This window comes from Antechinus flavipes, chromosome 3 (genome assembly GCF_016432865.1).
Source record: "Antechinus flavipes isolate AdamAnt ecotype Samford, QLD, Australia chromosome 3, AdamAnt_v2, whole genome shotgun sequence".
In the NCBI taxonomy this organism is placed as follows: Eukaryota; Metazoa; Chordata; class Mammalia; order Dasyuromorphia; family Dasyuridae; genus Antechinus; species Antechinus flavipes.
In genome coordinates, this window is record NC_067400.1 from 539,564,500 (window position 1) to 539,686,597 (window position 122,098).

Below are 122,098 nucleotides of genomic sequence, written 5' to 3' on the forward strand. Positions count from 1 at the left end.
TCAAGAAATTTAAAAAATCATAATATCTTGTAGAATTTTCATATATACTAATATTACTTCCAAAAGTAGATAGGCTTTTTAAAAAAATCAATCTACACAGGTATTATAACATATAACTAGTTTTTTGTGGGATTCATGTTTTCTATTTAGCAAGCATCAGTTATTTAGGAGGATTTCTGATAAATGCATCCCCTGGCTTGTTTGTGTATAATCTATGGGTACTCTTTCTTGAAACTTGCTCTTGATGAAGATAACTGCTCTAAAATTGTATATTTGTGGTAATGTTAACAATATTAACTTCATGTAAAAGTCAATGGTAATTACTAACACTCAATTTTTATTCATTCTTTTTATTTCATGCAACATCTTTCATCTTTCTCCTCCGATATTATATATTTTAATTAATCTCATATAAATTAAATTCTTTTCATTTCCATGTATTCCTAATGTCATTTATAAAATGCTGCTGCTCCTTTGGTTTTTTTCCTGGTCCCTGTACAACTATATGTGGACCAATTCTCTCACTCCTCTCCTGCAGACCCATCCCTCACTCTTCCTCCTATCTCCTTCAACAAACTTACACAGGCACAAACATGGGACAACTATAGCTACAATATTCCATCAGAAGGAGACAGTGACAATGGTAGGTGGCTTTGTACATATTTGTTCAATTGTACATTAACATGCCAGTGAACATACTGAGTATTGATTTAGGTCTCATAGTAGCTAAAAATGCAAAACATTCAGATGCATGCTTGTGGAACGAGAAAATGTGTACTTTAAGGATCAGTCAAAAAAAAGTGCATGTTAAATGTTCTGTAGCATGATTTGAAACACAATTTAACCAAGTAAAAATCCTGGACATCTTGGTAAACTAAAATAATCCATGGAATAATTTCACTTCCAATCTTTTTCTAATCATCTTCAAATATGCAAGGATTGGGTTTTGTGATCTAAAAGAAATTTGAATACATTTAAACTTCTGCTTTCGCTACATATAAAGAAGGAGATTTTTGAGGCAATTCAATTTCTTTTCATTCAGCAAATATTTATTAGGTTCCTTCTGTGTTAGATACTGAGGAAGACATTTTTATTCGTTAAATTTTATTTTATTTTCAGTTTCAAATTCATCTCCCCATCCACTAAGAAAACAAGAAAAATAGAACCTTTTAAAAATATGTATAATCATGTAAAACAAATCTCACTTTAGCTGTGTTTAGGAAGTGGGAAGATTGAGAAGCAAGAAAAAGAAGGAAACAAAAAAATATATGGTTCAGGCCACATTCAGAGTTCATGAACTCTATCTGGAGCTGGATAGTATGTTCCATCATAAATCTTTGAAATTGTGGTTGGCTGTTGTGTTCACCAGAATTTACTAAGTCTTTCAAAGTTGATCATCTTTACAATGTTGCTGTTATTATATAAATTGCTCTTCTGGTTCTGCTTACTTCACTCTATATCACTCCATATGGTTTTGCTCAGGTTTTCCTAAAACCCATACCCATTATCTTTTAGTACAACAGAACTCCATCACATCAATCTATCATAACTTGTGCAGTCATTACCCAGTTGATGAGCATTCTCTTGATTTCTACTTCTTTGTCACCACAAAAAGAGCTGCTATAAATATTCGTGTACATATGGATCCTTTTCCTCTTTCTTTGATCTCTTTGGAATATAAACCTACTAACAATATTGTTGAATCAAAAGGTGTGGACAGTTTAATAACTTTTTGCATATAATTTCAATTGCTTTCCAGATAGTTCACAGTTCTACCAACACTCATGCACTACCAACACCTAATGCACTCATTAGGGTTTTCCAACATCATCTCCAGTATTTACTAGTTTCCTTTTTTTGTCATCTTAGCTAATATGATGCCTACAAGTAGTACTTCAGAGTTGTTTTAATTTGCATTTCTCTGTTGTAAAGCATTTTTTCATATGGCTGTTTTCTTCCTCTTAAATTTCTTCCTCTGAAAACTGCCATTAATTGGGGAATCAATTCAATTTTCTTCTAATTAGCCTCCTTGGAAGACCCAAATGCTAGAGTCATTTCTAGGATTTCATGATTCTGTATAGTTTATCTATACAAAGGACAATAATCATGAAGAAAATTTATTTTCTATATAATTTGACTCTAAGTATCTAGAAATGATATAATGACATTGACTTGGTATAAAGTTAACTCTCCCTTGTCAGAAATATAGACGTGACAGCTAATAATTTATATGGACATCTCTTATTTTGTTGCCTACTGAATGCCAGAGGCAAGGAATAGAAAAGAGATCAATGGAATAAGTGTACAAATATTATTTCTACCTTGATTTCTTTTACAGTTAGATGATGATTAAAATAAGAAAGATTAAAGATATGTTCAATGACAAAGAGATTATAATTTGGGAGTGAGGGAAGAATGAGATTATATATAATCACATTGCAAACTCCAAGAAAACATCACCTTTTTAACAGGATATATATCTGATATGCCCTCTTGAAGAGATGGAAATTTTAAGCCATTAACTATTAACTTCTCACCAGATTTTGGTTTAATAAACTGGATTAATCCCATATGTGGAAGAATGAGCTCATTTTTCTAAGAGAAGAGGGAAGGTTCGGTTCCATTCAAAAGGAATTTTAAAATTCCACAGTTCCACAATAAAACCACAATTGAAGTCAATCCACTAAAACCTGACAAATGCAAATTCTTCAATAGGGACAGTTGAAAAGGTTTGACTAGAAACTTTCTTGTTTATTTCCTCCTTTAAAAGAGAGCTTAATTGTGCTTACAGTGGTATGATTCCAAAATGCATTTAAGATCCTTAAAAATGAATTAATAAAAGAGATTTTAAAATAAAATATAAAAACAGAAAAAAAGAGAGCTTAAAATTGAGATGTTCAGAAAGCAAAAACTATTTCACAAATCTATTGTTGATTAAAATAATAAGAAATTAGAAATATGAAAGTGATATAATATAAAAACTAATTTTTAGCATTTCAGAGTTGGAAAGCAATTTTCAAATAAAATAATACAATCAATTCTTTTCATAAGGGAGGAAATTGAGGTTTAGAGAGTTTGCCTAAGGTCACAGGATAGCTGAATCAAGATTAGAAAGTAGATATCCAGACTCGCCAATGTGTTTTCAGTGGAAATAATCAACAAATATTGATTGCCTATAGTGTGCAAAGTCCTGTACCTTCATTTTTTCAGTAGAATTGTGCTCAAAAATAGTCTAAAATCCTTATCCAAAAAGAAAGCTTCAACAGTAACTCATTTGTGATTTCCAGTCACAAATCAAGAAAATTTTAAAGCATATATGGATATCCTAGGTTACTCAGTGGTAATAATGAAAGATTATTTTTTAATTATTCATGCAATAACATCAAAAGTGTGATGTTTTATTAGATGACATTTTACCATTCATTTATAAAATGCCTCATGGGAAAGGATTCCTTTGTGTTCTAGAACACCCTTACCAACTATTTGGACCAATTTCCAAATGAATCTTATGTCAATTTTCATATCAAGGGCTATATTTTGCCCTGTGATATGTGAATACATTTTCTTGTGTTATCTTTTAGATAAGTAGCTACTTCATGAATTTACAAGCACAAGGACTGGTGTTACAGGTTTCTACTGTAAGTCTACTATAGAGTTAGCAAACCACCAACCCATTTGTTCCCTGAGGAGATCTAAGCATTAGGAAAATGTAGTTATTCTCAGTGCATCTGCTTTACTTCAAAATGAGAACAAAACAACATGCAATTTACTAGATGAATCATCTATGCTGATATCTTACTTTTTATCCACTATCTTACCAATAGCTAGCTGTCAGTCAAACATGTCTAAATGGGTATCTCATTATCAACTCAGGATGAAGATAAACTTGTTTTTGATTTTTATTCTCTACACCTTTGTCATTCTTACCAGCATTGCCAGTTCTGTAATCTCTTGTCCCTTTTTGATTTAATTGGAAATTCCTCTTTGCAGTCATGCTTCTGTTTCTAAAACTTTTAACTGAAATCAACAATTTCAATTCAGTAAATGCTCTGTGAAAGATATTATGCTAGTTATTGGAGATATAAATATGGAAAAACTATGGTCCCTGTCTTACAGGGGTTGATATCCTAATGGGGGATACTATTTACAGTAAGGATGCTTCAAAGTAGAATGTGATTGGAGCAAAAAAAAAAAAATAATTAAGATGCTATTATAAAAAAAAAAAAATTGAAGTTGATGAAACCAGTTTCAAAAAACCAATTTCATGGAGAAAGATCCTCCTGAACTGGGCCTTTCAAAAACAGGATTAGAGAGTTGTGGACTTCAGGAAAGGAAGTATCATTCTGAGCTAATTTATGGAGGCAAGAGAAGGTAGATGAAATCCGAGAACTTGGAAGAGAGATGAAATTGGCCCTAAAAGAAAGTTCTGAGAAGAAGAATAGTAGGAAATAAGAGTGGAATGATTATTTGGGATCATATTGAAGAAAAAAAATAAATTCTAGGATAAGGAATTTATATTTTATTCCATAGCTACTGAAAATGTTTGAAAAGCATGATGGCTTGGTCAAACTTGTGAATTAGGAAGACAAATTTAACAGCTGAGTCAAAAGTGAGTTGGAAGGGGCAGTTAGGCAGAGCAGTGGATAGAGCACCAGCTCTAAAGTCAGGAAGCCCTGAGCTCAAATCTGGTTTCAGACATTTAACCTTAACATTTTTTACCTGTGTGACTCTGGGCAAATCACTTTATCCCTATTGCCTCAGCAAAAACAAAAACAAAAACAAAAAGTGAATTAGAGAGGAGAAAGACTAGAAATAGAACAGTTAAGAGATTTTCAAGTATTCAAAATTAGGAATTTTATGCATCTGCTCAGATCATTACTTTCTGCAACAGCTTCAGCTACTAATTTGAGTCCAAATATAATTTCCATTATATTCCACTTTTTCATTATTGTTTTAAACTCAGTTATTTCTAAAACTTATTGTCCCAAAATATGTGTCATCAATCCACAGAAAGTATTTTTCTAATACTCTGGCTGGATAACTTATGGAAAAATCTATGGAATTTATGGAAAATTTATGGAAATTTATGGAAAATCATTTCCTATGGGAAATTATGGGAGAAAGTGGATAAAGAAGAGATGGGTTGAAGGAGAAGCTATGTTTTGGAAAGAGCTATCCTTCGATTTTCTTTTGGAGCATCCTGAGCCTAAACTTTTTAGCTTAAACTTCTCCCAATTCTGTAATTTTTGTTTTGTGTATCATTTTCAAGAATAAAGAATTTTTCAATTTTCAGAAATAAAGAATAAAGCACTTTTCAATCTTGGAATGATTTTTCTCTGTCTTGCAAGTTTTGAAGTTCCTTATTTAAATGATTATTTTTTGCTTAAGTATAGCACAATCTTGATTCACATACATAATGCTCATACCAAGATAGCAGGTGGAAGAACTTCAGAAGATAGCTATTTTAAAAGTGTACATCAGAGACTAAAGGAACCTTGGAACACAATCGTTCAGCCCATGGTTAATTACAAATTCCTTTGACCATGTCCTCATCAAATAGTCTGCACTACTATTGAGTGACATGAGGTGAAATGTGAGATGACATTCAGCAGCTGATTGGATAGAGTGTGAGAAGGAAGAATCAAAAATAATGTTGAGACCTGATGAAGTTCTTAAAATTTTCAATGATTAGGGTTTACATAGTCTCATTTCCTGAAGCTTTCAAGAAAATTTAATATAATTTGAAAGAAAAATACTAAGCAGCATGTTCAGAGCCATTCTTAGGTTATCAACAGAATTATAATGTCATGATAAAAGGAAAGGGATTTAAGTGTGCAGATTACAGCATAATTATCTAAAGACCTTTCATGCAGGGTTTATTATAAACTAGATATAAAAGTGAGCATTATAATCTCAAAACTACTAACTCTCTATTCTCAAGTATAACAGAGTAATGAAGTAGACTAATATTCTACTCAATAATGTCACTAAATTTATGAATATTTGAGGAGTGTTGAAGATGAAGTTGCAAAAATCTGAAGCAGAAGCCCATTTCAAACATATGCTGTATTACCCTGGGAAATTCATTTAATATCTTCAGGCTTCAGTTACCTCATCTATAAAATGAAAATAGAATCTAATTCATAAAATTATTTGAAGGATTTTAAGATAACATGTAAAGTTTTTTGCAAATCTTAAAATGGCACATAAATGCCAGCCCTTATTAGTATTCACGATATAGATACTGTCTGTTATTGTTGTCATTATTAACAATATAATTAGCTCAAATGCCCCACCATTAATTTCAAATGTTACTTATTCTCCTAATAAGACCTGAGTCTTTGAAGTGTGTATGTGTAATCTGGATATGTCACTTTAACCTGTTTGCCTAAGTTTCCTTGTTTGTAAAATGAGTTGAAGAAGGAAATGGCAAACCACTCTAGAATCTTTGTCCAAAAAAACCTCAAATAAGGTCTTGAGAAATTAAATATGACTGAAACGGAATAATAATTTTGAATTTTTCTTTTGAGATTATACAAAAGGACAGAGTTCATTTAAATTTATTGATGCTATTTGTGTAATGTATGAATTTCCAATAAAAAACCTCTTGGAAATATTAAAATACAAGCTATTGACTAATATTACCCTATAGCAAAGCTGAGGAATTTACATTTAAATCCTATTGTTGCAGCACCCCCTTGTGTCCAAGTTGAATAATACCTCGCTTTTTAAACACCGTTTAAAATGGATAAATTTCTTTTTTTCAGTGATTTTGCTTAATTTAACATGTATTTTGTTTCTTTAAGGAGGATTCTTTCTTTGGTTAAATAATTCCTTCTAGGAATATAGCCAACCAGCTCATTTAATATTTGGTATCTACTAAGCCAACATCTTTTGTTTCTTATTGGGTCAGAATTTGACAGTTCAATTCATTTGACATTTTTTAACATTTGTTTTACACCATCTATCCAAAGGGCTTCCTGACTATTTTACATATTGTAACTTTATTGAAATTACAATAAAACTTTTGTTAACAACGCAAGAGAAGAGGATATTTCTAATTTGCTTAGGATTCAGCTGCATTTTTATTTTTCCTTTATCTTCTAGAATTTCTCAAAACATGTATTAGTTTCCTCCAGACCATCAATATCTTCTCTTCTTGTACCAGTTTACCTTTTCTTCAGATTCTCCTTTCTTTCACTACTATTCTTTGCCCCTAGTTTGTTACTCTTGTAGGTTATAGCATCTCTGGGCTTTTTAATAATCAATAGTTGAATCAATAGTGATCAATAATTGATTTTTTTATTTGACTTTGGCCCTTTATGGTTTCATCTTTCCCTGCACTTCTTGGTTTTGCCATGATCCTGGGTTTGTAAGGGTTGTAGTTAATTTAGGCACCAGAATTAACTTTTATGTGACTAAATTAAATTTAAATTTAGTTGATATTAACCTCCCAAAATACTTTAAACATTTTTAAAATAGTTAACTTATAAATCATTGGAGATTATAAAAAGTTGACTTAAATTGGCATTAAAAATAAAAAGGCTGCTTTTCAATTTAAGCTTTTTTATTTAAGCAGAAGAATTTATGCATTTAGAAATGTTGTAGAATTCCAAAGAAAGTTTTGACCAGTGTTTGGATTATTTCTGAGAATCTTTGGGATCCTAGATGCGTCATTTGCTTTTCTTCCTCTCCCCCCATTTCTTCATTCTTCATTATTATTGTTTATATGGGATGGTGCTTATTGAGAATAATCATTAAAATAAACATTCACATTTAAATAGTACTTTATAGTTTCAAAAGAACTTTAATGTATTATTTCAGTTAGTCTTCACAATAGCCCTATGAGATAGACTGTACAAATATATTTCCTATCAATTAGGAAACCAAAGTTTAGAGGCTGAGGTTCGCTTATACAAATAAGTATCAGGGGTTGAGTGGATGTTGGAACAACTTGGATCTTCTAATTCCGGTTTCAGTAGTCTTTTCACTGATGTGTCACATGGTCAAGATTTGGAAATGCAAGGAGGGACTCTCTTTCTCTAGCAAGAGTGGGAATACTGAAACAGATGGCTTCAAATTAAGGGGATTAAGGGGAGAGACACTGTGGTAGGAGAAAGTTGTCATCATAGAAAGTGAGCTGTTTCTTAGTATACTAAAGTAGAATTAAAATTGACATGATAGAACAGGGTAAATCATAGATACTTAGCATAGAGGAAGCATTCCTTAATAAAATTTTTCTATAAGATGACATTTCTTTTCAATCCTCACATTATATTTCAAACTGCAGGTATGTTCTTCACAAAATGGAAGGAGAGGAATCTTTTATAATATTAAAAAAAAAAGCAGAATTCTTTCTCAATAAATGTAAAAAAAATACTACATGTTATCTAAACATTCTTAAGAAGTCTGAGCAAAAGAAAACATTAGTTTATGCTTATTTTTAAAGCCTATATAAAATAAATATCATTGTCTTCTTATTTAAAACAATGTGTTGATCAAATATAAATGCAGACAAAAACATGCAAAAATGAGAGAGGGGAAAAACCCAGAGAAGTGATAAAGATGGGTTTCAGCAGTGACCCAATCCTTTGCCCTTACTTCAGGTCATTCTCACAAAACATATAGAATGTTCGTATATGTAAAACAACAAGAAATTGTACAATTATCTTAAAAAGTCTCCACTCCATAAGGAGAAGATAGTAGATGAAAACCTGAGTTTTCAAGATGGGGAAATTGTGTCTTTGATACTGAATAAAAAACTTTGTTTTTTTTTTTTTTTTTGGTACATTTAGACGCATTGAAAGCAATATGTAAAAAGCCCTATGAAAAGGATTTGTTTTCTTTTTTTGTTCCAGTGTTCTCAAGACCACAGAGGAATTTGGAATCCATAGATCCTCAGTTTACGATTAGGAGGAAGATGGAGCAAATGAGAGAAGAGAAAGAACTTGTAGAACATCTGCGAGAGGTATGGGAGGAGTTGTTTTAAGGTTCTGATGTGGGTATCCAGAAGGCATTTCAGCAAGCAGGGCCTTGAACTGGTGGTTGATTAAATCAAGTCAATGATTCTTGGTTCCAAAATTTGAGAAGCAAATCTAAGTATTTCTGTCTCTTACAAAATAAGAGTCCTGCATGCTTAAATGAAAAAGAAATGTCTGAGATTTTTAAAATCTGATTTCTGAGCTGACATGTAATCTAACAACTTTTTTGTTGGTTGGCTTTAGCTTCCTAGGTATCTAACCCCACTTAACAGAACCTATTTAGCTCCTTTACTTCATTACTTCATTCCATTTATATTGTCAAATTCTGGAGGAAATATTAACGAAAATATAATATGTTATCACTTCTTTTAGTTTGCATATGCTACAAAGGATTATTTTTTTATCCTGCAGAAATTTTTCCTTTCAATTAATCTGAGTAAGAAATGTAGTTATTTGATTATTGTTTGCATTGAAAACTGCAAATCAAATAACTACATTTATTTGATTATTGTTTGCAGTTTTCAATTATTTGAATGGTTTATACCTTTCTAGATGTCATCATGCTTTTCCTTAGAATATAATTTTGTATAAAACACTTAGACTACCTAGATGCTATGTACTTTCTCTTCAAACTCTTTAATGATGAAATTTTACAAGTAATTAATGGTAATTTTCTGTTTTTTCTAACCAGAGCATTGAGATGAGACTAAAGGTCAGCTTACATGAAGACCTAGGAGCAGCTCTGATGGATGGTGTGGTCCTCTGTCACCTAGTTAATCACATCCGTCCTCGATCTGTAGCAAGTATTCATGTCCCCTCACCAGCAGTGGTAAGTATAAAATTTAACCAGATTAAATTCATTTTTTTTATTTAATAGAATTTGCCATGGGCAAATTTATTACTTTTTACCCTTGTTCAATAGTCTATAAATGTTTATTAAGTTTTTCTTACATGCAAGACAGTCAAAGTATACAAAAAAAGGCAAACATCTCTACTCAACTCACAGTCTAATGAGGAAGAAAACATAAAAGTCACTATGTATGAACAGGATATATATAGGATAAATTGGAATTAACTTCAAAGGGGAAGCACCATGATTAAGAAGGACTGGGAAAAGCTTCTTGCCAAAGGAACTTTATCAGGAAGCTAGATGGCTCAGTGGATAAAGTATCAGCCCTGGAGTCAGAAGGACCCGAGTTTAAATCTGCTCTCAGACACTTAAACTTTCTACTAGCTATGTGATCCTGGGCAAATCACTTAACCCCAATTGCCTGGACAAAAAAAAAAAAAACTCTTTATCTGACACTTGAAGGAAGCCAGAAAAGTCAGATTATAGAGATGGGGAGGAGCATTGCAGGTATGAGGCAGATTCAGAGAAAATGCCCAAAACTGAGATGGTACATCTTGTTCAAGTCAAGCAAGGAGACCAATGTCATTGAACTAAAAAGTATGTGAAAGAGAATATGATGTAAAAAAATGGAAAAGATAGAATAGGGCCAGATGATAAAGGACCTTAAAAGCCAAACAGAGGAATTGTTTGATATTTAAGGTAATTGGGAGCTCCCAGAATTTATTGAACAGAAGGGGGAATATGGTCATACTTGCATTTTAGGAAGACTACTTTCGCAACTGAGTGGAAAATGGAATATAATTAGGTGAGACTTGAAACAAGGAGGCCAGAAGTTTACAATAGTTCAGGTGTGGAGAGGTAAAAATTTTGCACAAACTAGTTCAGATGTTGAGTGACAAAGGTCTTACACAGAAACCAGTAGGAATACAAAGACCAAATCAGTAGTCTCTGTCCTCAGAGAACTTACATTTAATGGATAAATGAAAGCATGTATTCATTAATACATTTGTTCAGATTAGTAAATACAAGTTAATTTGAGAGAGAGAATGCTAACTACTGTGGATATCAAGGAAGGTTCCCCAGGGACACGCAACCTGAGCTTTAAAGGAAAAGGAGGACTCTGAACGGCAGAAAAGTACAGAGAAAGTAGTTTCTGGGCATGGAAAACAGCTTTATAACTGCATAAAGGCAAGGAGAAAAAAGTCAATTGCAGGCATTAACTAATTAGTAGACCAGTTTAGCTGAAAAGTACCTAATGGAAATTATATGAAATCTAGAAAGGCTAAAAAAGTATGTTGGGACAAGATTGTGGAAAGCCTTAAATGTCAGATTAGGTTAATATCTTATCCTAGATAAGAAATCACAAAAGACTTAAGATTTAACTGGTGATGGATGAAAAAGAACTTGGGAGCTGACTAGCTGATGAGAGGTGAAAAAGAAGGAGGAGATGTAAATGACTTTAAGGCTCTGAACTGGGTTAATTTAGCACAAATAGGGAGATTTGGAGGAGTGGGTATGTTTAGACATTAAGAAGATCTGGCCTGTTTTGATATTTTGAGTTACAATACTAATGGGACAGCCAGGTCGAAATGTTATACTACATTTCTATAACTATATTAAAACCTTAAAACTAGTAGTATATTTTTACGATTATTCTTTGCCAGTGTAGTTCAGAACAACATACAGCAATAAATTAAATTGAAACGAATGTGGCATTTATTGTTGTTTAGTTGTTTGTCATGACCTACTCTTTGTGACCCTACTGTGTAGTTTTCTTGATAAAAATATTGGAGTGGTTTGCTATTCTGTTCTCCAGCTCATTTTACAGATGAGGAAATTGAGGCAAACAGGAGTAAGTGATTTTCCAGGGTCACAAAACTAGTAAGTGTCTGAAGCTTCCTGATTCCAGTGTTCTCCACTATATCACATAATTTCCCTATAAGTATCTTTTTTCCAAAAGTAATCTGTTCCTCTCATTTTCCATTGATGCTTCTTTTCCCTCCTCTCCCTCTTTTTATTTTAAAGAAAGATTAGAGAGACTACATCTCTCTCTCTTTTGCCCAGACTGAAAGTCTGCTCTCAGTACTGATCATCATAAAAGTTATAACTTGCCCCATTCCTGGCCTGGTAGGTTCATTTCTCCTTAGTTAGCTGGTGGCCCTCCATTCCCAGGGACTTGTAATAAAAGTGTCAGATTTTGTGTGGCTACTTAGTGAGCTTTAGGTTCCCACTACATAAAACATAAAATTCCTAATCCAGGCACTCTACCAGCAGGCATTGTAAGTACGTACCAACATGTCCATCTCATTGATTTCTAATAATAAAAATTAAATAGTGATTTTAAGTTTACAAAAAATGCTTTAGATATCTCCTTTTACTTGAACTCCTTTTATAGATGTGGAAACTGAGATTCAAAGGTATTGAGGGACTTGTCCTATAGTTCCAGTAAGGGATTTGAGTTCATTTTGGTTACAATAACATTCTTTCCTGATACATGGAAAAAGAGTTAGATATGTTCTATATGGCCTCTGAGGGCAGAACTGGGAACAAAGCTGCAGAAAGAAATTATTTAGGCTTGAAGAAAGTAGAAACTAGTTAACTATTAGTTTCCCCAAATGGAATGGACTGCCTTGGGAGACAGAAAGTAGATTCTACATTACTGAAAGACTCGAGGAGAAAGCTTTGTCAGAAATGTGTGATAGGGCATTCTTAATCTGAGGCAAATAAGGCTCAGGGGCCTCTGGGGTCCCTTCCAGGCTTATAATTCTATATATATATGTAGACAGAACTTGTCTCTTATAGGATCAAGTAACAGATAATCAAACTTGACAGTTCTACACATTTGTGGAATAAAGGTACATTTCAGAACCTTGAAAACAAGATTTAAGAATCCCATGGAAGAGCCTGCTTTGTAGAAAATTCTAACTTATTAGAATGTTTCCTTCTGTAGGAATAATTTTATTAAAACCCACAAACTAAATTGTTTCATGCTTTAGGAGCCACAAGCAGATACTGGTATCTTATATGAATACACATAAAAAATAGGCATATGTGTGTGTGTGTTTTTTTTTTTTTTTTTTTTTAGAATATGGAATTGAGTCTTTTTTTTTTTTTTTCAAAAGAGCAGCATTGAACCTGAAATGTAGCACTGAAACAAAATAGGGCATTTAAAATTTGCCAGATACAACTGAAGATAATCTATTTGAAATTCTGCCTGGTTTTTATGTCATGTATAACCCTCAAACCAGTTTTGAGTAACTCAGTTTAGTGAAGAATTTCCCACAACTCTCTTGATAATTAAACCATGGGCTTTGATGGGGAATAGCTTTAACTGGCAAAAATTAAATTTGTCCTACATTAGGACAAACTGTTTCCTTCTTAATAATCATTATTTCTATATTTACAGCCCAAACTTAGTATGGCCAAATGCAGAAGAAATGTGGAAAATTTTTTGGAAGCATGCCGGAAATTAGGAGTTCCAGAGGTAATGCCTAACTTGGTCCAAAAGACCAACAGTTTGCTTAATGTATATATTTCACAATTGAATAGATGGTATTTACAAAAGCATACACCTTATATCTTAAGCTTTCTAGAGGAATAACATAGAGGAATAAAACTATATGAGGAAGTACTATTAAAATGTCTTTTGGGGAGTATTACTCATTTTAGAATAAAAGTGAAGAAAATTGTTCTTGTGAGTTTTTAAGAGAAAATGTAGACTTCTAAACTTGGAAAAAATGCTTTAAATGAGTCTGTGGTCTAACTTCATGAGCAAAAATTGAGATGTCATTAAGTCCCATGAAATGAGCCACAATTGGGCCACATAGGTTAAGGGTGAACAAAGCGTGACTGAGGGTATTCTCCGATGGTACCTCTGTTCTGTTTCTCCTCCCCCTGCTATTTACCACTTCCCCTTCCCTTCCTACCTTCTACTCGCATATAGTTTTTGGTGTGTTGCTTTTCAGAGATACATTGGAAAGAGTTTAATACTGGATAGCACAAAGTGTTTCTACAAATGAACTACATCACCTAGAACCCTGTGGCTCTTATCAGCCCTTTCTCCCCCAGAAACACAGACTTTAAAGATCTGGCACACAGTTTAATTTTTGAGCATCTGCACACAAATGTAATTGTGTCCAGTGATGGGAGTCTGTTGTTGCATTTGTTCATTTTAACAGCTGTCTTATCATTTGAAAAACTGAAGAGGGTTAGCAAAACAGCCCAAGAAGACTCTTGAATTTTTAAGGAGAAGCTTGCCACTTCTTTGTAGTAGACTGTAATCTTTACATTGTGGTGAAGATATTGGCTTCCCTTGATCTAAATGGTTTTTGGCATATTTATATGGGTGTATATGTACACATGTGTATGCTTATTGCATATATACTCATAGTTTTTGAATATATGGGAATATATACATATTTATGAAGACGATTCTGTTATGGGCTTGCAAGGTTTCCCGTAAGAGAATTAAAGCTGCTTGAAAACCTTATTTGGATGTCATGTCCTCTTGCCTGTGCTTAAAAGCTCTGCTGATCAGTGATTTAAGCTGCTGTGATTTTGCTGCATTCATTATTTGTTCAGCATACCCCAGTGCAAACTGAAATGGAAATAAATGTCTGTAATCAGTTCTTGTGGGTGAGAAGAAGTAAGAAAAACACAATCCAAATCCACAAAATGTCACAGTGGATTTGCTAACACTTCTGAAAACTCATACAGTGAAAATTGAGCCCTCTCTATTTTCAGAGAATTGTAAGTTTTTAAAAATGGGGACCCTTCTTGTTAGTTTCCCTACTTTGTTGTGCTCAGTAAGGGCCAGGTGTTTAGCCTGATTTGTTTTTTTAAATTCTAAGCAGATTGCAAGGACTGGTTTTATGTTTATTTGTAATATCCTAAAGAAAAATGATCACTTTTCTAAGAAAGTGACAGATTAAGTCATTGCCTCTGTTTTGATACATTAAAGCACTTGTTGGTTAAGTAACAATGGTCTTTACTTAATGAGCATGGAAAGGTCTGCAGAGGAAACCAGTATATTCTCCATGGATAATAATTCCTGAATTTACAAAGTTGCTTCACATCTCAGGCTTTGTGTCCTAGGGAATGGATGAGAAGAAACATGTTTTATGCTGAAGATTTTATTCTTTATGATCTTAAGCAAATTATTTAACTTCCCAAGGCCTTAGTTTTCTCTCCTGCAAATTGAGGACATTGGACAAGATGGTTTATAAATAAATGCCTTTCCAGTTCTAAATTGGTAATCCTCCGTGATAGACAGATAGATAGAAACTTCAGTTAATCTTTCTCCCCCTGATCCTTGCAGCCTATTAGGAAAAGACAGAAAGGGTACATACTATCATAGCATTTGTAACATTTATTATAAATTGTTACAAGTTTAATATATGCAAAACTTTTTAATATATCCAAACTTATGTAAAAAGGCAGATATCATTCTTCTACATATCATAAATTGTCTTCAATTGTATCAGAACTGTACTTTTTTTCTTTTATCAGTATGAATTTATTATTTCTCTAGGGGACCAGAATTAAACCTCATACACCTATTTTCCCAACCCTGTTCTTTGATGCGCATATATATGCATGCATACCAGAACTCCTATATTTTGTAATAAATGATTATAATTGACATTGTGAATAATCTTTTTAGATAGTGAAAAGTTTCAGTGTTCTCGTATATTAAAAACTGTTTGTTCCATTGACCTCTATTAAAAAACCTTGATAGGAGACCATACAGATCTAATTTCTCAGCAAGAGTTGACCTGTTCATTAACTTAGATGCAGGAAATTATTTTTGCAATTACGGTTATAAGCATACTTAAAAATTGACTCAGCTATATGTGACCTTTGGACACATTTTTTGTTTTTAAGAAACATTCCATGTTTTTAATATGTGAGGTAGGCTATTAGAGTGGAGGGAGAACCAGCCTCAGATGGAGGAAGGAAGACCTGGCTTTAAGTTACACCTCTAAAACTTACTGACTGTGTGATACTTGGCAAGTCTCTTTACCTCTCAGTGTCCCCAAATAATACTGTAGGACCATAAGTTCTAGGACTGCTTTGGTAAAGAGTCCATCCCATTGAGAATTTCCAAATCCCTGTGTAGCCCTGTCCAAACCAGCAGCCAAAAAAAAAAAAAAAACTTGCTATAAGTTCTTTCTCTCTTAGTTCTCAGCAACATGACTATGGCTGTTTTGGGGTACAGAGAATGAAGAGATAATTTATGTGATAAAGTTCATCAACTGGAACTTCTCAAGTGGCTAGAATATCCAGTGGAGAAATGTTTCTGCTCTGGTTATGGCAAAACAGCAAATGGGATCATTGAAGAGATAGTAGTCTAGTGGGTATAATGCTACTCAAAGGCATTTTTAACAGACTATTTAAAGTGCTACTGAGGAGAGTACTTCTGTCCCTGGTTTATAGTTTATACACTTATCATGGTTGCTTTAAGTTAAAAGTTCAAATCTACACTGATTTGAGAAGCATAATTCATTCTCAAATCATTAGGATATGTGGAAAAGATATTAAAGATATAAATATTGTATATGAATAGAATTTTTGTATTCCACTTTCACTTTGCCTAAAGGATGGGGCAAATAAACCTGGGGTATTATATGAAGTTAGTGCTAATATTCCAGAATATAATATGGTAGGGCACAAGATGGGACAGTAAGGAAGCCATGGGGAAATAGAAAAAAATGAGCTCAGGTTATAATTATTGGATGTGGTGGATAGGTAACTTCAGAGTCACTCCATGCTGTAGGTAATATTCTCTTCCACCCTAAAATTTCCATGACTTTTACTTTTGGATTTCTCCCCCAATTTGATGACTTTCTCTAAATAACTATTTTGTTGTTGTTCAGTTGTTTCAATCACGTCCTACTCTTCAGGACTACATTTGGAATTTTCTTGGCAAAGATACTGGAGTGGTTTGCCACTTCCTTCTCCAGCTGATTTTGCAGATGAGGAAACTGAGGCAAGACAGGGGATAGTGGCCTGCCCAGAGTCACACAGCTAGCACTTTTTTGTAAATGTTTGAGGGCAGATTTGAACTCGGGTCTTCCAGTGTCCAGGGTTGGTGTTCTATCCATTCAGCCACCTAGCTGTCCAATCTGTGTCTGCTTTCACCTTTTACTTAAGAAGGACTACACATTCCATGCCTCTGGCTTCTCTTTGTAGAGAGAGATGAAGTTTTCATTTAGTTCTTTGGGGTTCATTAAAACATTGTTCCTCTTGGTGGTGAAGCTTTAACTTCCATTTATATGAAGTCTGCAAAAAAAAAAAAAAATCTGGATAAAGCTGGGTCCTAAAGGATGATTTCTTTTTCAAGGAGTACATGAACGGATCATTCCTATAGCTTGGAAGATCCAAGGCTGCAATCTGGCTTCTTGTATTTTAAAATGATGCCCATCTCAGTGACCAATGTCATTTTTGCAGCGATACAATTATTACAGAATAACAAAGTTACACCATAAAACAATGTCATAAAACATTACTGTAATGTCAGTAGAGCAGGAAAATCATTATTATTGATTGAGGCTTACTGTGTTTCTATGAACCTGAATGTCTACATAACATTTTTCCCTAATATGTTTTTGTTGGAGCAATAACAAAGCTTAGGTTAAGGCTTGCCTTTTAAGCTATTCTTAAGAAAGAAGAAAAACAGAACTGTGAAAATCAATTTCTTTATCCAAGTAGAAAGCTTTTCCCCCATACTGTGGAGAAGTTAGGGAACAGGGATTCTATTCAGGTTCTTCATAAGAGTGGCAGAAACTGTTGGAAAATGTTAGCATTTACCACTCATCAGAGATCCACATAATCTCATCATGCTTCTGTCTTTCTCTATAAAATGACAGATAATAGCATCATAAGGATGTTACTTGAGAGACTAATCTTCCTAAGAAAATCATTTACTGTAATTTACATATGATTCAAAATCATATCTCTATTCATGCTAAAGTGAAAGCATTTATTTTGTAAATGGAGTTACCTTCATTACCCAGACTAGATTAATTTGGGAGCTGATACTGAGTGATTATACCAAAACTGTAGGCCAGAAATTTTTCCCATCATATCTAAATAAGTTTCTCATTTCACAAATTGCTGATTCATAGAACACATATGGTACCTTTTGAAAACAAAAAAAAATTTTTTTGTAATGTACAGAAGAAATACTCCTCTTACACAATAGGTATCCTTATTTAGACAGACAGGTTTGGTATAGAGATAGTTTTAATCAATGATCTATCAGTCTTTATCTATACAAAATATTTTAGAGACACTATGTTCTATAGACTAGAAATGACACTTGTAAATAAAATGGCATGACTTAATTCATCATAATTAGTTATCAACTTAAATTTTTGGATAAATTCTGAAAAAAAATTTCCTGTTAAACTTTAAATTTTTCCTAGTCTCTGAATATTTCCATTATGTGATGTTTTTTAAATAAAGAAATTACTTGAAAATGCATAATCTTTCATTTAAGTTTTTATGTCTGGTAGACATAGTCAACTCTTAGAATTCTTATTATAAACTCCTTTTTCTCTGAAAGACCACTAAGAATTTGGTATTAACCAGGGTGCTGATTCTAATTTGTCCCATTAGTGTTCTTTCTGTGACTCCTCTTGGGTCTTTTACAAATGACATTAAAAATCAAACAATTCTAAAATTATAATCCCATCCCACTATTTATATACTGGCACTAGGACAATCATTTACCTCTCAGAGGGGGTGGTTTTGTTTTGAATAACATGGAAATTATCCTGTCTTCTTCTCTTACTTCTTCCTGAAAATATGATAGATTTGCTACAGCTTTATAGTTATTAATAACATGTTTAAAATGTTATTTTTCCTTTTTTGATTTTTTCTTTATTTTTGGTATTTTATTCAGTTTTATATTTTTAGAAGGAAAGAAAATATAACTTTTAAACTGCTCTCATTAAATTGCTACTGAAAAAAGCACAAAGAAATCCCAAGTTCCCACAGTAAGCTACTATTCTACTGTGCTTTATCCCTTTATTATACTATCTCGATCATAGCCTTCAGCCATCTGACAAGTATACTTTAAGAGTCAATAACCATGTGAGTTCAGTTGCTCACTTTTTATATGAGCATATTTCTGCATATTCACATGTTATCTCTGATACTACTGATTTAGCTTCTTTTCCTTTAGCTATTTTTTGTTTCCTTTACATTAAAATAGAAATAATAGTATGTTCATTTGATCCATAACAGTTGTTATCTGGGGTTGGAGGATTTTTATAATTACAAATATACAATTCTTGAAATTGTTCAGTGAATGGATAGATTGGCGCACATTGTGATGTGCATTTTGAAAAAGGAATCTGCTGTTTAATTTGCAGTTACCTTATCAGAAATATCCTCTACATAATGAATTGCTTTGTGAAAAACTTGAGTTTTCTTTCAGAGCCGCTAGAGGGCATGCAAAAATCATTTTCCTTAACCTATTTCACTAGGAGAAGCTTTCTTCTGTTTACCAGTTAAGTAAGTGATTGTCTTTATTATTCAGCTAACACACACATAAGTTACATTTCAGTTTGCAGAAGCTGACTTTTCTCTTTGCTCATGTCCACGTTTTTCTCAGGTTTCACTTGCTACAGCCAACATTGCAATAGAAAATGCTTTGGGCACGCTTAAATTCCTTATTTTATGTCTCCTTCTCCTAACCCCTGTCATCAGATTTCTCCTTATCCTCCTGCAGCTGCTTTCCTTCACTGAAGGTGTTAATCTATTTCATAGAATTAATTTTGTGTCCATTGAGAAAAAATAATGGTTGTCTTCCTTCTATGTCTTAATCAAACCAGTTTTTGGTTATACTGCTTAAAATCTTTTATTAACGTATATCTTCCATTGTTTACAAGATCTTGGAGAGTTATTCAGCACAATTGTGCTTTGCTTTTAATTAAGCCTTCTGTGATTTGCATCTGTTTGCCAATAAAGCTTTTTTTAAAAAAAGAGCTTTATAACAAAATATTTTCTAAAATTCATGGATCATGAATTTTGAAGGTTTTGTCTCATTTGAAAATTCCTCATTGAAAGACTCATTTCTGCTTTCTTATTGAGCCTTAATTCAGTTGTAATCATTAAAACTCTGAACTTTGTTTCCGTTTGAATTAGGAAGATAGTGTATTAGAAAGTTTTAGGTTGTTTTTTTTTTTTTTTTTCTTTCATGGTAGATAAAACATAGACAGGTAAAATATAGATAATAGACAAGCTTATTTTATTTTGTTTCTGAAAAACAAGGAGAAATAAACTTGGTGAATTCAAGTCTGGTCTCTGGCACATAGTAGCTGTAGGATGCTGGGCAAATAATATAGGTACTCTGTGCCCCAAGAAGGTCTCTGAGAGGCCTACATTTTTTCATGGAGACTTCCCTATATTTATAAAATCTTTTTTTTTCAGATTAAAGGGGAAAAAAATGTTAGGATTATTTTTTCCTTTTTGGTCTTGAGTAAAAAATGTCTTTAGAACTCATTTTCTCTAATTTTCCTTAAAGTTTTTGACTAACCAAGATGAGAGAGAGTTATTTCACCATTCAAATAGGAATATTTTTTATTTCTCAAAGATGAGTGAGGTTGAATTTAGATGAAATAAAGGAATTCAAACTTTAAACTTTACATTTCTTCATTTATTAAGAAGGTTGAGCTGAAAATTTCTCCAAGTACTAGTTAGCACCTAAAACCACTACCAGCCGGTCACAATGCTCTGTCTCAGGTATGGAGTATCTGGTATTGGTTTTGTTAATAACCATTCAGCTAGACTTTTGATACAATAAGAATATCTATAGAAAACAACTTTGCTCTTTTAGATTGCATAAAATAAATTCTAGCATTGTGCTTCTCTCTCATAGACCAAGTCTTTAAAGGGAAAGAAAGATTTTTGCCTGTCACATGAGGACAAGGGTTATTATTCCAAGCCATATAGCAACCAAGAATACTGCATTTCTCTCCTGTTGTTACCTCTTTGTATTTTTAATTTTATTCACTCTCTCTCTGTTCTACTGGCTGCCCTTCGGGATAGGCTGACCTCTGCTCTCCGTATGACATCCTGCACTTGGATTTTCGTCACATTCGAAAGACTGTTGATACTCTGCTGGCACATGGGGAGAAACCCCCACAATCAACTTCTGCCCTTCGCTCCAGGGACCTTATAGGCCTTTGTCTTGTCCACGTATTCTTTGTAGTGTTGATGTATATTACTTATCGCTGGAATGCTCTATCAGCATAATCTGTTCTCTAGCATGTGCATTCAAACATTCTGCTTTATCTAACTTTTTACAGGTACTTTTCACTTCTTCCTTTCCCTTGCAAATTTCTACTCCTGTCATCTCTTCAATAGTGTCAGAAGTTTGAGCTGAGAATTTTTCATATTAAGATTTCAGGTTATAACTTTTAAATCCAAAATGATATTTAAGACCTCTCCCTACACACACCCTTGTTTCTGTCATATTTAGTTTAATGAGTCCATGCAATATCAGCAACATTGCTGTCACAAATTTTTCCTGATTTATTAAAGTGCCTGAAACTATACTTGGGGGGAGGGGGAAGGATTATACATTAAAAAAAAAAAAGGAAGAAAAGAAAGGAGCTGTGGTGATTTTTTTACATGAGTATTTTTTTCCCCTTTGGGTGGGCCAGTACTGAACAAGGACCATAATTCGGGGTTAAGTATATAAGTGTTATTTTTGGTGCTGTTATCATTCAGAGATGCAAAATTAAGGTCTCGATCCAAAATGATCTTAAAATTATTCAAGAATAAAGAATATAGAATGACCTATTTTTAAAAGCCCAGTAGGGAATTCTTCTCTCTGTGAAAATTCATCTGGATTCTTCTCTCTTTTCCACATTGGAGCAAAGTGTAGGATTATTGCCAATGTACCAACTCTGGACATGTTGTATTGTCATGGTGGTTAAGGAAAGAACCCCAAGTAGAATAGCTTTGAGGAAATAGAATTAGTCACTAAAATACTAAATGGTGGAATTTGCTGTCACAAGAACTTTTTGTACATTTCCAGCCTTCTCTTGTTATTAAGCCTGTCCTAAGACTCTTGACATTTATTACTAAGCCATTGCAGGAAGGGGAGGTAGCAGAGAAGTGGGACCACACTATTTCTAAGAAACATTTTATACACACTTTATTGATGGTTTTGCATTTGAGTACTTCATTTAAGAATTAGAGTAGAAAAGGTGGATCCTAAATTCTGGAGACCCAGAATAAGATCCATTTGAAACATTTATAGTCTTTAGGTTTTCAGCATAATTCTAAGATATAATAAAACTAATAGAAAAAGGACTACTCAATATTGGAGTGCTCCTTAAGCCTGTGAATTCTAATAAATATTCACTGACAAATTATTTTAATACTTAACTAGATTTATAGGATATTGACTCCAGTACATTGCCTATGGAGCAATTAGACAAAAGGATTAAAGAAAAAAATTAAACTATATACAAATTTTAAAAATGTCTTTCTTACTGATGAGTAATGCCATACTATATAAAAACAAGGAAATTTAATCCTATTTATTTAAATTCCATTTCCATTATGTGACTTGTAGCGTTTATTTTATGTTAATACCAGAGTTATAATTTCCCAAATTTAGAAAATATGACTTTTTTTTTATTAACATGAACTCTCAAGCTTACCAGATGGATAACCAGTCTTTAGGTAGAATTTCTAGGAAGACACATTTTCCCTCTGAATATTCCTATGAATCCTGGCAGTCAAGTATGGACCTGATAAAATTCAAAGGAAAGATATACACAGCTTTCTTGCCACCCAATCTGATCGAACCCAAATTATATTGCATAGGAAAATGGCTGGTTTTCTAATAAAAAAAAACTACTATTATTGAGTCTTCTTATCTTATTAACAAGGTTTTCCATTCTCTCATGAAAACTTGGTATTGATTGAAAAAACATAGGATTTTTTAAAAAATCATCCATCCTTGTTTTATACTGGAAGAGCATAATCAATCAGCATGCCAAATTGTATTACCTTGTAACCCAATTCTGTACAGCATCTAGCACAGAATCATTAACTTTCAGGTGCTTAATAAATGCTTTTTTGAATGATATTTCAGAGTTTTTGTTGGTATATCAGTAGCTTTACAAAAATGTACCCAGAACAACTTTCAGTGGTTTTAATAATTTGTTATTCTAAAGTCATATAGTGCCTCATCCCCCATGAGAGAAGGTATGTTAGTGCTCCTCTGTGAAATTTTGATGGGATAGTGTTTTATTTTGTTTTTTCAGAAGCAATATGGTATGTTATAGAGGAAGCTTAACATTTTACCTTTAGGTGAGAAATTGAAATGAACTCCGTTGTCCATTGCTATTAAAAATTCTAAAACTTTTCTTTTTCCTCTCTACCTCTCAGCAAGTCCTATGCCTACCATTTAAACACTTTGAATGGTACATGTGTAAGGCATACTGTCCAACTGAGTGTGAAAACTTTTTAGAGATTTGGTTGCTTTATTTTTTTTTATTTTATTGTTATGAAAGAGGAACCACTTTCCAGCTCTTCCTCTTAATCTTCCTTTTTTTTTCTTCTCATATCACCAGAGCCTAAGACACAGTAAGTTCTTCCCTTGCCTGTTTCATCAGCTTTGTTTATATGACATTTGCTGAGAATGCCCCTTTCTAGTGACGATGTTTATGTCTGTAATTATGATCCACTCATAGTCACTTAGTCCTTGCAAATATTAAGCACCAAAGATTACAAAAACATTTTTGCCTAGGAATATGGCCTAAGGGCTCATTCTTTTTTATTATTTATTTGATTCAGGTAAAACAACGTAGCACAAATGATAAGGACATAGTTGGATAAGTAAAATAATTTTGATATATATTTTCTTTTTTTTTTTAATTTAAATTTTATTTTATTTAATAATAACTTTGTATTGACAGAATCCATGCCAGGGTAATTTTTTACAATATTATCCCTTGCACTCGCTTATGTTTCATTTTTTTCCCCTCCCTCCCTCCACCCCCCCCCAAGATGGCAAGCAGTCCTATATATGTTAAGTATGTTGCAGTTGATTTATATTTTCTATTTGATTATAAGTAGGGAATGGAACTTCAGAAATTTCAGATTGGATTACGTTTTCAGAATGCTTCTAGAAACTGAGATAACTCATGGCAAAGGATAGGCTCTCAAAAAAAAGATGAAAATACACGTGGAATTCCAAGACCATAGAAAGTCATGGTGTAATAGGTGACAAAGTCCCCTAAAGTGAACTAAAATCAAGATGTTACTTTTGAAAATTGTTCTGCAGGTTGTAAAATTAGTCTCTTTGGTTCTATTTTACTTATTACTTTTAAAGTACCAAGGAAGTAAGTCTTTATGTATATTTTACTATTTCCTTCTTTTTTCATGGAAATTAGAAAGTTCCCAGTGTTAAATAACTCTTGTTTGGGCACTGGGGTTTTATCATTTAGATTTTCATAAATGGTTTAATTTGCCTCATTATTTAGTCATTAAGTATTTTCTTCTCCTAACTTTATTGTACATTTATATATATATGAGTAGGTATTTAATAAATGTTTATTGATTAATCAGATTTTTTGTTCAGATTCATCATTTTAGTGTTTGGGTTGAATCAAATTATTAGGATTTTTTAAACTTAAGAATGAAATTTTTAAGGCTTATAAGCTAGGTTAAAGTGATTTATTTATATCAGAGAGAATACTTTGATAAGTTTGCATGAACTATATATATATAGTTTTATTTGTTACCTTTCTTTCTATCTCTGTCAGCAGTTGCCTTCTGAACTCTCCAGATACCTCAAATAGAAGTGTCAGAGGATGATTTTTATTAATTTTATTTGAACAGGCATTGGGAATAATGTGTATTATTTGAAAATCTTAATGAAATATGCATTTTCATACATATATTCTGTGTATCGGGAGAAGCTGGTGCTATTTCTGCCATGGTACTTAGTGGTTTTATGTGATCTATATGATGACCTGTAGTCATAGTTTCCTTGTTATTTGGGTTGGGTAGCAGCTTCTGCTCCCACCTTTTGCCTCCTGGCTTCAGCTATTTGCATTGGGCCAACCCATTTCCTATTGCTATAGACTTGTGAGTTCTTTCTACTACTGTAGCTTCTCAGACTCCACGGACCATCCTTGCTTTGTCTTTGTAGCATCTCTCCTGCTTGTCTTATTTTTAGTAGATTGTCTTCATCAAACCATCCCTTGTATCTCTACTAGCAGCAAAGGTTGCCTGAGAAATTGGACAAAATCATTCTTTCCTTCTCTCTATGAAAGAAAGACTTCCCTTCTTCTCATTTTTCCCTCAATCCTGGAATTGGAAGACTGGGTCCAAATTCTGGCTCTGACACTTCCTAACTGTGTAACAGTTAACAGTTCATTAAGCGTTATAAAACCCCAGTTCTACATTTGTGACATGGAGTTAATAATATTTGTCAATAATTGCTTTGCATGTCTGTTGTAAAGACAGTAATTTGTGACCTTAAATCTTTTTTTGCTTGTAGGTTGTTGTAACTTCTAAAGATTATCAAATTCTGATATGTTGGTGAAAATCTACAATATTTATTGTGAAAGATGTGCACCTCTCATCCTATTCTTATAAAATCTAATTCCATTTTTCAAGGAAAAGTAAAAATATCATTGGTTAATGTCTTTGAAAATTTAGTTTTTGATATTGTGGCCCATGATTAATAATAGATTAATAATAATGTGTCATCCTTCTGTAGCCCATTAATACTTACAAAGCACTTCCTAACCATTCCTACAAAGTAGCTTATAAATAAAAGTATTATCCTCACTTCATAGGTGAAAAAACTGGAATTCAAATAATGTGATTTATTGATAGTCACACAACTAGTAAATACTGAAGCCAGATCCCTATATTGATATTTTATACATCTATCCACTACAGCCACACTCCCTTGTAGAATAATTATAAGATGGTTTGGACTTGGGCTTTCCATTGACAACATAGCTGGGGGTCTGTTTTGGTTTTGATTTTTGATTTTATGTTCCGTGTATGTTTCTGTCTATAGATAGTACTATTATTTAGCTGTCCAGATTGTGATTGCATGGGCTTTTCTTCTGATTAATTTTTTAATGTTTAACAATTGGCCAACAAATTTTTAGTTCAACTCACTGTTGAGTATCTAGCAGTGTTTGTTCCTATCCTACTGTATTAGCTTTCCAACCTAAGATTCCTTCATTGGCTTTCATGAAATCTCTTTATATTTAATGGTTTTGCATACTGATTTACTTGCTTTCTTCCTCTTGTTTTTCTATCTTCAAAATTTTGAGTAGCAAATTAAGAATCTACATTTTCCCCAGACAGTATCTCAAATAGGTTCTACTTTTATACTGGAGCCTGTGCTGCCCTTGAGGCTTTTCTTCTAATCAAAATGTCCTTTTTCCTTGGCAAGCAGACTGAAAGCTCAGCAAATTACTAACCCCCAGTTTCAGTTGGGAGAAAGGAGAACTGAATGCTCTGATCTTCCAGCCCATTTCCTTGCTTGTTGTTCTCTTCTTCTTGCCTTACCCTGCATAAGAAGTACTAGATTGTTAGCTCTTTATTACCTTTCCATTCTTGGAATGAGACTGGACAGGTTTTATTAGTTGGCTGGCTGCTATGTATTTCTTTACTCTGAACCAGAAGTTGTTAGGTCCAAATTTAAATTGTTTAAAAAATTTCTAGAGGCAAAAATTATTTTTCAATCAGTTGCAAATCTCACTCACTATTTTCTTCTCACAAAGGAATGCAACCATTTATAAAATAGTAACAGCTCACATTTGTATGAGGACTTTACACTTTACAAAACACTTTTAATTCAGCATGCAATTTTGCCCTGGAAATTAGAATCAACTAGATTGGAAAGGGTTTTTGCTATATGTATTTTCTCTAATGAACTTAATTGTTGAGTTGTGTTCACATTTTTCCGCTGAACTGTTATAATCTTGTCTAGTCAGCCATTGCCAATTTGGGTGCAGACAAAAGTAATTTGTCATATTATATCATAGTCATTTATTTTCTTTATTGTCTCAAGATAAGATTGGGTGTCCAAAGTAAAGCAGAACAATAGCATTTGCAATTTCTATTTTTTTCTTAAATAAATAATAATTTACATTGGCCTATTTTGAATATGAACTATGTAAGTAGAAAAAAACTCTCTTTATACAGCAAATAATTGGATTTTTAAACATCTTGATAACTAAAAATTCAAGGGGGTCTGTTCGGTAAACTGGGAAACTTTGGCAACAGTTATAATTCCCTGAATGGAACTGTAAGAAATATATTTTGGAAATATATGATTTAGTCCTTTTGAAGATATTTCTTAGAGCCAAAGTAGAGTGACTTTAATCCCACAGTGTCAGTTGTTTCCATAGCCACTGAGAAATCCTTAAAGGAGCCTCAGAAAGTTATTAGATTTCTATTCTAATGACCAAATACACTTTCATTGAATTCCTCTACTCTTTCTCCTGTTCATGTGAATATTCATCTGTTGACATCCTCCTCAATCAATCCCCTGAATTATGTTGCTATAGGCTTTAGAGTCATGGATTTTTCATTTTTCCTTTTTTAAAAATAATTATCTTGTTTACATTAGAATAATTCTGCCCGAATAAGTTGGTTTAATCACTTTTTGGAAAACATTGAGGTTTGCTGTGATTTTCAGATATTTGGTAACATGTAGTAAATTAGTTTTTTTTTTTTTAATCTCTTACCTAATTATATTGATTTCTTATATAAGTGTGTGCCTGGCGGACTCTGAATTAATGCCTATCATTGGACTCTTCATAGTTCGGAAACAAGATGCCCCATGAAGCATTATGTGTATTCTTTCTGTCTCCAATGTCACAGATAATATGATAAATTGATTAAAGTAATGGTGAGGGGTAGTCCCTTTCTCAATGTATACATGTCTCTGCTTGGATTTCTATTGGACCACATAAAATTCTTACTTCTAGGACTTGATCTAAGCATTTAAAGTCCTTACAACACCCCAAAAAAGGAAATATTTTAAGTGCTGTTAGAGGAGCAATATGAAGTCTTAGAAGAAATGTTTGCCCACATCTTTAAAAGTCCTCAGTCCTCAGTCAGATGCCAGACTCTTAGCAGGATCCAAAGGGCTTCATGAGTAGTAGGTGATACATCAACGACTGTCATCTGACCATCATCAATACAGACCTCATAATTAATGGGAAGTAAGGATTTTATTTAGATTTTATTGTAGCCCTAAGTTTCACATATCAGTAGTGAGAAGTATGCTGGATTTAGAGACAGAAGACCTGAATTAAATTCATTGGCTAGTCCTAAGCACTTATAGAAACATGGACAAGCACCTTACCTGCTTAAGCTCTCTATATCCCTTTTTCCTGTTTATAAATTAAAAGGGTTTGACTCTCAGCTCTAAATCCAATTATAGCTTCAATCAATAGTAATTGTCAAGCGCTTGCTATGTCAAGTAGCATAAAATTATAAATACAAGTTTGTCATGGTTTTTCCCTCTCTCTTACTCAAATACTCCCCAGATTTAAAACAATATTCTACAGTGACAATATCTGTTTTAACAAAGGAACAGAAAATAAACTTTTTGAAACTTCCAGAATTTTTATGGCTTCTGTATTCTCAGTCAGGGTATTTGTTTAAATTTTCTTTTCTGTTTTTTAAAATTATATTTTCAGGGAGTTGTTCTTATCATAGAAAAATGTGAAGTTTATTTACAATATAGACTTGGAATAAGTTCTGTAGAAGTAGTATGGACCAGTGGGAAAGAGGTCTGGATTCAGAATCACTCCTTGATCCTGCTACCTTGGGAAAGCCTTAAATTTTTTGAGACTTAGTTAATTAAGATAGAGATAAAATCATTCCTGAAATTGATGATAATGCATTTTATGGGGTTTTAAAATTATACAGTTCATAATGTATCAGACAGTCAGAAAACATTTATTAAACTCCTACATAAGCCAAGACACTATGTAAAGCGCTGGGAACACAAAAGAGGCAAGCAACAGCCCTTGCCTTCAGGAATCCCCCAATCTAATGAGAGACAAGAAGCAAATATATACAAACAAGCTACATACTGAATAAACAGACAACATGTATTTTTAAACAGAAATATTGTTGATCATGCATTCTTTGTAATTCAAGAACTCTGGCTATTTGGTCTAGACTTTCTCTGCAGAGAATTTTGTCCACTACTGTGCTGCAGAAGCTTTCCATTTAACACGAGGCTAATTAAATGCCAGAATTGAATACTTATGATCGTTAGGCTTAGGCCTAGGAGGGGGGAAAGTGGACTTTGGACCCTATTACACATGTTTTGACCATTTCAATTTAGCAGATGTTTATAAAGTACCAGGCACTGAGCTAAGAACTAGGGATACAAGCATGAAAACAGCTGTTTTCCTCAAGGATCCTATGTCCCATTGATTGAGGAAAGACATAAAGATAAGGTAATATGAGGAGAGAGGGAACATAGCAACTGGGACCCCTCTCCCTCCTTCTGTTTTGCACCATTCCACTCCAGTTTCTCCTTCTGTTCCTTTGCATTTCTATCCCACAGGCATGCTGACAAGTCTTACTTTAAAAGCTCTGCAGAAAAACTGATGTGTATGAAACTAATAAGATAAGGTAGAAGGAGGGAATTGGGCAGAGAGTTACTTTCATCACAAAAAGATTCATTGTTCCACAAAAAAAAGGACCGAGGATAAGATTGTTTTAATTTGTAAGCATCCATAGTATGCTTAAAATACTTATTGTTGAACCAGAAAATAGATTTGCTTGAGATATTGTCTGAGTTCTTGTTTAGAACTGCCAAGTATAATATTTCTGCACATGTTATATGCCTGTTACTTCATGTCTAAAGTTAGCTTAAATAGACAGTTATTTTTCTTGTATCTATCCATTTTGAGTTACTTATTGCAGGAATTTTCCTGATGAGTGTTTCTCAATTTGGATTTTTTCATGTGGTGGTATTGCTCTTTTTTAAAATTTCTCTTTCCTCATCTATAAAATAGGAATAATTATTATTCCTGTTTAAAACAAAAAATTGATTTATATGGATACTCATGACAACAGCAATTTAGTATTCCTGTTTTGTGGCATATATATATTTCTTATGGTTCTTCTTTCATGAGATGTTCCTAACAATCCTATAAAAGGTTATCATCCTCTTCTTGCTGCTAAGGAAACTGGAGTTCATGATGATTAAGCAGGTACTCCAGTGTTCCAGAAAGTCCTTAAAGCTCATAAGTATAGAATAGAATTCTAAGGTTTTCCTAACTGATTTTCCCTTACCTACTAAATATTTATTTTCTGGCTTCTTTTTATAATTGTGTCTCAAGCATTTACTCAAGGTCACACAACTAACTGTGAAGTATCAGAGCCAAGATTCAAGCCCAGTCTCTCCTGCTCACAAGTCCAACATCCTTCCCGCTATATTCCATTGCCTCTGACCAGAATCCAGGTTGCATTTGCAGTATTCATTCTGTCATTACTCTACTTACTAGCTGGTCCACAGATCTACTTGCTCCTCTAGGTGTTTTGGTCATCGAATATGAACAGACAAATAGGTCTTACTTTGAGATTGCCCATTTGGAGTGAGTCAAAGCAGCCCTGAAAGAAGTTAGGGCAGTTTTGTGATATTTGATGCCCTTGCCTCAGGCTAAGATGGGAGCCTGTTCTTCCCAAGTTCCTCTGTGGTCCAGACGTTGTGCCCATCATCATAGCCAGTCAAGTACCAAGGAAGCATCCTTCTTTTGAGTTCTGGCACTCAGTACAGGACAGTCTCCCTAGTTAGCCTTCCTGAGCTCCTGTTTCACTTGTAGCTTTCACTGCCATATTATTCATTCCCTTGAATCCTACTCTGAAGGTAAAGTTTAACTGTCTTTAGCTATTGTTGCAAGACAAAAGTATGAATTTCCTAACTTTCCCTCTTGGGAAAGATAAAGAAGGAAAAGCTGAGATTAATGGCTCACAGCCTGAACCCCAGGGAGAGATAATTCTATATGTGATTTGCTGTTGTTAGTTTAATCCCCTTCATATTTGATGACAGTGTTGACAATACTAAGCTGGTTGGGGTCCTGGCTTTATGAAGTCAGCAGCTTTAGTGGTGACATAAAGTATGAGCACATGAAAGTGACAGAAAGAATAATACCCATGAATTTCTCTGCTCAGTAAATTTCCTGATTGTGATATTTGGCAAAGTGAATAGGATATTCTTTATGGAATTTGGTAAACTTTTTACCTTCTAGTTCATTTCATAATTCTGGCAAGACTTAAAATTCAGATATATACCCCCCAAAAAATAGGCTGTCAGCTTTCCTTTTCATATGATAATAGGTTATTTCAGAAGAGAGGGCATGTAAAATATACCCATTGATATGAATATTTTTATTAAAGTTTATTTATTTATAAAGTATATGCAGAGTAATTTTTCAACATTAACCCTTGCAAAATCTTGTGTTCCAAATTTTCCTCTCCTTCCCCCTCCACCCTCAACCCTAGATGGCAGGTAATCCAGTACATCTTAAATATATTAAAATATATGTTAAATCCAATATATGTATATATTTATACAATTATCTTGCTGCACAAGAAAAAATCAGATCAAGAAAAAAAACAGGAAAAAAAATGCAAGCAAACAACAACAGAAAGAGTGAAAATGCTATGTTGTGGTCCACACTCAGTTCCCACAATCCTTTCTCTGGGTGTAAATGGCTCTCCTCATCACAAGATCACTGGAGCTGATCTAAATCATCTCATTGTTGGAAAGTACCATATCCATCAGAATTGATCATCATATAATCTTGTTGCTGTGTACAATGATTTCCTGGCTCTGTTCATTGATATCATTTTTTTTAAGTTAATGCCTGAGATTCATGTTGTTTAACCACTTTCAGGGCCTACAGCACAATTCTGTAAAGATAGAATTTATAGCAAATTGGGTTAGAATAGGCTGAATCCCATAAGGCCAAAACACAGAGATGTGATTGCAAAATAAGAGATAGTATTGTTTGTGTTCAACACAATCTCTTTAAAGGATAGAGAATCCTTGGTCTGTGGTGACTTAAGATAGACAGAAAGATTGACCAGATACTCTTATTTCAAATCCTGTAATTCTGATTTTCTGAAGAAGATCAAGTTGTTGTAAATGGACATTATATACTATAAGGCCTCTTGTAAACTCTGTTGACAATTCTGAGTGTTCTATTCAATGTAATCATAGATTTGAAAAGGGACAGAGGAAACAAGCATGCATGAACTGCTCACTGTGCACCAGACACTAAACTCTAAGTACTTTACAAATGTTATTTCATTTAAGGGCCTTCGTCTTAAAAATAAGAAGAATATTTTGTCAGACTGGAGAAGTTCTGCTGAAACTGTGTTTCCTAATAAAGAAAATGTGGTCAGAGAGGAGTTTGTTTTACATATTGTAGGATCACTTCTGCTTATAAAAATGTGTGTCAATTTAAAATCATGAGAAGTTTTTCACTTTGCATTTTTCTTTCAGCATTGTAAGAACCATACATACACATATATACACAAAAAATCATTCTCTTCAGTGACCAGATCATAGAAAGTATAGGGTCAGGGGGAGTAGCCTTGCTTTCTACACTCCAGGACTTCCAGTCCAGAATTCCTGAATTCATTTTCTATCCTACTAGCAATAGAGAGAAATATCCTGGAGGATGAGTGTGCTAAGTACTTAGAAAATCAAGTGTGGAGTCTATTTTTTTTCTCCTCAGGTTTACTTTCTCTTTCATTGTTACAGTCACAAAATTAACACACAAGAAAAAAAAAGAGAAGAAAAAAAATCTACTTTGACCGAGACATTGAATAAATTCAAGAAATGGAAATAGCTATTTACAGTTTAAAACATGTCATAATTGATCTAGATCCTACTATTTAAATTAGTTCCCAATTCAGTCCTTTCTTATTCACTAGCCAGTATAGAACTGTGGAAGGAGTAAATATGATCTAGTTCAGATTCTGACTCTCACTCATCACGGCCATGAGGAAGTCATTTTTCTGGGCCTCAGATCTTAAACTATTAAATGAAGGGTTTGGACTAAGATTGAGAAATCTTTGTATAATTAGAAGGGACCTGAGAGACCATTCACCCTAATTCTCTTCATTTTGTACAATAGATGAGAATATTTACTTGCCTACAAGTATACAGGCATAAGCAACATGAAAAACCCCTCTTAATTCAGGTCCAGTATTCTTTCCTCTCTGTCATGCTATCTTTGATCTTAGACGGGCCTTCTAAATCTAAAAAAAAAAATTTTATGGTCTTAAACCACAAGCTAAGCATTATGCTCTGCTTCTGAATAGTGTTCTAAGAAATCAAGGCTCACTCTGTACTAACCAGCCCATATCTAGAATATTGCACTACTTTCTAACCATCATATTTTGAAACTGATTTTGGATAATTCAAAATAAAAATTAATTTCTAAGAAATAGACTTGTCTAGTACTGGAATGGGCTATCTCACAAGGTCAGAGTTATAGGACTAGGATTGAGAGCTGAAAGCAGTATTCCAGATCATCTAACCCAACTTCCATATTTTATAGATGAAAAAAGTAAGATTAAGTTTCCCAGTAATTCTGTCACTAGATGGGGAAGTTAGTTGATTTAGTTGTTTAAGGATCAGATTATAAAGGTGATATATGTTTCTGTGGATTAGATCAGGTGACCTTCCCAGCTTTCTTGAGCTCCTAAGAAAATCCAAAATGCCATTTAAAGAAATCAGCAGGTAATGTGTGGATCAAAGAAAATGGCTTGGGAGAAAGAAAAAGTGAGATGTTGAAGACTGGAGTTAGAATTATGTTTACAAATAGCCTTGCAAGTAAGCAAGTAAAATTGATTAGCTTTCCCAAGTTTTCACAAAGATCACTTCCTGCTCTCAAGAGGTCACAGTCAGTGCTGTAAATGAATCAGCACACCTTTCTCCTTGACCAGATTACTTGGGTTACTTGAACTGGGTAAGTGACTGTTTGCAAAGTTTTTCTTTAAGAAAATAAATTACCTTTTCAATATTTGCATTCTAAGGCAGGTTGTATCCAATTTAGCCTTTTCAAATAAACATTTTCTAAGCTTATATGAGCTTAAGTAAATCCAGTTAAAGACCATTGCCAGGACTACTATCAAAACTGAGTATTTGGGGTAAAATAAACAATGTTCTGGAAGATGTAGAGAAACAATGTATTTCTATACTGGGGATACATAAATATGATTATTCCTAATTTTTTCAGTAGTGGGTTTTAATTTTTTATATGCAAAAAGATATGATTAGTAGAATCAGGTCACCAAATGATTAATTTTCTTTCTTTTTTTCCTTTTCTTTTCTTTCTTTCTTTTTTTTTTTTCTTTTTTTTTTTTTTTAGGAAAAACTTTGTTTACCACATCACATCCTGGAGGAAAAAGGGCTGGTCAAAGTGAGCATTACAGTTCAAGCGTTACTAGATGTCACTGTAACGAAGGCTTTGTTCACATGAAATCACCACCATCTCTCCTTTAAATCTACACAACTTCATCAGAGATCAAGAACTCTGCTCTTGAATTCACTTCTTCCCTTCACTCCTCCAAATTCTCAATCCAGAAGCGCATTGAAAATATTTCCACTGGGAGAGAAAAATTCTTCCTTTCACATCTGAAAATCCAGCCTAGATACTTGATGTGGTGTGACCAAGAACTAGCAACTATTAAGAAATGAGCACTTCCAATGTATGGAACTTTCTTCCTCCCTTCCATATTCACCTGCTGCCTTTACCAAAGCACCGAGGACAGCTGTTTTTGCAGCCAAATGCATTCATTTTTATTAGTACCAAACTCATACATTTGGGGGGAGGGAGTTAGGGTTTTCAACCATCAAATTTTTTCAGGATGTTGCTTCAGACCCATTGCCTTTTAAAAACTATTTAGAACATACAAAATATTTATATAAATATTATTTATTAGTAAGTTGTTATTCATCCTTTGGATGCAAAATGTAAATTAGGAAACTGTATTTTATTACTGCTTTTTTGTGGTTAAACACTTTATTTTAATATTATAAATATTTAGTTATTTTCTATCCTATTTGGTGTGCAGTAGTTTTAGACTTTAGTAATCATGTTTTCTAGTGTATATGATTTTTTAAAAAACTCAACAAAAATAGGTGCTTCAATGACAGCTGTTTTCTTGGGGAGGCATTGTTCATATTTTGGTTTGTGGAACATCAGCTTAATTTATATTTCTGCATTCCATTCAATTTCTTACATTCCAGCAGTCCTGTTGTCCCCCATGCTAATGAATTGACATAAATCAAGAGAGCACCCACATTTATTTGTAAATAGCTGTGATGATACAAGGAAAGATTAAACTTGAAGACAAAATGTGAACAACTATTTTTTGGATTGATACTTATTTTTACTATGCACAAGACATTAAACTTTTAACACAACAAGTAGGAGTTAGCAACATGAGTCTTGAAATATAATTTTGCACTGTAACCTGGGTAACTTAAAAGACTTCAGCACTAGAGGCAGATATTGAGAAAACAGCACAAGAAAATGAAGATAAAAAAGTTTACTCTTTAACCAAAAAGGTCTTTAGTGGGCCCAGTATAAAAGGAAAAACATTGAGTTGTCAAAGTTCATTTAAGGGCCATTGCACCTGGATTCAGTAGAGTGATACTTTTTACAACTGCCAATTTTTTTTTAAAGGAAATGTTTCTTAGATGTAAAAAGTTTATTTTATTCTATTTTAGTGGGTGGGCAGGGGCAGGGATGAGGGAGGAAGGGAATTTTTAGGTTTCAAGGCAATTCTTAAAAGAATGCAAGATTTCTTTTCTTTGTCCTGAAACCCTAGAAATGAGTCTTGAGTCCTCAGGCCAACCACGTGAAGATGCTGCATGTAGTCCAAAGGGCGTCTGGTAGAGGTAGCGGAGCAAGAAAGCTTAGGATCATAGAGTCATAGATGGAGAACTGGAAAGGACCTCACAAGGACTTTAGTCCAATCCCTTCATTTTACAGGTGAGGAAAAACTAAGACCCAGGGAGCTAAGCAAGTGTAGGTTTATAAAGCAGCAGGGTGAAGGAGTGATTATAGAGGGCACTAGAAAAGAAAGGGAAATACACAAGAGGCAAAGAGAGTGTTTGAAAGAACCAGCTGTTTCAGTGACACTACAACCTATTTTAGGCAGTTTATGCTTGTTCACGCTGATGCTGCATTTACAGAGACCAATATTCCGATATTCTTTCAAAGTCTTGATTATGTGTGAATGAATGCCAGCCACATGTCCCAAACTGCAAAGAGCAATTGTCATCACGTTCATCAGCAGGCGACGCAGCACCTGGTGAGGAAGCTAACGGGGAACCCAGCAGCAATCGATCGGGAGGACAGTGTGCATTAAACGTTCATTAACTTTAACCAAAGCAGAAGCTTGTGTTCTAAGGAAGAGGCATTGGCTGAAGAGTAATTTGGATTGGCGGCGAGCATATTGTTTCCTATGTAATGTACTGTGCACTTTAATGCTAAATTAAAATGTATTTTAATATTTCCCAGGGCTGCACAAATACCTGTTGTGTCAAACAACACAAAAGGTATAAAGAAGAAAGATTTTGAACAGAGTATATACAATTTAAGAAACATTCAAAGATTGATTATATGAATAGGAATATTGATTGCTGCATCTCAAAGGGCAAGAATGCAGGGTCCTGAAGTATTTTTTTACATGTATATATGGCAACATGAAGCTTTGTAATCATTGTTTTGAGAGATCTTGGTTTTTTCAAAATTAAAATATTTCTTTTGATATTGATTTTCAGTATTTCCTTGAAATTGACTGTATAATACCAATGGCTTTCATTTATTTTGTCATTTGCCTTTTTTTTTTTTTTTTTTTTTTTTAAGTGCAGTCCTTGTCTGGCTAAGGTGTTTTCAAGAACATTTGCATATCCTGTGTGTGGTAAAATGTGCATGGCTGATAGTACCACAAACATAAAATATAGAATGCAAATAACATTATCATTTAATAGTCATTTGTCCAAGCCATCTTGTTTACTACCCACAAATTGACAAAAATCACAACTAAAAGGAAAACAGGATTTTAGGGATGACTTATTCCCTCTAACATATAGATTCTAAGGGTGATAGAAGTAAAATGATTTAACTAACACTGTTAGTTAATCACTTAAGTGATAAGATCTGAGTTCAAATTACACTCAGATGCTTGCTACCTATATGACTGCAAGATTGAGCAAATTGCTTAACCTCTATAGGCCTTGCTTTCTTTATTTCTAAAATAAAAAGTTGGACTAATTGGCCTCTGAGGCATTTTCCAGCCTTACACTATAGCTATAATTAGAACCCAATTTTTGTGCCCAAGAATGAAGATGGATTATATTGCTTTAAGTCATAAAAGCTACAAATAGCTAAAATCAATTTTTTTTTTCTAAAATGGCAAGGTCTAATCTGAATCTGAACTGGAAAAGGCATTGTAGGTAGGAGATGTCTCTTCAGCAGGAAGACAAAAATTGGAAAAATAAACTGGAAGTACATTGTGTATGGACTTCTAAAGAGAAAGTATATGATTCAATAGGAGGAGAAAATTTTAACAGTTAAAACCTTGAATATCAATTGATTAAATACTTATAAAATGGAAAACAACAATTTTCTGTATATAAGAAATATAGATGACTTTACACAATGAGTTAAAATGGAAAAAAAAAATGCTGCATATAAGTAGAATCCAGAAAGCAGAAAAAGCAATCAATTCCAGATAAAGCAATGGTAAACATAGATAACATTCAGGGAGAGAAAAGAGGGAATTATGTTACATTTAAAGACACTTTAAATATTGAAACAATTTATATATACTAAATAGCATAGTACCTAAGTACTAAAGGAAAAGTAACTAAATTATCAACAAAAAAGTACCCAGATAATGAGACAATAATTGCAGATAATTCACACATATTTCTTTCAGACAATAGAAAATCTATATAATAAAAGTCACTTATATACAGAAAAGAATCTTGGGAAAACTGTTAAAACTGGAAATTTTTGAATAGGAATCAAAGCATTCCTTGGCTCATAGAAAACAACGGAAGACATTGTAGGGCCTAAAAACCTCAATACAAAAAATATTAAATGTAAAACAGGATAATAATGTAGACCCACATGAAGAATTAAATATATTTAAATGAGTGATTCAAAATATAAAGTAATGGAAATGAGTAATTACATTAAAAAGAATGAACCACCATATTAAAATATATAGGCTTTACCTATATTAGACCTTAGGAAAAAATACTTATCTCTGCACATTTAAATCAATAAAAGTATTAATAAACAGCCTGCATTTTTAAAACTACAAAATTCCAATAGTTTAATAATCCCCAAACTAGCATGAAGTAGAAATGTTGAAATCAAATAAACCAAATGAAAAGCAAAGCTTTTTGAATTAACAAAACGATCTTAAAAAAGCCAATAACGAAACCATTCTGATCTTTTTAAAAATTCTAAACTCAAAATTACCAAAATCAAAGGTAAGATAGTAGAATTCATGACAAATGCAAAAAATATAAAGAAAATTATCAAGAGTTATAATTTGTTAGTCTGGTTCTGGATTTGAAGAAACAAAAATGGTACTATATGCCTTACAGATTTTAATGATAGTGCAAGAAACACCAATGGAACTGACTAAAAAAAAGATTATAAAAATATATCTTATATCTCATGTTAAAGATGTATGTTTATCTCATGACATCTATGAGTTCCTGTATTAGTATATATAGAGAGAAACATATACACATTAAATAAACATATGCATATATTTTATATATATATATATATATATATATAAAATAGCAACCCAGGTAATCATCATCCAGGCTAATTGATAAATAAAAGACCAATATGCAATGATATTAGAGATTGCTTGAGTTTCATAGAACCTCAAGCCCCCAGAGATGATTTAGTTAATTGATGCCTGAGTAAGAATCCCTTCTATTAAGAACTTTTATCCATTTATTTGTCTGAGGATCCCAAGAGAGAGAACCTAGAATATGCTTAGGCAGTCCATTCCTCTTCTGGAGAGTTCTCTATTTTTTTTTAGTTTAATATTTTATTTCCCACCACCACCAAATGCATGTAGAAACAATTTTTAACATTCATTTTTAAACCTTTTTTGAGTTCCAAATTTAAAGCTTCAAATTCTGTATCCACCCTCCACAGAGAAGGCAAACAATTTGATGTCATACATGTTAAATCATTCAAACATATTTCCATGTTAGTCGTGGCGTAAAAGGAAACAGACACATAAAACAAGAAAAAAAAAAGAAAAAGTATGTTTTGACTTGTATTAATACTCCATTTCTGGTGATTAATAGCATTTTTCATCCTAAGTCCTTTAGAAATATTTTGGATTATTATATTGCTAAAAATAGCTAAGTCATTCACTGTACAATATTGCTAATGTGTTCTGTTCACCTCATTTTGCATAAGTTCATGTAAGTCTTTCCAGGTTTTTCCTGAAATCCCCTTGCTTGTCATTTCTTACAGCACAATAGTATCCCATCACAGTTATATATCACAACTTGTTCAGCCATTCCCCAATTGATGGGCATTCTTTCAATTTCCAATTCTTTGTCACCACTAAAAGAGTTGCAATAAATGTTTTTGTACATATAGGTCCTTTTCCTTGAAAAATGAAGAATGAATGAAATGAAGAAATTTTTAATTTCTTTGAAGTATATACCTAATAGTGATGACAACTCTATTAAAAAAAAAAAAGCTTTTCTTTACATCAAATTCAACTTGCCTCTCCACAAATTTCACCAATTTCTCCTAGGTCTCTGAGCCCAAGTAGAATAAGTCTAATGCTCTTCCATATACTAACTCCTTTTGAGTTTATACAATCACTCTTTCATGGTCTTTTCCATACTTAATATGTCCAATTCTTTAAATCCTAATATGGCAGAAAGTCAAGGCCCTTCACCATCCTGGCTGTCCTCTTCTCTGCACTTCCCATTTAATTAATCCTCATTTTAAAATATTTTACTGAAAAATGAGTGCCATCATTTAGATACAATAAGAATGTAAGCCAGATCCTTTTACAAATATTTAGAAGGTAAGTGGATTCAAGGAGCTTTGAATATATCAATAATAATAGATCAGCTAAGAATAAAAATAAGGATTAGTAGAACTACTTTAATGTCAGCAGCTAATCTAGGTTCATAGTCACAGACTTAGAGAGTTGGAAGAGATATTGGCTATTTAATCCATCTCATTCCTCCCCTCTCCAAAATAATCAATAAAGAGTTATACTGAACCAGACCTCCTGCCTCCAGGAATAAAGGTGTTGAACTACAGATGTGGAACGGAGCATACATTTTCTGACATGGCAAGCCAAGACATTATTTGCTTTTCTGCTTTTGGCAGAAATATGAGAAGTTTAGGGAAATGGTGAACGTGAGGATAAAGATAAGGAGTTCTGTTTTAGACATCTTGAGTTTGAGATACTTACAATATATTTGCTCCTGTAGCACAGGAGATAGAGTACAAACCTGTGATCAGGAAAACTCATCTTCCTGAATTCAAATCTGCACTGAGATACTAGCTGTGTGTCCCTGAGCAACGTAACCCTATTTGCCTCAGTTTACTTATCTGTAAAATGAACTAGAAAAGGAAATGACAAATATCATGAAAAGTTGAACATAACTGAAATATAATTTAACAATAGTAGGTTTTCAATTGTCAATGTCCAATAGTCAGGTGGTGATAAATATGATATGAATATGATAAATATATGGGAGTTAAGAGGTCACTGAGGAAGTGTGTAGAAAGAGATGAAGGCCTTGGAGACTTTCTAAGACTTAAAAGAATACAAATGTAGGAAATATGCTGCTCCTCTGCCTACCACCAATCACCAAAATCGCTGATCACACTAGGCCAAAAAGGAGTTGCCACAAGGCAGTTAGAATTTAATTTTAAGTCTTTAGTACTTCAGGTGGAAAATAAAACAAGACAAAAACAAACAACAGATTAAAAATCCTACCACCATAAAAGAAAAGTCTTTTCCATAAGGCAGGTTCTGCTCTTGTTAAACATTTGGAATCAACAAATATGCAGCCTCTTAGTCTAGGCCCAGTATGTCTTGGGGTATGAAAGAAGGTGCTAGAATGGATTTGTTTGTAATATTTTCTGTAGTGGTCAAATCTCCACAAACACTGAAAGATAGATTAAATAGATCCTGAGTTTCTCCTTTTGCTGGCTGCAACCTAACTTTGAGCCATTTTCCTGAAAATAAAATAGAAATTTGAGCCCAACTGTGTTATTCCTTTCTGAGTTTAAAAATAAAAGTTTAGTGGTAGAGAGGAAACACTTTCAGGGAAAATGAGCCATGGCTGTTTTCTGTGGCTTCCATTAACACAAGTATGTGAAAGTCAGCTTTGTTGAGCAGATGTTAAAAACATAAAGTCAGCCTTGTCTGGGCCTCTACATAAATTTTCATTCACCTTGGTATAGGGTAATGTACCAGGTTCATATTTATGTTTATGAAAAAGCTTGGCTAATAATTTTAGAATAAGCAAATATCATTGAGATCTAGAGTTATAGAAGAGTCTCTGGACAATAAGACTCTTCTACTAGGATAAAACATCCAGATATTTAAGGCCAAATGTGACAGCCTGCTTAAGTAGGTCAGTATCACTGAATCAACTATATCAAATATATCAAGCACAGTCCTGGGTGATCAACTTTCCTTAAGGAAGGAGTTAAACTTGCACAAGGTCAGAGGATTGAGAAGGCAAGAGAAAAAGACAGTTAATTGGAAATAGTCTACTTGACATTTCACTGAGCCTAAAATTCACTATGATTTTAGAGTCAGTGGTGTGTGTGACAAAGAAAGGTCTGTTATTATTGCTAGGTGTTGTTGAGAGCTCTCCCAAGGGAGAATGATCTCAGCTTGTAAAACAGGAATAAAAACCTTGTACTAAGTCTCTCGTAGGAGTGCTGCAAGGATCAAATGAGATAACAATATGTGTAATGGGAAGATTTGCCAACAAGCCTAGTCCTTATTCAAATGTATAAATGATGTAATCCTCAATTGGATTTTGGGAGCATCCAATATTCTGTGACTGTGTTAGGTCCTCTAGGTGATGTAGAGAAGACTTTCTGACTGGTTGTGAAACCAGAACTGAGGCCTTTGAAAGATACTAACAACAGCACCTTTCTTATTCTGGATTCTTCTAGCCTGGCTGCCATTTGAGGAAGAAGATGAATTGCTATGGACCTCCAGGTTGAGGAAGGACTGTAAGTCTTCATTCACCAAGAGACAGCATGAAACCAAGAGAACATGCTCTTCTCTGGCTTCTGTCCATTCTTTCCTGTTGAATATTGGTGATGGCTATAACCTCATGATCTTCCAAAGGTTAGATAAGTGAGTCATCAGAAGTCTGGGAGCTGAAGAGCATGCTAGATTTATCAGAAGCCAGAAGATAGAGACTAAAGTTCAAATGAGCTATTTGGTCCAGCCAGCAATAACAAAGATGTAGACTCATCCCTCAATCAACTGCTACATTTGGAAATAAACCTTAGTAGAACCAATGCTATAAAGAAAACATTTTAAGTTTGAGGCTATTCTTCCCAGGATCAATGTGGTATAGGAGAAGATGTACACCCAGTTGTTGGGGGAAATTGTACAACTTTTATCTTCATAGTAAATATCCCCATGAAAAGGTTGGCTGACACTAATTGGTCAAAAAAAATTGGTGATTATCAATAGAAAGAATACATCAGAACTGGTACTTGAGCTGCTGGCATTAGAGAATTTTTCATGCCATCTTTTCAAAGATATCCTTAGACCCTGAAAATAAAGAGCATTACCTTATGACCCAAGATTAGTCTTAGAATTTATATAGGCTACATATGGAAATCACTATGTGAAATGAAAAACACTCTACAAATGTCAGCTCTTATTATTATACTATTAGTCTTACCCTGATGCTCCAACAAAGCAGAGAGCCATTTCATGAATGATTAAACCAGCACATAGTTCTGGGAAGACTTTTAACTATGAAGCACAGAACCTTGGAAGTCCTAGCAGCCTAGAAAGGCCTCAAATTCAGGTGTAGTAATGGAGGAAACAATATCTAAGGACTAATCTAGTTAGATCTGGAGATACTTACCACTAGGAGGATGGCTACTGGAGAATTCATAAAACCGTTATCCAAGGCATGGAAGGAGTTTTGTTTTGTATCAGTGGCAAGAGTATTAAAAGACTTCTGTTCCAACTTTTCACTTCCTTCCTCCCACCTCCATCATAGATGGCAGGGAGTCCAATACATGTTAAATATTTTAACATTAAATTATTTCTAAGTGTTCTTAGAAAATGCTCAGTTTTGTATATTCTCATGAGTTGTACAGAGCATTTGCAGGTATTGCCCAGACTGTTTCCAACCCAACCAACTATGGAGGTTTGGTGAATGTATGTGAGTGACTGGACTTAGTACTGTTTAATAGTAAAAACAAACAAACAAACAAAAAACTACTTCTGGTTAGCTATAAATCTTGAGAAATTGATGACTCAGGAACCAGAATTATGCAAAAAAAAACCAAAAACAACCCCCCCTAAAATATTGTTCTTTTTCTTCCTTTCTATGAATAAGAGAATTGTAATGAGTTCACAGGCAAGGGAAAGTTAGTGACTAACTACTACCATGTGTCTGTGAACACATTGTCTTTGTTTCTTTTATGTTTATTCTTTCTTGATCTTAGAGTTAATAAGAATACAGAAACCAAATTGGCCAGATTATAACCTTCTGAATTTCAAAAGGTTGGAAGAACAATCAAATGTCCCTTTGGCACCTGGAGTCAGTAGAAGTAATCAATGGCAGAGGAAGCACCTGCAGATGGATCTATAAAACTAGTCACTAAAACCAGCAGCATCTTCAAGAATCATAATTGCTTATTATTGAAAGGAATGCAGAATATGAACTCTTTGAAGTTAATAACAGACAGCTTAATAGAGAACTACATCTAAAGGGAGCTCTATGGGGAATCCTCAAAGGGAGAAAAGAGCTCCCCAGGTCAAAAGTTTAAAGAAAAAAACTTAATGTGTTTAAGAAGTTGCATCCCTTAGGTTTTTAACTTGTGTTCTTGCTATATCTTCTTAGTCAGTACCTTTTTCTGGAAACTAGTAGAATTCTACTGATTAATTAATATTATTGAGGCATGCTCAACGACAGCAGAAAAGTCATCCCAAGTATAACTCCCTTGAATCCTGAGGGAAATTATAATCAACTGCCGTCTGGGGACCCAATCTTCCAATGTGAGTGGGAGGGGTGGTTGTGTCAGGAGTGTGGGCCACATATAATACTACTATTAAATGCTATGTATTTAAGAATTATTCATGTATTTAAAATGTATTTAAGAATTATTGTTACTATAAAAAATTTATATAGAATCAGGCAACTTGCTGCTCAAAGTAATTTAGAAATGCCCCAGGTGATATTTCATATTTGACTAATTTTCTCATCCATTATTGCTTTCATTTAAAGAAGGTACCACTTTTTTTCTTTCTTTCTAGATCTGATTTTTTTTCTGTGTGTGTAGTGAGATAACTGTATTAATATATATACATATATTGGATTTAATATATACTTTAAAATATTTAACATGTATTGGACTCACTGCCATCTATGATGAAGGTGGGAGGAAGGAAGTGAAAAGTTGGAACAGAAGGTTTTACAAGGGTCAATATTGAAAAATTACCCAGGCATATGTTTTGTAAATAAAAACTAATGGAATGGCCAGATTATGTCTTGATCTTAAATTATGCTATAACAAATATAAGATCTGAGAATTTATTCATCCTGCCAAGAACTGAAAATTGTCATCAATGGCTCACTGCCCTCCCATAGTTGTAATCCTTATAACCTTAGAAATAAATGACCCATTAATAGGATTAAGTGTGAGCAATTGGAGGTAAATTGATTGGATCAGGCTGTTGTAGACTGGAGCCATATTTTGTGTTTGACCTAAGAGGATTTTTCAATGCAATAATATTACCCCTTCTCTGGAGAGATGCTAAGATAATTGAGTGCAGGTCTGAGAAGTACACGAAGTCAAAGAGCCGGATGAGTGAATTTGAAGAAAGGAAGCCCGTGCATCTCTATACCTTCCCCACAGGTGCCAATAATGGTAGTGAAACTGTAACCTATTCAACATGTAAAGGATTGCTTGCCATCTGGGGGAGGGGGTGGAGGAAGGGAGGGGAAAAATCGGAACAGAAACGAGTGCAAGGGATAATGTTGTAAAAAATTACCCTGGCATGGGTTCTGTTAATAAAAAGTTATTAAAAAAATTAATGGTAGTGAAAGGCATTAGCAGAATTATTCAATCATGTGACCCTAGGAAAATGTGAGGACACTTTCCTTAGCTTCTTAATAAAGGGAGGGATATTTCTGAGATGAAGTCAAGTTCTCCAGGAAACAGAATCTCTTTATCAGAAAACCTCAGATCAACACTCTTGCTTGGCCTGAATGGCCATTGCTACCCACTGCTCTCCCATTGCTGTCTCCTGCTCTTCCTCCAGCAACCCTCTGGATTGAACCCAGATATACAGACCAGCACTCTTTCTTAACCAGAACTATCCCTCATCCTGCCTTATCACACTTGACCAGACATCCAGCTTAAGTGACAGATCAAAAGGGACTCAAATCTCTCTGAAATTCTTCATAGACAGCTTTTCTTCCACTTTTATCCCTGTGACATTTCTCTATCTTTGTAATAATTAATGTTTCCATCTTTTTTCTTATATTCTCTCATCCCCATTCCCCAACAATTCAATCCAACCCTGCCCTCTCCTGCTGCAGTGTCCCCTCCAATTCCCTTTCCAAAGTGAACAAACTCCCCTTCCTTTTGGCTCTCTCCCTTTCATACTTTTTCTCATTCTTTTCCCTTGCAGGGACCTGGCTCCCCTCTGGTGACACTGCATTTCTATCTCTCTTTTCCAGCTCTCCTCTTATATTCTGGTCATCCTGGTCCTGATAGGGAAGGGAGGAGACTCCTTGTTCCCACCTGCCACTTACAGACTCTCCTTTTGCCTCTTTTCTTTGAGGTCCACATAATTAAAATTCCCACCAGTAAAAGTTATAGCAGCTGTTGTATAGCATCCTCCCTTTTCTAAGACTTTTCTCACACCCTCCTATCCTAACTCCTGCTCTTATACTAGAGATGTACTCACTCACCTTTTCTTCCCTCCGCTTTCCCCGGTCCCATCATGACCTACTCATATGTGACTCCTCAGCCGGACTACATCTTGCCATTATCCATAAATGTGCCACTTCTCTCATTAGAAATTGGCTTTCCCCATCTCTGACCACCACCATTCCTCCTCTTACACTGGTCCTTTGCCCTCCTCAAGCTCTCCATTCCCTCCAACCTTAAGTTGGATCCTTGTTGACATCACTCTCCAATCTCCGAGTCATTTCAACCCCTTATTTGTCCTCTGCCTTTGAATCCTTATCCCCTTGTCCTTTCACTGCTCTTTTTCTTGCCTGACTTCCATTACCTGCCTCCTCCTCTCTTCTTACTCGTGAGCTACTAAACAAATCTGGAGGGAGTCCCACAACCTTGTTGGTATGTTATAAACTCATATTGTAATAATAATAACAACAACAATAATGATAACAGTAACATTTATGCAGCATTTTAAAGTTTGTAAAGGGCTTTTCAGTCTTCTCATTTTATTTTCACAATCTTGCGATAGTGTGATAGATATTTTACATTTATTAAGGACCTCCTATGTGCCACACACTGAGCCAGGGATATAGAGAGAGGCAGAAGGCAGTTCCTGCCCCCAAGTAGCTCATAATCTGAAAAGGGAAGGCCCCACATGAGGACAAATGGAAAAGCAGAGAGGCTGAGATGGGAGGGGGGCAGGCTGATGAAGTCCTGCAGCCAGGTATGGAAACAATCCCAGAGGTAGGAGTTGCAGAGTTGATTTCATATTGCAGAATGATGAGTTTTTGGAGATCATAAAATCAGATCAGTCTATGGGAAATGATGAGGTGATTTCCACACTTCCTTAAATGGTGGAAAATTTGGAAGGAGCTCTCCAGCATCCAACCTTCACCCTCTCCTAAGTCAGAGATCTTAGGGTAGGAGGTGTGAGTTTCAGAGCTGACTTCATCTTGCAGAATGAATAACTTTTACAGATAAGAAAATGGAGGCAGTGATTAGCCGACTTGCCCGGAGTCAGACTGCTGGTTAAGGAACTTAAGTTTTCTTCACTTCAGGTCTAACACTGTATTCACAGAGTCATTTAACTACCCTTTCTACAACAATGCAATTCTTTTATTTTTAATGAATTTCTTATTTTTCTTCCCATAGAAGTTAGTCTAGACCTTGTTCTTTCTCAAAATGATATAGTCCTTCCTTCTCCCTCAACTTCTCCCATCCCCACTTCAGCTGAGGACCTTTTACTTTCTTGAAAAAAAACTGAGGCCATTTGATAGAATTCTTTTCACCTTAAAACAGTTTGATATTCTTTCTCTCTCCTTACCTCCATTGTTGACAATGAGGTGTCCCTTCTCCTTGCCAGATACAATCCCTCTGCATAGGCACTTGATTTCATCTGCTCCTATCTTTTCCTGCTGACTCCATCATTAATCATTCCCACTCTCTTGAATTTTCAAACTCCCACTATTGAGTGGTTCCCTTATTATTGCTTTCAAACATGCCCAAGTAAGGAAAGAGAGATCTGGCAGGGAGCTCACCTGTTAGAAGAGCAGGCCTCAGAGCCTGTATTCTTTCCTCTCTGGGTTTTTAGTGACACTGCTTTGTTCTGGTTTGTCTCCTCCCTCTCTAACTGTTCCTTAGAATTCTTTGCTAGTTCAGCATGTTAAGGTCTTTGTAAACCTATTCGATGTAGTTGACACAGAGGTATTTTCAAAGAAATAAGTCATTTCAATCATTTTATTTATTTCAATCAACCATTTGTGGTTAACAATTCTTTTTTATCCTTAAGCTTAAGAGAAAACGTTTAGCACAAGCAAGGTTAATGCACTGTTTCTTTATTCAGTTACTGAGATAAAATTTCATAATTTAGTTCTCTAAGAACTGATCCACGTAAAACCCAACAACTTTAACTCCCCAAGTACATCTGAATCACTGTTTTCTTTACAGTCAACTGTGGTCGTTTACATATTCTGTGATTCTTTAAACTTGATTTTACAAGGATTTCAAAATGTCCTTAGGTTATGACATGTCTTCTATCAGGGTACTTAGGGGAAACAAAAAGGAATCAGACTGCTTGATTGTATAAATTTATTCAGAATATGCTTAGCCTTTGATGAAAATTAGAAGTGAATGCTCACAAGCAGTAATTTTTCATGTATAATTCTATCTTTTCAGAAGTTTAATTTACATGGTAACTTTTATATTGTGAAATTACTTGTATAGGAAAGCTTTATGCGTTCAAGTATTTTGCATGATGTCTGATGTGATCATTAACAAAAGTTGCAATGAAGTAGTAGTTATGATCATATCCCTGGAATAGAAAACATACAAAGATAGTCACCAAGACAGTCAAAATATATGCAAAATAATATTAAGTACTAAAAATTTGGCTTCATTCCATCCAGTTTGTTTGCTTGAAAAGAAGTTCACAATAAAAAATAAAAGGATTTCTATATACATACTTTGAAATTTTTATTTTATATTTAAATCACAATGTGCTTTGTAACATCTTAATTTTTTTTAAATGAAAAAAATGGCATTCCACAAAGATTGGCTTACATCACCATTTTATATGCTAAGAGAAGACGATATCAGTATATTAATTAAGTTTAATATCCTATGTGGAGTAAAGATGACCCTGACATTCCCAACAATCATGATATCATTTGTGGAGATTCATAAATATAGAGAAGAAAGAAACTTAATTATAAGCTGTATAATGGGGATACCAATCAATAAAGAAATGAATCTCAAATTATAAATATATACATAGGAAAAAAAATTTGGAGAAAACAGTCAGACATATAATATCTTTTCATGGATAGCAAAGGTATCTTAGATCTATAATTCTAAAAATTCTAAATTCTAAAATTCTAACTTTTAAATTTTTAAAAAAGGCAGTTCTCAAATAATACAATTTTCCAACGATGTGGAGACAGAGGTACAAAGCAAATAGACATCTATTAGATTCACTTAATGGATGTTGAAAAGGAATAAATAAATATATGTGTCTAAACAATATAGTCCCCTGTGCACATTTCTCAAAATCTCATTAAAATATATGATATACATAGCCAAAGTTGATTCCAAAGAAGAGATGAAAAGACATCTTCCTTGTTCCTTTGCAGAGGCAGGGGTTTGCAGGTGTGGAATATTGGATGTAATATCACACTTAAATGTATTGATTGGCTTTGCAAAAATTTATGACATTTTTTTCAAAAAGTTAGGCAAATTAAATTTAAGGGAATTATCTTGATAGAATTTAGCAACATGTCAAGTATGGCCAAATTCTATCAAGTTGCAGATAAATGCAAAAGGCAAGAAGAGACTTTATTTTGTTCAATTAAAGCCATCAAGATACATGTAAGAAAAAAAAAACTGCACAGGGAAAGACATACATAAGGAGGAGGAAAAAGTCAATAAGAACAGCTTTTAAGAAAAATTTCACTATAATACTCTGAAAAGAGGGCTCTACAGGAAATATATTCAGTTGTAAATTTGAACAAATAGGAAATTTGTTCAATTGCAGACTTGAACAAAGAACTTCTCAAAGGTTTGATGGAAATGACACGATTTTTAGGGGTTCTATAATGCTAAAGAGGGTCATAATCCCTCATTGTCAGAGGAAGTTAAGTGAAATTTAGAAAAAGCTTTTCCAGTTTTTGCCTAATACTAGTTTCTGTTGAATAGTGGAAGTCTGATGAGAAAAAGTGGGAAAGGTGACACTTAAAAAAGCCCACTAAAACAAACCAAATAGGGGCAGCTAGGTGGAGCAGTGGATAGAGTACCAGCCCTGAAGTCAGGAGGACTTGAGTTCAAATGTAACCTCAGACACTTAACACTGTGGCAAGTCACTTAACCCCAATTGCCTCAGCAAAAAATAACAAACAAACAAAAACAAATAGAAAAGACAAACAAAAAATTATCTGTGCTTTAGAGTCCAGCTACTAATCCCAGGAACTATGGAAGATGAGTCTACATTTTGACTCTTGTGCCATGCTATAAATTTTTGGGAACCAGCAACCAAGAAATACTTCTACATGAAAGTCATGGAAATAACTCAAAAACAATCCATCTATTCTTTTCCCAAGACTACACATGAAAATTTATATAATGAGAGTATTGCTTTATTAGGACTAAGCCCTGGATTATTTGGTTTCACATTTCTACTTCTAGACAAGAAGAAAAACCTTTATCTAGGTCACAACTGATTAGAAGGATATAAGGCTTAAAAGAAAGAAAAACAATATATATATAGAAAAAAGATGACTGCAGAAGGAGAAAAATATTCTGGAGAAAATTCAAAGGGAACTAACTATTTAAGCTTCTCAGTTTTTCAAAGTAATAGGATGTAACAGAAAGAACACATGAGAACTGAGTTGCAAATCCTGTTTCTAAAAAAAGGATCATAGGCAAGTCAGTTACCTTCCCTGAGCCTCATTTTCCTTTTCTGTAGAATGGAGAAAACAATACCTATAATACCTACTTCACAAGAGTGAAGAAAGTTTTGCAAATCTGAAGACTCAATATAAATGGGAATATGATGGTTTTTTCTTCTGCAGAATGGTAGTATGTGTCACCTATCACTCAACAAGCGCTTGTTAATTAGGTCCCTTTGGGGCACTACCTGGATGCTGCTAGCTTTCTCAAACTCAAGGAATACGTCCTGTGCAGTAGGAGACTGTGTTAAGAAGAACAGTGTGATCTCTGAAGACCTGGCTAGCGGCCTGCCCTGTGCTTCCTTTTCAGCTGTCTCTGCTCTCCACTAAGAGGCATCCAAAAAGCCTATTTCTGTGTAAGTCCAGGTTTATTTATCCTGTGTTAGTTAAGGACCTATCCAAACAATACGTTTAAAAGTAGCAGTAACATTTAACCATATTTTTGTACTAGGCCCGTCTTCCTGAGATGGGGGAGGGGGCAGAACATTGTTTTTGTTCCCAAGGCAAGAGAAAGAAAACCATCAAAGCAGAACTAGCAGTTCTGGAAAGGACCGGTCAACTGATTGCCCTATTACTTTATTTATCATTCCTGCAACTTCCATGGACAAAACGCTCCTCCAAGGCTATCGCTTCTTTCTATATGTTGCCTTTCCCAATTAGTGCCTTGAGAGCAAGAACCGTTTTGCCTTTTATAATTCTTTCCTCCAGTGTCTGGCACATAGTAAGCATTTAATAAATCTTATACTTTGTTTAATGTGAGATTCTTCTCTGGCTCAATTTGTATCACAGTCCACATATCCCTCACCTCTCCCCATCATATACGTGGGGACTCTGCTTCTCTTGAGCAGTTGTATTTTTTGTCTTTTGAACTAGCCTTGCTTTCCAGTATACCCTTTCATTATCCCTGGGCTATTTCTAGTTCTCTCCAGACCAAGTGCTACTATTTCTGTATCAATGAGCAATTATATAAAGAGGCACACATATGTGTCCTTCTATATCTTTGAGAACTTGCAAAGTTAAGATTTCAATGGGAAGCTACTAATTATAGACAGATGGATCTGAATGAAGGAAATAGATGTGCTTACAGGCAAAGCATTCTAAAAAAGGCATGGATTTTAAGCCTTATTATAATTAGGATCAGCATCTTACCCTACCATTCAGTAAACATTTATCATAATTAATAGGTTCTGGGTGACAGAGTGCTAAAACCTGTGAATCTTAACAGAAATAATCTGAGAGAATCCTATACGCTATCTGAGAATTTAAAAATTCAAAGCAATAGCATTATTCTCATTAATAATGGTGCTTATAGAGTCAAAAATTCATCTTTCTGGAAAAAGAAAGTAAATATCTAACTTAAGGAGCCAAAGAAAATTAATTTAAGAAACTAAAACACAAAACATATTAGTTATACATCCTGAAAAATACAAGATGGTTGTTAGTCAATAAACATTTTTAAGTACTTACTATGTTTTCTGATATATACTAAGTACTTAAAAATGTTTATTGATTTACTAAAAACTAGGCATAACAAAAAAAAAAAAAAAGACCCATAACCAAACAAAAGGTAAAAGATGGTCCATTTCTCAAAGAACTGCCATTGTAATTAGGAAACAACATGCAAACAATTATATATAAACATGATTGATATAGGATAAATTAGAGGTAATTGCTAGATAGAAGGCATTAGCATTAAGGGTGATCAGCAAAGGCTGTTTGTCTTTATTTTTAAGATAAGGTCTTAGCTGGGTCTTACAGGAAGCCAGGGATGGAGGCGAAAGGACCAAGTCATGAAAAGCTTTAAATCCCAAACAAAGGGCTTCATATTTGATCCTGGAAGTGATAAGGAGCAAATAGGATTGACTAAGAAGGAGGGAGACATGGTCAGTCATGCCCATTAGGCTGATCACTTTGACAGCTGAGTGGAGAATGGATTGTACTGGAAAATAGCAAACAGACCAATCAGCAGGCAAAAGTTTAGGGGTGATTTCAGACGAGACTGCACCAAGGCAGGAGCAATATTGGAGGAAAGAGGGGGACGCATATTAGGGGTATAAAGAAGGCAAAATAAACAGGCCTTGGCAGGTTATAAGCCTAGATGACTGGGAGGACGGTGGTACTCTCAACACTAAAAGGAAAATTATAAAAATGGAAGGGCTTGGTGAAAAATGATGATGAGTTCAGACTCAGACATATTGAATTTAAAATGTCTAAGATCCAAGTCGAGATGTCCAACAGATAGTTGAGATGCAAGACTGGAGAAGTAGATTTGAGAATCATTTGCTTAAAGATGTTAATTGAATCCATGTGAGCTAATGAGATCAAGTGAAATCCTATAAAGGAAAAAGACAGACCAGGCAGAATACTGGGGAATGCCCATGCTTAGCAGGAATGAAGTTCCAGCAGAGCAGACTAAGAAGGAAGGATCAGATACATGGAAGAATAAGGAGAAAACAGTGTCACAAAAACCTTAGAGAGAGAATATCAAGAAGAGAATAGATGACAAAGTCAAAGGCTGCACAGAGATCAAGAATAATGATGATTAAGATTATGATAATGAAGACTTTGCATTGAAAGATTACAATATGAAGGGAAAAAGAAAAAAGTAGAAAGAAGTTCTGGTGACTGCTAATAACAATATTTTATCTATTAGTAAATCCCTTTCCCAGCTCAACTATTTTGTATCTATAAAACGACTATAATGAAATTGCTTATGTTTTCTGTCATTAAGGGGGCAGTACCTTCCTCATCCCCCACAATATACTTTAAAAGAAAAACTCTGACAGCAAATTTCTATTTTGAGGCTTAAAAAAAAAAATCACATGCTTCTTCCTTCACTCAGTTCTCAAAGTGGAATCAGTATTTTAGATATTATACTGGATGCTAACACTGAAAAGCAGTATTTTCCTCCACCTCCTCAAAAGCCCTAAGAGTTCAGAACTGAATCAGCAATTAACTCTTCAAAAAGGGTCTTCATAGAAAGAGAAGAAAAAGACCGCTTTGTGTTTTTCATTTGTAGATGGTGACAATATCTCCACTAAAGTCCTATTCTGATGTCTCTTCTGGGAGCAGATGTAATCTAGGGTTCTCCAAGGCTATGCTAATGGAATACAAGCTCTGGCAGATCCTAATGAGCTAGAAATGCTTAAAAGTTAAGGCTATGGGACAAACATGTTTGTGGCAGCCCTTTTTGTAGTGGCAAGAAAGTGGAAACTGAGTGGATGCCCATCAACTGGAGAATGGCTGAATAAATTGTGGTATATGAATGTTATGGAATATTATTGTTCTGTAAGGAATGACCAGCAGGATGATTTCAGAGAGGCTTGGAGAGACTTACATGAACTGATACTGAGTGAAATGAGCAGAACCAGGAGATCATTATATATGGCAATGACAAGACTATATGACAATCAACTCTGATGGACGTGTCTCTCACCAACAATGAGATGATTCAAACCAGTTCCAATTGTTCAGTGATAAAGAGAGCCATCCACATCCAGAGAGGATTCTGGGAACTGAGTGTGGACTATAATATAGCATTTTCACTCTTTCTGTTGTTATTTGCTTGCATTTTGTTTTCTTTCTCAGTTTTTTTTCCCCTTCTTGATCCAGTTTTTCTTGTGCAGTAATATAACTGTATAACTATGTATACATATATTGGATTTAACATATATTAGACTACCTGCCGTTATAGGGGAGGGAGTGAGGGAAAGAAGGGGAAAATTTGGAACAGAGGGTTTTGCAAGGATCAATGTTGAAAAATTACCTATACATATGTTTTGTAAATAAAAAACTTTAATTAAAAAAATAATTAAGGCTATAAGTGATGGACCCATCATTTGAAGATGATCCTGTCAAAGTTTGGATAGGCTCATCACAAGATTGGAAATTTTTATTATATATACATATATCTATATCTATCTATCTATCTATCTATCTATATATATATGTGTGTGTGTGTGTGTGTATATATATATATATATGTATACATATACACACACACACACAGTTGGTGCTCCCATGGTACTTTTCCAGTTTTTAGAATCCTGGATTCTAGTCTTTGTTTTGCCATAAATCATTTAATCTTTCTGAACCCAATTTTACTCATATTGACAAAATAAGAGGGATTGACTACATTTCAGTATTAGACAAAACTTTTTTTTTTTTTAAGCACATAATCAAGTTTTCAGTTTTTGGGCAAATCCAAAATCAATACAGGTTTTATCTGAGACTGGTTCTGGAGTCATGGCCCAGAACATTTCCATTCATTTGTTTATTCAATAACATAAAGCCTAAACAAAACCTAGTTTAGACTATGCAAGCCAGACTTATTCTGATCTTGCCAGAATAAAAGCCAAGGGAAAATTGTGTCTCAGCTGAAAAATGAATTGGGCCACAATAATTTCAATGTTTTCTTACTCTGGAGTTGTTGCAAAAACACTTTATCTTGGCCCTGGCCTAAGTATAAATTAATAAGTTTATTGGTTGCCAAGAAGAAAGATATTGGAAAATAATGAGTTTCTCCCCTCACTGTTCACTTTATCCTTTCTACAATCTTCCTAAGTTCTAAGTTTTTGCCTGAAGGCTAACAGTCTTGAAGTCATATCAGAATTTCCTGGCACAGTCCCTGGACAGAAATGCAATGAGGAAGTATAATCTATTTAGATACACACAATCAGCATAACCACTTATGGCTAAATTCTCTAATAAACTATTGGACTCGTTTGGAAGATTTAAAATACTTAAATGAGTGACATTTTATTTTCCTATTCTTAATATATTTTATTTCTATTTTTACTTTTTTTGAATGAGGGAATTGTGGCTAAGTGACTTGCCCAAGGTCACACAGCTAGGAAGTGTTAAGTGTCTGAGACCAGATTTGAATTCAGTCCTCCTGACTTCAGGGCTGATTCTCTATCCACTGTGCCACTTAGCTGCCCCTTTCCTATTCTTAAAAGAGAAATTTGAAGAAAGAAAAATGAAATCAAATATAATTCTCTTCTCTCTGGAGCAATGCACGAGGTGTCTCTGTTTCAGGTTTTTGAAAAGAGATAAGGTTTTTGATTTCTTTTTGGTTTTTTACTGTAATGTATAATATAGTTATAAAATGTTTAATATTTATTTGACAGACATTTTAAAAAATCACTTAATTAAATGGATTACTTAATGAACTGGAGTTTTATGGTTCATTTTATTGTTGTCAATTAAAAAAAATTAAAACCTTATGCAACATGATTATTTTCCATTTTCATTTTTAAATTAAAATAGGGTTTTCCCATTTTGTGTTTCAAAGGGGGAAAAGAAAGAAATAAACCATAATAGAGTATCTATCATTTGTCAGGGCAGTGGATGGTAGAATGGATATAGTGCTAGGCCTTAAGACAGGAAGATTCAGACCTCCTCTCGTCCTGTCAGACGAGACACCTCGTGCATTGCTCCAGAGAGAAGAGAATTATATTTGATTTCATTTTTCTTTCTTCAAATTTCTCTCTTAAGAATAGGAAAGGGGCAGCTAAGTGGCATAGTGGATAGAGAATCAGCCCTGAAGTCAGGAGGACTGAATTCAAATCTGGTCTCAGACACTTAACACTTCCTAGGATTACCCTGTATTTACTTGCATGTAACTTTTTACTTACACACACACACACACAATTCCTCTAAAAGAACCTAAACCCTGGCTCTTTTCAGCAATGAGGTGACTTGTGATGGAGTGCATCCAGAGAGTGGATTGTGGGGACTGAGTGTGGATCACAACATAGTATTTGTATCTTTTTTGTTGTTGTTTACTTGCCCTTTTTTATTTTTCATTTTTCCCCCCTTTGAGCTAATTTTTCTTGTGCAGAATGATAAATGAGGAAATTTGTTTAGAGGAACTGCACATGTTAACCTATACTGGATTACTTGCTATCTAGGAGGGGGAGATAGAAGGAACAGTGGGAGAAAAATTTGGAACACAAGGTTTTGCAAGGATGAATGTTGAAAACTATCTTTGCATGTATTTTTAAAATAAAAAGCTATTATTAAAAAGATTTAAAAAGCCATTAAGAAGGGAAAAGAATCCACGTTTATAAAAAATAAAAATAAAAGAACCTAAGTCCCCTGAAGATTCTTTTCCTTTGTATCTGACTCTCTGATCCCTGGCACAAAGCCTACAATAGCAGACATTAATGAATGTTTGGTGACTGACTTATCAAACAGCCTTATCAAGGCAACATTAACTGGTAATATAACCTCATTTGAAAAATGTCACAGAGAAGGATGGGGGAAGATTATGAATTGTGGAACCTCATAAAATGGCCAAGCATAGTGAAAAGGAAAATGGTAGGCAGAAACCTTTACCTGAATTGCCCCAGAGAAGTCAAAGAAAATTTAGAGAAATAAGGTCAACAAACAGAAGCAAAATGGAACTAATCCCACCAGTAATTTTCTAGGGATCAATTTTTATCATCAATATTAATATAATGATCCCCACATAGCTGTCATGAGCTCAGGCTCCAGAGTGCCACCTGAGAAAGCTGAAATGACAGACATAAAGATGAAGTCAGGAAGTCCAACAGACAAAAATTCATGATAGAGGAAATTATTATGAAAGCAAAGAGGGATCAATGTTCTAAGATAACTCAAAGAGAGGAAAATACTGAGCCAAAAAAAAAAAAATTATGGCTAATCTTCCTACCAAAAAAGTGATATGGAGAAACTATACAGACCCACAATTTTTCATCTCTTTAAAATCTTTATGGGAATGATCTACACCAAGGTGAAACAAATAGAAATGGGAGTCACTAATCCATATATAAGGATCCTTGTGGGGAATATATTAATTATTAAAAGATAATAAGATAGATAGCATAATATCTTGTGTTGTTCACATTAATCTGGTTCAGTTCTGATGGACATGGCTCTCTTCAAGAGTGAAGTGATTCAGGTCAATTCCAATAGACTTGTGATGGAGAGCGCCATCTGTATCCAGAGAGAGAACTATGGAGACTGAATGTGGAACTCTGCTCAGTATTTTCACCTTTTTGTTGTTGTTTGTTGGATTGTTGTTGTCGTCATTGTTTTTATCTGATTTTTCTTGCACAGCATGATAAATGTGTAAATATGTTTACAAAAATTGCACATGTTTAATCTATACTGGATTACTTGTTTAAGGGAGGGAGAAGGAGAGGAAGGAGTAAAACTATCTTTACATGAATTTTGAAAAACAAAAAGCTCTTATCATTTAAAAAAAGAAAAGAAAAAAGAAAAGGAGGCTGGTCATGTAACAAAAATAAAATAATTTATTGTGAATACGTAAATATGGTGAATAATGTAAATGCTGCACTATTAGCTATGGGATGTCAAGACAATTAGACAAAGACCTCTAGAGCATTGGGTAAATCCTGTAAAAATCTGGGGTCATAGAATCATTCCTAGGAGTGCATATCTAGTCATGTATTTTCTTGATCAACAAAAATGTAGTACCAACTCCTTAAAAATGGATATTTTAAAAAAAAAATCTTTAAAGCACGGTATTTTTCAGTATTAAAAAAGCCACTGCAAAATACCCAAAAAGGTTTTAAACCACTGCTAGATAGAGGACTTATTGGAAGATGTGGACAAAAATAGCACAGTGTGAGATGGCCAATTGCATTCATCGAGAGTGTAAAACTTTATCAAGAAAAATTTACATCATGAGAGCCATGTGAATATTGAAATAAGATGGATGGAAAATACTAACTCATATTACTACATATTTACCTCATGCTCTTATAAAAGAATAAAAAAATCAAGACTTCTCTAAGAATACTATCATTCAAGAGAATATTTTTATCAAAGTTCTTCAAAAATATAAGCTAGAGAAATTTCTAGATAGAAGTATTATTAAAAACTCATTATTATTATTGATCTCATTTAATTGCATTTTTAAGAGGGACAAATATTTTCCCTCTGCTGATAGTACTTATACTACGCACCTTTGATTAAGACAGGTATGTGGTACAATAAAAAGAGCACAGGAATTGGTGTCAGAAAAACTTAAGTTCAAACTGACCATTGACACTAGATGTGTGACCCCGGTAACTCACTTAACCTGTTCCAGTTTACACATCTGTAAAATGGAGATAATAATAAAACCTACTCTCAGACTTCTTATGAGGAAAAAATCTGATAATTTTCATATATTTTGTAATCCCTTAAGTGTCATATAAAGGTTTTTATATTATTACTGTTATCTGAACTGTGTACTCTATGTTTAGTCTTTAGTCTTTCTTTAATACCTTAAATACTTCTAAATTCAAAGAAACAAAGTCCTGCTAATGACACAATTTTCTCCCTCTTTAGACAGTACACACCCAATTAAAAAAAAAAAATCTGTTTGAATGAAAGTCTTCTATTCCAACCATAGTAGAATGGTTGAAGGCAAAAACTGAAGGAAGGTTAGAAATAGTTAATGATCCAAAATTCTAGCTTTTACTTAAGTCTTTAGTGTTGCTATATAACTTATTTTTACTATGTTCATGATATAGCGGTAGTTCAAAAACTATAGCAACTTCTTTTACATAATACTTCTTAACTGTCAAAAATATCTCTTTTCCTTAAATTGTCTCTACACAGTATTTGACACAGAAATTATTGTAATCCAATAGGACATTAATTTTCAAATATGCCTTAAAAAGACACACCAGAAATATTAGAGTGAGATCAAATTCAGATCAAAGAAAAAAGCTCTGACAGGGCTTTTTTGATTCAGATTACAGAACACAAATTCAAGAGAAATAATCTGCCTTGCTAATACCTACCTCTTGCAATCTAAAAACAACTGGAATTTTCCGTTCTGCACAGGCAGCTATAAAGTTGTCAGGAAGTAACTGCCCATCTTTAAGGAACTGGTCATCCTTTCCTTGATCAATTAATATGTCCAACTTAGAATCAGGATAAGACTTCACAAGATGAGTAGCATCATATGCCTATAAATCAAAGGAAAAATTCAAAACTCATTTTTACAATGCTTAAAAAAGAAGAATTCTAGAACATGAAGTACCCTGGAGATAGTATATCAAACTAAGCCAGGTACACCTTAATGCTACTAAAGTGAACCAGAAACTAAAAGCAACCCAGATTATAGGGCTGATTAAATCTGAAACATGATTACATCTCTAAAGTGAAGCTACTAAATAAAGTTCTGTATATTTCAAGATAATCAAGATAATTCAAGATAAATTTTAAGATTTATTGTTAAAAGCTTCCTAGATTCAAGTTCCCAGTTTATTAATCCTCCTCAAAAAACAAGGATCATCTTCCTTGAGCACTCTTTGGCTCCCAACCTTTCCTTATAATTCTGTAATAGCAACTCTAAGCTACTTCTCAAATTCAATAAAAACATCAAATCATTTTAAAAGATGTTTTTAATTTCTTTATTTTCCTTCACATCTGGGGTACTCTCTATTCAAACCAGAAACATTATCTTCTGTGTGAACCTCAAAAACCCACACTAGTATTATTCTACTTCTAGTCATATCATATGATTTTTCTTTTTTCTCCCCTCTCCATGTATGAATAAGGACCTTCATTTATTTTTGTCCATAAATATGTATTCTAGATACAAATCTGTTTCTTAAAAAAAAATAAAATAAAACCAACCCAAAAAACTTCCTAACTTCTCCATCAGGCATTTTTAATTCAAATCAGCACACATGTTATTAACAAACAAATCCTCATACATAACTAGGCTCTTGTCATAGTCTGACTGAATACACAGCATTGTCACAGACACAGTAAAAAGGTGAGTTAACCTAAATTTTACAAGATATAATAGGCTATAGACTTTTTGCAATAGTAAGAAGTACAAATTGCCTTTTTGTCATTCGAGACTATTACTGGAACACCCTCTTTTTAGGGTATCTACTATAATTAGTCATTGTTTAAAATCAAACTTTTCATCATTTTATACACATACACACACATTTATTTATTTATATTTATACATTCTACTATGAAATTTATTCCTTAAATGTGAGATAGAACTCAAGTATGGCTATGTAATATCTCATTTATATAACTTTTTAAAGACTTCAATATATAAAGTATGAATTATTTAGTACCTACCTCCCACTTACTTTTATCTGATCCTAAATATCCACTGAAGGCCTTTTTACCCCAAGGGCAGAGAATTGGATTGCAGATTGGAGAGAATGCTGATACAGACTTCAGAAACAAAGAAACCCACGTTTTAAAATCAGTCATTTTGGAAGACAACATTTGGACTGATACATTGAAAATGACTAAAAAGCTACTGACATATTATAAAAAGGTTTGGGAATAATTTTCTTGAGTTATCTTTGGTTTTGACTGTAAGTTTCTCAAGGGCCAGAATAGCCCATTGAATATTCAGGTAGCCTGCAAGTAAATTGTGAGTGCTAAAATTACACAAAGCAACAAATTATTATTCATCAAATAAGCACATTGATTAAAAGGAAGTTTATAATTAACATTCTTCCTTCTGCTGATTATGTCCACCAAAAATAATTAGTTGCAATATCATAACAGATTCTTGATGAATAAATGACATTTATTCTGAAATACTCTGTGTTATTAAGAAAGGTATACTGGAATTTAAATAACATTATTACTAATAATAGTACAATTTTTTTTCATATTATTTTGAATTCTATACCACTAGCAAACATTTACCAGGTTATTTTATATGGGTTGAAATTCAGAGTAGAGATATTATAATGTCTAAAAGAATTTTTGTCTTATTATACTTCATACATAATATTGTAGTTTCTATTAAATTTAAGACATCTTTTTCAAAACATGAAAAATGTAAACATGTTCTATGTTTGCATTAATAGAAAATTGCTTTATTGCACACTGAAAAGACATTTGACTTTTTAAAAATCCACCATGAAAGGAAACTGATTCAATTTCAAAACAAATCTTGTTAATAACAAAACATATCTTGCCTAGCAATAAGCCTCTATTATAAGTGTTTTCATCCCTGAATCAGACATTTGAAGTAATTTAGTAACTAATCCTTTGGGATTGCACATATATATTAAACAGACTGTGAAAGTCTCTGGTTTTAAGATCGAAAGCTGCTAGCTCAACACGGTTAAAGATTTAAAGCACAGCAAAATATTGTTGCAGCCAAGGACTACATTTACAATTTCCTTTGCAACTCCCCATAGCAAACTGCTCTCCATTCTATAATGGGCTAAACATAGAGGACTCAAAAGTTACTACTAACTGACAAGAAAATATTCAGAAAAGGCAAAAGATAAAGTTAACACTCTCATCTAAAGAATTTAGGTCTGCTTAAAATATGTTAATGAATAAAGAATTTCTACTGTTATCATAGAAAAGGAAAAGTGAATTAGGCTAGAAAAGAAACTTGACACTCAAATAAAATCACTAAACAGTTAAGGTTTCTACATTTTGAAAATAGTTTAATTATAGACATTAAATTTAGTTGTATTGATATTTGACATGAATTCATTATAAATCACTAAACATAAAAGAATAAAGAATATCTACATTATTATAAGTTAAGGGCAGTTTCTTCTAACTTAGCAAATCAAACTTAAATTTACCAAGCTGCTTCTGATAGAATGGTAAAAAGGGGTAGTTATGTTATTCAGATCATTGATATCTTTTAATTGATTCAGAGAATGGACAAGATTTTTAAATGATGAAAACTGGCTCTGAAAAAAAGCAGCAATTCAAACAGTGTAGTGTAAAAAGCAATGGATATAAAGACAGAAGGCCTGTTCAAATGCTGCCTATGTTCCTTGATACCTATGTGATCTTATGTAAGTCACTTCTTTGAGTACCAGAGTCATTAACTAGAAAATGAGGACACTGGACTTAGAGGATCTCTAAGGTCCCTGCCAGTACTGTATTGTATTTCACAATATTCCTGGTGAATAACTAATAAAAGAGATTTATTTCACTTATAGGTCTAGAAAAAATAGCAACTTAAGGTCAGTACATGGTTTGGGAAACAATGTATTTTAGATTATATATACTATATAGACAGAAAGTTAGATCTTCAGAGCTGAGGGTAGAATTTGCTTCTGACATTAGTAAAAAAAAAAAAAAAGATATGAAGATATCTTTTTTATTTCTAATCACTGGACCTGGAAAATTCTGAAGTCAATACTACAAAAATAAATGAATCCCAAATTCAACCTTAATAAATAAGTAATAAGAAATAGTAATCATTTTAACACTGAGAGAACCTTACTTTGTATTTTCCAGGATTCTTCAAAGCACAAATCAGAGCTCCATGGCCTCCCATAGAATGTCCAAAAATAGATATCTTCTCAGGGTCAGCTGGAAAATTGGCATTTATCAGCTTGGGCAGCTGAAAAAGGTTAATAACATGACAAAAACATAAGAGAAATTTAGTCTCTTTCCAAAGTACCCAATAATAATATTATGAATAAAACAATAGTGATAACTGAATCTATCTACACAAGGTAGTTACATTTACTTTTTAAATGTAAATATATTGATTATAGTTTTAAAACTTCATGAACAAAAAATATTACTATTAAAAGAAAATACTGATTACACTATAATGTCAAAGTCTTCAAAAGTGGTTCAAAACAAACAAAATAATAGAAAGTGGGACACACTGATTATTGTCTTTTTCATTTAAAAGTTAAAAAATTGCATTTTCTTAAAAATTAATAGGATGACATCTCATTTAAGGAGATAAAGCCTTCTTTCTAATTTCTTTAGTCAAAATTATATTTCTATATTGGCCATTTCAAATAAAACCCTTTGGAAAAAAGAAATGGTTTCTGCTTCTATGTGGCCTTTAAAATACACTACACATAATTGGCACTTTGATTCTGTTGTTTTTCTTAAACTGCTGAGGTTGTACCTCTACAAGGTCCTACTTATCACAGCATAAAGGTTAGCTTGTAAGTTGGCTGAGCACAAAAGCTGGCAATCTGTTCTACCATTCTGGGCAAGATTTCAAGCAACCTACAGCCCTGGCATGCTTTCTGAGGGTCAAACTGGCTAACTACAAAAGGGTGACTACCTGGTGATGAACTTTTCAGCCAAAAAAAGAGAAAAATATAAAATAACTTTTACTTCTGGGTAAGTCCTTTTTATTTCCACAACAGGAAAAAAGCAAAGGAAAGATGGGGCAATCACACACAGTTTTTAGGTAGACTAAAAACATTAAATTATCAGTACTCCAAAATGATCATTGAGTCCAGTGACCAATCAGGGATCATACTACTTACTGGTAAAACTGAATTACCAATCTTGATATTCACACCATAAGTGAAACCAGAAGATAAAAAAAGCTACAGCCAATTGGAAAGATGGCTCACAGGTTTTCCTTAGAGAGGCAAATAAGGGATCTGGCAAAGTTAATTTTATTGTGTGTCAAAAGGAAACACCATTTTAGGAGAAACCCAGGTAATTTTATATTGCAGTATCCATGATTAGTATGTGACAATGAATACCATGAATATAATTATTGCAAGGAATGAGGAAATTGAGAATTTTATTAAAAACATGTGAACCAATTAATAAGTACTTAATAAGTACTTTCTTTATATTAGACACTGTAGTAGATGCTGTAGATAAAAATACAATGAATAAAATACTTTATCTTTTTTAAGAAGCTTACATTTTAACATACTTTAAGGTGACAGACAAAGTAGGCATATGGAAATACGGAGACAAAACCCTGAAAAACATGATTTAGGAGTAAGACAAAAAAGAGGCCACGGTTTTGCATTTTATATATTCATACCTATATATCATGAATACTTTTTTCAAGAATGTTTGGAATTGTTAGGCATATGACTAACATTAAATAAAAACATAAACAAAAAAGAAAGTGAATATATTTGAGCAAAAAAATGACTAGTTACTCTTGGGAGAATAATTTCTGAATCAACTGCTGATGTACGATCAGTTTTGTCAGACCAAAGCTCAAAATCAACATGTACATAATTATTAACCTATTCTGAACATTATTATTAATTATTAACCTATTCTGAAAAACACTTAGAAATTCCTAATAACAGACCTACTTAAACCTTAATGGTTCAGACTTATGATTTTTAAATTTAGAGAGCTATCAGGGACTAAAGTCCCTCTATCAATGGAGATGAATAACTATTCTGCAAATTAAAGTCTCTGAAGATTGACTAGGGCATTGAGATGTTAAGTGGCATATTTGTTCAGAGCCATGCATCATAGGTTCAAAGGAGAAATTAAACCTTGATATTCCAGCCTTCAAAGCCAATTATCTCCTAAGTTTGCTATGTTGACTCTCATAAAAATGGTCTTTTGAGATAGTTTGATATTTTCTCTAACACAACAAATAAATGTATATAACATTAATTTTATAACAGCAATCTTGAGTTGAAGATTAAACTTTTCAAACAAAAAGACAGCTAGAAAACAAATCAAAATAACTAAAGCTAATTATAAAAATGCTAATTTCAATGCAATTACCTCATCTGTTATATAAGAGTACATCCTATAGTTGGTTTTCCAAGGTTCTTCAGTGGCATTTACATAAAAACCAGCACCAGTACCAAAATCCCAGCTATCATCTTCTCCTTTAATATTGCAACCACCTATCAAAGCAAAATGTCATTATTAAATGACCACTTGAAATCATTACCATAATATTTATAAATATTTTATACAACTTTGGTTTTTTAAGGCTCTTTCATATAGCTGACCTTAGTTGGTCTGAATTTAACAACACTGTGAAATAGGCAAGTCAAACATTATAATTCATATTTTAAAGGTGAAGAACTGAAATTCAGAGAGTTTAAGTGATTTGTCTTCTTAAAGAATTGGTAAAGGACACAGCTAAGATTGCATCTAGACCTCCTGATTCCAAAAAGACACTTTCTACTAATATCACAGCCTCTATTAGAGTAGAGTTCAAATTCCTCTAAAACTGAATTGACATCACTAGAACTGGACTAATAGGTAACAAAAAAAGGAGAGAGGTAGAGACATTTAAGGCAGAGATAGAGAGGGAAAGAATTAAGATAGATGAAAGAGAGGTGATAGTGGTTGGGGAATAAAAAGCATAATGGTGACCAAACTTCAGATACGTTATTTGAATGCTGTACTGTAAAATATAATTATTTTGTAATTATTTGCTATGTATTATTATGCATTATAATTATTTGTATTGTCTAATTCTTTCCAATAAACTATCAACTCTTTGAGGACAGAAGTTGAGTCTTACTGCATTTTCTTTAGCACCTTTATTCTGTATGTTTCACATCTTTGTACCTCTAGGATGTAACATAATGCCTGGTACATAATAAGTGTTTAATAAATGCCTGTTAATTATCTCTAGGCAAGAGTAACTTTCTTCTAATTGACAAGCATATGAGACTATTAGACTCAATTAGTAAGAGGACTGTGAAAATGAGACCAAAGTTATATGCTGAGTCTCTCAGTAGATTAATTGATCATAGACTGCACATCAACTCAGGCCCAATATCTTGGAAAAAGTAACAATGTGAGAAAGAGTCAGTATACTCATTACCCATTACTGCAAAAACATTACTATTTACTATGTGATAGTAAATACTCAATAAATATTTATTGAATTACTGTTGGATCACAAATACCTTAGTAATGGTCAATATGTTATCTTTGTTTCCAAAAGGCAGCTAAACATATAAAGATAATCAGGAAAGTGTTGACAAGACAAATGGTGCTTTAGAAGGTTTTTGAAAAACTAGAAGGATTTGGTAAGATAAGCAAAACAAAATATTAAATTATCAATAAGAAAAGATAGAAAAATTGATATAAGCTAGATATCTAATACTATCCTTTAATAATTAGGATTAGCCCAGTCTACTCTCCAATAATTAAATATTCTATAAAGAATGGATAGATACAAGTTTAAATTAACATTCACCAAATTCTCTCCCTTCACTCTCTCCTCCCCCCCACTATAGTACATAAAGTTGTTCGTAAATTTATTTTTTTTCTCTTTTAGGAATCAAGAAGTAATTATTCCAAAAAGGAATAAATTTGATGGTTTTATAGTTTACCAAATTACAACAAGTAATCTTGTAAAATTACTTATCATCCTAAGTTTTTACATGCTTTCTTGAACTCTCACCAATGTGGCTTAAAGTTAAGGGCTCTACTTCAAAGATACTGACACAAAGAAGCAATTTATAGATATCAGCTACTTTAAATATATTAAATGATATCAAGTCTTTGAAAGATAATTACCATTAGCTCTAAAAAAAATATGATTATACAAGTTTCAAATAACAGGAGTTTCCTCCTGGTTTCAACATAGATCTTCTTAGCAAGGAAAAAAAAAATAGTAAGATCTAATTTAATTGAATTGTTGCTGACTATGATTAGTCCTAGCATCCTGAACACTGCTGCTCCTTGATTCCTCTATGCTCTTTCAGATTCTTGCAGATGTCTTTCCATTTTCCATGTAGATATTGCTTTAAAGAGGTAAGCTTCCGTTTCTTAATTCATATCTTCCCCTATTATTTACAGAGAAAAGATTTTTGGTTTATAAAATATGAATTATTCTATCCCATATCATACTTGTGTGCTTAACTTCCCTACTTACTAGACTGGAAACTTGTTGAGGGGAGAGATTTTTGTCTGACTTATCTTGTATTACTACTCATGGTGCTTAAAATGGATCTTTGCACAGAGTGGGTAAAGGCTCAATAAATATTTGTTGAATGGAACTAAAAAATAGAATAGGCAGATCATTCTTCCTGTTAGGCCAAATAAAGGTTTAATATGGAGATGATGTCACCTAGAGAATCTCTGTCATAAAATACTTACGTGGACTGGTGTCTGGTGCAACCACAATGAGGCCATGTTCTGCTGCAGCTTGGTGATAACCAGCTTTTGTGATAAAATTTTGTTCTGTGCAAGTTAAACCTGAAGAGCAAAAATAATGATGTCATTATACATTGTTAAGAGTTTGGAGTTTTTGTTTTCTTACAAACAGCCAATTTACTTAAGATAGGAGTGCTTAACCATTTTTGTGTCACAGCCACCCTTGAGCAGGCTGGTGAAGCCTAAGGGCTCCTTCTCAGGATATTTAATAAAGTTACAAAGGAAACAAATTACACTGAAATGCAATTACCTGTTTTTTAAAAAACAAATTCATGGACCTCAAATAAAAATTGCAGATTTAGGTCTACCAGTAATTTTATGCTATACAACTTTAAAAAATTGGTTCCTTTTTATTTAATATTCATCAACACATCAGAGATCTCTAAATTTTGGTATTGGAACTCCCTCCACCAATAAAAGTCACAATTTAAACAGCATGTCTTAATAAGTGTGTGAGGTTCAGAAGGGCTATAAATTGTCTGCAATCATAGAATTAGTTGAGTGTTAGAAGTAGGATTTGAACCTATTTCTTCCTGAGTGAAAGCTGGGAAGCCATAGAACCAATCTTATCACTAAATACAAACAACTGACTGAAAAAAAAGAAATGTGCTGGTGGTAGCATTTTGCCTTCTGCAAAGTGAGACCTAGATCCATTTACGAGCGTTTTATCACTTTATAGAATGATTATCTCTAGTCCATATTATTATGATTAGAATGTGATTATAGTATGATTATCCCTGTTCCACATTATTGTAATAAGTAATAACTAATATCAACTAATATAATTCTAAGAATCTAATACCATGGATAAGGAAACAATGAGCAGGGATTAGATGCTTTAATTCAAAGCAACCCAGTCTCACTCATTTATATTACCACCACACAATTCAAGCAATGTCAAAATCTAATAATCCATGTAATAATTGATTGTGGATTAGCTGGTTAACACTCTACAAGAAATCATTCCAAATATTCAAGTCGAATCATCATAGACATAAAAACTTCTAGGCACTGATCTTAAGTGTTATTTAAGGTCTTTATTACCTATTATATCACTTTCCTGTGAATCTCTCAAGAGAAATGCAGAAACCCTCTGTCTCCAGGGGGCATAGACGATTGGCAATACTACAGCAAGTCTGCCTACTGGAGACAAACTAGGCCCTTTAGTAGAATTTCAGAGGGCCTTTTCCTTTTGGGACACAAGGGGAAATGCACAGTCCCTTGAGCTGAGAAAATTGGGTTTCCTATGATGAATTTAGAATGATAATTCCTTGAGAAAGAAGACATTACAGTATGCATTATGCAGGGAATCAAAGAACTATTGACCTTTCATGAGTTCAAGTCACTAAGGCACTCAAAAAAAAAAAACTGGTAGATATGATAGTTGAGATAACGTTCCAATTTCCAAAAAAGGAGAAAGTACAAGCCAGCAAGTCTGACTTTGATTCCTGGCAAAAATCTAGAACATAATATTAAGGAATGCCTTAGGAACATCAAGAAAAGAAAGACACAAGCACTAATAAACATAGCCTCAGCTAGAATAGGACAAAGCAAATTGGAGAGGGATAATAAACTGGAGGATCAGATGATTGCTAAAGACATAGTATTAACAAACTTCATCAAAGCATCTGCCAGTATATATCCTTATGGACAAAACAAAAAAATGTGGGAGTTGAATGGTGAGACTCAAAAAATAAAAATATCAATGTGAAGGGGGAATGCTGGTAGAATTCTTCAGAGATAAATGTTCTGAATTCTCTACAATATTCACTATTTTTATCAATGACAAAGAGGAAGCTCTTTATTTCTACAGATGATAAAGCTGAGAAGGATATCTAACACACTGAAGAATATAATAAAGATTCTAAAAGATGTTACCAGGTAAAATATGGGCTAGAAACACCTGAAAACATTCTATAAGACCTATCCAAAAATGTTTGGGAAGTTCCTGGAGACAACTTACACTAGAATTTTTTAAATGGAGACAGATGACCCTTGGTTAAGGAGGTTGAAGAACAAATCAGGCTCAGATATGTTATCTTCCATGGCCTTTGAGTCCTTCTCCAAATCTGAGTTGCTGCAATTCTTCCAAGTTTTCTAGAAGAATTTGCCATGTAGTTGTAGGAATGGTTCTACTACTCTTAACTAACAAATTATAAAAAGCATTATAAAGAAATAATTTTTCTACATAAAGTATTATGATTTCTACTCTCATTTGATATTTTCATCTTGATTAGGGAGGTCTTTATACTACAAAAGTGCTTAAAGTAGAAATTAATTAACTAACCTTTCAAAACTCTTTTCATCAGAGATTATTTTCTATATTGTTATTTGTACAAATAGAAAAAATGAACAGCATGGAAACAAGGAAGTTAATCTTCAAAACTGAAAAGTTTTAAACTGTGCTTTGAATAAGGGATCTAAAAAATAATAAGGTTACTTCTTGAAGGCAAAAATTCTAAATTGCCACCAAACAATATCAATAAGCTCAAAAAACTTACCAGACAGCCAGTAAAGTACAGGACATTTTCCAGTTTCTGCCTTTGGTGGTAAGTAGATTCCAAATTTCATTTTACATTTAAGCTCTACACTGTTTCAATCAAATATATTTAATTAGTTATTCTTTCTGGAAAAATGTCAATTCATACAAGAAAAGTACATTAACATTGAGGCTATCCATTATTGAGCTCCCTCATTATCTTCCCTCTTCATCTGTATTCTCCTCCTTTGTTTCAGTCTTTAGAAGAGGTCTTCTCCTTGCCAGGGGCTGACTTCTTCTACTAGTGTCCTTGATTTTTTCTTGAGTCTTGATTCATTAATCTTCACAATCACCTCTCCCTTTTCTGTAACATTCAATGTTTCATCTACTACTAAAATGTCAATGTTTATCTACTAGTTCCTTCTTTCATTATCTAGGAAAATGCTCAACTTTTCCCAGCCTTTAGTTAACCTTGCCATTCCCTTAAGCTATTGTCTTATAAGTATCCTTTTCCCTCTCAAATGTCTCAAAAGAGATATCTACATTCACTTGCTTTCTCCACTTCCTCAATATCCACTTGTAATCCTTACAATCTACCAAAATTGCTTTCAAAGGTTACTAGGGATCTCTAAACTGATTAATATATTAAATATACAAACAAAACAAAACAAAGCTTTTCCCAGTCCTAATCTTAACTGACTTCTTGGGATTTCTTTACCTCTTATTTTTCCCCATATACAATCACTTGATAAGTCCTATTAATTCTTCTACCTCCATCCCTCATACTGTTCCCTTCTCATTTACCACCATTCTTATTTGGTCAGGTTTCAATAAGAATGGTCAGGTTTCAATTATCTCTTTCTTGGATAATTGTCTTACTTTTCTAACTGCTCTCTATTTCTCTGTATGCTTCATAAATCTGTCAAAATCATCTCTAAAAACACATGACCACAAGGAAGTCACAGCTTCTTTGAGCCCAAGTTTCCTCATTTACAAAATGGATATAATAACTATTATTAGATTTGTTGTGAGGAAAATTCTTTGCAAAACTTAAAATACTATGTGAAAATAAGATGTCAACCCCATGTACACAAACATTCCTGTTTTTTCTAAGATAAAACCACCTTAGCTGGTCATTTCTGGCTCCAGACTGAATTGTCAGCTTCATTTCTTTTTATTCACCTTCTTTCTCATTATGTTCCAGCCAAACTGGATTATACTGTTTCTGAAATTCATTATTCACAAGTCTCCATTTTAGAGAAAAAGGGATCTTAAGAGGTCATATAGACCAATCCCCTCCCCTTTTCCAGGATCCAGGTATTTGAACAAACCATCCTCCAAGTCTAGAAAACACTCTCACTGCTCACCTCTAAGGTCCACTCTTCTCTTCCCTTCAGGCTTACTTCAAGTATTATTCCTTTCGACAAGATTTCCCTAGCCTTCCCCTCACTCTCTCCACCCAGTTATTACTTTCTCCTTCCTCATGTTATTTTGTTTTAGTTACTGATATACATGTTGTATCACAGCTCATCCCCCAAAATCAATGTCAAATAAAGAAGCAGGTTCAAGAATATTTAAAATTATATTTGATACTGGTACAGATGACATTAAAAAGTTACCTGTCATGCTCATATACTTTCTGAAATCCCTCAAAGCACTTGTTGCTGGAAATCTGTTTCAAGGCCATAATTTCTTTGCTATTGATAAAAAGAAATTATCATAAACTTTGTTAGTTTTTAGATAATAAGCTTTTGAAGATACAAACACATTTTCTCAGTTTTATGATTAAATAAATCCTTGAAACATAACTATTTTCAATAGTCACCAACTATTACAAAGGATTCGTGTAAAGAAATGGTACTTAAAAAAAAGTCCATATTTTTTTGTCACTTCAAATAAAAGTAGTTGAGGATGTCATTACTAAAACATTCTAATCTATTATTTCAATCTTTGTTGCCATTTAAGGCAACTGCCAATTGTCAAGTATCAAATAAAGCTTAGACGTTAAGGACACTATCTGGTAATTGAATAATTTAAAATGGGTAGTGATGTGATAACCAATCAAAATTATAACACCTTTATTAATGGATTTTGTGAAGAAAAAATGTTGCAAAAGTTTATGAAGTGATAATTTTTTTTTTAAATCAACCATTCCAAGTTGCCTTTCATTTTGTTCCTATGGAAATAAAAGGAAATTAACTTGCAAATATCGTTGGAATGATGGGAAGATCAAAAAAAAAAAATTTCTAGTTTTGAGAGTCCTGGTTCCTTCTACATGTGTACAAGAAGCAAATTTCTTAACCTCTCTAAGCATTAGTTAGTTATACCTTTTAGGAAATAATAACGACAGTACTTTCACAGCTTCCTTCACAGAGAAAGTGTGAGGAACAAACAAGATCATTCATATAACGTGCTTTGTGTATTATCTAAACATGAGTTAACAATCAAAGAAGTTGACAGGTTGGAGTGGTTGGTGTGTGTGTGTGTGTGTGTGTGTGTGTGTGTGTGTGCGCGCGCGCGCACGTGCACATACGCCAGAAATTACATCAATACAAGAGACAGAAAACCATGAGTCAAGCCAATTCCAATAGACTTGGGATAGAATATGCCGTCCTCATCCAGAGAGCAAACTATGTAGACTGATTGTGGATCGAAGCACAGTAGTTTTACTATTCTTTCTTGTTTATTTGTTTTTTCTTTCTTATGAGTTTTTTCCCTTCTGATCTGATTTTTCTTGCATAACATGATATTTAATCCTTATCAGATCGCTTGCTGTCTTGGGGAAGGAGGAGAAAAGGGAGGGAAGGAGAAAAATTTGGAACAGAGTTTTATAAAAATGAATGGTAGAAGATTTTACAAAAATGAATACTGAAAACTATGTTTACATGTATTTGGAAAAATATTACTAAAAAACTATAATTAGAAAAAAAGTTAATAGGGAATACTCATTGTCACTATATCTACTGAAGAAAAATCATGCCTTAAGAAAGAATAAAACTTCTAAATCAGAATACTGTAGTGAATGACTTTCTCAGACATATTGCAGACGGAAGAATTTAGATCTAAAGGATCTGATCCAATGAAAATGGGGACACAAAAGTACGCCAATCCTCCAACATGTCATGCAATATTGGAAGCAGACAGAGGAAGTGGAAAGAATGCTGAGTAAGTATGAAAAAACCTAGGATCAAACCCTAGCTCTATAATACATTACCTGTGTGACATTAGACAAGACTCTTCATCTCTCTGATTTCAAGCTTTTTCCTCTTTACAATGAAAGAGCTACATTTAATATTAAATATCACTTCAACACTTTCCAAATCTATTTTACTGTCCTTCACAAAGCTATACAACTAGTACCTTTCTAGAGATAATTTTCTTTCCATTCTTTATTATTCAACTAATTTTTTTATTAAAGCTTTTTATTTTCAAAACATATGCACGAATAATTTTCCAACAAAGATCCCTGCAAAACTCTGCATTCCAAATTTTCCCCCTTTTTCTCCCCTCCAGATGCAAAAAAGTCAATATATATTAAACATTAAAAATGTGTATTTAAACAAATATATGTATACATATTGATATAATGATTTTGCTGCACATGAAAAATGAAATCAAAAAAGAAAAAAATGAGAAAGAAAACAAAATGCAAGCAAACCGCAATAAAAAGAGTGAAAATGCTATGTTGTGTTCCACACTCAGTTCCAACAGTTTTCTCTCTGGGTGTAGATGGCTCTCTTCATCACTGAACAATTGGAACTGGCCTCAATCATCTCATTGATTCAACTAAATTTTTTTTATTAAAGCTTTTCATTTACAAAACATATGCATGGGTAATTTTTCAACAATGACCCTTGCAAAGACTTCTGTTCCAAATTACCCCTTCATTCCCTTCACTCCCTCCCCTAGATGGCAGGTAGTCAAACACATGTTAAATATGTTAAAATAAATGTTAAATCCAATATATCTATATATATTTATATAGTTATCTTTTTGCACAAGAAAAATCAGATCAAAAGGAAGAAGAGAAAAAAAAAACTGGGAAAGAAAACAAAATGCAAGCAAACAACAGAAAAAAGAATGCAATGTTGTGGTCCATACTCAGTTCCCATGATTCTTTCTCTGGGTGTACATGGCTCTCTACATCAATGAACAATTGGAATTAGTTTGAATCATCTCATTGATTCAACTAATTTTTTAAAGCATCTGCTTATAGACATTGAACTTCAATGCCTTTTTCTAATAGTCTAGTACTCATGAACTCTGTCTGTATTGAAACATGTAAATATTTTGAAGCCAAGGACTAGTTTCTGTTGTGTCTATATTTGTAGCACCAAACAGTGTCCTAAACACAGCTAAGTTAAAAGACTAGTAGAGTTAAATTGAAAGAATACTTCAGGTAATATTAAAGTATTAAAAGCTACAGAAGGTAAATGAATCAGTATTTCTCAAGTTGTCTCACTTGAAAAAAGTAATGTTTTCATTCTGATTAGTTTTGAGTTGAGAAAAGCAATCTCATTTTTCAAAAATGTAGATTAAGTAACTTATCTTAGAAACTCAATTTTTAAAATGTCTTTAAATATTTCTATGGCCTAAAGTTATTAACTTTACTCCACTCAGCTGTGAAATGATCCAACCATTCTGTAGAGCAATTTGGAACTATGCCCAAAGGGCTATGAAACTATGCATATTCTTTGACCCAGAAGTGCTATTATTGGGTCTGTATCCCAAGGAAATCATAAAGGAGAGAAAATGCACAAAAATGTTTGTAGTAGTTCTTTTTGTGGTAGCAAGAATTGGAAAAAGAGTGGTTGCTTATTAATTGGGGAATGGCTGAACAAGTTGTGGTAAATGGAAGTAATAGAATATTATTGTTCTATAAAAAATGATGAACAAGCTGATTTTAGAAAGGCCTGGAAAGATTTACATGAACTGATGTTGAGCAAAACAAACAGAACTAAGAATACATTGTACACAATAACAGCAAGAATGTGCAATGAGAGAGCTTTAATTGATCAAGGATGGACAGAAGCAGCTACATCCAAAGAAAGAACACTGGGAAATGAATATAAACTGCTTGCATTTTTGTTTTTCTTCCTGGGTTATTTATACCTTCAATTCTCCCTATGCAACAAGAAAACTGTTCGGTTCTGCACATATATATTGTATCCAGGATATACTGTAACCTATTCAACATGTAAAGGACTGCTTGCCATCTAGGGGAGTGGGTGGAGGGAGGGAGGGGAAAAATTGGAACAGAAGTGAATGCAAGGGATAATGCTGTAAAAAATTACCCTGGCATGGGTTCTATCAATAAAAAGTTACTTAAAAAAAAAAAAAAAAAAAAGAATGTGCAATGATCAACTATGAAAGGTCTGGTTCTTCTCAACAGTTCAGTGATTCAAGACAATCCTGACAGACTGGACAGAAAATGTCATCTGTATCCAGAGAAAGAACTGTGAAGATTGAATGTAAATCAACACATGCTATATTCACTTCTTTTTTCTGTCTCCCCCCCCCCCCAATGATTTTTCCCTTTTGTTCTGATTTTTCTCTCCCAACATAATTCACAAAGTAATGCATATTAAAAATAAATAAATAAATTTTTAAAAGACCCTGCTACACTCAAGTAATTAATTGATACAACTTAAAATATTTCATTATGTATTAAGGAAAACTATATCATCGCACAAATTGCCCTTAGGAAAATATATGGAATCTAAGATTAGAAAGATTATTTTAGATAGAGATAGCATTTCTACTAAGTTTAAATATGAAATATCTATGCACAAAGAAATTATACTTGCCATACTCTCTTGTCTAAAAATGATAACCTTTCATATACAAGTCACTTTTTTAATTAAAAACATTTTAACAATCATCAACTTTTTGTGTTTTATGTAAAATTTTTTTTTAAAAAGTTATTTATTTTTAACCTCTATTTTTAAAAAAATTGAGTCTCAAATCCCATTCCTCCATCTCATCCCTCCTTTACCCACTGGGAAAGCAAGAAAACCAGAAATGGTAGCATCAATTATACAAGTGAAATTATGCAATTCAAAATTCCATAGTAGATACTTTACCAAAAAACATTTTTTTAAATTATACTTCACTTCATATTCAGACTCTATCAACTCTTTCTCTGGAGTTAAAAAGCATTTCTCCTCATAAGTCCTTTGGAATTATCTTGGATCATTGTACTGATCAGAATAGAGCAGAATAGATCAGAATACATATCAACTAGAATGAGCTGATCATCCTAGCATATTCTTATTATTATGTACAATCTCCTGGTTCTGCTCACTTCATTCAGAATCAGTTCATGTAAATCTTTCCAGATTTTTTAAACCCTGCCTGTTCATCATTTCTCATAGAACAATAATATACCATTACATTCATATACCACAGGTTGTTCACATATTCCTCAATTGATGGACATCTCTTCAATTTCCAATTGTTTGCTACCACAAAGAGAGCTGCTGTACACTTTGTTAAACATGTGGATCCCTTTTTTAGGATCTTTTTGTGATATAGACCAAATAGTGGTATTGTTGGATCAAAGGCTATGTAGTTTTATAGTCCTTTGTGTATGGTTCCAAATTGTTCTCCAGAATGATTGGATCACAACCAACTCCACCAACAATGCATTAGCATTTCAATTTTCCCATATTCTCTCCAACATTTATTATTGTCCTTTTGTTATATTAGTCAAGGTGTGAGATGGCACCTTAGAGTTGTTTCAATTTGTATTTCTCTAATCAACGAGGATTTAGAGCATTTAAAAAAATATGACTATAGATAGCTTTGCTTTCTTCTGAAACTGTGTATTTATATCCTTTGATCTTTTTATCTCCTGGGGGATGGCTTTTATTTTTATAAATTTCATTCAGGTTTACTATATATATAAAGTGAGATATAAGATCTTTATCAGAGAAACTTGCTATAAAATTTCCCCTTCGTTTCCTGCTTTTCTTCTAATCTTGGCTAAACTGATTTTATCTATGCAAAAATTTTTAAAGTTAATGTAATAACAATTATGAATTTTATGCTTAATGATCCTCTCTACCTTTTGTTTGACCATAAATTCTTTCTTTGCTCATTAATCTGACAAATAAGATATTTCATGCTCCCTTAATTTTGTTTATGATATTACCCTTTATATCTAAATCAGGTACCCTTTTTGACCTTATCTCGTATACTAAAAGTTTCAAAATACATTCCCAATTCTAAATGTAATCTTTCCATTTAACAAAGAAAAACTAAGCTACATAAGGGGTCTGAGAGAAAGTTCATTCTTTAAAGACTGAGATCACTTCATTTTTGTTTTTTATCTCCAGAACTTAGCACAGCACTTAGTACATGGTATAACACTTAACAAATATTTATAAATTGATTGATAGTTATATCTTTTTAACAAACTAATAAAAAATGACTTCATACTTTTAAAGAAAGTACAATTCAATAATAAATAAAATTATTTCCAATGAAAATAGGAAATAAAAACTGTTCATTATTTCACTGGAAAACCTTGCTTTTCAACATTGACTGCTATTACAATTATATTTTTGGAATTTCTGAAGTGATCAAATGTAGGAGAGCTTTATAATCAGCTTGCCTTTCTTTCCTCATATACCGTATGCTAATTTGCTTTTCAATTGTTTAAATAAATTTGAGCTAGAGTGTCTTTTTTCTTGCTCACTAAATTCTTTACAGTGTCAATTTGAAATCAAAATAAATGCTTATCATTGCTCTACAAAAGCAATGGAGAAAAAGAAAGCTTAAGGGCAGAATTGCCTTTTCAGGTTATTCTAAAAACCACCCTACTTTTAATTCAATTCAAGAAACATGTACTTCATGACTATTCTATGCAAGGTAATTGCTAAACGCTGAAATTCTTTTTTCTAAATATTTTTTGAAGCTAGCCCTAAAATTAAGAGAACAGGGTATGAATTAATTGAAAACTGACTTACAAAACAAATATCTAATGCTGTATTATGAAAGAAATATTACATTATATGTGAAATATTATATATGAAAAAATAGTAAATTTCAGTGTTATTAGAGTTTTTTAACCTCCACCTGAACTTCAATGTGAAATTGTAATATTTGAACTTACCTATTCAGTTGCTACTGGTTTCCCACTTACTGATACAAGATGACTGACAGACGGTGTATGATCCTACTGCCAAAATACAAAACAATTTAGATAATGGAAAAAATTCTTAATAAAAGAAAACAAATACCTTTGTAACACATTTGAACATGCTAAACGTACATATTTGATTATAGGACAGACAGTGGGGCAAAATGGAAAGAGTGATATACTCTGAGTCTATTTGAACATTTGAGTTCAAATATTATTTCAAACACTGGCTATGTAATTACAGGCAAATCACTTAACCTCTCGGAGCCCAATTTCCTCAACTGTAAAATGGAAATAAGATTTGTATTACTTCCTTTACAAGGTTGCTCTAAGAAAGATCTTTTACAAAACTTAAGACGTTAAATAAAAGTGAGTTATTACTGTTGTCCTTCTTTCAAAGCAGGCATTTATTTTAAAAATATTGAACAATATCATGTATTTAATGGCTTTACATGCTGATCAAGGTGGAGGCAGATGTATTAGCAGCATCACACAATCATATTCCCTATCTTGTCTCTCATTTCAGCTTCTGAGTTGAATTCAAGTTCTAGTCAAGTATTGTGCCAATAGGGCCTGAAATCAGGTAAAACATTCTTGATTATATAAGATAATAATTTAAAAAATAAGTCTTTTAGATGATACAAGTTTTAAATATGGAAAGTATGAAATGAATATTAAGTCTGAATTCTTAGGCTAAGTGTTTCAAGACTTTCAAGAAAAAGTCTGAAGTACTGTAGCCATTAAATTAAAATTAGATTTTGTTTATAGATCACACAATGTTTCTTTGTGTATCTCTTTTTAAAAAGCATAAATTCGTTAGTTAAATTTATGTAACTCTTAAAAATTACATTAATGACTCTAAATGTCTTATTCCTTGCATATTTTTCCCTGCTGTTTATCAGTTATTATATTTAATTTTTCATATGCTATTATCATAGCTGCTCTACTCCTTGATATCAATAACACAAAAGGATGAAACCTTAAATATTAACTGTACAAGGTATAGAACAATATATTGTTTTTGAGAAAGTTATTTCAATTCACTTTCTAACCAACACTCAAGGTGGTTGTTGTTGTTGTTATTGTTGGTTTTTTAATTACAATAATCCTTGAAGATAAAGAAGTAATTTGTATCTGGGAAAGCTATATAAGAATATTTATTACCATTACTGAAATATAGCCTTGTAAGCTAACTAGACAATGGGAAGTTGAATGAAATTTTCCTATCTGTTTTGCTTTCATTCTGATTAGGCCAAAGTCTATTAAAATTCACAAAGCTTCCAGATAAATTTGGGCTGCTATATTTTATAACAATGTTCCCCCGTTTCACTTTGATAGGCAGAGAAAATAAAAAAGCAGTAAAACATGTAATTTTGACTATACTATTTCTTTTGCAATTCTGATCCAGAAAGAAAGATGGGCAAATAGTGCTTCTCATGGAAAAAATATTTTATGAAAACATTCTTCCCAGAGCACTATCAATGATAGTTATATACCCATTTATATGTGAATTATGATTGGGGTTTTCTAAAGATCACTCAAAATTTCAGCATCAAATACACAAAACCCTAAGTTAAGAGTAAATATGCAAACTACAGTTTCATAAATCAAAACTGCACAAATTTACATTTTGGAGTATGTTGGATTTTCCTTCTGGAATAAAAACATTAAAATTTAGGGTAGTCTTTATTTGATAACTTTTACTCCATCAAATATTGGATGTGGGCTGGTGATTTTTTTTTCCCTTTTAGCCTCAGTGTAGCAATTATCCTGGAGGGAAGGGATAAGTTTACTAAATTAGGATTTATATAGTATCTTTGTGTCAGGCATTGTGTTAAGTAAGCATTTCACAAATATCTCATTTCATCTGCTCAATAGTTCTTCAAGGTAGGTACTATTATCATCTGCATTTTACAGTTGAGGAAACAGAAACTGACAAAGGTTAATTTATTTTCCAAGTTCCCACAACTGGTAAGTGTCTGAAACTGAATTTGAACTCAAGTTTTCTTGACTTCAAGCCTAGAACTCTAATTACTGGACCATCTAACTGCCCAACAACTACAATCTAATACGGGGCTAAAAGATCAACCAATTAGCTGCACTTTTACTTTAATATCTCCTTCCTTCCCTGCTTGCTCAAGTGCTCTCTTTCTCCTTCTCTCTGTCTCTGTCTGTCTGTCTGTCTATCTCTCTCTCTCTCTCTCTCTCTCTTTCTGTGTGTGTGTGTGTGTTTGCAAAAATCCAGGCTAACATCAACACCTTTATTCCTCTGTACCATTTTTCTTCCAAATAGTACCTCCATGTTACTTACTCATTTTTCCTTTGCAAAAAAAAGCATTCTCTTCAGAATGTTCTTTGTTATCTGTTTACCACTCTTTAAAATCTGGCTCATAAGCCACCTCTTCCTCAAAACCTTCCATTATCACTCTATTTTACCTCTAAATGTCTTCAGAATAACACATCCTTTTTCACACCTTCAGATCTCTATCACAAACTTTTTTTTTTGGTAAGACAATCTGGGGTTAAGTGACTTGTCCAGGATCACACAGTTAGTTAAGTATCAAGTGTCTGAGTACAAATTTGAACTCAAGCCCTCTTGACTAAAGGGCCGAGTGTTCTTTCCACTGCTCTACTAGTTGTACCAACTTTTTAGTTTTCCTTTTTTCTCCCAAACTTTTAATCTCATATTTCCAAATACCTATTAGATATTTATAGCAAAATGTAACTTAAAAAAAAAATCAACATATATAAAATCAAACTCCCGATATTCCTCCAAATCACTAATCCAGGCTTTCCTATTTATATATTAGTATTTCCTGAAATTTAAATCATATTTGATTTTTTTCTCTTTCTTGACCTCCATAGCTAAGAAATCATCAAGTCCTATCAATTCTTCCTTTAAGTCTCAATGCCATTTCTATAGAGGCCTTCTCATGCCTACTTATCCCCACATCCTCCTAACTAAACTCCTAACCTAACCCAACACCCATTTACTATCCAACCCTTTTCCAATCTACCTTGCACAAAGCTGCCTGACTAATTTTCCTCAAAGAAGTTTTACATTACAACCTTACTCAAAAGCTTTCAATCTTTCCCCCCAAAATTGGCTCCATTCTAACTATAAAATGATGGAATAGTTCTTGACAACACTAATTTCTGTCTGGTTCTATAATTATGGTACAGATACACATTGCCCTTTTCTTTCCTCCTTTTACCTCTAACATTTTTCTTCAAACTACTGTTTCTATTTTCTCACCAACTGTTCATCCTCCAAGCCATACCTTAACCACCTTAAGACCATAATCATCTAGTGACCTCTTCTAAGCATTTGACACTATTTGTCAAGCCTTCCTTCTTGGATCCTGTGACACAAGTACACTGTCTCTCTTATAATGTCTCTGACCACTTTCTGATCTTCTTTCCATTCTCTACATTAGGATGTTCACAAAGTTTTTTCCCTCAGATTTCTTCCTATCTCAACCATTCCTGTGGCTTCAGCTACCAACTCTTGGTAGATGACCCCCAACTTGATTTTCATTCCATTTGTCTAAAGCATTACTCTTGTATTTCCAAATATCCGAAATGCATTTCTGACTGGACAACACAATCTTCTACAGCTAAGATTAATATCATGCAAACCATTCTCCCAAGCACTTAAGCTCAAAATCCTCTCCTCTCATCAAATCAATCACCAAATTTTGCTTCCTTCAAAAATGTCTCTTGTATCTGACCATTACTGCTACTACCACACTAATTGAAATCTTTTATATAGCTTCTTCCTTTGACTTATTTTTTGAACTTCCAATGAATGATACACAACCTGCTAATCTTCCTCAAGAATGGCCTTGATAAAAATAACATTAAATTGGTTGAGTGGGAAAAACACAAACTCTAAAATCAGAGGAGCTCGGTTGATCTCCCTTCTTTGACTACTTACTACCAGTGACTGGACAAATCTTTTAACCTTCCTAGATCAGTTTACTCTCTGAAAAGTAAAGAAGATTGGACTAGATGTGTGGTGTGAAATTCAAATAGAAACAGAGACCACTAAAACACATGTAAAGATCCCAGCAGTTGTATTGACACCTCTGAACTAAATGACCTATGTCATGTATTCATCCCAATTACAAAGTTATGCTCCCATAAAAAAAATTTGATTTCCAGGCCTAGCCATGCCACTGATTATTTTTGTGGCACTGGGCAAATCACTTGACTACTATAGTATTAACTTTCCTGGCTCGGTACTTACAGGAAAGTACTATGTGTTAACGTCCTTCCAAAATTGTGGCACCCTAAAATGAATAGAATACTTCAAATATAATCTAAGCAGAATACAACAGGACTATTTCCTTCCAAGATCTGGCCAATATGCTACTCTGAATAGTCAAAATTTCACTGGATTACTGATTTCAAGTCAGAAGGATTTTAGGGATCATTTCCAATCTCATCATTGACAAAAGAGGAACGAACCCTGGGGCCCTCTTTAGTGCCAGGATTCAAAGTGAGTTCCTCTCTCATTTAAATTATAGGCGACTCAAGTTAAACGCTGCAATGAAAACGTCTCTCCTTGCCATAAATCTTAATTCTAATCCATCCTCTACTAGGCTATCAAAGCAATATTACAAAATATGGTCAGATATGATCTGATCATATTCCCTCTCCTCTCTTCATTCTTATTAAAGAGCATTTAAGTCAGTTTCCTTAAAAACCTAGTTCCCACAGGAGCTCATTGCAATTTGCAGAACAGGAAACCACACTTCGGAGAAATTAAGCAACAAGTTGCCGCCCCGTTATCCCCAACCCATTCCGTTCAGTGACCGGGCTGGACCCGAACACCGCGGCCCATTCCGAACTCTAGAGCTCTTTCTCCACTATAAATTAGCGGGCTCAACCTAGGGATCTTGAACCTGTTTTTAAAACATTTTGGCGATTTTCTTTTGAAAGAATAGTCTTCATTTGTAATCCTTAGTATTTTATTTTATGGGGTGAAAAGCAAAATCTGAGAAAGTCTCCCAAGTGTGTGTGTGGGAGTCCCCAAGATACAAACGGGGTTAAAGGTGGGCCGGGGCAGGGACCGGAACGTCCGTCATATACTCCCTCTCTACTGACGATGCTTAACCCCATGGGCCCGCGCCTCGGCCACGGCCCCTCCATCATCCATGGGGGCGGGTTTCCGGCGTGAGCTTAGGCGCGAACCCGCGGGGCCGAGGAAGGCCGGGGCCCGACTCCCAGGACCAGGAGCCCGCGCCGAGGCCCGGCAGGAGGGGGCAGGCGCCCACGGGGGTAGAGACAAACTCACCTGGGTCACTGTAAGCGGCCGAGGAGACGACAAGGGAAGGGGAGATAGACGGAGGAAGGGGCGGGACCAAAGCCCTAGCTCGGCCGCCCACTTCCCTCCTTCTCTTTTATCCTTTCCAGGCTGCCTCCGGGCCCTGTCGCCCTTCCTCTGCTTTCCCTGACTTTTTTTGTAGTCTCTCCTCTTCCTGTTTTTTTTAACCCTCCTCCTTCCCCTTCTCTCTTTTCCTTTCTCATTGCTCCCCTTCCTCCCTCTTTTTTTCCCTCTTCTTTTGGGGTTCAGGCAGCATTTCTAGCCGTTACCCCTTTAATGGGGTATATAAATATCCGACTTCTTTCACACGGATCTGATGCCCACGTGGGGAAGAGCTTCCAGTGGTTCTCAAACTCTTTTTCTCAGTATCTTTACGGGGTTAACAACTATTGAGAATATGTCCAAAGAGTTTTTGTTTATATGGGTTGCATAATAGATATTTATCATAAATAGAAAAAAAACTAATTTTGAATTTGTAGACCCTCTGAAAGGATTTCAGAGACCCTCCGGGATTCACTGCACCACACTTTGAGAACCAGATATTGATAATGGAAATCGGAGAAGTTACACAAAGAGAATTTACCAGATACTACATGGTGTGAACGAGGTCTCTACTTGTTGTTCTTCTACTCTTGAGATTTTCTTGGCAGAGATACTGCAATGATTTGCCCTTTCTTTCCCCAGTCCTTCTTAACGATGAGGAAACTGGTTTCAGTGACTTGTCGGGGGTCACTCAGCTAGTAAGTGTGTGAAGTCTAATTAGAACTCAAGTAGATGACTATCCATTTCACTGACTCACTATGTGTTGACCTAGGAGTGAGATATATTAGTTCAACTAGAAAAAGGAAATACCTGGTCTCACCCCAAAAGGTGCTGAGGTTTAGAAAGGAGAGCCCAAAAGGTTGGGGATCGTTCATCAATGTGGCCAGGTGTCTCAAAAGAATTTTCAGGTTTGAACCCATCTCCAAGTCAAGGAGCAAAGTTTATTGTAATTGTAGCCAACTGAAGTGGGCTAAGTTCCAAAAGAATTTTAGCAAAGAACCTGGAGCAAGAAGAGAAGTTTATCCAGTTTTTCATGTCACTAATAGGCTACTTTTGTGGCCTAGAGGTAGAACTGAGGAGAGGTCTATTCACTTTTGTCTCAGGAATTTGGTTGTCACTGACCAGTAGATTATTTGACAGTTAACAGTATTTGTAGGACTATCCTAAGGCCAAAAGACTTTAGAATCATTGACAGATTGTTAGAACAATAGCACTCTAAAGTTAGAGGGGCTCAGGATCATTAATATATCTTCCCTAAAATCTAAGGGAAGAAATATAACCAGGCCAAAAGACTTTTACAGTCATTGTTAGAACAATATCACTCTAAGGTCAGGAAAATGTCAGTTTGCTCTTAGTGAGACACACTCCATCAGTGCTTGATAGACATATGTATTTAATATGACTAATACTGACACCATTCTACCATTCAGGTATCTATTCCTTACATGGGTCAAAGAGGAGGCTTATTACAAAGCAGTTTGTCCATAAAAATTAAATGAGATTTGTAAAGTGCTTAACACAATACCTGGCACATTATAGGTGCTATATACAATGTAGCTATTATTCTTTTTACTACCATTACTGATGTGGCCAATCACCCCACATGATGATAAGCATCAGTTGTTAGGGTTCAGTCTTGTGAAGAATTCTTAATGGCGATTCTTTCTGGCAAAAGATAGATTTATTTAGGGGAAGAGGTTACAGGCAAAATGATGGTAAATATGAAATAGAGTTGGGAGAGCATAGAAAGCAGTTTTATGGAAAGGGCAGATTCCATAGTAGAACTTGCCATTTGCCAGGAAAAAGGCAATATCCCATGAGTTTGGGGCATGTCCTTAGCTTCAGGCTAAATCCTGAAAGGGATTTAGCACCCAGAAAGAGTTAGCTAGCAAAAGAAAGAAAAGTAGGGTCAGGAGCATAATGGGGCGAGGAGAGATACCAGATGGCATGAGGAAGGATAGAGAAAAACCACCAAGAAAGAGGCAAAATGAACTGACCCAAAGGAGGGCAGTCTGTATGGCATGGGCTATAAGTCGATTTTATAAGGAAAATTGAATCTCAGGGGCATGACTGGGAATTCTGACAGGACATGGCAAAGTGAGGCTGCCCAACACCCTTATGAAAGGTAGGCTTCAAGGGCTTGACATAACTTGGATTTCTGACTGGGTGATCTCCCCAGAGAGTGGGACCATGGAGTTAAACTTATCTCTAACAGTGCCTTCTCCCACCACTGCCCCAGAGATCAAGTATATCAATTTTTTCTATTTCTCTCTGCCCAACACACCTACCATTCAGTACCTCACCAACTATCATTGGTACTACTTCTTGCTGCTGCTTATTTTTTTTCCTTTTTTACTATTACTACTACTGCTCTACTGCTGCTGCTGCTACTACTACTACTACTACTACTACTACTACTACTACTACTACTATCAATACCACTACTACTATTACTACTACTACTACCGCTCTACTGCTGCTGCTACTACTACTACTAGTGCTACTACTTCTACTACTACTACTACTACTACCACTACTCTACAGCTGCTACTATTACTACCCATCACTATCACCACCACCACCACCACCACTACTACTACTACCACCACCACTACTACTACTTTACAAATATCAGTTGGTAAAACTTTTAAAACATCAATTGATTGCCCTACTTTTGTCAAATGAGAATAAATTTGAGGGTGGAAAGTGCTAATTTTCTATGTGCTCAGACATCTCATAATTATGTTTTTGAACCAGCCCAAGGGCATGCTTTCTAATAACTTGTTTTATGAAAAATCAGTGTCCCTAGCAGAATTACAGAACTCATGGCTTCAATTTCACTTAATACACTTTTAATAGATTTAGCCTCACTTCTTGTCTTCCTCCTCTGTTCTCTCCAATCTGCTTGAAACCCTCAAGGCAAGACTTTTTCTATGCTTGGGATTCCATTTCAATTTAGAAATCTATTGCCACTTGCTCAAGTGCCTTCCTATTCACATTTTAGGTATTTTTTCATATCTCCGATCTACTATTCTATTCATATTTTCAAACTTAGCTTTTCTCCTTTCCTTCATGATTTGTCAGAATATTTCATACTCCCTTTCCCTCTCCCCCTCTACCTGCTTCCTGCAACTACTACCTTTCTAATTTCAAAACACAGTGTTTGTACTCAGGTATTGAGCTTTGCTCAATAGCTACAGTCTTCACTGAAGACCTTTACATAAATCTCATAAATTACAGATGATGGCTTTTAGAGGAGACAACTTGAATGAAAAAGCATTTATTAAGTGCAGAGTTATATAAATGAGATATCTTTGGTAGGTACTGACATGCAGAGTTGGATCAGATTAAGCAGAAAATTTGGTGTGTCTAATTCACAACTTTTGTAGCAAAGTCCAGAGAACAATAGTTCTTCAACTTGCAGAGTGTTAAGGCATGCTGTTGCAAAAAGAGAGTTACCAGATATTTGGGATTTTAGCCCAAACAACTATGTTCAGGTATAATTGGCTTGAAATTCACGTCTCAGTTTTGTCTATGTCTTGGATTACCTTTCAGCAATTATCCTCTACAATTTAATTTGTAATCCCAAAGTGAGGAAATATAGTTTTCCTCTAGGGGATTTAATTATGTCATACAAATTGAGGAAATCCAGTAGAATGTTGATAGTCCCAGTAATTTACAAATGATAGCTGCAGAGACAGGAGATAAATCAAATGTAAATATTATACTTAATGGTATGTTCTTGTAGCAAAATTTTTATCATTTACTTTTTTTTGTTTGTTTTTACTTTGTTTTTAGTTGCCCTCAAAACTGTGACTTGAGCATTAACATTATATTTAGGTTGGATTTAAAAACTTGTTCAAGATGCTGCACATTGATAGAAAAACCAAAGAATGATTTTCTTTTTCTCTTTCTAATTTAATTTGTGGAATAAAGCAAGCATTTCTATAATACAGTAACAAAGAAAAATCAAATAGCATAATCATTCTTAGCTACACATTTCATTTTCTCCACATTTCCATGACAATAGGGAAGGCTGTCTTCCCGCAGAAAACTCATACTTCTAAGTGAGGAAAGGTTGTATCAGAACTATAGTATCTCTCCCAGCTCCATCTTCCTGCTATCATCTGTGTGTTTGAGTTTCTTGTCCCCCACCTCTTGCAGCTTCCTTGGTTTGGTTCCAGAGATATCTTAATGCTGGCACTCCTCTTAATTTCCATAGTTGCTCTTTTGTTCTGTTTACACCTCATTTCCTATGTCTGCTATTCTTCTTTGCCTCCAAAGCAGATGTTTGATGTTTTTCACCAAGCTGCAGGTGCTATCAATTATTGTCCATCTTTTTCAAGAGAAGGTGTTACCGTATTGCTTTCTTTCGGGGAAGTGGAGTTGGGTCAACAAAAACTGATACATAAAAGAACCTCTTTAGTGGATGTCAAGAAGACTCATCTCACTTGCTTCACTCCCAACAAAAGTTCCCCAGTCTTTATTTCTAGTAGGGTCAAGAAGAATAAATTATATTTGTATCTTCCATGACTCAGTTCATGGACTATCCTTCCCTACCTCATCTTACTTACCTCCCAATTTTGTTCTGTAATTCCTTACTGAGTCTAATTGAGGATAGAGATAAAAAAAAAACATGTGTACTACTTTTCAGTGATTCTTTTAAATTCCCATTGTGTCCCCTAGAAAGTAACTCATGAACTTTGGAGATTTCCTCAAAATTCTGGAAAATCTCAAGGAGACATTTAGTATTACCTGAAGGAGAATGGTTGTATCAGAACTTTTAGATTTAATTGAAGTGATGGGTGGAAAGAAGAAGATGGGTGGGAGGAATAACAGGACATTTTAATAGACATATTCCTGAATGGAAATCCATGAACCTGAGGACAGAAACATAATGAAGAACATTTAGGTGAGAAAAAAACTATGATGATATATTCAGGGGAATATTACAAACTGTCTAGTATTATATTGGATATAGATGATATCTTCTTAATTTACCCTCTATCTTGTTAGTTAAATCTTATTTTGTTGGTGTTCATTTGGGTCTAACTCTTCATAACCCCATTTGGGATTCTCTTGACAAAGATAGTTTGCCATTTATTTCTTCAGCTTATTTTACAGATAAAGAAACTGAGGCAAAGAGGTTTAAGTGACTTGCCTAGGATTACACTAATAAGTGTCTGAAGTCAAATTTGAATTTAGGTCTTCCTCATTGGAAGCCCAGTATTCTGTCTACTGTCCCAGCTAGCTACTCTAAATCTTATTTAGATTTCTGATAAAATAACAAGTGAATCCTGGTTCAGATCCCAAAGGCATTTATATTAGGAATCCAGAAAAATAAAAGCTTACAATAAAATATCTAGCTCATCTGATAATGGAAAGTAATTGTTGTTTTAAAAATGATCTTACAGCATTATAACAAATAAACTAATCCATTGGTGTTAGAATGATACCTAATATTCAGGTTAAATATTATAAGGTATGAGCTATCACATTTTTTTAAAATAACTTTTTATTGACAGAACCCATGCCAGGTAATTTTTTTAAAATAACTTTTTATTGATAGAACGCATGCCAGGGTACAGGGTAATTTTTTACAGTATTATCCCTTGCACTCACTTCTGTTCTGATTTTTCCCCTCCCTCCCTCCCCCCCTCCCCCAGATGGCAAGCAGTCCTTTACATGTTAAATAGATTACAGTATATCCTAGATACAATATATGTGTGCAGAACCGAACAGTTCTCTTGTTGCACAGGGAGAATTGGATTCAGTTCAAAGTAATAATCACTTCAAATGCAGCCAGCTGTTGTCTCTTTTATTGTCTCTTCCAAAATCTCACCTCCTTCACTTGGGGCTTGACTAGTTTTCTGGAGGCCTTCTGGATCTTAGTTTCAGTGTTTTTCCATAGTACATGTTGCCACCACTTCTCAGTCCTCCTTAGTTCTGCCCGACTGTTGTCTCTGGCTTGTGAATCTCCTCGACTGAATCCTGGCTTGTGAATCTCCTGGAGTGCATCCTGGTTGAGTCTCCTAGTTTATATATGCTCTCTTAAAGGTGTAAATCTTAAAAGTGTGAAAGGTGTGAACTCTAATAAGTACTAAGTTCATTAGTGAACTAGAGAACTGTTAAGCACCCTGCTAAACAGCCATTGTCTCTCTCAATTCCACTGATTTAGCACTTTGTAAGAATTAAGTGAGCTCATTATTTCTTAGAGCCTAGTTGTATTCCATTATAATCATATATCATAACTTGTTCAACCATTCCTCAACTGATAGGCATCCTTGCAGTTTCTTTGCCACCACAAAGAGAGCTTCTATAAACATTTTAGAACATATAGTTCTTTCCCTTTTCTCCTAATTGTCTTTACAAATAGACTTAGTAGTAGTATTACTGGGTCAAAGGATGTAGGCAGTTTAATATCACTTTGCATTTAATTCCAGATTACTCTCCAAAATGTTTGAATCCATTAATAATCCACATTCCCTTCAACATTTGTTACTTTCCTATTTAATCATTTTAGCCAATCTGGTAGGTGTCAAATGATATTTCAAGCTTGTTTTAATTTGTATTTCTCCAATCAATAATGATTTAGAGCATTTTTAAAATATGACTATAAATTGTTTTGAGGAATTGATTTTCTGACTCAGCTTAAAATATGAGTGATAGATTCTTGATCGGGACAAGAGTATATTCTTTTTTAAAGTAAAATATAATATTGTTACATTTTATTTTTATATTGCATAAATTTCTCCATGGCTTCCTATAATATTCTTCTCTAAGATGTAATATTCTCTGTTGAGGTTTCCTTGGGGTCTCTGGGCAGCCTTAGTTTCAGTTCAGTAATAAATGCAACCAGGTATTAAAGTCCAAATCCTTTATTGTCTCTTTCCAAGTCTTGTCTCCTTTCCGGCAGCCCGGTTAGCTTTCTTAGAGGCCTTCTGTAGTCTTGGTTCTGAGAGCTTGAACTCTGGCTTCTGAATCTCCCTAACTGAATCCTGATTGAGTTCTCTTAAAGGTGTGAATCTTGTAGAACTCTAGTAAGTATTAAGTACATGTACTGAACTAGAGAATTGTTAAATACCATGCTAAATAATCATTGTCTTTATCAATTCCACTGACTTAGCATCTTGTTTCAAGTTTTGGTCCATAACAGCTTCCTTTCCCTTTCTCTCTTACAGAGCCATTTCATATAACAGAATTTCCTTTAAGGAAAAGAAGACTAGAAACAATAATCAGTAAATATATCAATATATTTTTTAAATCACTTAAAATATAAGCAATATTCCACATCAATGGCCATCTAACCATGCACAACCACATATCATGAAAGTATGCAAATCATGGCCTAGAAAAAAAAATGGCAGAGAAAAAATAAAAATAGGAAAAATAGTATTTGTGATAAAATACACAGAGAAGAAACTAGAAATAATTTTATGGCCTCCAGTGTCTATATGCCGGTGTACAAAATGTGATTAATAAATTAAGTGAATTAAATGTTCATGTTAACATGAAGTGGTAAACAGGCTAAAAACTTCCAAAAGAATTTGATAGATGGGCCTTAAAAATAGAATCTGAAGTTTGTTAATATCATTTAGGAATATAAATAAAAATATCAAAACATTTAAGAATAATAAACTAACAAAGAAAAATCAAATAGCATAATCATTCTTAGCTACACATTTAATTTTCTCCACATTTCCATGACAATAGGGAAGGCTGTCTTCCCGCAGAAAACTCATACTTCTAAGTGAGGAAAGGTTGTATCAGAACTATAGTATCTCTCCCAGCTCCATCTTCCTGCTATCATCTGTATGTGTTTGAGTTTCTTGTCCCCCACCTCTTGCAGCTTCCTTGGTTTGGTTCCAGAGATATCTTAATGCTGGCACTCCTCTTAATTTCCATAGTTGCTCTTTTGTTCTGTCTACACCTCATTTTCTATGTCTGCTATTCTTCTTTGCCTCCAAAGCAGATGTTTGATGTTTTTCACCAAGCTGCAGGTGCTATCAATTATTGTCCATCTTTTTCAAGAGAAGGTGTTACCGTATTGCTTTCTTTCGGGGAAGTGGAGTTGGGTCAACAAAAACTGATACATAAAAGAACCTCTTTAGTGGATGTCAAGAAGACTCATCTCACTTGCTTCACTCCCAACAAAAGTTCCCCAGTCTTTATTTCTAGTAGGGTCAAGAAGAATAAATTATATTTGTATCTTCCATGACTCAGTTCATGGACTATCCTTCCCTACCTCATCTTACTTCCCTCCCAATTTTGTTCGGTAATTCCTTACTGAGTCTAATTGAGGATAGAGATAAAAAAAAAAAAAAGTGTACTACTTTTCAGTGATTCTTTTAAATTCCCATTGTGTCCCCTAGAAAGTAACTCATGAACTTTGGAGATTTCCTCAAAATTCTGGAAAATCTCAAGGAGACATTTAGTATTATCTGAAGGAGAATGGTTGTACCAGAACTTTTAGATTTAATTGAAGTGATGGGTGGAAAGAAGAAGATGGGTGGGAGGAATAACAGGACATTTTAATAGACATATTCCTGAATGGAAATCCATGAACCTGAGGACAGAAACATAATGAAGAACATTTAGGTGAGAAAAAAAACTATGATGATATATTTGGGGGAATATTACAAACTGTCTAGTATTATATTGGATATAGATGATATCTTCTTAATTTACCCTCTATCTTGTTAGTTAAATCTTATTTTGTTGGTGTTCATTTGTGTCTAACTCTTCATAACCCCATTTGGGATTCTCTTGACAAAGATAGTTTGCCATTTATTTCTTCAGCTTATTTTACAGATAAAGAAACTGAGGCAAAGAGGTTTAAGTGACTTGCCTAGGATTACACTAATAAGTGTCTGAAGTCAAATTTGAATTTAGGTCTTCCTCATTGGAAGCCCAGTATTCTGTCTACTGTCCCAGCTAGCTACTCTAAATCTTATTTAGATTTCTGATAAAATAACAAGTGAATCCTGGTTCAGATCCCAAAGGCATTTATATTAGGAATCCAGAAAAATAAAAGCTTACAATAAAATATCTAGCTCATCTGATAATGGAAAGTAATTGTTGTTTTAAAAATGATCTTACAGCATTATAACAAATAAACTAATCCATTGGTGTTAGAATGATACCTAATATTCAGGTTAAATATTATAAGGTATGAGCTATCACATTTTTTTAAAATAACTTTTTATTGACAGAACCCATGCCAGGTAATTTTTTAAAATAACTTTTTATTGATAGAACGCATGCCAGGGTACAGGGTAATTTTTTACAGTATTATCCCTTGCACTCACTTCTGTTCTGATTTTTCCCCTCCCTCCCTCCACCCCCTCCCCCAGATGGCAAGCAGTCCTTTACATGTTAAATAGATTACAGTATATCCTAGATACAATATATGTGTGCAGAACCGAACAGTTCTCTTGTTGCACAGGGAGAATTGGATTCAGAAGGTATAAATAATCCGGAAAGAAAAACAAAAATGCAAGCAGTTTACATTCATTTCCCAGTGTTCTTTCTTTAGGTGTAGCTGCTTCTGTCCATCCTTGATCAATTGAAACTGAATTAGCTCTCTCTATCGAAGAGATCCACTTCCATCAGAATACATCCTCAAACAGTATGGTTGTTGAGGTATATAATGATCTCCTAGTTCTGCTCATTTCACTTAGCATCAGTTCATGTAAGTCTCTCCAAGCCTCTCTGTATTCATCCTGCTGGTCATTTCTTACAGAACAATAATATTCCATAACATTCATATACCACAATTTACCCAACTATTCTCCAATTGATGGGCATCCATTCATTTTCCAGCTTCTAGCCACTACAAACAGGGCTGCCACAAACATTTTGGCACATACAGGTCCCTTTCCCTTCTTTAGTATCTCTTTGGGGTATAAGCCCAGTAGAAACTCTGCTGGATCAAAGGGTATGCACAGTTTGGAGCTATCACATATTTGAATGGATATTCTCTTTCTTAGATGATATTTAGTTGAAGAATTGTGCATAGATAACCTATATACAACAGCAGCAGCAGCATCATTAGTGTTAAAACATTACCTATTGAGCTAAACCTTGGGGATATGAAGAAAGACAAAAACAGTCTCTGCCCCAGAGAAGGCAGAATGCAAGCAACTACTTACTGTATGTACATATGAGATACATGATGTATATATAATACATATATACATACATGGCACACATGTATGTGTATACGTAAAAATATATACACACACATAATTATATAGATCTAGTAAATTGGAAGTCATTAGTTCTCAAAAGAATTTCAGACTATCAGCAATCATATAGGAAAAACCCCAAATCAGTAATGATATTAAGAGAAAGCAAATTAAAACAACTCACAATCTCATACCCATCAGATTGGTCAAGATGATATGAAAAGAAAAATGAAAATTGTTCTAAGAGGTAGAATTGGCTCAGCCATTATAGAAAATAATTTAGAACTATGCCATATTATAGATACATCCAAAAAAAAAAAAAGTTCAAGAAAGGAAAGGATCCATACCTACAAAAATATCTATAGCAATACTTTTTGTGTGGCAAATAACTGGAAACTAAGGCAATCCCTAACAATTGAGAGATGGCAGAGCAAATTATCATGCAGATATGGAATATTATTGTGCCATAAGAAATGAGAAAAGAGGTAGATTCAAAGAAATTTGGGAAGGTATATGAGCTGATGCAGACTGAAGTGAGCAAAACCAAGGCAGTGCTTTATAGCAAAAGTTGTTAAACTGTGGTTAAGGAGCTTATATGGAGTCCAGTCATTGAATGTGGGAGTCTTGAAATTTTGATTTATTATTAATATTATAGTATATGATTTGTCTACCTATTTCATATACCTACATATCCAGGCCAGCTAAAAATTTGTCAGAAGGAAAAGAACCACGAGTGGGAAAAGTTTAAGAAGTCCTGACTTTATACAATGATTACAGAATTTTGAAAATGAATTGGGAAAATTTAAGAATTCTGATTAATACAATGTCTAATCAGAATTGGATAAAATGTAAGATGAAGCATGTTTTCTTGACAGAGAGATGATGGACAGAAATCAGATCTTTTTGATGAAGAATGAGACATGTTTTTGTGATGGCCAACATGTAGGTTTGCTCTAATTTGTTACAAGAGAAGCTTTTGTTTGTTTTTCTTTTTTAAATTAGTGGAAGTGAGAGAGGCAAGTGATTTTTTTTTTTAAGAGAAAGAGTTAATGTTTTTCTTTAAATTAAAAAAAATTATGAGATTCATCCTCATTTTATTTAAATTTCATAGAATAATGAATGAAGCCTAAACTTTGTTGGTGTACAATGTATAGCTTACTCATAAAGAATTAGATGGATTAGAACAAGCAAGTAGAAGAATAGTAATGTATCTTACTTATATACAGTAACTAGGAAATATCTTCTGTCTAATTAACAAATGTAACAAACCTGAGAAACTGTCTATCTTATTAGCACAGGAAATATTGCCTTATAATTGTCTTATTTGGGAAATGGTCTTTTTATTTTATTTTTATTTTTTATTATAGCTTTTTATTTACAAGTTATATGCATGGGTTATTTTACAGCGTTGGCAACCTTTTGTTCCAATTTTTCTCCTTCTTCCCCCATCCCCTCCGCCAGATGGCAAGTTGTCAATACATGTTAAACATGTTAAAGTATAAATTAAATACAATATATGTATACATGTCCAAACAGTTATTTTGCTGCACAAAAAGAATCGGACTTTGAAATAGTGTACAATTAGCCTGTGAAGGAAATCAAAAATGCAGGTGGACAAAAATAGAGGGATTGGGAATTCTATGTAGTGATTTATAGTCATCCCCCAGAGTTCTTTCACTGTGTAGCTGGTTCAATTCATTACTGCTCCATTGGAACTGATTTAGTTCATCTCATTGCTGGAGATGGCCAGGTCCATCAGAATCGATCATCATATGAGGTGTTCTTGTTCTCATTAGAGTTAGCAGTTTGTAAAGATTCCAACAATCATATAGTATTGTTGTTGAAGTATATAATGACCTCCTGGTCCTGCTCATTTCATTCAGCATCAGTTCAAATAAGTCTCTCCAGGCCTTTCAGAAATCATCCTGCTGATCAGGAAATGGTCTTTTTAAAAGTGCTTGGGAGGTTTCTTCTAAGTATTAAAGACAAGTATTAAAATATTGGGTCTAAAGAAATGTATCTAGTGATTATAATTTAGGTTATAGTTTCAAAATAGCTGCTCATCAATCTCAAGAGAAAGGTTTTTTTTTTTTCTTTTGTTTTGTTTGTTTTTTATGTAGTTAATTCTTCCAGAAATGGAGATTTCAAATTTAACCTCTGAAGTTTTACTTCCAACCGTACTGCAGAAAGAAAAAGTAAGGAACAATAAAACTAACTTCTGATGTGAATGTGATAAATGTAACTTATGCCACAGTTCTCTTTTATTGTCCTGACTCAATTTCCCTAATTATCCTGACTCAGTCCTGCCTCGGTTTCCCTGCTTCTCATTGCTGCAAAACCTCCCCACCCTCTTTATCAGAATACTTGATAAAGACAAAAGTTCTTATGTTTTAGAATATCAGAATGCCTCTCCCCATCACAAGCTGTCGGAATGTCAGATACAGTCTTTTCGAGCTGCCTCTCCCCATCTCTGGTGCCTCCCCCTGGTTATGTCATCCTCCTCTTTGGCGGCTCACCCACGGCCTCAGAAGCCGGTTCCGTTCTCAGTACCCTGAGTCTGCCCCTGCCTCAATCTACCCCCTGAGTTTGAGAATTCACACATTGTTTGCTGGATTCTTGGAGATGATAATCTCATTTAACTATGGATCCATTTGACCCCAGTAAATCTCTCCATTTAATAAATTATTAAATACTCTCTAATCTTTATCTTGCTCAGTTTCTCCGGCATTACATTTTGGAGGTTCCCACCAAGATGTTGGAAAATGAGCCCGACTGAGTCAGGACAATAAAAGAGAACTGTGGCATAACAGTAACCCGACAGTGTTTTTCACTTATATATTTAATCCGACTTTGTTACCTCCTTTCACCGCTTCTAAAGAACCGAGTTTCTCCAAGCATCTTGGATAGTTCTAATTAGATTTTAAACCTCTAGAATTTTCTCTTCAGTGATCCGGAGCTAACGTTCCCCATTCAAAGTAGCTCGAGAGCCACTGCACTCGGTTCAACTCCTGGGAAAGCCGTGGGCTCCAAGGGCTCCAAGCTCGTGATCCGCCATTTCAGTCATCTCATTGAAGCTTAAAAAAAAAAAAAATCAGAGGGAGACAGAGCCAGGCAGCACAGCTTTGAAGCCAATGTGCTGAATTCATTCCATACTTAAAAGAACACACGCACAAACTGGACGTAAGAGATTTGCGGCGTCATAATCAATCGTCATTTTTTGTTTTTTGTATACGAAAATGTCCATTATTAATATTTATCAAGCTCAGAATAAGAAAAAAATGAAAATTACAAAACTCGAAAAACCGAGGGAACAGAGATCCTAGCGCTCTGTGCCTTAGCATTCATTTGTAACTCACTGAATTACGAAATCATATTTAAGAGCAGACTTGGGCAAGTTCTTACCCTATTTTACAAGGGAGTAAACCGAATACGGTAGATAAGACCGATTTGATCCACCTCTCTTGCGTCGTTTTTAGTGGTTACAGAGCTTTCAAAATTTATTACCCCAGGTGGGACTCGAACCCACAATCCCTGGCTTAGGAGGCCAGTGCCTTATCCATTAGGCCACTGGGGCGCTCGTGTTGGTAGGTTTACTACAGTCTACATGGATCACAAAACAAGGTTTTTTTTTTTTTTTTTTTTTTTTTTTTCCTTCCCCCCCATCTAGATTGACTCTGCTACTTACCTTTGGGGTCTTGGAAAAATTCTTCTATTGGAATTGAGTTTGTGAAATTATAAAAGAGGGACATAGGATTATATAAAGTCATTATTTCTGAATCCTATAGTACACAGAAAACTGAACTAGCTAGAACCAAAAAGGAGATAATAGAACCGAATTGAATACTAGCAAGACTTGGAGAAACCTAAGCCCCAGTGGCCTAATGGATAAGGCATTGGCCTCCTAAGCCAGGGATTGTGGGTTCAAGTCCCATCTGGGGTGAGTTGCTTTTAAAAACACAACACGAAAATACAATTGAGAAAAAATTGACTTACGAAACAGATCATAGCTTGAAGGAAACATGTTTATCGATCTATCTTACATAAATATAGAGACCTGCTTGCTGTCTTACATATGTTAAGACTTCTTATGGCTAGAGTTATGAAAAAGATTTAAAAAACTCAAAAAGATTAATAAAACCTCATATTCAGTGTGTAAGAGAAGTGTAATGAGTTTTCTTTCTTTTAGCCTTTTTCATGCAACAGTTGGGGGTTTATTTAGATCTATTTCATTCTACTTGATCAAGAGCAGAACTGGATAGATTCGAGATTTTTTCCCATTCAGATTTTTTGAATCTCCAGTCAGTGAGTAAACTATTGAAGTGTCTACCATGTTCCAGGTATTGTGCTAAGTACTAGAGATATATTGAAAAGCAAAGGACAGCCTTCGAGGAGCTCACAATCTAAATGGGGGAGACAACAAGCAAACCGATATATAGACAAATTATATACAGGATAAATAGGCAATAATTAAGAGGAAAGACACTAGAATCATGTAGGAAGTGATGAGGCACTGATTCTTTTTTTATTTTAAAAAATATTTTATTTATTACTCACATATGTAGAAGGAAGAGACAAAGTATTTCATGTTTTGAAGAGTAGATATTTGGTCCCAATAAAGTATCGGGAAAGAAAAATCAGAGCAAAAAGGAAAAACCTGGAAGAGATTAAAAAAAAAAAAAAACAGGAAAAAAGAAGTGAATATAGCATGTGTTGATTTACATTCAGTCTCCTTAGTTCTTTTTCTGGATGTAGATGGCATTTTCTGTCCAATTTGAGATTGCTTTGAGTCACTGAACTACTGAAAACTGAAGCTTTCATAGTTGATCATCGCATATTCTTGCTGTTATTGTGTGCTACCAGGCTAACATTGTATAATTATTTTGTATACGATTTTAGGATGTAAGGAGACTTATAGACCACAGCCTTATCAGAAATCTCTTAGTTCTTAAGGGATTCCTTATTTTTTAATCTTTCAGTTTTGGGGTAGTTAATTGTTCATCGTAGTAAGTAAACACAGTTTAAACTTGAACATTTTTTATTCCAGTCAAAAAGGAACCACCCCAGATGGGACTTGAACCCACAATCCCTGGCTTAGGAGGCCAATGCCTTATCCATTAGGCCACTGGGGCTTCTACGCGTTGCGGTTCGCAGTTGGCTCCACCCTACTGTTTCCTTGCTGGTACTAATTAGCTTTATTTCCTCCTTAACTAATTTGCTTTCTCAACCTGAAGAATCAAGCAATTGTCATTGCTAGCCTTTTTCCATAGGATGAAGGTTAAAGCAGGGTTAAAAAAGAAAGTTTCGGAGTGATTATGAGTTGCAGATTGCGTTGGCTCGGTTAAAATCTAGGCCACACTTCTTCCTCACCCCCAATTTGGCTTGTTTAGGGCCGGAGTGTAGCTTATAAACGTGCATTTTTAGTACTTAGAAAGTGGTTATTCCTCTCCCTGGGTCTCACAACATATCCTAATTAGCTCCTCACCACACGTTGCGCAGATTCCTCCCCCAATTTCAATACGCTGCTGCTGATACTCTTTAAGGGAGCGATTCGCAAAGGGTGTATGGAGTTTCGGTAGAGTGACAAGGATTGTACGAAATTTACACACTTGAACGTGCATGCGCAAATCTAAAGCGAATTCTGTGGAAATTTAGTTTCAAGCCTAGGATCACGCGCATGCGTAAGCCTACCAGCTCTCCTGAGGTGAACCCTGAGAAGATACCGCATCCTAAATAGTTCAAGGTCAGAAATACAGCTCTAAGCATTTCGGGGGCTTATCCCCTGGCATTCTCTCTCTATCTGGGACTCCTAAGAGAGAGGTATGTCACTGTAGAGCTCGTCCACTACGTCCTTCCTTCTTCCACATTCTCAAAGGACTAATGCGAATAGTTTGCGCTTGGTCCCGTGGCTGGGGTTGCGCTTCCCGCTCCTACACAAAAGTTAAGGAGCTGCAGCTCTAAGCCGCTGAGGGGGCTCTGTGGAGTTCATGGTCATAGGAAGAAGAAAAATGGCCCAGGAAGATGCACCCGGAAGGGGGCGGCGTCAGTGCCTTAGAGTAGTGTTTGTGGTGAGCTTGACTGAAGGAGACTGCGAGATTTTTTCTCTTAGATCAGGAAAAATCTCGCTTTTGTCATTCTAAATTTCTCCATTTTAACAGGCTCCTTTTAATTTCCTTACATTTGGGGTAGTAGGAACTTAGTGATTTTGAGAAAGAGCTTTTCTCAAATATATTAGGGCTTTTAATATAAGAATTTCGTCTAACTTTTTTCAGTATATTCTACATGTTTCCCCACCCCCTTTAAAGGACGTTTAATTTTAGGAGTTTAAAATACATTCAGATGAACCCTGTATTAATACCAATGTGGTCGTTCTGTGAGTGGCAAGCATGGCTATATTGGCGGCAGTGCCAGCCCTGGAGTCAGGAGTATGTCAAATTCTGTCTCTGATAAATACTGGATATGCGGGACACCATTTCCCAGTCACTAAATTTTCTCAATTATGCTGCAGCCCCCTTTCTCTCCAGCAACTCAAAGATTGTTACAGAAATTTGTTTATGTGCGTTAACAAAGTAAAACACCTAAATAAAAATAAAAGCCCCCAAGCTAACTAACAAACCAATCAAACAAAACAAAACAAAACAAAACAAAAAAAACACCTCTCATGTTATGCTTAGTTTGGTTCCAGAAATTGTGAAGATTCTGTGTAAAGTCTGAATGGCTCTGAAAACTACTTAATTCTTGTGGGTAGTAATAGTAAAAATGAATTGATACCTGAAATTCTCACAAATTTTTCACTGGTTTCTCTGAAATGTTCTGGCTAAAAAACAGGTGGAATTTCTTATATGCATTGTCATTAGAGGTTCAGTCCTCCCATAGAGACAAAACACTTTGATTTTAGAATCAAAGGATCTTCTTCCAATCTTTATTGGATCCTAGGTGTATTTATAGTATGATTGATTCCTATAGACATTGATCCCTCCAATATTTTAATATATAATTAAAATTTTTGACTGAGGGCTAAACTATGCTTGGAGGGACAGTAGACTATTTTCTTTTAAAGGTAGAACTACTTCATTTTATATATGTATACAATATATGTATATGTATGAAGTTATATTTCTATATCTGCATATATTTATATATATATATGCACATATAACTTGCATAAATGCATGTTTACAGGCATACATGTATGTGTAAATATATGGTTGCTAAAGTTTTTTTTAGTTAATTTATTAATTTCTCCCACTTTATTTCTTTTTTTTCCCCCAACAAACATATACACCATAAATAGCCGCACTAGGTTATCACAAATTGTGATAATATGTGAAAATATTTGACTCCTTTAACTTAATCAAACACTTGGAACTATGAATCAAGGAGAGATGTGAGAAGTGTCAGGGAAGGGATGGGGAGAGGAGGATAGGAAGAGATTCTGAACATGAGGATGCGAGAGGCTTCAATAAACATGAAATACAGGAAGATTGAGCTGTAGTAGAGAAGGGAAATATTGTAGAGAGATATTGACATCTATAGGCATCTCAGAGAAGAGGATTCAGGCTGAGAGAAATGTCCAGAAAAGATCAGCTCTTTCTTCAAATTTTCTAATGGCAAGTCACTACAATATAATGTGCTATTTTTGTAATCCATATATTTCCAGTAAACTGAATTTTGCCTCATCCATAAAGAAGGTAGGCAAGAGATAACTTGAGGTAGATATAAATATGCCAGTAGACAGAGATCCTAAACTTTATGTAGATATTAGGAATTTTCCTAATCTGGAGCTTTTGTGATTGTAGCTCAGTTTAAAACTTTTTAATTTAAAGTACATTTTCTAAAGCCAAACAGGAAGGAACCAAGTGAAGTTTGTGGGCCATTATAGTGTTCTGGAAGCTTAAAATGAGCTAATTATTATATGAGGTATTTCATATGTAGAGAGTATAACATTTTTCAATCAGCTAATCAGTAAACATATATTAAGTGCCTACTATGCACCAGGCACTGTGCTAAGTTGGGGATACAAAAAGAAGCAAAAAACAGTCCCTCACCTCAAAGAGCTTAAAATTTAGTTGTGGAGACAACATGAAAACAAATGTATTCAGAGCAATCAGTATACAGGATAAATAGGAAATCGATAGGGGGAATTCATTAGAATTAAGAAACTTACAGTAAAAAGAAGGCATTGTAGTTAGGACTTTAAGCAAGGAAGATTAGTAGGTATAGTGAAAGAAGAAGAGCATTCAAGGCATGGGACACAGAATACCTGGAGCAGAAAGAGTGTCAATGAAAGTCAGTGTCAATGGATCAAAGAGTATAGTGTCAGAAGATTGGAAAAATAGGAAGGGGCTAGATTATGAAGGACTTTGAATGCCAAGCCAAGGTTTTTGTTTGTTACTGGAAAGTGTTTGTGTGTGTGTGTAAGGGAAAAAGGGGGTGAGGGAGAAAAGAGAGAGAGAGAGAGAGAGAGAGAGAGAGAGAGAGAGAGAGAGAGAGAGAGAGAGAGAGAGAGAGAGAGAAGAGAGAGAGAGAGAGAGAGAAGAGAGAGAGAGAGAGAGAGAGAGAGAGAGAGAGAGAGAGAGAGAGAAGAGAGAGAATGGATTGGAGTGGGAAGAGGCATAAGCAGACTATTGCAAGAGACCAAGCATGAGATGATGCAGACTTGCGCTAAAATGATGACAGAATAAGAGGGGAGAATATTCAACAGATGTTAAAAAAACAAAACAAAACAAAACAAAACAAAACAAAACAAAACAAAACAAAAAAAAACCAAAGTGAAATCCCCAGGTCTTGACAACAGCTTGGATAGGGGCTAGGTGAAAGAAAATGAAGAGTTGAGGATGATTCCTAGATTGTGAGCATGAAGGAGTGGAAGGCAATGTTCTTTACTACAGTAATAAGGAAGAGATGAGAAGGCCAGTTTAGGGGGAAAGATAATGATTTCAATTTTAGATATATTGAGTTTACGACATCTATTGTAATCCAGTTCGAGATATCTGAAAGACAGTTGAAAATGTGAGATTGGAGGTTAGCAGAGAGATTGAGGCAGGCTAGGCAAATCTGAGAATTATCAATAGAGAGATGGCAATTAAGTCCATGGGAGCTGATGAGACTACAAAGTGAAATGATAGAATGAAAAAGAGAAGGCTCAGGACAGAACCTCGAGAGACTTCTGTGGATAAAGGGAATGATCTGGAAGAGGATCAACTAGAGAAGTCAGAGAAGGAGTAGTCAGATAAGAGAAACAGGAGAAAGTCATGTCTCTCAAACCTAGAGAGAAGAGAGTACCAAGAAAGAAAGAACAATGTTAAAGATGAACAATGTTAAATGTTTCAGAGAAAGTCAAAGATGATAAATGAACATAGAGTAGAGGTCATTGGATTTGATAACTCAGAAATCATTAGTAACTTTGGAGAGAGTGATTTTTGATGGAATGATAGGAATAGAAGCCCAGAGAGGAGCAGTTCTACTGAGAATAGGCTTAGTGAGAATAATGTGAAGAAAAAATGTTAACCCTTTATATGTTATGCCTCAATATGTAGATCTTATGTGGATGACACTGGGATTTGAACCCAGGTCTTATGACTCCACAGCTAAGATTGATGTGATTCAATCTCCCTTATTAATTTGTTTACTTTTTGGTCATTAGAAAAGATTTTGGATAAAAATTTATTGCATATTGCTATGTGATTCTTAGCACTCAGCAGCTTCTTTTTCTGCCATTATACTATGGTCATTTTGGAATCAGAAAATCACATAGGAATGAGAACCAATTAACATTTTTCTTTGTTTCATGAGTTCCCATGATCAAAGAATTCATCACAAAATGATGAGCCTTTCATTCATCCCTTCTTAAACAGCATTCATTAAATGTCAACCGTAGGTTAAGTATTATACTAGAGGATAAAAAAGTAAAAAATAAAAATAGTTTCTACCTTTAGGAAGCTTACTTAGCTACACCCAGAAAGTAGACTCAGTCAGTAGCCTGGGACATTGTAGCCTTTAAAGATCCAATTTTACCCTCATGCTATGAGATATTGATGAGATTACAGAATTTAAATAAAGCATATATGCATTATCTTTCCTGCGAGTCAATCTTATGTTAGTTTAATGTTAGTCTAAATAGCAAATTCCTGCTTTTCTGAACCTTTAAAACTCATTTCCCATCTCATCAGCTCTTTTAGAGAAACTGCTATCATGGGGATTAATTTCTGACTGCTTTTTCCAGTCCACTATTTTAGGAAAACCATAGACACTATGTTTCATTTCATTACTTATTTTCTGTTCATTTCCTCCATTGCTTTCCTAATAGTCTTGTTGCCCTGTGTATCCTTTCCAATCTTTTCATCCTTTTCAAACCATGAATCAGGAAAGCTCTCATTATTGCTGAATGAACTGTTTGTTACTGGCTCAGAGAAATTGATGTATTTGCTTTTCAATATGGGTGATGATCTTTGTGTAATTAACATTTAGTGGAGAATTAAGCCTTGTATATATAGTTGGGAGCACTAAGGAATAGTGGTCAGAAGGTCAGATTGAATCTAGAAATTATTTCCACTAATCTAACAATACTTAGATGGAGCAAGTAAATATAATTATAACTTAGCACCTTTTTCTGAAGTGAGCAGAATAGTCAGTTTTTTGTCTATTTTCCTGTCCCCTCTCAGCATCTTTCTTGGACAAGAGTGGGTAAAGAGAGTAAAGACATTTATTCATGTTTTCCTGTGAGCCACAGCTAGACAGACCCATAAGGACATGTACAAATTACATGGATAATACATATATGTCATATCTTTTGCATAAAAGTTTATTGACTTTTACAGTAGAATTGATGGTTAAATGGAACTGGGGGCTAGTTACTTGCACTTGTCAGTGGTTGGAGCAAGAAAAACAGATCTAGAATGGCAGTAGAGACATCAACAGATACATCAGGATACCCTAGAACACTGTCAAATAAATGTAGTCAGGCTGGCTTTGGAAAAATAATCCATAGCTCATTTATTCTAAGACTAAGAAATTTCAAAAACAAAGGCATTTAAAGTTTTTAATCAAATGGTAAAACAAATACATCATATGAAATGCCAATATTTATTGTATAAGGAAATGTCAAACTCTCCAGTATCTTTGCCAAGAAAACCTCATATGGGTCATAAAGAGTTGGATACAACTCAACAACAAAAACAATGACAGCAACAACATTGGCATTTATAGTAAGAGAAAAACATCAGGCTTAAATGTAATACAGATTTCTATTAATTTTTTTTTACTATCTCTGACTCTTTTGCTTTATTGATTTCCCCCATATTCTCTCTTATATGAATTAGACCCTCAATAATAAATTAATATAGCAGTTATCTAGAGATTAAGACATACAGCTTTTCAATTTGGAACTATGTCCAAAGGCTGTCAAACTGCATACCTTTTGACTTAGCAGCGTCTCTATTGGGTCTGTATTCCAAAGAGATCATAAAAAAGGGAAAAGAATCCACATGTGCAAAAATATTTGTAGTAGCTCTTTTGGTAGTGTCAAGAAACTGGAAATTGAGTGGATGCCCATCACTTGGAGAATGGCTAAATAATTTATGTATATGAATGTTATGAAATATTATTGTTCTATAAGAAAAGATCAGCAGGATGGTTTCAGAAAGGACTGTGGAGAGACTTACATGAACAGATGCTAAGTGAAAGGATATTGCACACAGCAGCAACAAGATTATGTGATGATCAACTCTGATGAATGTGACTTTTCAACAATGAGATGATTCATGCCAATTCCAAGACCTGTGATGGAGAGAGCCACCAGTATCCAGAAATAGGACTATGGGGACTGAATATGGATTACAATATGATACAATACAAATAATATTAAAACATAATACAATACAGTACAAAATGGAATACAATATAATAATACAATACAACTTTTTTGTTGTTTGCTTGCTTTTTTCTCATTTTTCTTTTTTTGATATGATTTTTCTTGTGCAGCATGATAAATGTGGAAATAGATATAGAAGAATTGCACATGGTTAACATATATTAGATTACTTGCTGTCTAAGAGTGGGGGTGGAAGGAAAGGAGAAGAATTTGGAACACAAGGTTTTGTAAGGGCAAATGATGAAAATTGTCTTTCCACGTATTTTGAAAATAAAAAGCTATCATTAAAAATACACATATTTTCATGTAAATAAAAATGACTTTTAGAAAATCTTTTTTTTTTCATGACTACAGAACCTAGTCATCTAGCTTGGAAATGTGTGCCTTTGATTTTACAAAGGAATTTAGATGACAAGTCTGTACAAATACAAAATGGAAGAAGATTGAATATATAGACATAGGATAGGAAAAGACTGAGATTTTGCTGAACATTAGGATGTGGACACCTTGGTAGATGATCCTTTTTCTCCCTCATGTATGTGATTGTCTCTATATTTGATTGGTTAACCCAGTTAGGTAGTGTAGGTCTGCCTGTAGTCTCTCTCTCTCATCCATCCTTTATTCTTCCTCTAAATTCTTTTTTTTTTAATTAAATGGGTCCATGAGATGATCAATGTGGGTACTCCCTTCTCTGGAGTAGATCCATTCATGTATTTTCATGATGGGCAATTCTGAGTTATAACATTTCACAAATATTTCATAAAGGAACTTTACATTATAAACCATTTTGGCAGACAGCCTAAACTAGGCTGAGGGTAATCAAACAAGCCTCAGTTATGTATAGATGCCTATACCATGCATATAAAGACTTTCTTGATGGAATGGGTAGATGAGAGCAATTTGTTCCAGTGGTCATAAAGACAGCTGAAGCAATCACTATGGAGAAGTTATTATTTGGTTAGACATCAAGGTCATCTATGGCATCTTGAACCATCAGCAGTTGTTCTGACTTTTGTTTTGCCATTGGATTTTGATTACTCAGGAAGAGAGAGTGAAGATGTGCAACTTTGCCTCACTTGAATCCAATTCACTCAAGTCAAGACATTACCTGTGATGTCACTGGTCCTTCTTAAAAATGGAAAACCAAAAACAACAATAATGCAATGCATGCATGCACATGCTTGCATACACACACACACACACACACACACACACACTTGCATACAGATAGCTACACACACTCAGAATTTGCATAAATACTAGATTAAAGACAAAAATCCTGGAGAAGCCAAAGTAGTTATGTTGAGTTAGTGAATATTAAAAAAATGGGCAGCCTAATTCTGGAGATTAGATCATTATCCCCTACAAATGATTTTGGACTATGTCTGGACTGTAGAAGAGAAACTGGTATAATCTGTCAGCACGGAGGCCTCCATTGACTTGTCTTTAGATTCCATACTAAACTTAGAATCATAAATTAAAATAAAAAACTTATGAGACCTTTCATTTTATCAAAGAATAATCTCATGTAGTAATGATATCAGTCTTTAAGTCAATGATAAAACATTTCTTTAGATTTGTGTGGATAAATAATTTTATTTCCAGTATATCATGTAGTCCAATATTCAACAAATGAATCTTCTTTAACAAACAACAAAGTACAAAAGAGAGAACATAATATTAGACTATGTGAACTTGAGTAAATTACTTCATTTTATCAAAGAATAATCTCATGTAGTAATGATATCATTCTTTAAGTCACGGATGAAAAATTTATTTAGTTCTGTGTGGATAAATAACTTTATTTCCAGTCCATCCATGTAGTCCAATATGCAACAGATGAATCTTCTTTACCAAGCAGTAGAGTACAAAAGAAAGAACATAATATTAGGTCCTGTGTGAACTTGGGTAAATTATTTCATCTCTTTGTGATTCACTTTCCTCATCTGTAAAATAGTAGAATTGAAAAAAATGATCTCTAAAGTGCTAGTTCTGAATTCTAAAGAATCATTTAACTCTAGAGATACAAAACAGAAAAAGAAAACTAAGATCCCTATATTAATACAAAAAAATTAAATAAAAATATTAACAAGTAGGCTACAATAATATGTTAGAAAGATTATGCAATATGACCAGATTGAATTTATACCAAGAATTTAAGGTTAATTAAATATAAGAAAGATTATAAATAACATAAACTATGCAATAATATAAATAATAAAAATCATATAATCATATCAATAAATCTTGAAAAAACCTTTTACAGAATATAATTTCCATTACAACTTTAGAAATAATAGAAATAATCAGATTTTTCCTTAACATAGTAAATTGCATTTATCTAATTCTATGGGGAAAAACATCATATGTATTAGAGAAAAATTAGAAGTTTTTCCAATAAGATCAGGGCAAAACAAGATGTTCATTATCATAATTACTATTTAATATAGTACTAGAAATGCTTCATTATGAAATGAAAAAAAGTATTGGGTTAATATGCAAATGCAAGGAGAAAATAAAATTATCATTTTTATAAAAGATATGAGTTATACTTGTAAAACTCCAAGAGTTAACTGAAAATGGAAATAATTTCAGTAAAGTTGTAACACATAGGACATATATATGTATATATGTATATATATACATATATACATATATATATATCAGTCATACTTTTGATATATGTATGTATGTATATGTTTTTCTCAACATCTCTTAAGAAAAACTAGAAAGAGAAATTCCACCAAAAACAACCAAAGAAGCTATCTTTCAAGATTGTGTCAAGACTATATGAATGTAACTATAAAGTAATTTTTTGGGAAATAAAGACAGGTCTAGATAATTGGACAAATATTAATTTCTCATGGGTAGGTTGAGTCAATCTAATAAAAAATACTAGGCAAATTAATTTACTTATTTGGTGCCACACCAATCACATTTATGAAAGAATATTTTATAGAGCTAGAAAATATAATAATGAGATTTGTATGGAAAGGAATAAAAGAGCAAAGGTTTAAAAGTTAACAAAAAAAGTAAGAAAAGTTGGTTTGTCAGTATCAGACTTTAAATTGTATTACAAAACAATAATCATTAAAATGATTTGATGCTGCTTAAAAAACAAATTAGATGAGTAGAACAGATAATACAATATAGAGAAAAAAAAACCCCAAACCCAACAACAATAACAAACCCCTCCTAAAAATATTATAGATCTAAAAAAAGGCCTTAATTCCTGGGAGGAAAAGTCACTATCTGACAAAACCTTCTGGAAAACTGTTACATTATTTTGGCAGAAAGTAGGTTTAGATCAACACTTCATACCATACACCAAGATAAACATCAAATGGATACATGACTAAAATATAAAAACTTGCATCACAAATAAAATAGCTGAAGGGGGAATAAATTGCTTTTCAGATCTGTGGATAGGGAAAAGATTCTTGACCAAACAAGTGATAGAGAGGATCTCACAAGATAAAATATACAATTTTGATTATATGAAAGTTTTAAGTTTTTATATAATTAAATGAAGTGTAGTTAAAATGATGAAGTATATGGATAACTGGGGGTATGGGGAAATTTTTATTACAAGTTTTGCTGATAAAGACCTTATTTCCAAGATGTTGGTCGCTTGTTGTCTGGAAGAGGACCAAAATAACATCACTATGTCAGAGTTGAATTATAGGCGGCTGACTTGTTGGTCTAGGGGTATGATTATTGCTTCGCGTCCCTACTCAAGCCTATGGTTCCAAGATGTACAATATAAGGAATGGATTCAAATTTGTAAGACTAAGAAGCCATTCCCCAATAGATAAAAATGAAGAGGAAGTTTTCAAAGGAGGAAATTCAAGTATCAGAAATATTTGAAAAGTGCTCTAAGTCATTAATAACTGGAGTATTTCAAGGAAAACAATTCTAAAAGTCCATTTTCTGTCTATCAGACTAAACAAGATGAAGAAAGAAGAAAATGACAAATGTTAGAAGGATACCAATGTTGAGGTATTGATGGAGCTATGAATTGGCCTACTTGTTCTAAAAAGTAATTTATATCAATGCCCAGAAAGTCACCAAACCATACCTATGTTTTTATCCAACAGTACCACTATTGGGTGTGTACTACTCCAAAGAAATCAAAGAAAGAAGAAAATGATCTATATATACAAAAGAAGTTATAGAAGTAGCTCTTTTCATGGTAGCCAAGAATGGGAAAACAAGAATCTTTTAGGGAATAATTAAACAAATTATGATGTAAGATTGTAGGAATAAGTTATAAAAATGATAAAATGGACATTTTCTGAAAAACCAGGAAGACTTTTATGAACCCATGTAAGGTGATCCAAACTAGAAGAGCAAGTTATACAATTATAATATTATAGAGAAAAAGAACTTTGAAAACCTTTAGGACTCTTATCAATATGCTGATAAACCATAAGATTAAAAGAATGAAGATAAAACATAACACTGACCTTCTGACAAAAAAGTGATGTATTTATAAAATGAAATAAAATATACATTTTCAAACATGACCAATGTGGGAAATAGTTTTGCTGGACGATATAGTTATATGTTGAGGGATTTTTTTAAAAATTGCCCAATGTCAGTTTAAGAAAGGATAGATTAAAATTAAAAAATAAATAAATAAATTATTATTTTTTATAACTTTTTATTGAAAGAATAATGGGTAATTTTTTTTTTACAACATTATCCCTTGCACTCACTTCTGTTCCGACTTTTCCCTTCCCTCCCTCCACCACTTTCCCTATATGGCAAGCAGTCTTATACATGTTAAATATGTTATAGTATATCCTAGATACAATATATGTGTACAGAACTGAACAGTTCTGTTGTTGCACAATAATTTGATTCAGAAGGTAAAAATAACCTGGGAAGAAAAATAAAAATGCAAACAGTACATTCATTTCCTAGTGTTCCTTCTCTGAGTGTAGCTGATTCTGTCCATCATTGATCAATTGGAACTGAATTAAATCTTCTCTTTGTGGAAGAAATCCACTTCTAATCAGAATACATCAATACAACAGTATTGTTGGGAAAGTGTATAATGATCTCCTGGTTCTGCTCATTTCACTTAGCATCAGTTCACATAAGTCCCTTCAAGCCTCTCTGTATTCATCCTGCTGGTTATTTCTTACAGAACAATAATATTCCATAACATTCATATACCACAATTTATTCAGCCATTCTCCAATTGATGGGGCATCTACTCAGTTTTCAGTTTCTTGCCACCACAAAAAGGGCTGCCACAAACATTTTGGCACATACAGGTCCCTTTCCCTTCTTTAGTATCTCTTTGGGGTATAAGCCCAGTAGAAACACTGCTGGATCAAAGGGTATGCACAGTTTGATAACTTTTTGGGCATAATTCCAGATTGCTCTCCAGAATGGTTGGATTCGTTCACAACTCCACCAACAATGCATCAGTGTCCCAGTTTTCCCTCATCCCCTCCAACATTCATCATTATTTTTTCCTGTCATCTTAGCCAATCTGACAGGTGTGTAGTATATCTCAGAGTCATCTTAATTTGCATTTCTCTGATCAATAGTGATTTGGAACACCCTTTCATATGAGTAGAAATAGTTTCAATTTCATCATCTGGAAATTGTTCATATCCTTTGACCATTTATCAAATGGAGAATGGCTTGATTTCTTATAAATTAGAGTCATTCTCTATATATTTTGGAAATGAGACCTTTATCAGAACCTTTAACTGTAAAAATGTTTTCACAGTTTGTTGCTTCACTTCTGATCTTGTTTGTATTAGTTTTGTTTGTATAAAGGCTTTTTAATTTGATATAATCAAAATTTTCTATTTTGTGATTGGTAATGGTCTCTAGTTCATCTTTGGTCACAAATTCCTTCCTCCTCCACAAGTAACTATCCTATGTTCCTCTAATTTATTTATAATCTTATTCTTTATGCCTAAATAATGAACCCATTTTGATCTTATCTTGGTGTATGGTGTTAAGTATGGGTCCATGCCTAATTTCTACCATACTAATTTCCAGTTTTCCCAGCAGTTTTTGTCAAATAGTGAATTCTTATCCCCAAAGTTGGGATCTTTGTGCTTGTCAAACACTAGATTGCTATAGTTATTGACTAAAATAAATAAATTATTAAAAAATCCTAGAGAGTTACAACTCCTTAAATATAGTCTATTCTATTTTCTTGGTTGTTGAAAAATACTTGGTGATATAGTGGATAAAAGTATAGGATTCAGATTCAGGAAGATGAGTTCAAATTTTCCTTTATCAACTGGGTAATTCTAGTCAAATCACTTAAGATTTATGTGCCTTAGTTTCCTTCTCTATAAAATGAGAATAATGACTATACCTATTTCACAGGGTAGTTTTGAGGATCAAATGGGTATAAATATATATAAATCTGTATAGTGCTTTGTAAATCTTAAAACATGATACAAATGCTTATTATTTTGTGCCATGGGACAGATTGTAAACTTTGTTAATCTAAAACTTCATGCAATAAGTTTAAAGACTGTCTAAGACAAAGCAACAATAACTACCACACATAAATGATCATTTGATTGATACTCTTCTCATGCAATTTTTTTTCTTCCTTAACAAACAAATTACATGTGAATTCAACATAATGATTTCCACAATCCTTGATAATAGTTGGCTCAGAGATAAACAATACATTATAAAAGAAGATATATACAGGGATGGGCCAGTTTCACTCCTTAATAACTGAAGAAGCTGAAAGGTAAATGTAATTCAATTTGAGCAAAGAAGAACTATAAACCTTAGAACAAATAAGAAAGAGCAGAAAACTTTGTTGAATGAAAAGAAATTGGCTAATCTATATAATCTATATATCATTGTGAATAGAAAAAAATATTTTTTACAAATTCTGGTTATGTTTGGCAAATACAGCACAGACCTCAAAATGACATTGAGGTTTGAATATTACTAATTAACCCATGTGTGGTTTTAAAGATAGCCTTACTCAAAATATCTTTTTCCAGGTTTTAAGTTTCACACAAATAAATAAAAGGGATTTTTGAAATTAGGATCAAGCCATCAGGAATTATGATTATCTGGGCTGGTTTATTATTTATTATGATTATCTTAGTTATAGTTTATTTACCTATTGTTGTAGGGAAATGACATCTATATAAATGAATTTTCTTGATAACTCTAGCTTAATGTTAATTGTCAAAAATTTAATTATCCTAGCCATTTTTATACAAATCTTTCTAAAATATATATTTCTCTGTCTTCTTAAACATAATATGCTGAACATAATTTAATCTTTTTCTTGATGAGTCAGGATCATTATCTTGAACATCAATAAAACTCCTAGGCTGTATGTATTAAATACACTTGTACCCTCAGGACCTATTTGTCCTTTCATGAAAAGCTCCCAGAGTGCTAAACCTTATAGTTGCACAGTTTGCTCTTTTGCAGTCTTGTCTCCTGCTGAGCTGTCACTTGTCATTGCTGACATTGACTGTTGTCAGCATCCTGTTTTGGTAGCTTTCCTCCCATTTTTGCCTTCTTTTAATATAATATAATCTCCTAAATCCTAAAAAGTCAGATAATATTAGTAGTAACTTACCTATTAATAGAGAAGAGTTACTTGTGGTATAGCGAATTGAGAGCTGACTTATAGGAAGAACTGCATTAAGCTTCTTATTCTGACATATACTGGCTGTCTGACCCTGTGCCAATCACTTACCTTATCAGTACTCCAGGCAAATCTCTAAATCCATAAGTTACAGATCACTTGATGCTCTCTGCATTCTTAGAAGGATTTTCCAAAATGGCTGTTTCCTATATGACTAAAATCACAAATCTGGGTTCCCTACTTCCAAATTCATGCAAACAATCGATCCATATCACCATGTCATTTTCATTAAAAAAAAGAATGCAAATGAATGAATTTTTGTAAATGCAATGCAACAACTAAAAGGCCATATCAGACAATTTCAGCAGTGGTTCTCAAACTCTTTGGTCTCACAGCTCTTTATACCCTTAAAACTTTTTTCTCAATTACATATAAATAGTTTTTTTTTTTTTTAACATTCTTTTACAAATTCTTTAAAATTTATATATTTTTAATTTGTTGAAGAAAACAAGTATTTCTGTAATATAGTATAATAAAAAAGAAGATTGAATATGAAAGTGCAAAACCATCATATATATACCACTATTCCTTTTGCATAAATAAAATTATCATGCATTTTTTTTTTCCTTTTTTTTCTTTCCTCTTTCACCCTGCCCTAGAGATGGCTACCATTAGGCACAAATTAGTGTCTGTTTATGTAGAGGTGTGTGTGTGTGTATGTGTGTTTGTATGTGTAATTACTCTATACACCTATTTATTGAATGCAAATAGTATCTATCTATCTTCATATGTTCTTTATTTTTAAGTTGCATAATAGTCAAAATGATTTAGTTGCTCAAAGTTGTTTTTAATACAACATTGTTACTTTACACCAGGGCTTCTTAAACTTTTCCCACTTGACCTTATTTGCCCAATAAATTTTCACATGATGCTGGGTATATAGGTATATAAAATTGATGTAAAAATCAAATATTTACTGTTAATAAATCATAAGTTTATTTTAAAACAATTATATTATACGCACATAGTTTTACCATTTATTAGAGATGAAAAAATTTGTATATTTAGATCTTCCTCACGTTATTTCTGAATTCTGTTCTAGGAGCTCATCAAAGCATTCATTTTTAAAATTGTGAATTCAAAATTCTCTCCCTTCCTTTCCTTCTTATTTCTCTCTGAGAAGACAAGCAGATTTCTGTAGATTATATATATGCTGTTATGCAAAACCCAAGAAAAATAAAGGAAGTTAAAATATATTATTCTTTGATGTAAATTAAACTTCATTAGTTTTTTTTTTTTTTTTTAAGAAATGGATAACACCTTTCATCATGGGTCCTTTTGAATATACCAAAAATGGGAACAATAAAGATTTTCATGGTCCCTGTACAAAGATAATATGCAAATTCAGGAAGAGTTCTATATTTTTTACACAATACACAATAGTAAATGACCATAGTAATCTAGTATTTGACAAAAATAAGGATATGAGTTTGGGGGCTAGAATTCACTATTTCACAAAAATTGGTGGGAAAATTGGAAAAAAAAACAGATAAAGGCCAACATCTCATATTGCCAAGATCAAAAGGGATACATGATTTAGACATTAAGAGTGATATTATAAGCACAGTAGGAAAGCATAGAAAAGTTCCTTCCTTCTCTTTCTTCATCTCTTCCAATCAAGGCAAGAGACAAGGAAAGCCTAAATGAAGGCAGTAACAATGGGATCAGAAAGAGGAAGAAGGATGCTACAGGCATTGCAGCATTAAAGCCACCAGGACCTGATGAATTGATTTAATACATGGAGTAAAGAGAAAAGGGCCATTTAAAGACAGAACTGAGGCTTCAATTCTGAATAACTGGGAAGATGGTGGTGGTATCAATGCATAGAGAACAATCTGGTGAAAGGGTTGGTAATTTGGAGAGGGGATGATTATGAGTTCAATTTGAGACACAGTGAGTTTTGTGTGGTTCAGAAATGGTGAGGGGTCACCATTTAATTAAAAAAAGCTGGAGAGATCTCTAGGAGCAAAGCAAAGTTTATTATACATTCTTGAGAGAGGGGTGTCCCACTCACCCAGCAGACAATCAAAGGAAGGAACCACCTTCTGGGGCAGGGTTAACACTTTTAATCCCTAATGCAAATACCCCCTCCCACCACTGACCCTCGTCCCCACGAGCTGAGGATCTTACATTCTAAATGCGGGAACTATCCAAGAAATTGAACTTGACCAATAAGTACATAGTTGCCCATATTTGATTGAAATAGGGAGATGCTGATGTCATAGGGATGCTGATGTGGTCCCTTTAAGATTCCTTTCTTTATGATTCCCAACCCCCCCTAGTTAATGTAATTACCATTTGATTCACAAATCCTGGTCCCTTTGAATTCCAATAGAAGATTTGGACCTGTCCCAGCCCCCATCTGGATCTGAGCCAACTCGGGGCTATACCCACAGGCCCCTCTAACTAAATCTCCCATTATAAAAGGGACATGCTGGGACCTCCTCTTTGCAGAGGTTCCAAACATGACAGCCTTACACCTGGCATGTCAGGACTTTCTGTCCACTGGATCCTCTGTCTGGTGCCCTTCTTATCTCTACCTCCTCCTATTTTCTTACTTCCAAGCTCCATAATAAACCTCTTTTATCAATCTAGCTTTTCGGGCCAATAAATACTTTTATTGGGGACACACGCCGCTACTAGACCTCATATTTGCACCAAATCCAAAGAGGTTTCAGGGGAGCTACATTTGACTCCCTATACACAAATCTGCCACTAGACCTCAACTAAACCCTAATTTCATTTAGGTACCCCAAATCTAGACCTCATCAATAGGAGGATAACAGGAAGAGGACTTTGCTATGCCCTTGACCCAATCTTCAAAGTCCTTCAGGCCTACACAAACTCTGAAGTAGATGAAGCCTTACTCGATTTTCACAACTGTCTCGAAAGAGCTCACCTCATCTCGTTCAGTTTGAAGATGATCTATTAGCAACTGAAAATGTGGGACTCATGCTCAGAGAAGACATCAGGGATGGAAACAGAGATCAGAAAATTGTCCATATAGATGTGACAACTAAAGAAGTCATTTATCTCATGAATTTCTTGTGATTCTCAAAAGAGATAATGTATATAAAATGTTTTTGAAAACTTTAGAATGACTTTCTGTAAAGTATTAAATGGAAAAAAAAAAAAAAACTCCAAGCTCCAAAAGGGGAACGTGGAATAAATCAGTTTGATCACAGTTTACACAGATTATGAATGCATTTATTGCCTGAGAAGAAGCTTGCAAACTGGAACAATGTGTCTTCCCACGTATTCAAGACTCAGTTGGAAAAGAGTGAGGTATTTATACTTTTCAAACAAGGGGAGGCAGGGAATTTGGGGGGAAAGGCAGGAAATAGTCAATCCTTGTTCCAGATTTCTGATATGTGGCCCTTTGATACACAAATCAACCTGACAGTTCAAGGTTTGAGCACAAAGAGGAAGTCTCTGTGGATAAGGATTTCTCTTAAGGTCCATAAACCACCAAATGATATGAACTTAAACTGCCTTCAGGGTTGCTAATTTTCTGCATGTCCAGCTAGGTTTACTTTCAGTCTCTGCAAAGTATTGTTGGTATACCTAGCCAATAAAGCCTCGTACAGTTTTTTTCATTACCTGGGGGTTCAAACAAATCAAGATATTCCTTTTCTTAATCTATAAGTAAGGATAAGAACTGGAACTTTGATTTTGTGGGTGTAGTGAGTTCCTGCACATCAGCACCTTCTCTTCTCCTTAGAGTCTGTAACAGTTGCCTGAGGTATTGAGAGGTTAAGTGAATGGTCATTACATGCCAGAGGTGGTCTTCTGGCTCTGAAGAGGCTTAGAACCCTCCAGCCACTTGATACATACATTATCAACTATAACTATTTTGATGATAATGATAACAATGATAGCAAGGATGAGCGTATAAAGTTCTCTTAATGAGGAGAGAACCCTGAGAAACTCCCATAACTTGGGATCAGAAATAGGAGAAGGGTTAGAAAAGGTATGTTTTTTGAAGCAGGAAGAGAAGGAGAGAATAGCATCATAAAAGCCAAAAGACCTATTGTGCTATGTGAGGAAATCATAATGGAACCGAAGGAGATAAAAAATCAGAAAAAGCAATTGAACCTGACTGATCATATGTAGACTTATGTGATGGAGGCAGCATAATTTTATAACACTCATGGATTAATTTTTAGGATATTTCAAAAAATGTAAGATTCTGAAAGTATAGAAATGATCACAGATAGGACTAATATTTTTAAAACATGACCAAGAAGATATCAGAAACTCTTGATCTATATGTTTACATTCTTTTATCTTGTAATGCTGGAGAAACTGAGCAAGATAAATATTAGAGAGTATTTAATAATTTATTAAATGGAGAGATTTACTGGGATCAAATGGATCCATGGTTTGGTCCCAGGGCTGAATGAAACTATCGTCTCCAAGAATCCAGCAAACAATGTTTTCCTTAATGATCTCTTGTAGAATGCTATCCAGGCTCTTTTTTGATCATGGCCTTCAGGTAAGCCAATAATTTTTAAATTGTCTCGTCTGGATCTATTTTCCGGGTCAGTTGTTTTGCCAATGAGATATTTCACATTTTCTTCCATTTTTTTCATTCTTTTTATTTTGACTGATTCTTGCTGTCTCACAAAGTCATTAGCTTCTATTTGCCCTGTTCCAGTTTTTAATGTGTGATTTTCTTCAGTTATCTTTTGTATCTCTTTTTCTATTTGGTTTATTCTACTGTTTTTAAAGAGTTGTTTTCTTCAGACAAATTTTTTTCCTTCCTTTTCCCAACTCTTGACTCTCACATACATACCTCTCATTTCCTTTCTCAATTTTTCTTCTACCTCCCTTATTTACCTTTTGAAGTTTTTTATGAGATTCTAAGAATCTTTGGGTTTGAGACCAATTTATATCACTCTTTGATTTCTTTTGTGGAAATTCTATCCTCGTCTGAGTTTGTGTTTTGATCTGCCCTGTCACTATTGTAGCTTTCTATGGTCAAGGTTCTTTTCTGTTTCTTGCTCATGTTCTTCCTTCCTTCCTTCCTTCCTTCCTTCCTTCCTTCCTTCCTTCCTTCCTTCCTTCCTTCCTTCCTTCCTTCCTTCCTTCCTTCCTTCTTTTCTTTCTTTCTTTCTTTTTTTTTTTTGTATTTCCTCTTTTTTTATTTTTAAGGTAGAGTTCTGCTCCTGGAGTAAAAGGGACATGGTCTCAAGCTTCCTGTGTAACTCTGACTTTGGCTTTGAGCACAGGGGTCCCTTGTGTTTGTAGCGAGTAGCTTTGCCTGCTCTGTTTAGAAAAGTCTGGTTTTGGAGAGATTGCCTTCTGAGCTGAGACTGGAAGCTGCCTCCCTGATTTGTTCCTCTATTGAATCAAGACTGAGGGTCTTAGTTGCTGATTTTCTATGATTAAGACCCTTGCATGTAGTTTCCTAGAGTGACCTGGACTGAACACCCTTTTCGCCTCAGTGAGACTGACCTTTCTTGAAATTTTTTTCAGTCTATCTTGAGCTGGAGAGTGGTTTCATTCCATCATTCTCTGTTCAGAGACTTGGTTTCAGGTTTTCAAGGAAAGCTGGGAGAACTCAAGCAGCTTTCTGACCTTACCCCTAGAACTACTCCCATAGAGAGGTTCTTTTTTTTTTTTTAATTTAATTTTATTTAATATTAACTTTGTATTGACAGAATCCATGCCAGGATAATTTTTACACAGCATTATCCCTTGCAATCACTTATGTTTCGTTTTTTCCCCTCCCTCCCTCCTCCCCTCCCCCAAGATGGCAAAGCAGTCCTATATATGTTAAATATGTTGCAGTATATCCTAGATACAATACATATTTGCAGAACTGAACAGTTCTCCCGCTGCACAGGGAGAATTGGATTCAGAAGGTAAAAATAACTCGGGAAGAAAATCAAAAATCAAATAGTTCACATTCATTTCCCAGTATTCCTTCTTTGGGTGTAGCTGTTTCTGTCCATCAAAAATCCAATGAAACTCAGTTAAGTCTCTTTGTCAGAGAAATCCACTTCCATCAGAATACATCCTCATACAATATCGTTGTCGAAGTGTATAATGATCTCCTGGTTCTGCTCATCTCACTTAGCATCAGTCCATGTAGATCCATAGAGAGGTTCTTAATAAATTCTTGTTGACTTGATTTGAAATCCATAAAACAGAGGCATGTGCTCACTAATTTTTTTTAATAATTATAACTTTTTATTGATAGAAGCCATGCTTGGGTAATTTTTTTACAACATTATCCCTTGCACTTACTTCTGTTCTGACTTTTCCCCTCCCTCCCTCCACCCCCTCCCCCAGATGGCAAGCATGTTATATGTCACAATATTTCCTAGATACAATATATATGTGCAGAACCAAACAGTTTTTTTGTTGTACAGGAAGAGTTGGATTCAGAAGGTAGAAATAACCTGGGAAGAAAAACAAAAATGCAAACAATTTACATTCATTTCCCAGCTTTCTTTCTTTGGGTGTAGCTGCTTCTGTCCATCATTGATCAATTGAAACTGAGTTAGATCTTCTCTTTGTCTAAGAAATCTACTTCCATCAGAATACATCCTCATACAGTATCGTTGTTGAGGTATATAATGATCTCCTGGTTCTGCTCATTTCATTTAGCATCAGTTCATGTAAGTCTCTCCAAGCCTCTCTGTATTCATCCTGCTGGTCATTTCTTACAGAACAACAATATTCCATAACATTCATATACCACAATTTACCCAACTATTTTCCAATTGATGGGCATCCATTCATTTTCCAGATTCTAGCCATTACAAACAGGGCTGCCACAAACATTTTGGCACATACAGGTCCCTTTCTCTTCTTTAGTACCTCTTTGAAATATAAGCCCAGTAATAATGTGCTCACTAAATTTGTTTACCATGCCAATTTTTCAAACGAGATATGACTAGATAATAGCTTGTAAAGAAAAAGATATTGATTTTAATGGACCATAGTATATTGTAACAATAAAAAAGATGTCCAAAGAGCTTTAAGCTGCATTATGAGATATGTGATTAGGCAAAAGAAGATGATAATTCCACACTGATTGGTTCTCATCAGATCACATCTGTTATGGTCTGCTTTACTTTAGATACCACATTTCATGGAAGAAATTGATCCAGAAAAGGTAACCAGGATAATAAGAGACTTATACATGTTAATCAGTTGAAGTAAAGTAATTACGGTTAGTTAGCCTAGAGTAGAGAATACTTGAAGTAATAGATGACGATATCATTACCGGTTCCAAATTTTGCAGGATTGTCATGTAGAACTTTATTTTGATTAATTCCGAAGAACAAACCTAGGATGAATAGGTGAAAGTTATAGAGAGATGGGGTTGGACTTATAAGGAAAACTTTGGAATTGCCTACAAGTAGAATAGACTGCTTTGGAAAGTAACAGGTACCCCTTCATTTTTAGAGATGTTATAGAGAGAATTGCTGTGCAGGTATTAGTTGGACTAGATAGATGACCTCTGGGATTCCTTTCACATCTGAAATGCTATGATTTTGACTTCATGAATCTGTAAGTTCATTAGTGTGTCCAACTAGTACAGATAGCAACTTATCCATGACTTTTCACTTTGTCCAGGGGAACAATTTCCCTGTGTCCCTTCAAGTTCATCTGTTTGCAAAAAGGTATCTGTTAGCAGCCATGATATTTTTTGCTAAGATTTCCCCTACTCCTTACTCTCAGAGTTTAGATTACATTGAATATTGAAGTTTTCAATTTATAAATCATCTAATTTCTGTTATATTGCAATGCAGTTTATGTAATTACTTACTGTGATAAGTGCATTGCTGTTTATGAGAATCTTGAAAGCATGATTAATGGAGATGCTGCTTAAGCACAACTCCATTTCATGATGAATATCAGAAAAACTGCATTTTAAATTACCTTTTGGAGTTACCTTATTTTGAGGATTAGGTTTATAAGATTCCAACTTCTTCTCTCTTTGCTCTAGAATATAAGTTTCTGGGGACAGGGACTGTTTTCATTTTTCTTCTGTGTTTCCATTACTATAGGGCCTTGCAAATAGAAGACAACAAATGGTTATTATATTGTATTAAGTAGAATTTAAAAAAAAATCTTTGTGATAAACTTTAAACAGTTATACATTGTGATGAGGTTTTTAGAATAAATATCTAAGTAACTAGAACTTTTCATAAGAAAGAGAAGAAGTAATTTAAGTTTATGAAAATTTAATGTTGTTTGGAAGATAAAATAGTTTACTCTAATGCTGGGCAGCCAATATAGTATATACAGTAAAATTTATTTTTTGTAAATAAAATTTACAAAATTCAGTAGAATTCATTCAGCATTTCACATGGTACTTGCTTTCAATTTTAATCCTTTTCTATTTTGTGATTGGTGAAGGAAAAAGGGAAAGGGACTTTTTTTTTTTTGGCTCAAATAAAGAACACAGATCAGAAACTTCTTCTTCTTCTTTTTTTTTAAAGCCATCATTAGTGGAGTGAAGGGCAAAAGATTAATGTATCTTTTCTTTCATGCAGGAGGAACTGACATGCTAAACTACTGTTACCTTGTATATGAAAGCATATCAAAAAGAGAAGAGAGTAGAAAAAAAGCTGAATCATAAGGTTATCTCATCAAAGGAAGCCAAATTTGATCATATTTTGGTATAATTTTATTAAACCACTTACTTCTCAATGCCTGATCCATTCTACTGAGGTAACTCAGAAAGAGGGTTAGATTTTTCACAAGACTGGAATTTCACTTTGTACCATTCGTAAATATATAACTTATGGGAATAAATCATGAAATACAATGGAGCACAGTGAGAAAAGCATTGATTTAAGGTTTGGAGATTAAGGTTCAAATTCAGGCTTTGACATTTAGTTATTTGTTCCTATTATGAGCACATTGTTTAATCTCTTAAAACTTGTTTCCTCATCTGTAAAATAAGAATAATTCCTAAAATCCCAAACTCATGGGATTATTGAAAAAACAAAGCACTTTGCAATTAAAGTGTT

General features: G+C 34.0%; 2 protein-coding genes, 3 non-coding genes and 1 pseudogene across 10 annotated transcripts in view; 3 read left to right on the forward strand and 3 right to left on the reverse strand.

The window, feature by feature from the left end:
* The window catches only part of LRCH1 (leucine rich repeats and calponin homology domain containing 1), a 231,129-nt gene extending 194,469 nt beyond the window's left edge, over positions 1–36,660 (forward strand). For 2 of the 5 annotated variants that reach the window (XM_051987312.1, XM_051987311.1), the window contains 5 exons: positions 539–643; positions 8,859–8,968; positions 9,673–9,810; positions 13,238–13,315; positions 20,887–22,942. In XM_051987312.1, the coding sequence (XP_051843272.1) occupies positions 539–643; positions 8,859–8,968; positions 9,673–9,810; positions 13,238–13,315; positions 20,887–21,093 (638 nt within the window). In that variant the 3' untranslated portion in view covers positions 21,094–22,942. Of the gene's footprint in view, positions 1–538; positions 644–8,858; positions 8,969–9,672; positions 9,811–13,237; positions 13,316–20,886; positions 22,943–34,244 lie in introns of those variants that run through there. The other 3 variants (XM_051987313.1, XM_051987314.1, XM_051987315.1) reach the window with 3 other exon arrangements.
* An 11,148-nt stretch (positions 36,661–47,808) lies between these two features.
* ESD (esterase D) lies at positions 47,809–83,446 on the reverse strand. Of its 2 annotated transcripts, none has more exons than XM_051987317.1 (10): positions 83,315–83,446; positions 77,989–78,051; positions 71,492–71,569; positions 69,895–69,983; positions 67,337–67,435; positions 64,994–65,118; positions 62,751–62,870; positions 60,611–60,709; positions 59,305–59,472; positions 47,809–48,396 (listed from the first exon to the last, which is right to left on the reverse strand). In XM_051987317.1, exons 3-10 carry the CDS (start codon positions 71,557–71,559, stop codon positions 48,316–48,318), a joined length of 849 nt encoding a protein of 282 aa, XP_051843277.1. In that variant the 5' UTR covers positions 71,560–71,569; positions 77,989–78,051; positions 83,315–83,446; the 3' UTR covers positions 47,809–48,315. The 2 variants fall into 2 exon arrangements, with proteins under 2 accessions (XP_051843277.1, XP_051843276.1); XM_051987316.1 differs by having other exon boundaries at positions 77,989–78,054.
* Positions 83,447–97,074: 13,628 nt separating this feature from the next.
* On the reverse strand, positions 97,075–97,147 carry TRNAR-CCU (transfer RNA arginine (anticodon CCU)). Its single transcript has one exon. It is a non-coding gene; the product is annotated as a tRNA-Arg (tRNA).
* Positions 97,148–97,440: 293 nt separating this feature from the next.
* Positions 97,441–97,513, forward strand: TRNAR-CCU (transfer RNA arginine (anticodon CCU)). The gene has a single exon. It is a non-coding gene; the product is annotated as a tRNA-Arg (tRNA).
* Positions 97,514–98,629: 1,116 nt separating this feature from the next.
* Positions 98,630–98,702, reverse strand: TRNAR-CCU (transfer RNA arginine (anticodon CCU)). The gene has a single exon. It is a non-coding gene; the product is annotated as a tRNA-Arg (tRNA).
* Positions 98,703–114,371: 15,669 nt separating this feature from the next.
* LOC127558476 (uncharacterized) lies at positions 114,372–114,471 on the forward strand (annotated as a pseudogene).
* Positions 114,472–122,098: the final 7,627 nt, after the last annotated feature.

Coding starts and splice junctions, on each gene's coding strand:
- ESD (XM_051987317.1), bottom strand. CDS start 71,559: ATGGCCTTGAAACAGATTTCCAGCAACAAGTGCTTTGAGGGATTTCAG. Junction 67,436..69,894: donor TGTACTTTACTGGCTGTCTG/GTAAGTTTTTTG, acceptor TTTGCTCTTCAG/GTTTAACTTGCACAGAACAA. Junction 65,119..67,336: donor TGCACCAGACACCAGTCCAC/GTAAGTATTTTA, acceptor TTGCTTTGATAG/GTGGTTGCAATATTAAAGGA.